Source organism: Pocillopora damicornis, chromosome 1 (genome assembly GCF_964200805.1).
Source record: "Pocillopora damicornis chromosome 1, jaPocDami1.2, whole genome shotgun sequence".
Taxonomy (NCBI): domain Eukaryota; kingdom Metazoa; phylum Cnidaria; class Anthozoa; order Scleractinia; family Pocilloporidae; genus Pocillopora; species Pocillopora damicornis.
In genome coordinates this window covers 22,962,946-23,107,124 of record NC_142670.1, presented here as the reverse complement: position 1 = coordinate 23,107,124, position 144,179 = coordinate 22,962,946, and the positions used below count along the sequence as shown (strand labels likewise).

At 36.7% G+C, this 144,179-nt stretch overlaps 5 protein-coding genes, 1 non-coding gene and 1 pseudogene across 8 annotated transcripts; 1 reads left to right on the top strand and 6 right to left on the bottom strand.

Annotated features, from left to right (window-relative positions):
* Window positions 1–17,318: 17,318 nt before the first annotated feature.
* On the bottom strand, window positions 17,319–20,749 carry LOC149052840 (pancreatic secretory granule membrane major glycoprotein GP2-like). The gene is made up of 2 exons (XM_089205954.1): window positions 20,650–20,749; window positions 17,319–17,701 (listed from the first exon to the last, which is right to left on the bottom strand). Exons 1-2 carry the CDS (start codon window positions 20,747–20,749, stop codon window positions 17,319–17,321), a joined length of 483 nt encoding a protein of 160 aa, XP_089062080.1.
* A 3,190-nt stretch (window positions 20,750–23,939) lies between these two features.
* LOC149052839 (uncharacterized) lies at window positions 23,940–29,412 on the bottom strand. Its single transcript, XM_089181820.1, has 6 exons — window positions 28,598–29,412; window positions 27,068–27,190; window positions 26,807–26,929; window positions 24,528–24,650; window positions 24,266–24,388; window positions 23,940–24,115 (listed from the first exon to the last, which is right to left on the bottom strand). The coding sequence occupies exons 1-6, from the start codon at window positions 28,839–28,841 to the stop codon at window positions 23,940–23,942; spliced, it is 912 nt and encodes a 303-aa protein (XP_089037946.1). The 5' UTR covers window positions 28,842–29,412.
* A 35,948-nt stretch (window positions 29,413–65,360) lies between these two features.
* Window positions 65,361–65,436, top strand: Trnaa-ggc (transfer RNA alanine (anticodon GGC)). Its single transcript has one exon. It is a non-coding gene; the product is annotated as a tRNA-Ala (tRNA).
* A 4,198-nt stretch (window positions 65,437–69,634) lies between these two features.
* LOC149052837 (uncharacterized) lies at window positions 69,635–89,153 on the bottom strand. Its single transcript, XM_089181798.1, has 4 exons — window positions 89,051–89,153; window positions 88,746–88,868; window positions 70,357–70,622; window positions 69,635–70,203 (listed from the first exon to the last, which is right to left on the bottom strand). The coding sequence occupies exons 1-4, from the start codon at window positions 89,151–89,153 to the stop codon at window positions 70,081–70,083; spliced, it is 615 nt and encodes a 204-aa protein (XP_089037924.1). The 3' UTR covers window positions 69,635–70,080.
* A 6,116-nt stretch (window positions 89,154–95,269) lies between these two features.
* Window positions 95,270–95,722, bottom strand: LOC149052836 (uncharacterized). Its single transcript, XM_089205890.1, has one exon. The coding sequence runs from the start codon at window positions 95,720–95,722 to the stop codon at window positions 95,270–95,272; it is 453 nt and encodes a 150-aa protein (XP_089062016.1).
* Window positions 95,723–100,551: 4,829 nt separating this feature from the next.
* LOC149052834 (uromodulin-like) lies at window positions 100,552–135,706 on the bottom strand. 3 transcript variants are annotated; one of them, XM_089205771.1, is made up of 9 exons: window positions 135,379–135,706; window positions 135,098–135,247; window positions 134,793–134,915; window positions 133,903–134,025; window positions 133,509–133,628; window positions 115,781–115,903; window positions 115,162–115,281; window positions 114,753–114,872; window positions 100,552–100,934 (listed from the first exon to the last, which is right to left on the bottom strand). In XM_089205771.1, exons 1-9 carry the CDS (start codon window positions 135,689–135,691, stop codon window positions 100,552–100,554), a joined length of 1,575 nt encoding a protein of 524 aa, XP_089061897.1. In that variant the 5' UTR covers window positions 135,692–135,706. The 3 variants fall into 3 exon arrangements, with proteins under 3 accessions (XP_089061897.1, XP_089061900.1, XP_089061899.1); XM_089205774.1 differs by lacking the exons at window positions 133,509–133,628; window positions 133,903–134,025; window positions 134,793–134,915; window positions 135,098–135,247; window positions 135,379–135,706 and adding exons at window positions 116,235–116,352; window positions 116,506–116,771; window positions 117,498–117,567; XM_089205773.1 differs by lacking the exons at window positions 114,753–114,872; window positions 115,162–115,281; window positions 133,903–134,025.
* LOC149052835 (52 kDa repressor of the inhibitor of the protein kinase-like) lies at window positions 107,420–108,804 on the bottom strand (annotated as a pseudogene).
* Window positions 135,707–144,179: the final 8,473 nt, after the last annotated feature.

Below are 144,179 nucleotides of genomic sequence, written 5' to 3'. Positions count from 1 at the left end.
CTATGGTTACGATAGAAACACCTAGTTTCAAGCCAAAACGATGATTAACTTTAGATAAGAACTTCCTTGTTCCTTCTACTTGTTCCACCAAAGTTTACACGGCTCCATTTTGCGCGAAAGTCACAAGGAGCATAATTCACAGACGTCAAACACACGCAATACAAACGATTTGCTCGAACCTCAAAGGCTTCAGAGCTACAATACAAATTCAAGTTGACAGTGAGGACAAACAGACCAAATAAAAAGCGGTGTGAATTTGCATTGTTCCGCCAAATACTTAAAATTGATCGCTAAATATTTTTTAGCTTGACAGTTTTTAATGAGTCGTCGACAATGTAGTTCAAATAAATTATTATCGCTGCAAAAATGTTAATTTACATAAATTTAAGAAAACGTTTCAGTAAAGAATAGTGAAATTGTTTCAAAGACAGCTTTCAAGACATGGGGTTTTGCCTAAGTTAAGAGGCTTGCATTTTTCAGGGAACTTATTCAGCGTCGCTCTTAAGGCCTTGTTACTATTCAAATTGTTATCTGATAGTTGTCTTTTAACTGTCGTTTGGTCTCATTCGTGTTTTCAACGATATCGAGAATATTTTATTTAGGCAGGCGATAAATTAAATCGTGCTATTTTTTGCAATTACGACTAGACCAAACTGTTCGACTGAAGTTCATGTAGACTTATTTTCCATCGATTACGATTTATCTTTCGTTAAATGTGATTCACTGGCGCCTTGAAACGAAGTAAGTAGGTGAATATGTAGAATATGGAACTAGCAATCAAGGAGATGCAGATGATAGCAATACAGAATATTGTGGTGAAACTTGCAAGATTTACTTTATGAAGCATTGTGTGTGTTATAGTCTTCATTCTGAACTTTTCATCTTACACTTAACGAAGGGTAAATTATGATTTTCCTGGTTTTTACTTAAGCATTCATGAAATAATCAGTTCGGGAAGTTAAACGCTGACTACCATGCAATACTGCTTCCATTGAAGGAAAACAACTCAAGGCACTCAGAAACTGGCATTACATCGTCGTTTTATAATCGATAACAGAATCCTTGGAATCTTTTAGCCATCACGGGAACATTACAGCAATTGGGTTTTTAAAATAATATAGGAACATTAAGCAGCAGGCTCGTATAACTTCAAGATGGTAAGACATCCAATAAATTTTATTCGTACCTTGAATTATGCGTTGCCTCTATTTCATTTTCTACGGTCTTCTTAAGGACAGGAGTCTATAAGGAAACGGTTGCTAAATCATTTTTTTCCTTACAACTCTACTTTTGGTGTGCTGTCTTGTAACAAAATAAATAAAAAAGAGAAATTGCAGGTTCCGCGTAACTTAACGAGCCCACCGAGGAGATTACGGAAAAACGGAGAAAAATTAACACTGCCTTCATTTGCAGATTTTTGCCTATCTGAGAACATAGGTATTTAGGATAGTTTTCTACGTCTCAATTCTGCGCTCAGAAATTTCCTCGTGATTTCAGCTGAGATAAAGGAGGTTAACACATAAAATGCTTGGGACAAGACAAATTTGAGTTTTTTAATTGTTTTTGTTGATGTCGTTGTTACCGCTGCTATTTTTTAAATTCCCAACTTTATGTATAATACAGGTCCTAGATAAATAGCTCTGGCCGTCTCCCTCCCAAAAATGGTAAAAAAGGGAGAAACAAGAACAAAAATTGGCAGCATCGAGTATCACTTGTCTTTTGTGAAGGCACAAGGTTTTTAAAGAGCATTTCGTGTGTTTTGTTTCTCCTGAGCGATATTATTTTAGGGGAGATAGAACAAAAGTCATACGCAAATTTTTGTCAAGTTCCTTTTCTATTTCATGATCGATAAGTCATAAAAAAAATTCATTTTTCTTGATAAACCTTTTTTATATAAATAAGGTTGTACTCATAAGTGAATCGAAGGATAAAAAATGATTCGCCATCTGCGACCCACCTTTTCCAAAAGTCAAGTTAGTCAATAATGCGTTCCAGGCTATGAACATGAAAAATAAAACAAACTCCATGCCTGTTTCAAAGTAACGGTTTTCCGTTTCTACCCCACGCGTATGGCGCAAGTATTAAGTTGATCACAAGCTCCTAGCAGTGGATTAAGCTTCCAAAATTGGCCTGTTTTTATGGAAGAAACCATACTATGAAAGTCAATCAAAACATAACAAACAATTCAAAATTCTTGGGGCTATCAAGTCTATGTGGAAAGTAATAGAAATATCGCAGATAGATGTTACCCGCTACCCTCGATGGAGAGAAATGGGTCTCACAGGAATATCTTTACAAGTTAACATACTTATTAGACATTGAAATTAGTCCTTAGAACAACACTGTAAAAATTTCGATCTATTTCTTTACAACGTCTAATTGACTGCAAAAAAACCCCCAGGAAAAGCAGATATTTAGACGTTAAGTTCTCTTGGACTTTTTAATTAAATTTGACAGATGAAGAATATTTTCGCCATAATTATCCAGCATATTTTTTATTCATTCCTATCGAAAGATAAACACCTTGGAAAACTTATCATGCTTTTAATATTTGTCGTATGGCAATTTTGCTAATGATAGACATTTAATCGAAAGAAAACGGTCATGTTCCCGTTTCAAGTCTGCTTTTATTTGTCAGTGTTTGGAGTTAAAGTACGCAGACGTGTTATTCTCATCAAACTTCGCTCCTAAAATTGTCTGAAAGAGTTGATAATCAACCCTAATACAAAGCTTTTTAGTGCACCGATATCTCCCTCCATAAGGTGTTCTTAAACTGCCCATAGAAAAACGAATGTTCATTCAGAAGTGTTGGTTTTAGATGTGAAGTGACGACGACTCGACCTCGACAAAAACTTCAGAAGAAATAATATATTCTTATTGAGCGAGAAAAATAATACGATCTTTGACAAGTTGGCTAATTAACATGTACAAGCTGCTGCTTATCCTCATCTTATATAAAACAAAAATCCCGATGATTATTGAAACCCTTTATTTATCTGCTAAGTCCAAAAACCAAAAGGGCGAGAAAGATTCAAACATAAAGTTTCCAAACTATATCAGATGAATAATCCTTTCTGATACATCAAACATTTTGGACGGAGTTGAAACTTCAGCGACCTTTTGGTAATTTTTGTGGTAAAAAGAGCAAAATATTGTTTGCCAGAGCTTTCGTGTTTCATAGAGATAAACATTTAAAGGTTCGGTTAGTAATCCCCGAGTATTGATAATCTTCTTTCGTTGAAAAAACCCTACTTTAGTTTGCTTTCAAAATCGTACCATATCCTTATTTGAGAGTGAAGCCAACCTTTTTCTTTTGGTATGTAGAATTAAAGGAGCCGCGGGTAAATATCCTTTTCGTAAAGAATATGGATTTTCCAGGGAAAGTATTATTTAAATAACCCATCAAGGTTTTCGATATGATCACCTCTTACCTCTCAAGATGCAAAGCTCTTTGGTCCCTTACTGCTTTCGAGGTAAAAGTGCTTTCTTTTATAACAATATGGTAGCTACGGTTACCATAGAAACACCTGGTTTCAAGCCAAAACGATGATTAACTTTAGAAAAGAACTTCCTTGTGCTCTCTTCAATGTCACTGAACCATGACAATAATTAAATAATAGTTATCACGATCACGATCTCAAATTTTGCAATAAGCGTAAGTTTCAGCTGGTAACGTTGACAAGTTATCATTATGAAACATCATATTCGGTCTAAAGTAGCTTTTAAACGTTGTTTAAGAAGATTTTACATTAAGTTCTCAAATAATCCAGTGTTTATCTAAGGAAACTCCATCGTGCGATAATAACGGATCGCTAATGAAAACTAATACGGAAAGGATGTCTTTGACAAAAAAATATTGCCAGCCTCGAGAAACGTTAAGCTTTTCGTTGCATAAGCTATTCACAAAAGCTCTAAACATACAATAACACTCCCATGTTTGCATCAATCAAAAGGGTCCCTCTTACAGAGTATGTAACTTCTTTAAAATAAGTGGGGGCCGAGTAGATTTTTACGGGCAGGGAAAACTGCATTATTTTTTCTTTTTGCCTTAAGAAATGTTGCACCTTTTTGTGGTTTTGAAAGTTAGTTCTCTAATTAAGAAATCAACCTTTCGCGTAGTTTTAGTTTGAAAAGTAACTTGCTCTGGCCTCGAGAAAGTCCTCCAGCAAATACTGACGATTCGTTTTGGGATTTATCTATCAAAGTTTGTACGGCTCCCTTTTGCGCGAAAGCCACAGTGAGCATAACTCACGGACGTCAAGCACATGCAATACAAATGGTTTGATCGAACCTCAAAGGCTTCAGAGCTACAATACAAATTCAAGTTGACAGTGAGGACAAAAAGATTAAACATGATGCGATATAAATTTTCATTGATATGCCAAATACTTAAAATTAATCGCTAAATATTTTTTAGCTCGACAGTTTTTAATAAGTCGTCGACAGTATAGTTCAAATAAATTATAGGCGCTGCAAAAATGACTATTTTTCTTCGTCATATACAGTTTCTCGAAATTGGCTTCCGTTCTTTTAATATTACTCGTGGTTTATTAAATTGTCCACTTTCTTGTCTCATGCCACGTTAAATAAACACGTAAAAACGACTCAAAATTATTTTAAAAGTTCCTATTCATGTAGGATGAAACATTTAGCCGGCTTCACGCTCTCTGTAGGAGTTTTAGAACATACTTTAGGCGCACTTTACCAGAATAAACAATACATTTTCCCCTTTATTTAACATAGCAAATGTTTCGTTCAAGATGATAGACAAGGCAGATACCAGAAGCTGTTTATGTCTTTCTATAAGGCACCAAATGACCTCATTAATAAATTATCTCTTATATTTTACCAGGTTGCCTAATTCTTCGGTGGAAGGTTCTCGAATTTTGAAATTACGCTAAAAATTGTTTAAGTTCTCAGTAGGTGTGATATGCCACTGAAAAATAGCTCAATAATTTCGAACTTCATCATAATTAAAGAAATGAAAAATTGGAAAAATCGTGCGATCCACATTTCTATTCCTCAAGCCTCTGTTGTTTAAATTGCAACTGTAGTAGTCTCAATGCACGGATGGTTTATTTTCTGAAATTGAAAACTCTCAAACAATCTTTAGAACTTAAAGCAGTCGTTACATTTTTGTTTTATATCTGAAGAACTGTGCATTAATTCAAGAAAATGTTTCAGCAAAAAATTGTGACAGCTTTCAGGACATGGGGTTTGCCTCAGCTAAGGCGTCCGCATCTTTCAGGGAACTCATTTAGCGTCGCTCTTAAGGCCCTGTTTACTATACGAGTTGTTATCAGATAGATGTTTTTTAACTGTCGACTGGTCTCGTTCGCGTTTTCAACAACACTGAAAAATACTTTATTTAGGCAGGCGATAAATTAAATCGTGCTATTTTTGCAGTTATGTATAACTGCTCGAATAAAGTTCATTTGAACTTATTTTACAACGATTACGATTCATCTCTCGTTTAATGTGTTTCCTTGGCGCCTTGAAACGAAGTAAGTAGGTAAATATGTAGAATATGGAATTAGCAATCAAGGAAATGCAGATGCTAGAAATACGGAATATTGTGGTGAAGCTTGTCAGATTTACTTTGCGAAGCATCGTGTGTGTTATAGTCTTCATCCTGAACCTTGCCTCTTACGTTTAACAAAGGATAAATTATGATTTGCCTGGTTTTTAATCAAGCATTCATGAAATAATCAGTTCGGGAAGTTAAACACTGACTGCCATAGCAATACTACTTCCGCTGAAGAAAAACCACTCATTGATAACTCCTCAAAGCCACGCAAAAAATAGCATTACATTCGTCGTTTTATAATCGAAAACAGAATCCATGGAACCTTTTAGCCATCACGGAAACATTGCAGCATTGAGGTTCTTAAAATCATGTAGCAACATTAAGTAGCAGGCTTGTAGAAAATCAAGGCGGCAAAAAATTGCCTCCATTTCATTTTCTACGGTCTTCTTAAGAACAGGAATTTTTGAAGAAACGGTTTCTATGGTTTTTTCTCCGTATAACTTTACTTTTACAGTGCTGTTTTGTAAACAAATAATAGAAAAAAAAGGAAAAAGAAGAAAAAGACAAATTGTAAGTTCTGCGTTACTTAACCAGCCTACTGAGGAGAATACGGGAACATGGAAAAAAATTAATACTACCTTCATTTGCGGATTTTTGTCAATCTGACTCACTCACTCACTCATGCCCATTATGCCGTGTGGCACTTAGGGCGGCTTTCTCTATCTAAGAACATAGGTATTTAGGACAATTTTCAAATGTTTCAATTCCGCGCTCAGAGATTTCCTCGTTATTTCAGCTGAGACATCTATTTCGATAAAGAAGGTTAACACATAAAATGCTTGGGGGAAAGACAAGTTTAACTAATGTTTTTAATTGTTTTTTTTTTTTTTTTTATGCCGCTGTTACCGCTGTTATATCCTAAATTTCTAATTTTTTGTATTATAGGGCCCTAGATAATTAAATCTAGCCCCGACTCCCTCCCAAAAACGTTAAAAACAACAATGAAACGAGAACAAAAATTTGTAGCATCGATGAACACTTGTCTTTTGTGAAGACACAAGGTTTCTAGAAAGCATTTTCGTGTGTTTTGTTCTCCTGAACTATATTATTTTAAGGAAGACAGAGCAAAAGCCGTCAATAAAAGCTATCCGCAGATTTTTTTTCATGATCGCTAAGTCATGAAAAAGATATTCATTTTCCTCTATAAACCTTTTTTCGCTTTCTTCATTATACAGGTCCTTGAAAATTCAAAGTTTCATATTCGAGTTTACATGATCGTCTTTGGTTATTTAGACCGATGATCATAGAAAGAGGAAATTTATGCTAATTTCCATTAAGACAAGCCATCCTTGTCGGTTTTTGACTTAGTCTTTGCTAGTTGCTGTTACCTTAACTCTTTTTGTATCAGCAAGGAGGAGAAATATAAACAAGATTGCTCTCATCCGTGAATCGAAGGATAAAACTTTCTTCGGCGTCTGCGACTCACCTTTTCTATAATTCAATAATGCATTCTAAGCTACGATCATAAAAAATTTAACAAATTCTGTGCCTGCTTCGAGGTAACGGTTTTCTGTTTCTACCCCGCATGCATGGCATAAGTTTAAGTTGATCACCAGCCGTCATCAGCGGATTAAACTTCCAAAATCGATCTGTTTTTTGTGAACGCAACCGTTTTATGAAAATAAATTAGAGAAAAAAGCTTGCAGCTGTCAGTTCTATGTGGAAATTAAAGCAAATGACGCAAATGGATGTTAGGCCGCTTCGCTCGATGAAGAGAATTGGGTCTCTTAAGAATAATTAATTATCTTTACATGTTAACATACGTATCAGACACCGAAATTAGTCCTTAGAACAATATTATAAAAATTTAGCGTGTGGATATCTCCCTCCATCAGGTTTTCTTAAATTACTAAAAACTCCATTTATTCTCATGGAATCTGACGACTGCCTTTTTACATATCGTGTCTTTAACAGACGCATTCTCTCTTGGTATAAACATATCTAAGAGGGCTATGACAACCTGTTTTCCTTGTTTTTCAAAATTGTCTGTAGTCAAAAATTGCGTCTGTGAATAGTGTTCTTTTTGGATTTTTTACCTTCCAATTCTTGAGAGGGATTATGAAATAAAGTAGGGCATTCCTAATCTCAGCCACGTTGCGTTAAAATAAAGATAAGGTTAACTAATATCAGAAGAAAACTTCGGGTCATTACATTCCGATATTATTTATCAACTCAATGATGCACAACGGTCGTGGTGGTGGTCGTTTATCAGAAATAAGTTAAATTCCTTTTCTCCGACAAGTTCAAGCTTGATCGATGATTGTGCGAGATTCTCCAAGTTTTCTTTACTTTGTTTCCTGATCCAGAGTTTAGTTATGAACATATTTACTTTTATATCTAAGTAAGAAGGTGGTTTGAGTTTCACGATCAAGCTTTAGGTAATTTCTTACGTTAGTGATGGTTGATTTACATGTCCTCACATGTTCTCGAGGTTCCAAGGTCTTTAACACACGGTAACACACTGACAGTGAGGCCTTCTTTGGTATATGCATTCTTCTAATTGCGGATAAGCTTCAAGGTAAACAAGGATGTTTATGGGGATAATGGGGAATTTAATAATTTATTAGGTCTAATTACCACTTTTCCTACTCTAACCATTATTGTCTTCCAGATGTACCTTAGCGTTTAATCATAAAGCACAATAGATGGGCGCACGCAGATAATTTCCCTTCTCGTTCACTGCACTCACTCGTGAGTGTTGAACACGAGACAGGAAATTCCATATCTACAGGGAACCATCTATTTTTTTGTTTATTATATAAACACCATATGCATTAACTGACAAAAATAAATTCAACAAACAACCTTGGATTGAGAAAAGAAAACACACTTTGCACCAAATCATCCATCTTAAAAAAGAAAACAAAAAAAAGGAGTTTATCAAGGATTATTTTCTAAATAATTTACTAAAACTGTTTTTTCATGAGGGCTTTTATGAACGAACAAAATACTTCGATCACTTCCCTCTGAGTAGCATCTACATCTGGATATGTAAATCATTATAACGTCCATTTGAAAATTTGCAGGTACTTGATGCTAATGGCAAAGGATTCGCGGAAGGAATGTCAATTTTTTTGCAAACAAATGTTAAGGGAGGCAAACTGATCATTAAAGTTCATAGAATGCGAACATTTACAGGACTAATGCGACTTTGAAATAACGTTCAATAGAAAATAGGAGTAGGAACTAAATTTCCAACACACCAGGTTCATCCCTATATGTTTCCTAAACCCGAAAGCTAATTACTGTATGAAAAGTTGTAAGAAATGTGATGGAAAATTGAAACAGATCGAGTTACCAAAATCTACTTACGAACAAAAACTTAAAGCAAGATTAAAAAGAAATTGAAAAGAAATGAAAGTAGACCAACATATACTCTGGCTTCTTTATTTCATCTCTTTATGATTGTGATGAATAGCATAAAATCGTGCAAGGCATTCTCATGAATTCTCCAGAGCGATATTATTTTAGCGGAGATGGGACAAAATCCGTAAAGAGAAGCGATCTGTCAATCTTTTTAAAGTGTCTTATCTAAGTCATGGTGGAGAAGTTATAAAAAAATATATATATATTTGCTACACTAAATGTTTGGTCCTGAGGGAAACAGTTGGTTTTGTTTTCCCTCAAGTCGAGGTAATTTATGCTAACACGCAATGATTGTTTCCTGACATCACGCAGCAGATTAAAAATGTTTTTACTGATAAATTCAGTACAAACGTAATAAATCGACCCTTCCGGGAAGATAAATAAATTTGAAAGTTGAACGTTATACATCTCAGATGGAGAGTAGTCAAGTTATCATTTCTTTTTTAATTGTTTACAAATGCCACCTGTTATGTACACCCAGCCTTTGTGAGTATAAATGAGGTTCTTTCCAGAAATAACACGGCAAAAACTATTTCTCCTTCTGTAAAAAGTTTTGATCTTGGCATTTAAAGTCGACGAAAAAGATTAAGAGGCATCTTTCCAAATCAAAGTTATTATTGATAAATGGCAAACGAGCGAACGTTGCAACGCCATAAATTTTCAAACTAGAGAAACTTTACAAGTTGTACGCAACATTTATGCAAATTTTTTCCAATAATCCAATCATACTGGGTCATTAAGTTTTTGGTGAAATTTTTGAAGAGATTATATTAAACTAGTCCTTAGAGACTTTTGCGTCAATAGCTTTCTTTAGAACTTATAAAATACTCTTTCGTGTTCCAGCAATGTTCTAAGGTAAAACAAAATTCTCTGAGATGGTTGAGAGCGGTAAAAATCTACCTCCTTTCGATGAAGAGACATCAAATTCCGTTTAGTAAACTACAATGGAAGTTAACTTAACAGTGTAATACGTGCATGTTATTGAGAGAACAGAGTTGGGAATGTAAGATTTTTGAATTGACTTAATTGGTAGTTGTCGAAGTTGTTTGTGTTTTGCATCTTATATCCAACTTTCTGAGTAGGATGCATTTAAAAATCTTCGTTAAATACTCTTTAATTTTACAAAAATGAGTTCCAGTCATGGGTGGATGTTGAACGTGGCTGTTTTCCTTATTTGGTTTATTTTGTAACGTTTATTCTTTCTGTATCAGCGAAGAGAATGAAAGTGATATATGAAATAAGATTGCACTCATAAATGAATCGACGATGGAAAATGATTGGCAGTTTTCCAGTTACCTTTACCAAACGTCAAGCAAGTCAATTCAAGATTACGGTCTTCTATTTCTACCCTGCACGTGTGCTAAAAGTTTTAAGTCGATCATCAGCTCCCAGCAGTGGACTAAGCAGCCCAAACTGACCTATTGTTATGAAGGAAAGCGTATCATGAAAATACATCAAACAAAGCTCTCAGCAGCTGTCAGTTCTATGTGGAAATTAGCGCAAATGACGCAAATAGTTGTTTTCCGCTGTCCTCAATAAAAAGGAATAAGGTCTCTTAGGGAATATCATTCCATATTTTTGGGATAACAGAAACTTAAACCTTTAAGTTCTATTGGACTTTTTGATCCAAATACTTTCAAAATATGAAAGATCAAAAAATGCATCCCGCGCAAAAAAGACAAACACATCGCAAGATTTATCGCGTCTGAATGTTCGACGTATAATTATTTTATTACTAACTTTGGTAATAATAAACATGAAATCCTGTTCAATTATTCGGAAATTTGTCAGTTTTTGGAGTTACATTAATAACTGCGATCGACATTTTTCGTGGAAAATGTGCTCGAAGCCCTTAAAAAAACATTGAAACCGAAAAAAGGCAGTTTTAAATCTATGTGGCGTTATGATCTATAATATTGTAGATGGGCTATCGAAACTGCTCTGCGATCCGCTACCGTATCTGAAAACAAAGAAAAACGATTTGATTACAACATATGCGAAGTGGGGAACGACAACAGTGCACTATCTGAAATTGATATGTGATAGACGTTGTGCCACAATGTCATTCGTTTAATTTTTTTAAATGTTTGAGTTATTAATCTGGATAGGAAAGGATATTGAATAACGGAAAGTGAATGAAAAATCGTGCACCGCCCGACCCATTATTTTCATTGAGGACAGCGTGGATTAAAGATCTTTCGTCCTTCAGTTCGCGAAAAGGTTTTTGTCGAATTGTTACTCTTTAAGTTCTAAAGAAAGAAATGTGTTGGTGTTAATTTTGTGTTGCTATTTATATTATTATTTACCATAATCCAGTCCATCCTCATCGTGGCCAGAGGCCCTCAATGCTGTTTGCCCTTTGCCTTCTTCTCAGCTCTTCCCAGCTTCCCAGCTTCTCAGCTCTTCCCAGCTGACTCCTTTTGAATTTCAAGGTCTAAGATTAATAGCAGATTTTATTACGACAATGTCCTTTACTCACGGCTTTTTTCTAACTGAACAACCCCTTTTTTCAATTCACACGTGACAACTTACCCGCGAAAATTTGTCGAGACAATTTACTCGTTACACATGACCCACGAATATTGGCCACTTCTTTTCCTGTAAAACTTGAATTTAAAAATAAAAACAAAAGAAATAATGGGACCATTACTTTCTCTTGATGAAAGCAATTACCCTGTTGTTACGCTATTTCTTGACCTTTGTTACCCTAATAGTAGCAGTATGCGGGACGGGTGTCATATGTGAACTTTAATATAGTATAGAAGTCTATAGTCATATAGAGTCTCTGTGGCTAAGTTGTAGAACATCGGAACATGGAATCCGAAGGTCTGAGGTTCGATTCCTCGTGAGGGCTCAGACTTTTTCTTCGTCCCACGCCCGAGACATCTTTCTTTTTCTATTAACAAAACATGACGTTAACGACATTGCTGATCCTGGCAGTTTGCAGGAAGCGTATCATGCATGAACTTCGGAGTGGGCCTTGCCCACCACAGACTCTCCGTGGCTCAGTTGTAGAGCATCGGATGGCGGAGTCCGAAGATTTGAGGTCCGATTCTCGTGGGGACTCAGAATTTTTTCTTTGTCTCACGCTCGTGACGAGACGAAAAAAAATTTCTCCAAATAAGTCAAAAGGTTTATGCATAAGGTGTTTTATGGAGAAGAAACCCAACTTCCTTTTATTAGAGGGGGACGTTTCTAAAGAAATTTTGGTGCTGCGTGGATGGGAGAGTATCACAGGGTAATTTAGTTATAGCAACTGAGTTAATAACGTAGATTGGAATCCGTAAAGAGTTTTAAAGCTGACGTTTAGAGCGTTCGCCCTCCGTCTGAGCGAATAACTACGGACTAACGCTCGATTCGTCAGCTTTAGACTCTTTCCGGTGGCTAATTTAGGTTATCAACTCAGTTGAAAATACTTAATTGTACCTTGTAGCCTCCCTTACTTTCTGCTGAGCATAATTTGGTTCTGGATATGAAAATCATTATGAAGTCCATGGAAAACCTACGAGTACGAGCAGCAAATTGAACTTTAAAATTCAAAAGGGCGAATGCTCGCAGGACTAATACCAGTTTGAGATATCTTACTTAAGAAAATAGAAGCAGAATTTGAATTTGAACTTGCCAGTTTCATTCTCAAATGTTCCATGAACCCGGAGGCCAACCATTGCAGGAAGGGGTGCAAAGCGAAAATGACTGGCATATGTGCAATTTTTCTTTAGTTCATCTCCATATTCTTAGGGTGCATATCGTAAAGTCGCACAGGTCACTCCTATGAATTCTCGATTCTAAGCAAGGCCTTTACCAGGACAAGCATTCTTTTCCTTCGTTCTTGAATCGAAGAGAGGAACGTCACTAAAGTTAGAGTATTTTTTCCTGATGTTATAAGTACATGTATAATAAATGATAATAGTAAATATATTTATACATCGCCAAACCACCAATTGTCCATGGTACTTTACGTTGAGATCATAAAAAAGCTAAAAAAAAGGGGGAAAGAGAAAAAAATATATACATTTGTATATAGGAATAAACAAATTGAAAAAATTCTGAATAGTTAAACATATTTATGATCTAATAAAACTAAAAGGAGTTAGAAGCTTGCTTAAAAAGATACGTTTTAAAATGTCTTTTAGAAATGTCAATTGAAGAACTAGATCTTAGTTCGAGTGGGATCGAGTTCCATAGTCCTGGTCCCGCCACAGCAAACGTTCTCTCTCCACAAGTCTTCAGTCTCGCTTTCGGGGTCGCCAGAAGGTGTTGAAAAGAGGACCTTAGTGTCCGTTCAGAGGTGCGATAATTAAGTAAGTCACTGATGCAGCCAGGCACTGCTCCATTGATAGCTTTGTAGACCAGTGGAAGAATTTTATGAACTATACAGTGACGGACAGGAAGCCAGTGAAGTTTTTTTTTTTCGGGATTGCGGTCATACGATCAATATCCTAGTACGTGTAACAATTCGAGCTGCTATATTTCAAACGGATTGCAATCTTGAAAGTAGATGCTTCGCTAGACCATAAAGTAGTGAGTTGCAGCTATCTAATATTGAAGTAATAAAGGCATGAACAACAATTTTATGAACTCTCTTCTTCAATTTACTTTGTAATTTGGGTGACTACTCAAACATACAAACCATACACTGCAACACACGTTTTTTCGAACCCATTAACGCCATTACCCCATTTGAACAAGTCCACGCTGTACCAGATTTGGAATTCTTGGCTAGTTTCCAGCGCCAGCGGGGTAGAGAAATTATCAAAGAGCAGTCGTGGTGATTCGGTTGTGGCCCAAGGCAGGCTGTAAAACTTGCAGTCCCAATATTCTGAGAGGAAATCACTCTTTGGGAGAAGAAGATTGCGGTTTTTGTCAGTTATCAACGTGGCCATTTGGTTGGGAATGAGACGGTTCTAAAGGCATCCCCATTTGGATTGATAGCTTGGGTTCAATGAATGACAGGTCACGTAACCGGATTTGTACGTTAATTTGAATGTAATGATGTTACCCGCCTTGGAAGTTCTAGAGAAACCATACAAATCATCTCATACCCCAAAGCAAACTGTAGATGGCATCATCTGTATCCATCTTACTGTTGGGAAAAGAACCAGCATATATATGATGACTTGATTTTGAACAAAAGAATGGAGTTGGGCTGAATAAGACTTACAGTTGGATTCATCGAAAGATAACTTAAAGGGTTAGGTAGAGTTTTTGATAAAAGTATTTCACCAAATGAAAAATGTATTTTTAACAACCGTTCTTTTCTCGCAATTGGTGCCCTTGTATTCAGGTGGACAAAGGCATCTGTAACCTTTCTCTGTAAATCCTGTCTGACAAGTGCCATTATGTTGGCATGGAGTCTGTCCACAAGTGTTGTGGTGTGAAAACGAGGTTTAAAAGCAGATATATGCCAATTGAAGTGGTAAGTGGTGGTGATACTTTGAAATGAAATTTGAAATGTCACATGAGATCAAATCAACCAAAGAACCAGCCACCTAACCCGTCAACCATACAAACCAATTGCAAAAAAACATTGCGCAAGCAGCCAAACAACATATCAGTGAAACAACTTACCGTCGAAACATTTATAAGCTAAACAACCCAAGGTTGAGCTAAACTTTACATACTAATCTACCAAATGACAAGTAATGTTATGCGCATGGCCATGATAGGACACTAACCAACCATCAATAGGATAAGAATGTACTCACCATTGTTCCTTAATATCTGTAGTTTGTCCAAGACTTGAGATCCTATGATGTTCATAGTGTGTGGAATTTTTCAGTTCACATTTTATGATTACAGGAGATCCGCTGGTCACTTATTAGTTATAGCTGATACAGTTGGGTTCCATGTAGCATAAAGCTGAGCATAGGTCTTGTACGGGGGATTCTACGGTTCGTATCAAGTGGTTTATGAGCCGTTTGCCAAGGAAAGCAAGAGAAGATGTAAATTCCATCTTGCGACAGAAATCTTTGGGAAATTGAATCAGATTTGACTAGCACCATTTATGGTTTACATCTAGACAGGTAAAGAACCAGTTGCGTTTTTGAGGGACTTTGCAAAGCTAATGCAGTGATGAAACTTACGAGTTGTATTAGTAACAAAATATAGCATTATCGCATCTCTCTCCTCCACGACCAGTCATAACCATTACAATGTCCTCAAATGTTTATGGTACTTCAGCTGCTTTATTTTAGCACTAATTAATCTGTAGAGTTGTAATCGGACAGTGCAATCGGACAGTCAACTGTAATTGGACACCTTTAATCGGACAGTTAAAGCAGCTAATCACATTAAGTCCACTCCTCTAAATCCCCCAAACACAGAGTTGATTATAATAACCGTAGCAACAACCATTTACTCTACTAAACAGCGTCTCTAACAAAGATATTTTCTCAAGTAAATGTACATGTATTTGTGTTTTTGCTAACTCTGTGGGATTTCGTGAAAAGATCAGCTTCCCATCAAATAATTGACTAAAGGGAAAATTGATCAACGAACCTGTTTCTGTCAGAAATTTGTCTCGATAAACTCAAGAGGAGAGCTCATTTAAAAAAATTGAGATTATTGCCCAATTAAACCTAGATGATAATAATACATTTAAAAGGTGTCGGAAGGCCGTTGATGTCTCACTAAAGGAGAGAGATATCTCAACAAATCAACTTCTCACTTCCTAAAGTTCGGAAACCCCTCTGGAGAGTATTGATTATTCACCCGATGGAATGATGAACTTTGCGCTTCAACAACATTAGCGAAAGTAGCTTTAACAACACGAAAAAGATACAGTGGAATCTGTTTTGTTTACTGACATCTGGTAAGTGATAATTCATTGTTTCATGTAACCTTACACTGATTACATTTAGATAATTTGAATAGCAGGCGATAAGAGGTTTTGGCCCTTGGGAAAGTCAATGCACATTTTCTAAAGTGCAACAAAGACACGTAAACCTCGGAGTACTTAGACGTGCTATTTGTCTTAGGCTCACTGTCAGTGTTAAATAAAGCAACCAGAGTAAAAGGTCACGCCATCTCTGTTACCGGTCACATACACACAAATAACCTGAAAAGGTTATTAAATTAGGTCTTGACTGGTCTTCATTTCGGAGCTCTTTTTGTTGGAATGGCTTTGAAAGAACTACTAGCGTAGACATCATTCAGATTTTACCCATTTCACTCAACACGCTTTCCTATAAGATTCACCTGCTAAGGTATGATTAAATCAAAATAAGGAATACTAAACTCCTACAACTTAAACTACTTTATTAAACAACGTATAATGATTCTTTCTCAGGAGCCACTCGTATAGGCAAAACAATAATTGTCCTTTAAAAACTTACTTAAGCCCACTACAGACGAAAACTTAGCTCTCTACTGAGAGAGAATCTTCACAAAATACACAATCTTTTAAGTATATCACAGTACTGAGCTGTCTTTTGTAGAGCTTCCTAGATATTCGATCTTTTCTGACTAAAGAAATTATTACTCCAAGCTGAACGAGTCCATATATACCGTCATAACGTACTTTAAAACATTCCAGAATTCGAAGCTTACAACACAACTGTTGTGGTAAAAGTAGATCGTAACCACATTACCCATTATAATGTTTTAGTTTTCCGTGATATGTCACCAGAAGGTTTGAGTATCGATGTTATAGTGACTAAAAATTCTAGAAATCATTTATTTCTCTATCCAAAACACACCGAACACGATTTAAAAATCCTTATAAATCATGATGCTAATGAAAGCACGACTGAACATAGTAAACAACTTGCTTATAATCACGGACCGCCGTGACCCATCATGGAAGGCTTTCAGACAGAATAACAACTTCATGTACAGAAGGCGTGGGTATCAAAAGCTGCTTTAGTTTCTAACGACCTGAGCAAACATCAAGAGTTCAAAACGTTTAGTAATAAGCAAAAATACAATGATCAAAGTTTTGCTTAAAACTTACTGAAGATGTTTGATTGGAATAGATAGAGATGATGATAAGATTATTTGGAAGCTCATTAATGCCCATAGTTGTTGACACTACTGAGCTGAGGGTGGGGGGAGTCTCTTCTAATACTCGGATACACAACAACTGTTCAGTCGACTCTGATGATGATTTCCGCTGAGGTTATAGAAACGTCAATCAGTAACACTGACAACCTTAAGTCACAACTTCTAGGGAGTACTCTTACTTGGAAGATCAAACTACGCGGTTTAAAGGTACTCTTCTGTTCAAACTATTTACTGTTTAACACTAATCATAAAAAGTGGATCATGTGAAATTCTTAAAGTCCCTGTTATACATTAATGTGCATGTGCCAATAATTAAATCGATTCGTGAACCCTTTCGTTGAGCAGAATGACTTGCCTATAGCATTCAGTCTGTGCCACAGTAGCGCAGATCACAAGCAGGGACATTTTGTAGTTTGTGTATAAAGTAGGATCCGCAGTCTTTCACTTTTATGTCCCTTGATTTCTTGCAACAATTTCCACCTCTGGTAAAGCAGACCTCGGAGAAAACCTCACCTTCTGCCAATGTGGGGTGACCACCTTTTAGCCAGCCTGAGAAGACCGTACCACATCTATAATCCGGTACGCACTGGGTTGGCATTTTTGTTCCTGCATCTCCCACGAAACGATACCATTCCCCGAATATTAAGGATGAGCAATCGTCGTCACATTTTTCTCCACCGTAGGGTGTGATGTATGTGCTCTTTCTGTCAGCATCGCTCAGGTTTCTGTAGTTATAGCACGGATCGGCTAAAAAGTTGAATTTCGGTTAATGCGATGTTTTACATATTTTGTTATAAGAAAGCTTAAGGAAAAAGCTATTATATAACGTGCGGTGGTTTAAAACGATTTCCCGCCCTGAGAAGAGCCGGGAAATCCATGTTAAACACGCGTATAATATTACGATAATTTTTTACATGTGTTTGATATCGCCAATCAGCTGTGTCAGGTTAATAAATGAACGGCAAAGCGTTGACCGTTCTCAATCCAGGGTCGCATGTCGAGATTTTCTCGAATTATGGCTGCTAAAAAAAAAAAACCAGAAAAATTCGTATTTCTAGGAGACAGTGTCACTCAAAATTTCCTAGAAAGGGAAGTGAAACAAAATACGAAAAGAAAAACCTGAAGTTAGTTCTTTGACCTGGGTAATGGTATTTCTCGTGGCTGAGAACGAAAACCGACAACTGGAAGATTTGCCACAGGCCGATTTCGGCCGTGTACATGAAAATATTTCTTTTGTCGGTAAGGAAAAAGCCAATAACTGAGAATTTATGTGAAAAGAAAGCTACGCCCATTGTCTGTTTCTGTAATGGTTCAACGCATTTTTTTCATCTTGAGTCTTATCGCCAATGCGCTTTACGACTTCTTTTTGGCGGATTGTGAAACCTATAATTTCATTTTTTAAAAAGTCGACTTTTCTTCCCCGTAAAGGCCTATTGTGATTACATGATAAACATAATAATAGATGGTCGCTTGCAGATATGGAACTTCTCTTCTCGTGTTTATCTCGATACCAAGAGATTATAACAGTTTATTACGGTGGCCCATAGAGGACATGCCACATCTTTTTAATCGCGCGATAAAATCAAAATATCGCGCGATAAATGAAAAATTATCGCGTGATAACTGAAAATTATCGCGCGATAAATGGGAAACATGCTAGGTCACGTAATCGGCTGTCAGGCACGTTGTTTCCGTGAACGACAATTGCTGCCACAATCGAGGAGGTATGTTTTGAGGTCAATAGAAACAAAATGGCGACAGCGAAGCGAAAAAAATTGTTGGCTGCTGAGTTTACTGTAATTAGCGAAACGAGACTGATTAGATAATCCACTCTCGTTCTCAGACACTGACAGCCATCTCTGAAAGTGTTTCGTAAGATTCCGCAAAATCAAGGTTTACTGTGTGTCGTAGAAGTATTGCAAAGTACTGCTAAATGATATCTTTTTATGTAAATAAAATGAACTATGACCTCAAAACATACCTCCTCAACTGTGGCAACCATTGTCGTTCACGGAAACAACGTGCCTGTCAGCCGATTACGTGACCTAACATGATTTCCATTTATTGCGCGATAAATGATAAATTATCGCGCGATAAATTTTCATTTTTCGCGCAACAATTTATCAGTTATCGCGCGATAAAATAAATGTGGCATGTCCTTTATGGGCCACCGTAGTTTATATTCTCTTGCTCGATACCCTACTCGTTCGCTGCCCTCGCTTATGAGATAACAAGTTGAACATTTGAAGAGATATTCCATATCAAAGCGCACCCAAGTATTGTTCTCTATTTATTGATTGGGGACAAAATAGCCGAGTTTGTCATACAGCCTCAATACAAAATCCCTTAAAAGTTACCATATTCAGAGAATTTCAATGCGTGTCTGTGGCGCGATCGCTCAGTGATCGCTTTTCATAAAGCCCTGCAATCATCGACTGCTGACCACGAAAAGGGTTGTTAATGAATGTAAAGCCATCAAACTTGTTAATAGGTGCTCCCGCAAAAATTTCCCAGAGCTAGAATTATTTAACTGTGAAAAAGTTTTCTGTGTTGTAGTGGAATTGAAATGAGGTAACTAGTTTTCTTCGAGGTAATTTAGTGTTAACAACTGAGTTGAAAACGTAAATTAGCTACCGTAAAGGGTAAAAAAGTATTGCACTGGGCATCCTGTACTGCGCATAAAAATCATGTAATTAGGCAAATAAGCGCATGCATTCCGAGAACACGGTATTGCTTTTCAATAAATGGACCATGCAAACAGGCACAATGCTCTTTAGCTCTTGAACAAGCGCGGTGACCTCTATTTTTCATTGCGTAATTTTTTGTACAAATCTTCCCCTTCAACTTGGAGAAATTAAGAAAATTGTCGAAGGCAAAAAAAAAAAAAAGAAGACATAGCTAAAAACGTGCACAAAGCCCGTTACTTGAAGATGAAAATCATTACCTTGAAAACAACGACGTAAGGAACGTTTTGAGTGATAATAATTACTAATATATATAAATAATTTCCACAAATTACATATCAAATTTTCCACACGCTCGAGACTTTGTACCTTTTAAGTTTTTTCTTTTAATTTTTACTTCGAAATCCCTTGATTCCAGCTACCGAAAAATGTACCTTGAAATGACGCGCGGGAAAAATTGATAGTAGAGGCATAAATGAGGTAAGTGTTGCCCGTCATTTCTCTCAAACAAGCAAGGTGACCTGCCTTTCTTATTGCATTTTTCGAAACAGCCATTGGTAGGAAACATTTAAAGGCAGACTAAAAAAATTGTTAGATGACTTTTTTTTTTTTTTTTTCTGGGGAATTACCTTATTAGGACAGAGTGAGAAAATCGTAACTGCGGTCAACATCGATTTTAACCAATCAGACTATTCTGTTTAATTGAGACATCATCAATATAATTACACTTGCAGAACAGTTATGCATCATCAAGAAAAAGTTATTTTCTCTCCTGGTGGACAACAACAATGCACATCAAGTCCAAAAATATGATTTAAAAAATCAAATCTATCTTTCTTTATCCCCAATGTTTTGTCGAAGGACGTTTCCAAGCAAACTAAAGGTACTAAAAACTAACGTGATTTGTTACATGGCCAAACAAGAATAGCCATTCACTCAACATTATTTGCAGCGGGTTCAGCCAGTACCATCTCTAAAAAATATATAAGGCATGGATTAAAAGAGACTAACCTTTACAAGTCAGACCATCCCCAATGTATTTAGGATTACAGGCGCAACTGTAGGAGCCCTGGGTATTACTGCAAGAGGCGTTCTTATCGCACATGTTCATTTGTGAGCACTCGTCAATGTCTGATGGGGATCAAGTGCACCACGTCACAACCCAGAGTTAGATGTTATGATGAAAAATGTTTTGGCGAATCAAGATACAATGAATACCTTTCCAAAATACTGCAAATCTAGTCTCAAAGGATGTGGGACAAAACAAAACAAAACAATCCACAATTTTTAATGAGGGATGAATTTTAGGATAAATGTTTGATTACTTCCAGTCTTATAATTTGAGCTAAAAAGACGTTTCAGATTACCTCCCACTTTGAGTAGCTGGGATTGTACGTATAGAAAGAGCAGCAATGGAGGTTGCCTCTCTTCCGTCATAAAGGGCTTTTCTGGACATTGAAGGGAAGTTATCAAAATCCCTTGAGCAAGTTTGTCCATCTCCAGTGTATCCAGTGTGGCATGTACATACATGTGATCCAATTGTGTTGGTACAGTTAGCATTCACATGACAAGAAAGATTTCTTGCCCATTCGTCAATATCTGAGAAATCAAAGGCTTTCAATCACGATTCTTGGAGCATGATACATGTATAAACCTTCTTATTTTGAACATTGAGAGCATTTCATCCTCTTGCTCTCAATTGGGATTAAGGATTTTCATTTTCTACCATGGGTCAAAAATATTAAGGCAAGGGTAACTACTTTCTCAAAATAAACAAAAAAACAAAGAAGGAACGTACAAATTAAACAAACAATTAAACATACAAACACAAACAAACAAGTAAGGTAATAACGAGGCAATTACAATCTAAAGGCCTTTACCTGTGCAGTTCCGTCCATCTCCGTTAAATCCAAATAAACAGGTGCACACAAAGGATCCATTTGTGTTTTGACAAGTAGCGTTCAGGTGACAATCGTGAGTATTTTTTTGGCATTCATCAATATCTAAAAAAATGGGGAAGAAAAGAAAAATTATACAACGTTAGTGGTTACACGAGTGAGATATACGACTACGACTTTTTTTCGCGAATTGTGAAACCTATTATATCATTATTTTCAAAAAGTCGCCTTATATTCTCAGTAAAGGCCTATTATGTTCGTATAGCTAATCACATCACCGCTTTTAGGCTTGGCTAAATCTATATATTATTCTCTTACTCGATACCTCACTAGTTTGCTGCTCTCACTCATGAGGTAGCCAGTTGAACACTCGAAGAGAAATTCCAAGTCAGCGGGAACCCGGGTATTATTCACTATATATTAAATGAGGACAAAATGACCGAGTTTCTTAGTAATAAATTGTCTAGTTATCTTGCAACGCGGCTGAATGGTGCAGCACTGTAGTCGAACGTGTCATGCAGGACCGTTCTACATATTGTAGCGAAGAGATTAAATTCACCTGTGCAGTTTTGTCCATTTCCAGTATATCCAGCGTGACATTGACATACATGTGATCCAAGGGTGTTCGTGCATGTAGCATTCACGTGACAAGAGTGACTTCCTTTACACTCGTCAATATCTGTAAAATCATAAGCATTAAAAAAAATCAATTGAGAAACATTTGCCGCGCATAAGCTTGGGAACCTTAGTCTTTCTGTCTTGTGGTTTAAGAGAGAAGCCCTTTATGTTACCACTCACCAGACTTTTTCTCGGTTCCCCCAATTTCAACTACGTTGTTCTGTCCTGTAAGCCCTTCCATCAAGTCTCCCTTTGCCAGTTGAGATTTTTGAATGTTTATTGAATACAAATGTGTCATTATCACCATTTTCTTTAGGCCTACATTCATCTCTTTTTTCTACAAGGATTTATTGTGTTGGTAAAATATGTACCTGTATGTAAATGTATCAAGTACCTGTGCAGTCCCGTCCAAATTATTCCATTTCTGAAGTTTAAGGCTGCGTTTCTCAAAATGCGGCATTTTTGCCTTTGAGAAGAGATAGCTCAAGAGGGATTTGAGCTATTGACCTGAAATTTTCAGGTTAGCTGGGTCTCACTGAGTTAGTTGTGATGAATGAAGGAATTTGTCATAAGTGTTTAGAAAAAAGGTTATTTTAAGAAATGCTTCCTAATTGTGATTGCGCAACTTTAGATGGGTGTTGAGGCTTCACATTTTGAAATTTTGCAAAGTCCTTCATTCATCCCAGTAAGCAATCTGTTTACTTGAGAAAAATAGTAAAAATACATGTTTCATGTGAAACTATATGTAAAAATCTTTTCTCAACTAGGTCCAGGTCAGCCACAGCATGTGCTATTTAAGGGGCTTGGTATCAGGTTGCAAAAAAAATACCGCATTCAAATACACATTTTCATAATCTTCAGGCCGATAGCTTTCTAATGATGTATAGTGTGCTATGATTTTGATGAAAACCATAGCTGTCACAAGTGATTCAAAAATGTCACTTTTTCAGGTGGAACCCCGCCTTAAGTTATCTCAGCAATAGGACAAAAATCAAAAGAATAGATAATACATAAAGGAACTCTGCATGCACATGAACATAGAAAAATCTAGAATGGAAAACAAAATTGTTTTGCTGTACTGATTGCGCTGTTGTTGAAGGTTGAAAAGTTAAAAAAAAAAGTGTGGCAGTAGAAAGAGATTTTCCTTGTATCTATACTATCTAAAAAGTGAGGGAGGAGAAGGGTGGGGGGGGGGGGGTGTTATCCGAGAGTGGCCGCATATTCGAGAAAAATATTCCAGGTAATAGTGAAATGATGAACCCTCATTCGATGTTTTATAATAAAATAGGAGAAGAGACATTCTTCACCGCTCTCATTTATCTTCGATCCTCCTGGGCTGGGAAAAATACTAGGCAACTCGTAAAATATTCGAGCGTATTATATTTTAAACCAACGAAAAATGTGTATGTATACATATGATATGATATCATATACATATGGTGAAACCTGTAACCTAATAGAAATACCAGGTCGGGGCGTGAAAATCTTTAAGCTGCCTCTTGATCATGAGCCCAGTTACGAAGACATTACTTATTATGGAAAGCTGCTTTGCTCGACATGAAGTATCGCAGTTCCAATCTACATTGGCAAGACTGTCTATCTCCAATGTATCCTTCCTTACAGATGCAATTATGAGAACCATTAGTGTTGATACAATATGCATTCGCATAAAAAAACTTAACTATCATCGTTGCATTCATCAATACCTATGATTACAATAGATTTGCAAAGGGCAACTGAATAGAGAAAGAAATATGCTGGCCAGTTTGTTGGATAACAAGGCAATTACTTTTGATGAATGGTTATTCTACTTTTTTCTAAGTCTAATTTAATTTTACCCTGGCATGACTCTCCTTTTCCAGTGTATCCTTCCTTACAGGTACAGCTATGGGAGCCATTAGTGTTGGTACAATTCGCATTCACGTCACAATCATGGCTTCCATTGCTGCATTCATCGATATCTAGAAGCATAAGTGATGTATAAGAGGTAACGCCATAGCAATATGACAGTGTTGCGTGAAAACAGGCCTCTAAAATGTGGCTAATTTCCATGGGCGATAGTTTATGTGCAAAGCTGCTTGTTTTAATTAGTGTAGGCAACTCTTATTCACCTTGACATGACTGTCCATCTCCAGTGTATCCTTCTTTGCAAGTACAAATGTGAGAACCATCTGTGTTGTTACAATTCGAATTGACATGGCAAACATAGTTGCCATCGCTACACTCATTGACATCTGAGAACAAAAAGGAATTGCCGAAACGTTACTTGACAGAGACAAACATCAAATTTCTGAGTTTTCAAAGAAAGAGTTTTGTTTTTATTTGTGGGAAACTTCATTCTGCTATTTGCAAAGTCTTACGTGATGATTATACCTTCGCATGAGTGTCCGTCCCCAGTGTATCCTTCCTTACAGGTGCAGATGTGGGAGCCGTCAGTGTTGGTACAATTCGCAGTCACGTCACAAGCATGGCTTCTTTCGAGGCACTCATCGATATCTGGTAGTAAATATGATATAGAAAGAATAATTCGTGCAAAGTCTGTCTTTATGGTATTTACGCACGAGATCGTAGTATCGAAAGTCGAGGGAGTGAACGCAGCAAACGAGTGGGATTTTTTATAGAAAGCAACGATCGTTTATATACCGTACGGACTGACTATATGTGATGTATTAGGTTTATTATATTGTATACATTACATAAGGAGAGTAAATTCGTCCTTTATAGCATTTAATTGTCAAACAGACAATGGTTTATAAATCGATCATGAAAGATAATAGCCACATAAATTTCCCTTCTCGATAGAAATAATGCAACATACTGAAAGCAACCAAAAAGTATCAAAATACCTTTCAGAACTTGAAACAAGGCGTATTAAGCCTGAAGGTTCATAATATTCTCTGTCGAAAAGAGCGAATAAACTCCGCAAGATTATACATGTCTAGTTCCTCAAGCGATATTGTGTATACTTTAATAATTGAAATATTAGACATTTTCAATGAGCGCTTAGGCACTTACTGAAAATTTCGGCTAAAACTGAGGGGGGGGGGGAGGGGGGCACTTATTTGTAGGGGGGTGCGTCATCGATTAGTCGAGAGAGGCGCTTCTTAATTTACCTCAGGAGTAGGACATAAAATCAAAATAATAGATAATACATAGAGGAACTCTGCAAGCACATGAACATAGAAAAATTTCGTATGGACAAAAAAAATTATTCTGCTGTACTGATTGCGCTGTTGTTGAAGGTTGAAAAGTTATATAAAAAATGTGGCAGTAGAAACAGATTTTCCTTGTATCTATACTATTTAAAAAACTGAGGGAGGAGAAGGGTTGGGGGGGGGGGGGTGGTTATCCGAGCGTCGACGCATATTCGAGAAAAATATTCCAAGTCAAGGTGGTATGATATATCTCATGCTCATGCCTTCTTTTATCCTCGTTCCTTCTGGGCTCGGAAACACTTTTAGCCACTCGTAAAATATCCGCACATATTATATTTTAAACCAGCAAAAATTGTGTATCTATGCATATTATGATATCCGTAACTTAAAACCATTGCGTTGCCTCTTGATCGTTAGCCCAGTTACGAAGACATGTCTGGTTATGGAAAGGTGCTTTGCTCGACATAAGGTGTCGCTGTTCTAATCTACATTGGCAAGACTGTACATCTCTAGTTTATCTTTCCTAACAGATGCAATTATGTGAACCATTAGTGTTGGTAAAAATTTAGAACCAACATCATGACCCGCTCCCAGTTGGCTTGTTAGCTCAGTTGGTAGAACGCTGCACCGGTATCGTAGAGGTCATGGGTTCAAATCCCGTACAGGCTTGAATTTTTTTCAGGCCTTATTTCCACTACTGCCTAAGTAGTGCACATTCCTGCGAGGATCAGTCACTTTCATCCACGTCTTTATCCGCAGTTCAAATATATGACTTTCATATATTCTTAACCGTTTATTCATCACTTCACGGGTTTATTTAGAACCAACATCATGACAGGCTCCTGGTTGGCATGATAGCTCAGTTGGTAGAGCGCTTCACCGGTATCGCAGAGGTCATGTGTTCAAATCCCATACAGGCTTTTTTTTTTCAGGCCTTATTTCCACTACTGCCTAAGTAGTGCACATTACTGCGAGGATCACTTTCATTTACGTCTTTATCTGCAGTTCAAATATTTGACTTTCATATATTCTAAACAGTGTTGGTGCAGTTAGTATTAGCATCACAAGCATCATCGTTGCATTCATTAACATCTGTGAACACAAAAGATTTCCAATGGGTAATTGAATAGAGAAAAAATCTTCAGCCAGTTTGTTTGGATGACAAGGCAATTATTTGTGATGAACAGTTATTCTGCTTTTTTTCAAAGTCTAATCTAATTTTACTTCGGCATGATTCTCCTTTTCCAGTGTATCCTTCCTTACAGGTGCAGCTATGGGAGCCATCGGTGTTGGTGCAGTGCGCATTTATGTCACAGTCATGGCTTCCTTTGCTGCATTCGTCGATATCTAGCAGCGTCAGTGATGTATATAGGTAATTTAATAGAAATACGATATTGGTGCGTCAAAGCAGGCCTCTAAAATGTGGGCTAATTTTCATGGGCAATAGCTTAGGAGCAAAGCTGTTTGTTTTTAGCAGTGTGGACTACTCGTATTCACCTTGACATGACTGTCCATCTCCAGCGTATCCTTCTTTGCAGGTACAAATATGAGAACCATTTGTGTTGTTACAATTCGAATTAACATCGCAAACATGGTTGCCATCACTACACTCGTTGACATCTGTGAACAAAAACGAATTGCGAAAACGTTACTAGACAGGGAGAAAAACATCAGATTTCTAAGTTTTAATGGAAAGAGTTTTTTGATTTGTGGGAAACTTTATTCCGCTGTTTGTTAGGTCAAATGCAATGATTATACCTTGGCATGAATGCCCGTCTCCGATGTATCCTTCCTTGCAGGCGCAGATATAAGAGTCGTCAGTGTTAGTACAGTTTACATTTATGTCACACACATAGATTCCAGTGCTGCACTCGTCGATGCCTGAGGACACAAGTAAATGTAGATAAAGGTAGCTTAATGGAGGAACAACACAAGAGATGAATTTTTTTATGAAAGCATTCATTTTAACTTTAACTCAGGGAGGAAATATGACATCGTTTTGGCCTGATTGTTGTCCGAATAATTTATAATTCAGTGCAATCTAGAGTTAAAGAAAACAAAGTATCAGAAAAGTAAATTAATCGACTTAACTTGCCATTTGTCATCGTGACACCTTACGCCATTAAAGTGAAATTAGAGCTGCTATTTCTGCCTTCTACATCAAAATAGCATGGACTCAAGAACCGAAATTCGTGTGCAAAACTTACAAGAACTCAGCTCGTAGATTTAGTTCTTAATCTTTGACCACCATACACAACGCGTACTCTTATATGTAACGTCTTCAAAATGTCACGCATGTAGAACACTTTTGTCATACTTTTGCTTCATTTCACTTCACTGAGCAAACTTATTTGCCTACTTGTATAAACTCCTGCTGTTGTCAAATAGGACGCGTAGGAGAATGAGGCAAGTTTTTAGCATCTCAGAAAAATAATTTAAGAAAAAGTTTTAAAAAAGTTTTTGTAAAAAGTTAATCCGGATCGCAAATGATCCCAAAATTGAACTGTACATGACTTCTTTAAAAATGCTTGGAATGACGTAGATTTTTTCCCAGGCTCCATAAAAGGACTAATTTATTACTAATCTAAAGCTAACTGATGAAACTAGGTATTAAGAAAACAACTGGAACAATGGTTATCTGCTACTTATTGGCCATTTTGTAACTTTTGGTTGTATTCGGGAGCCTACTTCACTTTTGTAGGAACGCACGCTTGGGTAACCACTGGGTAATTCAAACAGGCAGATAACACTGTAAAACTGAAATTTTACCGCTGGAATGCTCTTAAGTAGCCTCGCAGCTACTTATGTGCTCGTGCATGTTCTGTCAACGGATCGCTTGCCTCTTTGATTTCCAAAGCACATTTGAAACTTATCGCTCTTACCCTAACATTGATGAGAGGACAAAAACGCCAGCTTTATGACTTTTTTGTAGAATTGGTATTTTTAAATTTACGAAGCTTATGATATCGAATTTGAAAAATAAATCTGGCGGGGTTTGGACAACGCGAACGAAAGTGCTCCTACATGTTTCCTTCTTTAATGCTTATCATTTACATGATCAAACTGAATACTTTATCGTCTTGTCCATATATCTATTGATTAATTTTGTCCGCTAGCTTTTAGCTTTATGTGAAAATAAGATGATTACTTTCTATTACTGAGGACATCGACAATGACACATGGATGTGCTGAAATTTCGACCAACTTCTCTCTTTTGTTCAAATATGTTTGTTTTTTATTGTTGACTTCTGAATAAATAGCAAAACTTGAGTGACATCTGATACTTACTTTTCATGTTATCATCACTAAGGTATTCTGAAACGTAGTTTCCAATGAACACTGCCGCGATGATTGCAGAAATTGCCACTGCAATAGCAACAAGAATGACCATAACGCTTCGGCGGGATCTAGAAGAACGATTGGCAGCTGTCAGTAGATCTCTACTTCCCGTAATGGAGAGTTGTTCTCCAAGATTTGCAGGTTTTGGATGGATATGATTCAAAGAGATAGTCTCATTTTCTGACGACGCCATCTCAGATGAGATCTCTAGGCGTGAATGCAGGATTTACTTCACTCTCAAGCAGATGATTCCCTTCACTCGAAGTTTTAGCTTATAATCATGAAAGGTTAACACAGCATCTTTCTTAATTGTAAAAGTCTGTTCGTCGGCGTGGCTTTCAGTTTCGAGTTTCAGTTTCGTAATTGTTAATGATGCAGTCATGCGTGATATTTTATGCATAAACGTGACCTTGAGTCTTGATTGTTTGAGCCACATGTAGCTTTCAGGCACTTTCCAGTACGTTAGGAACTCGGTTTCTTTTCCTTGAACAAAGAAAATAACTGATGAGCAGGTTTTCTTGCCTTTACCATTTTTTTTCTCGCTTTCTTTCATTTTCGTCTACCCTCTTTTTTTCTTTCTTTTTTTTCCATTTTTCCTTTCTTTCTTTTAGTACCCACTTCTCAAATCTTCAAAACCTCGAAACGTTGACAGAACTCTGCACTCGTCTGATGTCGCTGTTACCGTGGATATATCTTAAATTCCTAATTTTTGGTATAATAGGGCCCTAGATAATTAACTCCAGCCCCGACTCCCTCCCCAAAACGTTAAAAACAACAATGAAACGAGAACAAAAATTGGTAGCATACTGCATGCACTTGTCTTTTGTGAAGACACAAGATTTCTAGAAAGCATTTTCGTGTGTTTTTGTTTCTCCTGAACTACATTATTTTAAGGAAGACAAAGCAAAAGCCGTTAATAAAAGCTATCCGCTGATTTTTTCAAGTTCCTCTTCTACTTCCTGATCGATAAGTCATGAAAAAAATATTTATTTTCCTCTATAAACCTTTTTTCGCTTTCTTCATTATACAGGTGCTTGAAAATTCAAAGTTTCATATTCGAGTTTACATGATTGTCTCTGGTTATTTAGACCGATGATCATAGAAAGAGGAAATTTATGCTAATTTCCATTAGGACACGCCATGGTTGTCGGTTTTTGACTTAGTCTTTGCTAGTTGCTGTTACCTTAACTCTTTTTGTATCAGCAGAAGAGAATAAAGGAGAAATAAGGCTGCTCTTATCCGTGAATCGAAGGATAAAACTTTCTTCGCCGTCTGCGACTCACCTTTTCTATAATTCAATAACGCATTCTAGGCTACTATCATGAAAAATGAGACAAATTCCGTGCCTGCTTCGAGGTAACGGTTTTCTGTTTCTACCCCGCATGCATGGCATAAGTTTAAGTTGATAACCAGCCCTCATCAGTGGATTCAACTTCCAAAATCGACCTGTTTTTTTGTGAACGCAACCGTTTTATGATAATAAATTAAAGAAAAAAGCTTACAGCTGTCAGTTCTATGTGGAAATTAAAGCAAATGACGCAAATGGATGTTATCCGCTTCGCTCGATGGAGAGAATTGGGTCTCTTAAGAATAATTATTTATCTTTACATGTTAACATACGTATCAGACACCGAAATCAGTCCTTAGAACAATGTTATAAAAATTTAGCGTGTGGATATCTCCCTCCACCAGGTGTTCTTAAACTACTTAAAACTCCCTTTATTCTCTTGGGATCTGACGACCGTCTTTTTGCATATCGTGTTTATAACAGACGTATCCTCTCTTGGTGTAAACATATCTGGGAGGGCTATGACAACCTGTTTTCCTTGTTTGTCGGTACTGTCTGTAGTCAAAAATTGCGTCTGTGAATGGTGTTCTTTTTGGATTCTTTACCTTCCAATTCTTGAGAGGGATTATGAAATAAAGTGGGGCATTCCTAATCTCAGCCACGTTTCGTTAAAATAATGATAAGGTTAACTAATATCAGAAGAAAACTTCGAATCATTATTTTCCGATATTATTTATCAATTCTATGATGCACAACGGTCGTGGTGGTGGTCGTTTATCAGAAATAACTTAAATTCCTTTTCCCCGACAAGTTCAAGCTTGATCGATGATTGTGTGAGATTCTCCAAGTTTTCTTTGCTTTGTTTCCCGACCCTGAGTTTAGTTATGAACATATTTACTTTTATATCTAAGTAAGAAAGTGGTTTGAGTTTCATGATCAAGCTTTAGGTAATTTCTTACGTTAGTGATGCTTGATTTACATCTCTTCACATGTTCTCGAAGTTCCAAGATCTTTAACACACTGACAGTTAGGCCTTCTTTGGTATGTACATTCTTCTAATTGCGGATAAGCTTCAAGGTTAACAAGGATGTTTATGGGGATAATGGGGAATTTAATAATTTATTAGGTCTAATTACCACTATTCCCTCTCTAACCATTATTGCCTTCCAGATGTACCCTGGCGTTTAATCACGAAGCACAATAGATGGGCGCGCGTAGATAATTTCTCTTCTCGTTCACTGCACTCACTCGTGAGTGTTGAACACGAAACAGGAAATTCCATATCTACGGGGAACCATCTATTTTTTTGTTTATTATATAAACACTATATGCATTTACTGACAAAAGTAAATTCAACAAACAACCTTGGATTGAGAAAAGTAAACGCACTTTACACCAAATCATCCATCTTAAAAAAGAAAATAAAAAAAAGGAGTTTATCGAGGATTATATTCTAAATAATTTGCTAAAACTGTTTTTGCATAAGGCCTTTTATGAACGAACAAACTACTTCGATCACTTCCCTCTGAGTAGCATCTACATCTGGATGTATAAATAATTATAACGTCCATTTAAAAACTGCAGGTACTTGACGCGAATGACGAAGGATTCGCGGAAGGAATGTAATTTTTTTTTCAAACAAATGTTAAGGGGAGCAAACTGATCATTAAAGTTCATAGTGGAGAAGTTATAAAAAAAATTGCAATTGCTACACTAAATGTATGTTCCCGAGGGAAGCAGTTAGTTTTTTTTTCCCTCGAGTCGAAGTAATTTATGCTAATACGCAATGAGGCGTACCATTGTTTACTGACATCACGCAGCAGATTAAAAATGTTTTTACTGATAAATTCAGTATAAACGTGATAAATCGACCCTTCCCGGAAGATAAGTAAATTTGAAAGTTGAACGTTATACATCTCAGATGAAGAGTAGTCAAGTTATCATTTCTTTTTTTAATTGTTTACAGATGCCACCTGTTATGTACACCCAGCCTTTGTGAGTATAAATGAGGTTCTTTCCAAAAATAACACAGCAAAAACTATTTCTTCCTCTGTAAAAAGTTTTGATCTTAGCATTTAAATTCGACGAAAAAGATTAAGAAGGATCTTTCTAAATCAAAGTTATTATTGATAAATGGCAAACGAGCGAACGATGCAACGCCATAAATTTTCAAACTAGAGAAACTTTACAAGTTGTACGCAACATTTATGCAAATTTTACCAATAATCCAACCATACTGGGTCATTAAGTTTTTGGTGAAATTTTGGAAGAGAGTATTTTAAACTAGTCCATAAAGACTTTTGCGTCAATAGCTTTCTTTAGAACTTATAAAATACTCTTTCATGTTCAGGCAATGTTCTAAGGTAAAACAAAATTATCTGAGATGGTTGAGAGCGGTAAAAATCTACCTCCTTTCGATGAAAAGACATCAAATTCCGTTTGCTAAACTACAATGGAAGTTAACTTAACAGTGTAATACGTACATGTTATTGAGAGAACAGAGTTGGGAATGTAGGATTTTTTAGTTGACTTAATTGGTGGTCGAAGTTGTTTGTGTTTTGCATCTTATATCCAACTTTCTGAGTAGGATGCGCTTAAAAATCTTCGATAGAGACCCTTTAATTTTACAAAAATGAGTGTCAGTCATGGGTGGAGGTTGAACGTGGCTGTTTACCTTACTTAATTTATTTGTAACTTTTATTCGTTCTGTATCAGCGAAGAGAATGAAAGTGATATATGAAATAAGATTGCACTCATAAATGAATAAATCAATTCAAGATTACGGTCTTCTATTTCTACCCCGCACGTGTGCTAAAAGTTTTAAGTCGGTCACCAGTTCCCAGCAGTGGAATAAGCAGCCCAAACCGACCTATTGTTATGAAGGAAAGCGTATTATGAAAATACATCAAACAAAGCTCTCAGCAGCTGTCAGTTCTATGTGGAAATTAGCGCAAATGACACAAATAGTTGTTTTCCGCTGTGCTCAATAAAAAGGAATAAGGTCTCTTAGGGAATATCATTCCATATCTTAGGATAACAGAAACTTAAGCCTTCAAGTTCTATTGGACGTTTTGATCCAAATACTTTCAAAATGTGAAAGATGAAAAAATGCATCCCGCGCAAAAAAGATAAACACATCGCAAGATTTATCGCGTCTGAATGTTCGACGTATAATTATTTTATTACTAACTTTGGTAATAATAAACATGAAATCCTGTTCCATTTTTCAGAAATTGGTCAGTTTCTGGAGTTACATTAACAACTGCGATCGACATTTTTCGTGGAAAATGTGCTCGAAGCCTTTAAAAAAACATTCAAACCGAAAAAAGGCAGTTTTAAATTTATGTGGCGTAATGATCTCCAATATTGTAGACGGGCTATCGAAACTGCTCTGTGATCCGCTACCATATCTGAAAACAAAGAAAACGATTTAATCACAACATATGCGAAGCGGGGAACGACAACCGTGCACTATCTGAAATTGATATGTGATAGACGTTGTACTAGAATGTCATTCGTTTATTTTTTAAAAGTTTGAGTTATTAATCTGGATAATAAACAATATTAAATGACGGAAAGTGAATGAAAAATTGTGCACCGCCCAATCCATTATTTTCGTTGAGGACAGTGTGGATTCAAGACCTTTCGTCCTTCAGTTCGCGAAAAAGTTTTTGTCGAATTATTACTCTTTAAGTTTTAAAGAAAGAAATGTGTTGGTGTTAATTTTGTGTTGCTATTTATATTACTATTTACTATAATTCAGTCCATCCTCATCGTGGCCAGAGGCCTTCAATGCTGTTTGCCCTTTGCCTTCTTCTCAGCTCTTCCCAGCTGACTTCTCTCTCCCCCATCTCTTTTTTGAATTTTAAGGTTTAAAATTAATAGCAGATTTTATTACGACAATGTCCTTTACTCACGGCTTTTTTCTAACTGAACGACCCTTTTTTCAATTCACACGTGACAACTTACCCGCGAAAATTTGTCGCGACAATTTACTCGTTACACATGACCCACGAATATTGGCCACTTCTTTTTCTGTAAAACTTGAATTTAAAAATAAAAGCAAAAGAAATAATGGGACCATTTCTTTCTCTTGATGAAAGCAATTACCCTGTTGTTACGCTATTTGTTGACCTTTGTTACCCTGATAGTAGCAGTATGCAGGACGGGTGTCATATATGAACTTTAATAGAGTATAGAAGTCTATAATCATACAGAGTCTCTGTGGCTAAGTAATAGAGCATCGGAACACGGATCCGGAGGTCTGAGGTTCGATTTCTCGTGAGGGCTCAGAGTTTTTCTTCGTCCCACGCCCGAGACAAGATGAAAAAACATGTTTCTTTATTCCTTTACCGAGCACAAAATCTTACCATCTTTCTTTTTCTATTAACAAAACATGACGTTAACGACAGCTGATCCTAGCAGTTTGCAGGACGCGTATCATGCATGAACTTCGGAGTGGGCCTGGCCCACCACAGACTCTCCGTGGCTCAGCTGTAGAGCATCGGAGGGCGGAGTCCGAAGATTTGAGGTCCGATTCTCATGAGGACACAGAATTTTTCCTTTGTTCCACGCTCGTGGCGAGACGAAAAAAAAATTATTTCTTTATTTCTTTAGTGGGCTCGAAATCTAACCATCTTTCCTATTCTATTTGTTACCCTGTGGGTATTTTCCAAATAAGTCAAAAGGTTTATGCATAAGGTGTTTTATTGAGAAGAAATCCAACTTCCTTTTATGAGAGGGAGGACGTTTCTATAGAAATTTTGGTGCTGCGTAGATGGGAGAGTATCACAGGGTAATTTAGTTTAGCAACTGACTTAATAACGTAGATTGGAATCCGTAGAGAGTTTTAAAGCTGACGTTTAGAGCGTTCGCCCTTTGTCAGAGCGAGTAACTACGGACTAACGCTCGATTCGTCAGCTTTAGACTCTTTCCGGTGGCTAATTTAGGTTATCAACTCAGTTGAAAATACTTAATTGTACCTTGTAGCCTACCTTACTTTCTGCTGAGCATAATTTGGTTCTGGATATGAAAATAATTATGAAGTCCATGGAAAACCTACGAGTACGACGGGAATGACAAAGTATTCTAGGAAATCAGAGTAGGTTTTGTTTTTCAGCGAGTGTTGAGGGCAGCAAATTGAACTTTAAAATTCAAAAGGGAGAATGCTCGCAGGACTAATACCAGTTTGAGATATCTTAAATAAGAAAATTGAGGCAGAATTTGAATTTTAACTTTCATTCTCAAATGTTCCATGAACCCGGAGGCCAACCATTGTAGGAAAGGATGCAAAATAGACTGGCATATGTTCAAGTTTCTTTATTTCATCTCTACATACTTAGGGTGCATATCGTAAAGTCGCACAGGTCATTCTTATGAATTCTCGATCCCAAGCAAGGCCTTTACCAGGACAAGAATTCTTTTACTTCGTTCTTGAATCGAAGAGAGGAACCTCACCAAAGTTAGAGATTTTTTTCCTGACGTCATAAGTACATGTATTATAAGTGATAATGGTAAATATATTTATACATCGCCAAACTACCAATTGTCCATGGTGCTTTACGTTTAGATCATAAAAAAGCTAAAAAAAAATGGTGAAAGAGAAAAAAAATATACATTTATATATGGGAATAAACGAATTGAAAAAAATCCGAGTAATTAAACGTATTTATCATCTAATAAAACTAAAAGGAGTTAGAAGCTTGTTTAAAAAGACACGTTTTAAGATGTCTTTTAAAAATGTCAATTGAAGAACTAGATCTTAGTTCGAGTGGGATCGAGTTCCATAGTCCTTGTCCCGCCACAGGAAACGTTCTCTCTCCACAAGTCTTTAGTCTCGCTTTCGGGGTCGCCAAAAGGTGTTGAAAAGAGGACCTTAGTGTCCGTTCAGAGGTGCGATAATTAAGTAAGTCACTGATGCAGCAAGGCACTACTCCATTGATAGCTTTGTAGACCAGTGAAAGAATTTTGTAAACTATATAGTGACGGACAGGAAGCCAATGGAGCTTTTTTTCTTAGGATTGGGGTCATACGATCAATATCCTAGTACGTGTAACAATTTGAGCTGCTGTATTTTAAACGGATTGTAATCTTGAAAGTAGATGCTTCGGTAGACCATATAGTAGTGAGTTGCAGCTATCTAATATTGAAGTAATAAACGTATGAACACCAATTTTGGCACTCTCTTCTTCAATTTACTTTGCAATTTGGGTGACTACTCAAACATACAAACTATACACTGCAACGCACGTTTTTTCGAATCCATTAACGCCATAACCCCATTTGAAGAAGTCCACGCTGTACCAGATTTGGAATTCTTGGCTCGCTTCCGGCGCCAGCGGGGTAGAGAAATTATCAAAGAGCAGTTGTGGTGATTCGGTTGTGGCCCAAGACAGGCTGTAAAACTTGCAGACCCAATAAACTGAGAGGAAATCACTCTTTGGGAGAAGAAGATTGCGGTTCTTGTCAGTTGTCAACGTGGCCATTTGTTTGGGAATGAGACGGTTCTAAAGGCATCCCCATTTGGATTGATAGCTTGGGTTCGATGAATGACAGGTCACGTAACCGGATTTGTACGTTAATTTGAAGGTAATGATGTTACCCGCCTTGGCAGTTCTAAAGAAACCATACGAATCATCTCTTGCGCCAAAGCAAACTGTAGATGGCATCATCTGTATCCATCTTACTGTTGGGAAAAGAACCAGCACCTATGTGATGAACTGATTTGGAACAGAAGAAAGTGATGACATGAATGAAAGTGATCCTCGCAGTGATATGCACTACTTAGGGAGTAGTGAAAATCTTCTTCGTATAGAAGAAAGTGAGCTGGGTAAAAAGAATACACGGCAAGACAGCCTTAGTCAGACAGACGGATAGGAAAGCAGCAGGGACAAAAGGGGATTCAGACATCTGGAGGAGCAGACGGGCGAATGGCTGGGTGATCGGACTGACGGTTAGATTCATCGATAGATAGATAGATAAGGGTGATATAGAGTTTTTCATAAAAGTATTTCACCAAATAAAAATGGTTTTTTTACCAACCGTTTCTTTCCTCGCAATTACTACAATTAAAATTTGGATTGCTTAAACAACACTAAACAGAAAAAAATGTTATTTTTATTTACGAAAAATCAACACATTGACATCACAATTTTTCCAAGAATTATCTTAGATTTTTGATAAGTAAGTTTAGGCTGGATTTTCTTAAGTCTATTTAACTAAGTAAGCTTTATATCTATGAAAAAAAAACTGAAAATAACGATATGAAATCGAATCTGCGTCTAACTTAGTTGATTTTATGTCAGCTCGGGGGAAATGAAACTATAACTCACCATCTTCACCTGTTACTTCAGTTATCAAAAAAGACAACAGGGCGACCAAGAAGTAAAATTTTGAGTAAGGTGCCATGATAAAGAATAAATCGAGCCGCTACATAGGATCATCGCTGGTGACTTCTGAAAATATTTTTATGCTTGTTTATTTCTTTTGTATGCAGAGAGTTCTAATCATACAATAAGGAGATGTGGATTTTCTTTGCGACTTTGTGCTTTGTAGCAGGGCTGCGATTGGCACAGAATTTAGCTTAGGCGGCATTCAGTCCGATTAAGGTGAATAAAAATCATTCAAAATGATTTAAGTAAGCTCCATCGATTGAACAGCATGCGAAATATTCAGCTAATAAGATAATTGTGAAGAGTGTTATAATTATGCTTCTAGGTTTTTAAAATTATTTGACCACAAAATGATCGCCTAAAGGAACAGGTGTAATTGCAACTCCCAGAAGATCAAAATATATATTTTTTTAACCTTCCTTTACCGTCACTGAAGCCGGTGGCATAAACGATGCGGCTTGAAGTAATTAATGAGGTGTCTGAAAGAGGAACAGGTTTTAAAGCTTGTTCTTGTCAAGTTTAAATCGAGAAAAAAATTCCGCACTTTTTTTTGATGCTCTGTTACTAAGATGAGAAAGTCATTTTATTTTGTGGACACAGAATTCACATTTACATAATTTTTTTCCAAGTTCCGATAACTTTATCAACCTTCATTTTTTCGAGATTGTCGATCCCCTTTGCTTCCTTCTCAATCCAAATTAAGCCGGTGAATTACCAAGCCTCCTTGACTCTGTTCAAAGCTTTATACGTGTGAATGAAACGTTTGGCTCACTTTTGATAGCTTGGAATGCGGTTCCTGCAGCACAGCAGCTTAACTTTGTTGTAACCGCTGGCTAAAGAAGGGAGGATCAATGGCTCCCTTAAAATTTCAAGTGTAAACGAGCCCAGGTAATGACTTGGTAATTGACTTATGTGAACTTTTAAACTCAGCAATTATTGTGTTAATCATCCTGTGTGGTTGACGCTAAGATATAATATGAACTTTTTGATTTGCTTAAACCTTTCACTCTTATTGCGCACCTCTCAAAATACTATAAGTCGGAAACTCGTTAATATCATAAATTATTTGGGCATAAATGTACGTAGATCTTCCTAAGCTGACAGATTATGGAGGATGAGGTCAGTGGAAGCGACAGTGATGTTAGTCTATCAGTCACATATTTGCGAGCGGTTCTTCTCGCAGAGATGTCTGAACGGCTACATAGACTTGTTTATAGACGTACCTTAAAAAATATAACAAAACAAAGCGAAACAAACAAAAGCACAAGACGTCGCTGTAAAAAATTCATAAAAGTCAGGGCTGAATATTTATATTTGAAAGCAATATTGTACAATTTTAGAAGCTACGAGAATCTGAATCTGTGTCATTTTTCTTTTTATATTGTAAGAGGGTCGTATGTATCAAAGCGCTAATTACATTATGCAACGTGTCATGTTCAATGGGCTGATATATTCTGGGTTTAATTCGTCCCTAACTTGTGCCGTGCGCTCGATCAGCGGAGATGCTGGTTCCGTATAAGGAGAGGACAAAAGGGGAGGATACCGTCTGTTACCTATATAATTTTGTTCTAATCCGTTTTCTTTTCGTTTTTATTTTTATTTTTATAAAACGAGAATTAGACTTAATATCCATCTCAGATCCTGCTGGTAGATTTCCGTTATGCAAGTAAAAGTTGTAACCTTGTATAATGATGGACTGCGTGAAATCCCGGATGTACATCTGGCAGGTCCCAAAGTGCATGAATTATACATGAATCCTCTCATTACGTGCAGTTATTTGCTTCACATTTAGACTGGACCACTCAAGCACATTTCATGGCTTGTTCAAAACAATTTTCTTGGAGTAAAAGATGCAACAGTTTTTCTCAGAAATGTTTTGGTAATACTGGCCAAATGTGTTAATCGTGCTGAAGCAAAACATCCCTGGGACTTCACCATTTCACATTGTACAATGGACATTGTCAGTTATTTTCCTCAACATCAGTTTGTATCACAGTGGCGCAGATCACAAGTTGGTGGCTGGAAAAGTTTGTAAATATGGTAGGATCCATAGTTTTTCACCTTAATCTGAACTGATCGGTAGCAATAGCCTATACTTTTGTGTTTGAAGCAGACCTTCCTGTTAACTTCTGCATCTTCCATTGTGGGATTAGTACCACTTAACTCTTTAACCCCCAAGATCTGAGTACTAATTCTCCCTTCTAGGTGCTTCACATTTCCTTATATATTAGCTTAGAGAGTTTGATGCTAGATCAAAAAAAACAAATTCTTGGTTCTTAGGTTTTTATTTTTTTATTTTTTTATTTATTTTTTTAAGGATTTAGATATTTAATTTTAGGTAATTACAAAACATAACTCAGGGATGGTTAGCGAGTGACTCATTGAGACAAAGGTAGAGTACACAGGGGGGAAGGGGGGTAAGTCATGTTACACTTAGAGCACTTTTTCTCCAATTAAAGAGGCAAACGAGGAGGGGAGGGGGGTGTTTTGTACAATACTCAAACACTGCAAACCATTCGTGCCACAGCCTTCAAGTCCTGGAATTAAAGTATATTCCTAATATTACAACTGTTATGTAAGATACGAAATTTTTTTGTTTTTGTTTTTTTTTTGTTTGTTTTTGTTTTTTTGTTTTTTTTTTGTTTTTTTGTCTGTTTTTTTTTTGTGTCAACAGGAAATACTTTAATGTATGCAATGTAGGGAGATGTTAGTCTACTTACAATAAAGTTCAATAATACAATATTATATTGTATTATTATATTGTATTATTGGTTCTTAGGTTGGTTCTACCACATTTATTATTACTACATTTATACTTCTATTGTCATCACTTAGGTTTATATTATCAAAACACGGATCGGCTACAAATTTTAGTATCGATTTTAAAATAACTGTAATCATTACAATGAAGAATAAATGTTTTTTGCGATTTTTTAAAGTCTAATAGTTTACCAGTTACATTGCCCGGGATGTGTTTATAACAAGTTGATTGTATCGTTTAGTTTTATTTCAGAGATACGAATTCTGTGGGATTTCTGTGAAAATATCTTTCCGACTCAAGAGGAGAGCTCATTTAAAAAAGTTGGGATTATTGCTCAATCAAACCTAGATAATAATAATAATAATAATAATAATAATAATAATAATAATACAGTTAAAAGGTGCCGGAAGGCTGTTGGTGTCTTACTAAAGGAGAGAGATATCTCAACAAATCAACCTCTCACTTCCTAAATTTCGGAAACCCCTACGAAGATTATTGATTATTCACCCGAAGGAATGATGAACTTTGCGCTTAAACAACACTAGCGACAGTAGCTTTAACAACACCAAAAAGATACAGTGGAATCTGTCTTGTTTACTGACATCTGGAGAGTGGTAATTCATTGTTTCATGTAACCTTACACTGATTACTCATAGATTATTTGACTAGCAGGCGATTAAAGGGTTTGGCCCTTGGGAAAGTCAATGTAGATCTTCTAAAGTGCGACAAAGACACGTAAACTTCTGATTATTTAGACGTGATATTTGTCTTAAGCTCATTGTCAGTGTTAAATAAAGCAACCATAGTAAAAGATCACACCTTCTCTGTTACTGGTCACAAACTCACAAATAAGCTTGAAAAGGTTATTAAATTGGGTTTTAACCAGTCTTCATTTCCGACCTCTTTCTGCTCTTGTTTTGTTCTTTGTTGAAATGCCTTTGAAAGAGCTATTAGCGTAGACATTATTGAAATTTTACCTATTTCGCCCAACACACTTTCCTACAAGCTTATAACACAACTATTGTGGTAGAAATAGATCGTAATCACATAACCCAATAGAATAGAGAAGGCGTTGGTATGAAAATCTGCTTTAGTTTCTAACGACCTGAGTAAACATCGAGAGTTCAAAACGTTTAGTAATAAGCAAAATGCAATGCTAAAAAATGTGCTTAAAACTTACTTAGTAAAGCACTTCTATTGGAATAGATAGAGATGATATTAAGATTATTTGGAAGCTCACTAATGCCCATAGTTGTTGACATTAGCTAGGAGAGGGGTAGGGGGAGTCTGTTCCAATAGTCAGATAAACAATTATTCAGTCGACTCTGATGATGATATATCCGCTTAGATTATAGAAACGTCAGTCACTATCACTGACTATCTTCAGTCACAACTTCTCAAGAGTACTCTTATATGGAAGAACAAACTACGCAGTCCAATGGTACTCTTGTGTTTTAAACTACTCACTGTTTAACTCTTACCATAAAACTGGGTGATGTGAAATTCTTAAAGTCCCTGTTATCATTGATGCACATGTGCCAATAAATCGATTTGTGAATCCTTTCGCTGTGCAGAATGACTTGCTTATAGCATTTACTCCGTGCCACAGTAGCGCAGAGGACAAGCAGGTACCTTTTGTAGTTCGTAAATAAAGTAGGATCCGCAGTCTTTCACTTTAATGTTTTTTGATTTCTTGCAACAATCTCTACCTCTGGTAAAGCAGACCTCTGAAGTAACCTCACCATCTGCCAGTGTGGGGTGACCACCTTTTAGCCAGCCTGAGAGGTCCGCACCACATCTAAAACCCGATACGCACTGGGTTGGCATTTTTGTTCCTGCATCTCCCACAAAACGATACCATTCCCCGAATATTATGGATGAGGATTCGTCGTCACATTTTCCTTGACCGTTGGGTGTGTTGTAAGTGCTCTTTCTGTCAGCCTCGCTCAGGTTTCTGTAATTATAGCACGGATCGGCTAAAAAGTTGAATTTCGGTTAATGCGATGTTTTAAATATTTCTTTATAAGAAAGCTCAAGGAAAAAAGCTATTATATAAACTGCGGTGGTTTAAAACGATTTCCTGCCCTGAGAAGAGCCGGGAAATCCTTGTTAAACACGCGTATAATATTACGATAGTTTTTTACATGTGTTTGATATCACCAATCAGCTGTGTCAGGTTAATAAATGAATGGCAAAGCGATGACCGTTCTCAATCCAGGGTCGCATGTCGAGATTTTCTCGAATTATGGCTGCTTAAAAAAAAGAGAAAAATTCATAGTTCTAACGAACGATGTCACTCAAAATTTCCTAGAAAGGGGAAGTAAAACAAAATACGAAAAGAAATACTGAAAGTTAGGTCTTTGACTTGGGTAATGGTATTTCTCGTGGCTGAGAACGAAAATCGAGAACTGGAAGATTTGCCACAGGCCGATTTCGGCCGTGTACGTGAAAATATTCCTTTTTTCGGTAAGGAAAAATTCAATAACTGGGAATTTTGTGAAAAGAAAGCTACGCCCATCGTCTGTTTCTGTAATGGTTCAACGGATTTATTCATCTTGAGCCTTATCGCCGATGCGCTTTACGACTTTTTTTTCGCGGATTGTGAAACCTATAATTTCATTTTTTAAAAAGTCGACTTTTCTTCCTTGTAAAAGCTTGTTGTGTTAATATAATAAACAAAGTAATAGATAGTCGCTTGCAGATATGGAACTTCTCTTCTTTTGTTCAACTCGATACCAAGAGATTCTAACAGTTTATATTCTCTTGCTCGATACTTTACTCGTTCGCTGCTCTCGCTCACGAGATGACAAGTTGAATATTCCAAGAGAAATTCTATATCAAAGCACACCCAAGTATCATTCTCTATTTATTGAATGAGTACAAAATAGCCGAGTTTGTCATACAGCCTCACTACAAAATCCCTTAAAAGTTACCATATTCAACGAATTTCAATGCGTGACTGTGGCGCGATCGCCTAGTGATCGCTTTTCATACAGCCCTACAATAATCGACTACTGACCACAAATAAGGTTGTTGATGAATGTAAAGCCATCAAACTTGTTAATAAGTGCCCCCGTAAAAATTTCCTAGGGCTAGAATTATTTGACTGTGAAAAAGTTTTCTGTGTCGTAATGAATTGTAGTGAAGTAAATAGTTTTTCTTCGAACTGAGCAGATATGCCTGGACAACTTCGTTGAGAGCCGATTACTGCTGAAGCAATAGAGAACCTTTTTTCCATGTTTACCTACTCTCATCTAAACAGGTAGTTATGCGAACCCGATACACAGTCAAGGGTTTGCATAACTTTCAAAAAATTTCCTAGCTTCGAATGTTTAAATAAGAAAATGTAAACATGCGAAAAAGTACCCTATATAATATAAGCAAAATTCTCCGATAACGTTACAGAGGAAGGTAAATATTGTTTGTTTATAACATGGCTGATAAATATTTTCTCAATACATGCTCTGCACGACAGTGTTTCCTAATAGCCAATCAAATCGCGCATCTGACAACAAATAAACCAATCAAAAGTTCGCGTTGTAAGAAAATACAACGTGAGTGTGTATTTTACGTGAGTGAGAAAATCGGAACTGCGGTCAACATCGATTTTAACCAATCAGACTATTCTATTTAATTGAGACATCATCAATATTATTCAATTTGCAGAACAGTTATGCATCATCAAAAAAATTATTTTCTCTCCTGGTGGACAAAAACAATGCACATCAGGTCCACAAATATGATGTAAAAAATCAAATCTATCTTTCTTTATCCCCAATGTTTTTTCGAAGTACGTTTCTGAGCAAACTAAAGGCAATAAAAACTAACGCGATTTGTAACATGGCCGAACAAGAATAGCCATTCATTCAACATTATTTACAGCGAGTTCAGTCGGTACCATCTCTAAAAAATATATAAGGCACGGATTAGGAGAGAGTAACCTTTACAAGACTGACCATCCCCATGGGTATTATTGCAGGAGGCGTGTTCATCTGTGAACACTCGTCAATGTCTGATAGGGATCAAGTGCACCACGTCACAACCCAGAGTTGGATGTTATGATGAAAAATGTTTTGGTGAATCAAGATATAATGAATACCTATCCAAAATACTGCAAATCTAATCTCAAAGGATGTGGGACAAAACAAAACAATCCACAATTTTTAATGAGGGATGAATTTTAGGATAAATAACTGACTACTTCCGGCCTTCTAATTTGAGCTAAAAAGACGTTTCAGATTACCACCCGCTTTGATTAGCTGGGATTGTATGTATAGAAAGAGCAGCAATGGAGGTTGCCTCTCTTCGGTCATAAAGGACTTTTCTGGAAATTGAAGGAAAGTTATCAAAATCACCTGAGCAAGTTTGTCCGTCTCCAGTGTATCCAGTATGGCATGTACATACATGTGATCCAATTGTGTTGGTACAGTTAGCATTCACATGACAAGAAAGATTTCTTGCACATTCGTCAATATCTGAGAAATAAGAGGCTTTTAAGCACGATTCTTTGAGTATGATACATGTATAAACCTCTTTATTTTGAACGTTGAGCGCATTTCGTCCTCTTGCTCTCAATTGGGATCATTTTCAAAAATATTAAGGCAAGGATAACTACTTTATCAAAACAAACAAACAGAGAAGGTACGTACAAATTAAACAAACAGTTAAAAATAAAAACACAAGCAAACAAATAAAGTCATAACGAGGCAATTTCAATCTAAAGGCCTTTACCTGTGCAGTTCCGTCCATCTCCGTTAAATCCAAATAAACAGGTGCACACAAAGGATCCATTTGTGTTTTGACAAGTAGCGTTCAGGTGACAATTGTGAGTATTTTTTTGGCATTCATCAATATCTAAAAAAATTGGAAAGAAAAGAAAAATTCTACAACGTTAGTGGCTACACGAGTGAGAGATACATTCGTTTTTTAAACTTTTACGAGGTGACAGATCATTAAGTTATTTATCATTGTGACAAATTAATTATTAATTTAGACTAAACAAAAACTTCCACTGCAGTGGAATCTCTCTTTAGACACCGTTCCAAAGTGTAGTCGGATATCAATCGTCAAAGATTAGCCTTGCTAGCCTCCTTGGTAGACTTTTTTTTCGCGGAATGTGAAACTCATTCTTTAAAAAATTCTATTTTTTTCTTACTAAAGGCCTATTTTTGTCTTTTACATGAAAATATTTTTCTTTCGGTAAGGAAAAAATCAACTGAGAATTTTGTGAAAAGAAAGTTACGCCCTTTGTCTGTTTCTGTAATGGTTCAACGCTTTTGTTTTCATCTTGACCCTTATCGCCGACGCGCTTTACGATTTTTTTTCGCGGATTGTGAAACCAATCATATCATTCTTTAAAAAAGTCACCTTGTGTTTACATGATAATCAAAATAGTACATGGTTGCTTGCGGTCATTTAACTTATCTTCTCTCGTTCAACTCGATGCCAAGAGATTACAACTGTTTATATTCTCATAAGATAGCGACTTGAACTCTCGAGGAGGTGAACACGTGAGGACAAAATGACCGAGTTTCTTAGTAATAAATTGTCTAATTGTCTTGCAACGCAACTGGATGGTGCGGCACTGTAGTCGAACGTGTCATGCAGGACTATTCTACTATATTGTAGAGAAGAGATTAAATTTACCTGTGCAGTTTTCTCCATTTCCAGTATATCCAGCATGACATTGACATACATGTGATCCAAGGGTGTTCATGCATGCAGCATTCACGTGACAAGAGTGATTTCCTTTACACTCGTCAATATCTGAAAAATCATAAACAAAAAAAAAAAAAAATGTAATTGGAGAAAAGTTGCGGGGCATAAGCTGAGAAGTCTATGTCTTGTGGTTCTAGACGTGAGCACTTACCAGATTTTTTCCCGGTTTCCCCAAGTTCAAATCCGTTGTTCTGTCCTGTAAGCCTATCCATCAAGTCTCCTTTGCCAGTTGAGATTTTTTTACCACCGAATGTTTATTGAATACAGTGGTGTCATAATCGCCATTGTCTTCAGGCCCACACTCATCTCTTTTTATACAAGGTATGCTGGTAAAACAACTCTTACAAAGATGATAGTGCTTTTCTTTCTTATGGGAATGGTTACAAAGGAAACGCATTAAGTACCTGTGCAGTCGCTTCCATTTTCATTTTATCCGGGGTGACAAGTACAAACGTGCGATCCTTTGGTGTTCGTGCCTGTAGCATTCACGTGACAAGAGTGATTTCCTTTACACTCGTAAATATCTGAGAAACTGTTCATAAATTTTTCACTTTATCATTTTTATGACCCATAGTCATGTAATTCCTCTTATCATTACAAAATGTGTGACAAAATATGTAGATCGTGGTAACTCTGTGCATAAACATGCATGGATAACGCTGCATAAAATTATGAGACGATTAACAAAAATTAGTTATGTATGGAAATATTAAAACTACCTGAACACGAGCGTCCATCGCCGTTGTATCCCACTTTACATGTGCATTCGTAAGAACCATATGTGTTAGTACAGTTTGCATTCACGTCACAGTCACTGATGTTAAATTTACATTCATCCATATCTAAAATGTTGAAAGAGAAGTAGTGACTAAGTTAGAGCAACTTGAGAGAGGCATCCACGCTAGAACTGATCCAAACCAAATATTACGATAACGATATCAATAATAGTATAATTTATAATAATTTCATGATACTGATAACTCGTCACAAAATAAAATAACTCAAGGAAAGTTATAGGACCTACCTTTGTTAACCATATCACAGTAAATCAGTTTCGCCTTTCCTTTCCTAGTTGGATCCAGCCAGTACTTGCCGCTTATGGTGTGTTTACCTTCACTCGCCTTTATTTCGTGACAAGACAGCGCCGGTAATTCAGAGATAGAACCTAAGGGAGCTGCAGTAAAGATATGCTTGACATTCACTTCCTATTCTTAGCTCTTCCAGGTGAGAAGGAACCAGGCTGAGGATGGAGAAGATTTAAGAGAAATAGAAGTCACACAGATAGAGAGACATTCTTACCTCTGCCGTTCAATCGCCGGATGTAAAACCAAGCGGGTGCTAACAGGAAATTCTCTGGTCTCGCCTCCTTGGTGCGGTTATTTAGTTCACATATTTGGTATTTTCGATTGTAGTTATAGCTTTGACACGTGATCTCTTGTCCACATTTGACATCGCAAAGGTGAGGAGCCGCTAGTGACCACCTTTTGAAGACATGACCCTCGAGAGCCATTCCTTGTATGTTTATTTCTGTCCTACATTGATCGGTAGCTGCGACAAACTCCATGGTAGAAGCGAAAAGGACGAATCTTAAATGGCGGAACAGCCACCACATACTTCTTTACTTGTGCTGAATCTGAAAATATTGAGAATAGGATCAATCTTTAGCAAGTTGGCTAATTAACATTTATAAGCTGCTGATTATCCTCATTCAGTTATGAAATAAAAATCCCGAATATTGTTTAAACCCTTTATTCATCTACAAAGTTTAGTAACCAAAAGGGTAAGAAAGATTCAAATACAAGGCTTTCAAACTATATGCGATGAATAATTCTTTCTAAGTTGTTCTTAATACATTCAACATTTTGGACGGGATTCAAACTTTAGCGAACTTTTGGTAATTTTTTTAGATAGACAGAGCAACAAGTGCTTTCTTTTAAAACAATATGGTAGCTATGGTTACGATAGAAACACCTGGTTTCAAGCCAAAACGATGATTGACTTTAGATAAGAACTTCCTTGTTCCTTCTACTTGTTCCACCAAAGTTTACACGGCTCCATTTTGCGCGAAAGTCACAATGAGCATAATTCACAGACGTCAAGCACATGCAATTCAAATGAATTGCTCGAACCTCAAAAGCTTCAGAGCTCCAATACAAATTCAGGTTGACAGTGAGGACAAACAGACCAAATAAAATGCGGTGTGAATTTGAATTGTTCCGCCAAATACTTAAAATTGATCGCTAAATATTTTTTAGCTTGACAGTTTTTAATGAGTCGGCGACAATGTAGTTCAAATAAATTATTATCGCTGCAAAAATGTTAATTTTTTTTCGTCATACACAGTTTCTTGAATTTTGCCTACTTTTTTTTTAATATTACTCATGGTTTATTGAATTGTCTTCTGTCTTATCTCAAGCAACGTTAAACCAACACGTAATAATGACTCGAAATTATTTCAAAAGTTCCTATTCTTGTAAAATCGTTCGCTCTTCTTCCCACAGCTTCGTCACCACAAGTTAGACAAAGAGCACAACTTTTTCGGTCCGTTTGATAAAATCATCCCGACAATTTGTGCACCACATAGTTCAGGCGCACTTTTACCAGAATAAACAATACATTTTCCCCTTTTAGTTAACATGTTAAATGTTTTGTTCAAGATGACAGACAAGGCACATATCAGATGCTGTTTACTTCTTTCTATGAGACACCAAATGACGTCTTTAATAAATTATCTCTTATCATTCCAGCTTGCCTAATTCTTCGGTGGAAGTTGCTCGAATTTTCAAGGTGCACTTAAAATTGATTAAGTTCTCAATAGGTATGATATGCCACTGAAAAATAGCTCAATAATCTCGAACTTCAATTTAATTAAATAAATAAAACGTTGGAAAAACGGTGTGATCCACATTTCTAATCCTCAAGTCTCTATTGTTTAAATTTCAATTGTATTAGTCTCGATGCACGAATGGTTTAATTTCTGAAATTGAAAACTGACAAACAATCTTTAGAACTTATGTACGGACGACCCTTTTTCAACATTCGTCACATTTTTGTTTTGTATCTGAAGCAAAGAACTTTACATGAATTCAAGAAAATGTTCCAGTAGAGAATTGTGAAATTGTTTCGAAGACAGCTTTCAGGACATGAGGTTTGCCTCAACTAAGAGGCGTGCATTTTTCAAGGAACTCATTTAGCGTCGCTCTAAAGGCCCTGTTAACTATTCGAGTTGTTTTCGGATAGTTGTCTGTTAACTGTCGACTGGTCTTATTCGCGTTTTCAACGACATAGAGAATACTTTATTTAGGCAGGGGATAAATAACATCGTGCTATTTTTGCAATTGCGTATAAACCAAACTGTTCGAATAAAGTTCAAGTGGACTTATTTTCCAACGATTACGATTCATCTTTCGTTAAATGTGTTTCATTAACGCCTTGAAACGAAGTAAGTACGTGCATATGTAGAATGTGGAATTAACAATCAAGGAAATGCAGATGTTAGAAATACAGAATATTGTGGTGAAACTTGCAAGATTTCCTTTGCGAAGCATCGTGTGTGTTATAGTCTTCATCTTGAACCTTGCATTCTTTACGTTTAACAAAGGATAAATTATGATTTGCCTGGTTTTTAATCAAGCATTCAGGAAATAATCAGTTCGGGAAGTTAAACACTGACTGCCATAGCAATACTACTTCCGCTAAGGAAAACCACCCATTGATAACTCCTCAAAGCCACGCAAAAATAGCATTACATTCGTCGTTTTATAATTGATAACAGAATCCTTGGAATCTTTATAGCCATCACGGAAACATTGCAGCATTGAGGTTCTTAAGAAAGTCGAGCAGCAGGCTTGTAGAACATCAAGGCGGCAAAACATTCACTAAATTTTATTCGTACCTTGAATTATGCATTGCCTCCATTTCATTTTCTACGGTCTTCTTAAGAACAGGAATTTATGAAGAAACGGTTTCAATGGTTTTTTTCTCCTAATAACTTTACTTTTACTGTGCTGTCTTGTAACTTAACTAGCCCACTGAGGAGAATACGGGAACATGGAGAAAAATTGATACTACCTTTATTTGCGGATTTTTGCCTATCTGACTCACTCACTCATGCCCATTATGCCGTGTGGCACTTAGGGCGGCTTTGCCTATCTGAGAACATAGGTATTTAGGACAATTTTCCATGTCTCAATTCCGTGCTCAGAGATTTCCTCATTATTTCAGCTGAGACATCTATTTCGATAAAGAAGGTTAACACATAAAATGCTTAAGGAAGAGACAAGTTTAACTAATGCTTTTAATTGTTTTTTTTTGTTTTGTTTTTATGCCGCTGTTACCGCTGTTATATCTTAAATTTCTCATTTTTTGTATTATAGGGCCTTAGATAATTAACTCTAGCCCCGACTCCCTCCCAAAAACGTTAAAAACAACAACGAAACGAGAAAATTTGGTAGCATCGATGAACACTTGTCTTTTGTGAAGACACAAGGTTTCTAGAAAGCATTTTCGTGTGTTTTGTTCTCCTGAACCATATTATTTTAAGGAAGACAGAGCAAAAGCCGTCAATAAAAGCTATCCGCAGATTTTTTTTTCATGATCGCTAAGTCATGAAAAAGATATTCATTTTCCTCTGTAAACCTTTTTTCGCTTTCTTCATTATACTTATATATTCTTGAAAATTCAAAGTTTCATATTCGAGTTTACATGATCGTCTTTGGTTATTTAGACCTATGATGATAGAAAGAGGAAATTTATGCTAATTTTCATTAAGACAAGCCATCGTTGTCGGTTTTTGACTTAGTCTTTGCTAGTTGCTGTTACCTTAACTCTTTTTGTATCAGCAAGGAGGAGAAATATAAATAAGGTTGCTCTCATCCGTGAATCGAAGGATAAAACTTTCTTCGCTGTCTGCGACTCACCTTTTCTATAATTCAATAAGGCATTCTAGGCTACGATCATGAAAAATGAAACAAATTCCGTGCCTGCTTCGAGGTAACGGTTTTCTGTTTCTACCCCGCATGCATGGCATAAGTTTAAGTTGATCACCTGCCCTCATCAGTGGATTAAACTTCCAAAATCGACCTGTTTTTTGTGAACGCAACCGTTTTATGAAAATAAATTAAAGAAAAAAGCTTGCAGCTGTCAGTTCTCTGTGGAAATTAAAGCAAATGACGCAAATGGATGTTATCCGCTTCGCTCGATGAAGAGAATTGGGTCTCTTAAGAATAATTATTTATCTTTACATGTTAACATACGTATCAGACACCGAAATCAGTCCTTAGAACAATATTATAAAAATTTAGCGTGTGGATATCTCCCTCCATCAGGTGCTCTTAAACTACTCAAAACTCCATTTATTCTCATGGAATCTGACGACCGTCTTTTTGCACATCGTGTCTATAACAGACGCATTCTCTCTTGGTATAAACATATCTAAGAGGACTATGACAATCTGTTTTCCTTGTTTTTCAAAATTGTCTGTAGTCAAAAATTGCGTCTGTGAATAGTGTTCTTTTTGGATTTTTTACCTTCCAATTCTTGAGAGGGATTATGAAATAAAGTGGGGCATTCCTAATCTCAGCCACGTTGCGTTAAAATAATGATAAGGTTAACTAATATCAGAAGAAAACTTCGAGTCACTACATTCCGATATTATTTGTCAATTCAATGATGCACAACGGTCGTGGTGGTGGTGGTCGTTTATCAGAAATAAGTTAAATTCCTTTTCCCCGACAAGTTCAAGCTTGATCGATGATTGTGTGAGATTCTCCAAGTTTTCTTTACTTTGTTTCCTGACCCTGAGTTTAGTTATGAACATATCTACTTTTATATCTAAGTAAGAAAGTGGTTTGAGTTTCACGATCAAGCTTTAGGTAATTTCTTACGTTAGTGATGCTTGATTTACATGTCCTCACATGTTCTCGAGGTTCCAAGGTCTTTAACACACGGTAACACACTGACAGTGAGGCCTTCTTTGGTATACGCACTCTTCTAATTGCGAGTAAGCTTCAAGGTAAACAAGGATGTTTATGGGGATAATGGGGAATTTAATAATTTATTAGGTCTAATTACCACTATTCCTACTCTAACCATTATTGTCTTCCAGATGTACCCTGGCGTTTAATCATAAAGCACAATAGATGGGCGCGCGTAGATAATTTCTCTTCTCGTTCACTGCACTCATTCGTGAGTGTTGAACACGAGACAGGAAATTCCACATCTACAGGGAACCATCTATTTTTTTGTTTATTATATAAACACCATATGCATTTACTGACAAAAATAAATTCAACAAACAACCTTGGATTGAGAAAAGAAAACACACTTTGCACCAAATCATCCATCTTAAAAAAGAAAACAAAAAAAAGGAGTTTATCAAGGATTATTTTCTAAATAATTTGCTAAAACTGTTTTTTCATGAGGGCTTTTTATGAACGAACAAAATACTTCGAACCCTTCCCTCTGAGTAGCATCTACATCTGGATATGTAAATCCTTATAACGTCCATTTGAAAATTGCAGGTACTTGACGCTAATGACAAAGGATTCGCGGAAGGAATGTCAATTTTTTTTCAAACAAATGTTAAGGGAAGCAAACTGATCATTAAAGTTCATAGAATGCGAACATTTACAGGACTACTATGACTTTGAGATAACGTACAGTGGAAAATAGGAGTAGGAACTAAATTTCCAACACACCAGGTTCATCCCTAAATGTTTCCTAAACCCGAAAGCTAATTACTGTATGAAAAGTTGTAAGAAATGTGATGGAAAATTGAAACAGATCGAGTTACCAAAATCTACTTACGAACAAAAACTTAAAGCAAGATTAAAAATAAATTGAAAAAAAATGAAAGTAGACCAGCATATACTCTGGCTTCTTTATTTCATCTCTTTATGATTGTGATGAATAGCATAAAATCGTGCAAGGCATTCTCATGAATTCTCCAGAGCGATATTATTTTAGCGGAGATGGGACAAAATCCGTAAAGAGAAGCGATCTGTCAATCTTTTTAAAGTGTCTTATCTAAGTCATGGTGGAGAAGTTATAAAAAAATATATATATATTTGCTACACTAAATGTTTGGTCCTGAGGGAAACAGTTAGTTTTGTTTTCCCTCGAGTCGAGGTAATTTATGCTAACACGCAATGATTGTTTCCTGACATCACGCAGCAGATTAAAAATGTTTTTACTGATAAATTCAGTACAAACGTGATAAATCGACCCTTCCGGGAAGATAAATAAATTTGAAAGTTGAACGTTATACATCTCAGATGGAGAGTAGTCAAGTTATCATTTCTTTTTTAATTGTTTACAGATGCCACCTGTTATGTACACCCAGCCTTTGTGAGTATAAATGAGGTTCTTTCCAGAAATAACACGGCAAAAACTATTTCTTCCTCTGTAAAAAGTTTTGATCTTGGCATTTAAAGTCGACGAAAAAGATTAAGAGGCATCTTTCCAAATCAAAGTTATTATAACTGATAAATGGCAAACGAGCGAACGTTGCAACGCCATAAATTTTCAAACTAGAGAAACTTTACAAGTTGTACGCAACATTTATGCAAATTTTTCCAATAATCCAACCATACTGGCTCATTAAGTTTTTGGTGAAATTTTTGAAGAGAGTATATTAAACTAGTCCTTAGAGACTTTTGCGTCAATAGCTTTCTTTAGAACTTATAAAATACTCTTTCATGTTCCAGCAATGTTCTAAGGTAAAACAAAATTCTCTGAGATGGTTGAGAGCGGTAAAAATCTACCTCCTTTCGATGAAAAGATATCAAATTCCGTTTAGTAAACTACAATGGAAGTTAACTTAACAGTGTAATACGTGCATGTTATTGAGAGAACAGAGTTGGGAATGTAAGATTTTTGAATTGACTTAATTGGTAGTTGTCGAAGTTGTTTGTGTTTTGCATCTTATATCCAACTTTCTGAGTAGGATGCATTTAAAAATCTTCGTTAAATACTCTTTAATTTTACAAAAATGAGTTCCAGTCATGGGTGGATGTTGAACGTGGCTGTTTTCCTTATTTGGTTTATTTTGTAACGTTTATTCTTTCTGTATCAGCGAAGAGAATGAAAGTGATATATGAAATAAGATTGCACTCATAAATGAATCGACGATGGAAAATGATTGGCAGTTTTCCAGTCACCTTTACCGAACGTCAAGCAAGTCAATTCAAGATTATGGTCTTCTATTTCTACCCTGCACGTGTGCTAAAAGTTTTAAGTCGATCACCAGCTCCCAGTAGTGGACTAAGCAGCCCAAACCGACCTATTGTTACGAAGGAAAGTGTATCATGAAAATACATCAAACAAAGCTCTCAGCAGCTGTCAGTTCTATGTGGAAATTGGTGCAAATGACGCAAATAGTTGTTTTCCCCTGTGCTCAATAAAAAGGAATAAGGTCTCTTAGGGAATATCATTCCATATTCTTAGGATAACAGAAACTTAAACCTTTAAGTTCTATTGAACTTTTTGATCCTATCCTAGCTATCGAAACTGCTCTGTGATCCGCTACCATATCTGAAAACAAAGAAAAACGATTTGATTACAACATATGCGAAGCGGGGAACGACAACCGTGCACTATCTGAAATTGATATGTGATAGACGTTGTGCCACAATGTCATTCGTTCATTTTTTTAAATGTTTGAGTTATTAATCTGGATAGGAAAGGATATTGAATGACGGAAAGTGAACGAAAAATCGTGCACCGCCCTACCCATTATTTTCGTTGCGGACAGCGTGGTTTCAAGACCTTTCGTCCTTCAGTTCGCGAAAAAGTTTTTTGTCGAATTATTACTCTTTAAGTTTTAAAGAAAGAAATATGTTGGTGTTAATTTTGTGTTGCTATTTATATTGCTATTTACCATAATTCAGTCCATCTTTGCGTGGCCAGAGGCCCCCAATGCCGTTTGCCTTTGCCTTCTTCTCAGCTCTTCCCAGCTGACTCCTCTCTCCCCCATCTCTTTTTTGAATTTCAAGGTGTGAGATTAATAGCAGATTTTATTACGACAATGTCCTATACTCATGGCTTTTTCTAACTGAACGACCTTTTTTTTCAATTCACCCGTGATACTTACCCGCGAAAATTTGTCACGACAATTTACTCGTTACACATGACCCACGAATATTAGCCACTTCTTTTCCTGTAAAACTTGAATTTAAAAATTAAAACAAAAGAAATAATGGGACCATTACTTTCTCTTGATGAAAGTAATTACCCTGTTGTTACGCTATTTGTTGACCTTTCTTACCCTGATAGTAGCAGTATGCAGGACGGGTGTCCGATATATGAACTTTAATAGAGTATAGAAGTCTATAGTCATACAGAGTCTCTGTGGCTAAGTAGTAGAGCATCGGAACACGGAATCCGGAGGTCTGAGGTTCGATTCCTCGTGAGGGCTCAGAATTTTTCTTCGTCCCACGCCCGAGACAAGATGAAAAAACGTCTTTCTTTATTCCTTTACCGAGCCCAAAATCTTACCATCTTTCTTTTTCTATTAACAAAAGATGACGCTTACGACATTGCTGATCCTAGCAGTTTGCAGGACGCTTGTCATGCATGAACTTCGGAGTGAGCCTTGCCCACCACAGAGTCTCCTTGGCTCAGTTGTAGAGCGTCGGAGGGCGAAGTCCGAAGATTTAAGGTCCGATTCTCATGGGGACTCAATATGTTTTTCTTGTCCCACGCGCGTGACGAGACGGAAAACAATTTCTTTATTTATTTCTTTAGCGGGCTCGAAATCTAACCATCTTTCGTAATCTATTTGTTACCCTGTGGGTATTTTCCAAATAAGTCAAAAGGTTTATGCATAAGGTGTTTTATGGAGAAGAAACCCAACTTCCTTTTATTAGAGGGGGGACGTTTCTAAGGAAATTTTGGTGCTGCGTGGATGGGAGAGTATTACAGGGTAATTTAGTTTTAGCAACTGAGTTAATAACGCAGATTGGAATCCGTAAAGAGTTTTAAAGCTGACGTTTAGAGCGTTCGCCCATGGTCAGAGCGAGTAACTACGGGCTAACGCTGGATTCGTAAGCTTTAGCCTCTGTACGGTGGCTAATTTAGGTTAGCTACTCAGTTGATAATACTTAATTACCTTGTTGCCTCCCTTACTTTCTGCTGAGCATCATTTGGTTCTGGATATGAAAATCATTATGAAGTCCATGGAAAACCTACGAGTACGACGGGAATGACAAAGCATTCTCGGAAATCAATGTAAGCTTTGTTTTCCAACAAGTGTTAAGGGCAGCAAATTAAACTTTATAATTCAAAAAGGAGGAATGCTCGCAGGACTAATACCAGTTTAAGATATCTTACATAAGAAAATAGAAGCAGAATTTGAATTATAACTCGCCAGTTTCATTCTCCAATGTTCCATGAACCCGGAGGCCAACCATTGTAGGAACGGATGCAAAGCGAAAATGAAAAATAGACTAGCATATATTCAAGTTTTTTATTTCATCTCTATAAACTTAAGGTGCATATCTTAAAATCTCGCAAGTCATTCTTATGAATTCTCGATTCCAAGCAAGGTCTTTACTAGGACAAGCATTCTTTTCCTTCGTTCTTGAATCGAAGAGAGGAACCTCACTAAAGTTAGAGTATTTTTTCCCGATGTCATAAGTACATGTATTATAAATGATGATAGAAAATGTATTTATACATCGCCAAATCCACTAATTGTCCATGACGCTTTACGTTAAGATCATAAAAAAGCTAAAAGAAAGGGAAAAAAGAGAAAAAAATTTCTATATCTATATACAGGAATAAACAAATTGAAAAAAAATTCTGAGGTAATTAAACATATTTATCATCTAATAAAACTAAATGGAGTTATGAGCTTTTTCAAAAAGATACGTTTTAAAATGTCTTTTAGTCTCGCTTTCGGGGTCGCCAGAAAGTGTTGGAAAGAGGACCTTAGTGTCCGTTTAGAGGTGCGATAATTAAGTGAGTCACTGATTCAGCAAGGCACTGCTCCATTGATAGCTTTGTAGACCAATGAAAGAATTTTATAAACTATACAGTGACGGACAGGAAGCCCGTGAAGCTTTTTTTAGGATTGGGGTCACAAGATCAATATCCTTGTACGTGTAACAGAGTTCGAGCTGCTGTATTTTAAACGGATTGTAATCTTGAACGTAGTCGCTTATGTAGACCATATAGTAGTGAGTTGGAGTCATCTAATATTGAAGTAATAAAGGCGTGAACAACTATTTTGGCACTCTCTTAATTTACTTTGTAATTTGGGCGACTACTCAAACATATAAACCATACACTGCAACACACGTTTTCTCGTACCCATTATCGCCATAACCCCATTTGAACAAGCCCTCGCTGTACCAGATTTGGAATTCTTGGTTCGTCTCCACCATCAGGGGGGTAGAGAAATTATCAAAGAGCAGTTGTGGTGATTCGGTTGTAGCCCAAGGCAGGCTGTAAAACTTGCAGCCCCAATAATCTGATAGGAAATCAATCTTTGGGAGAAGAAGATCACGGTTTTTGTCAGTTGTCAACGTGGCCATTTGATTGGGAATGAGACGGTTCCAAAGGCATCTCCATTTGGATTGATAGCTTGGGTTCGATGAATGACAGGTCACGTAACCGGGTTTGTACATTAATTTGAATGTAATGATGTTACCCGCCTTGGCAGTTCTAAAGAAACCATACGAATCATCTTTTGCCCCAAAGCAAACTGTAGATGGTGTCATCTGTATCCATCTTACTGTTGGGGAAAAGAAACAGCATATATATGATAAATCGAATTTGAACTAAAGAATGTGAGTTGGGTAAAAAGAATACACGTCTAGACAGCCAGCCGCTTAGTCAGACAGATGGATAGGAAAGCAGGAGGGACAAAAGGGGATTCAGACATCTAGAGGAGCAGACGGACGAATGGCTGGCTGAATAAGACTTTACAGTTGGATTCATCGAAAGATAACTTAAAGGGTTAGGTAGAGTTTTTCATAAAAGTATTTCACCAAATAAAAAATGTTTTTTTACCTACCGTTTCTCCCCTCGCAATTGGTGCCCTTGTATTCAGGTGGACAAAGGCATCTGTAACCTTTGTCTGTAAATCTTGTCTGACAGGTGCCATCATGTTGGCAAGGAGTCTGTCCACAAGTATTCTGGTGTGAAAACGAGGTTTAAAAGCAGATATATGCCAATTAAAGTGGTAATTGGTAATGATACTTTGAAATGAAAATTGAAATGTCACATGAGATCAAATCAACCAAACAACCAGCCACGCAACTCGTCAACCATACAAACCAATTGCAAACAAACATTGCGCAACCAGCCAAACAACATAAAAGCGAAAAAACTTACCATCGAAACATTTACAAGCCAAACAACCCGAGGTTGAGCCATCTTGACATACTAATCTACCACATGCCAAGTAATGTTATTCGCTTGGCCATGATAGGATACCAACCAGCCATCAAAAATCACCAAAACCAAGGATAAACGAAAAGCAAAAACAGGATAAGAATGTACTCAGCATTGTTCCTTTATATCTGTAGTTTGTCTAAGACTTGAGGATGTTCATTGTGTGTGGAATTATTCAGTTCGCATTTTGTGATTACTGGATATCCGCTAATTCGTTATAGCTGACGCATTTGGGTTCCATGTAGCATAGAGCTGAGTAGAAGTCTTGCACAGGGGATTCCACGGTTCGTATCAAGTGGTTTATGAGCCTTTTGTCAGGGAAAGAAAGAGAAGATGTAAATTCCATCTTGCGACAGAAATCTGTGAGAAATTGAATCGGATTTGATTAGAACCATTTATGGTTTACATCTAGAAAGGTAAAGAACCAGTTGCGTTTTTTAGGGACTAAGCAAAGGCAGTGGAGTGATGAAACTTATGAGTTGTATAAATAACAAAACATAACAGTTTCGCATCTCTCTCCTCCAAGACCAGCTATAGCCATTATAATGTCCTCAAATGATTTTGGTCCTTTAACTGCTTTAATTTAGCATTAATTAGTCTTTAGAGTTGTAATCGGACAGGGCAATCGGACAATCGACTGTATCGGACAGCCAATTTGACACCTGTAATCGGACAGTTAAAGCAGCTAATCACCTTAAGTCCACTCCTGCAAATCCCCCAATCCCAGAGTTGATTGCAATAATCGTAGCAACAATCACTTACCCCACAAAACAGTGTCTCTACCGAAGATATTTCCTTAAGTAAATGTAAATGTATTTGTTTTCTTCTTAAATTGTAATGGTTATAACCAATCGGTAACGGGACTTTGCGTAATTCAATTTTATCTTCAATTATACTCATGAGTGAGCGAAATTAGACTTCACTCGGTTCTATTATATTACAATTATAAATTAAATTTACTTACAACACTATAGCAGTATGGATATAGTTTACGATTAAGAAAATTGGAGCACCGCACACTGAATCGCGTATTTCACTAGATATGAGAATTATTTGAAGTTAAAACCATTTCTAACGCGTCTAGGGAATTTTCGACCCATATTTTACTTGATATTGAATACAATATTTTGAATTCGTTTTTGCTAATGTGCATCAATGAAGACACACATCTCTGTTTCTTTGAAAAATCGATTGGGAATTTTTAGCATACCGGTAATTTGATATAATCGGGTGATGGCCTGATTTGAAAGAAGCAACATTCCAGTGTTGATCTTTAGTATAAGAAGCCAGTCTGAGTTAAACCCTCTGAAATTTTTTGTTTTGATTGAGAGGGCTTTTCCTTGATTTGGCGATCCCACTGGTTAGTTCAATTCATGTGGATGAGACATTAAGTCCATGCCTGCTGTGAAGTTTAAACTTTTGCTTAATTACTTGTAGAGAGAGAAACTCGCTCAGGGTGATTAGCGTAAAGAGGAGAACAAGAAGAGAAGACCTAAAAAGAGTCCTGTTGCCTCTCGATAGCGGGGAGTTTTGTCGCCCACTAGTTTCTCTTGTCCATGTCCAAAACTAACCAGGAGTCCGTTTTAATTTTAATCATACAGTTGGAAGACCTGCATTTTTTATGCGTCGGCTGCTATTGGCGGCTTAGAATTTGTGTTGTTTTAACAACACTAAACAGAAAAAAAAATGTGTTGTTATTATTTACCAAAGATCAACCCGTAGGCCTTTGGCTTATCGCTCATGTGACAACAAAATTTTTCAACAATTATCTAAGAGTTTTAATGAGTAAGTTAGGCTGGATGGTCTCAATTCTGGTGAACTATGTTACCTATATATCTATGGAAAAAAAAATGAAAATAACGAATATGAAATCGAATGTTCGTCTAACTTAGTTGAACTGTAATGATTTTATATCAGCTCGGATGAAATGAAAGTATAACTCACCTTCTTCACCGGCAACTTCAGTTATCAATAAAGACAACAGGACGACCAAGAAGTAAAATTTTGAGGAAGAAGCCATGGCAAAGACTAATTTGAGTCGCTATGTAGGATCATCGCTGGTGACTTCTGAGAAGATTTTGATGTTTGTTTACTTCTTTTATATGCAGAGAGTTCTAATCATACCATAAGGAGATGTGGATTTTCCTTGCGACTTTGTGCCTTGCAGAAGCTTCGATTGGCTCAGAATTTAGCTTAGGCGGCATTCGATCTGATTAAAGTAAATAAAATTCATTGAAAATGTGTTAATAAGTTCGATCGATTGAACCGCATGCGAAATATCCTGCTAATGAGATAATTGCAACAGTGTTATGATTGCGCTTCTAGGTTTTTAGAATTTTTTGACCTCATGGTGATCGACTAAAGGAATAGGTGTAATTGTTATTCCCAGAAGATTAAAATATGAACTTTTTTAACCCTTACTTTGCCGTCACTGAAGCCAGTGGACATGGAATGAAGAATGTACTAGACTGGTCTAACGCTACAGATTCTGGAAGTCTATACAATGGCGTGCATGTGGTCTTCGTAGACTTCCGAAAAGCCTTCGATCTGGTGGATCATGGCGTTCTGTTGACTAAACTCGCGGGCATGGGCATCACCATGAGCTTTTGGAAATGGACACAGAGCTACCTATCAGGCAGAACGCAGCAGGTTAAGCTCCCGGGAGTCCTCTCCAGACATGGTGAGGTGATTGCTGGTGTACCCCAGGGCGGTGTCACTTCTCCTACACTTTTTAATGTGCATGTCAACGATATTGAGGACCGCATCCCCAGGGGAATACCTGTATCTACTTGCAAGTACGCTGATGACTGCACCCAATACGAACTTGTTTTTAAGGACTCTGTCAGCCAAATGCAGGATGCTTGTGACTCACTTGGAAAGATGGGCTGTGCAGAATAAAATGGAGCTGAATGTTAAAAAGACCAAAGGTATGTGGATCACCTTCAAAAAGTCCTGTCCAATACCTACTCCTATTAATATAGGGCCTACTGAACTGGAGAGGGTTTCAGAGTTTAAACTACTGGGTGTATATGTACAGAACGATCTCAAGTGGAATACACATGTCTCAAGTATTGTCAGCAAAGCGTGTAAACGGATCCACTATCTTAGGGTCTGTAGAACAGCCCATCTCCCTAGGGACATTGGTCTTACAACTTACATCACTAAGATTAGACCTGTTTTAGAATATGCCTCGCCTGTCTGGGGAGGGCTGCCCATTTGCCTCGAAGAAGATCTACAGAGAGTGCAGAATAGATGTCTAAATGTCCTTGGTCTCCCTAGGGATACTGTTGAGTCACTTGTAACTAGGCGTCAGAATTTGACGAGGAAAGAATTTAAACGTATCCTAGAATCTGAAGCACATCCTTGTAAACGTTTTTTAGAAAAGCCAGTGGATCATGGCCATAATCTAAGATCTTGTAAGACTAACCCAGCGCACCTCAGAATACCTGTATCACGCACTGTTAGGCACAAACAATCATTTGTTCCTAGAGGTGCTAAACTTAACTTGATTTGATATGTATATATATTATGTAGTGTTTTGAATTTTTATTGTAATATTACCGTAATTCTTATCGCCAAAGGTAATAAACAAAGGTTATTATTATTATTATTATTATTATTATTATTATGTAGCTTGAAGTAATTAATGAGGTGTCTGAAAAAGGAACAGGTTCAAAGCTTGTTCTCCGCACGGCAAGTTTAAATAGAGAAAAAGTTCCGTGCTTTTGTTGATGCTCTGTTACTAGGAAGAGAAAGTCATTTTATTTGTGGAAACAGAATTCCTATTCATATACTTTATTTTCAAATTCTGATAACTTTATCAACCTTCATTAGTTCGAGATTATTAACCCCTTTGCTTCCCTCTCAATCCAAATTAAGCCGGTGAAATACCTTGCAGGCGTCAGCTACTTCACCTTTTTTTTATTTCTTTAAGCTTAGGAGAAAGTTATCTTTCACAAAAAAAGACCTGGTCTTTCATACGAACTATTATTTCGGCACCTGCTTTAGTAAGAGAATCAATAGCAGTCTTTATTCATACAAGTGTGTTACTTGAAGTAAGTAAATGTGTTCTCTTTGTTAGCTGTTAAGCCTCCTTGACTTTGTTCAAAGCTTTCTACGTTTGAATGAAACGTTTGGCTCACTTTTGATAGCTTGGAATGCAGTCCCTGCAGCACAGCAGCTTAACTTTGTTGTAACCGCTGGCTAAAGAACAGAAGATCAATGGTTCCCTTAAAATTTCAATTGTAAACGAGCCCTAGGTAACTTGAATTACGTAAACATTTAAACTCAGCCATAACTGTGTTAATCAAATACGAAATATTTGATTTGTTCAAGCCTTTCACTCTCGCTGTCAAATTCATAACGGTCAGTGGTGGAAATTTACATTTTCAAACAAAGAAATATTCTACGGTTTTAGAAGCTATGAGAACCTGCAAGCAGATAACCAAGAGCGCAAGAAACCTAGGTGAAATGATTTTGGCTCTTCCCGAGATACGAGATGATAATAGATAAGGCAACATAAAAGTAACGCCGGTAAATTATTTAAAGATTTGTGTTACTTTTCTTTTTATATTGTAAGAGGGTCGTATGAATCAAAGCGCTATTTAAATTAGGTAACGTGCCATGTTCAATGGGCTGCTATGTTCTAAGTCTAATTCGTCCCTGTGCGCTCGAACTGCTAATTTGACCCTAGAAAAAGATTTGACTTTCAAAGAAGATGTTAATGAGGAGAGGACTGAGGGGAGGATGCACATCTACCTGCACGCATTTATATATGAATCCTCTCATTACGTGCAGTTATTTGCTTCAAATTTAATCTGGACCACCCAAGCACAGTTCACAGCTTGTTCAAAACAATTTTGTATATATAGCTGATATCATAATTTTTTTCAGAAATCTTATAGTAACACTGGTAAAGTACTTTAGTCGTGCCAAAGCGGACCAACCCTTAGGACTTATAGGATGGTTACCATTCAGCCAGACTGGTTATCTCGCCTGGGTCAGCAATTTACAATTACAATAAGAGTTAAAACAATGGAAGTAATTATTATGATGAGAAATAAAATTTGTTAAATTTGTGATAGGTGTCTACGTAGATAGCGGTTCATTAATGCGCTTTTTACGTGGGGTTATTTTCCCCAACGTCAGTCTGTATCACAGTGGCGCAGGTCACAAATTGGTGGGGGGAAAAGTTAGTATAAATGGTAGGATCCAGAGTTTTCTACTTAAATCTGAACTGATCGGTAGCAACAGCCTATACGTTTATGTTTAAAGTAGATCTTCCTGTTAAATTCCCCATCTTCCATTGCGGGAGTAGCACAAGTTAACCCTTTAACCTCCAAGATCTGGTTGTTGGTTCTCCCTTTAAGGTGCTCAGAGAGTTTGATGTTAGATCAGGTAAACAACCTCTTCCTGATAAGTTTGGGTATTCTCATTACCTGGATAATGAATGGATTTTGTTGGGAGGAGTAACAGGTTAATCGCCTCTGGGAGTCAAAAGGTTAACCATCCTGGGTTGGCTTTATCACATTTATAACTACCATCGCAGGTTGTTGGAGTTCTAGTTCCTACAGCTGTCACGAAACGGTACCATCCCTTAGAGAGTTGTGTGACACAGAACACTGAACCATTTGTGGTGTGTCGTCAATGGTATTTCTTTTGTCGTCCCTCTGCTTCATAACAAGGATCGGATACAAATTTAAGTATTAATTTTTAAAATAATTGTAATTATTGCTTTTAAGAATAAATGTTTCTAGCGTTTTTTAAGTCTGATAGTTTATTACTGCCCGGGATAGTTGATGACGGGTCGATTGTATCAGAGATACCAGTTCTGTAGGATTTCTTGAAAAGATCTTTTCTATCAAATAATTGACTAAAGGGAGAATTGATGAACGAACCTGTTTCTCTCAGAAATTCTTCATCATAAATTTTAGAGGAAAGTTCATTTAAAGAGTCGAGAGTCCAATTAAACCAAGAAAATATTAATATATTTAAAAGGTACCAGATTTATGTCTCACTAAAGGAAAGAGATATCTCAACAAATCAACCTCTCTCTTCCTAAAGTTCGGAAACCCTTCCGAAGATTATCGATTATTCACTTGAAGGAATACGATGAACTTTGCACTTCAACAACACTAGCGATCGTACCTTTAACGACAACAAAAAGATAAAGTGGAATCGGTTTTGTTTACTGACATCTGGAAAGTGATAATTCATTTTCTTCTCATGTAACCTTAAACTTTTTACATGTAGAGAATTTGAATAGCAGGCGATAAGAAGGTTTAGGCTTTGGGAAAGTCAATTTAGATTTTCCAAATTACAGCAAAGAGAAGTAAACCTCTGATTACTTAGACGTGCTATTTGTCTTAGGCTCATTGTCAGTTATAACTAAAACAACCAGAGTAACAGATTACACCTTCTCTGTTACCGGTTGCATACACGCAAATAAGCCTGAAAAGGTTATTAAATTAGGTTTTAACTGGTCGTCATTCCGGGCCTCTTTCTGGTGTTGTTTAGTTTTTCGCTGGAATGGCTTGTAGAAGAGTTACTACCATATACAGCATTTTCTACTAGCAACACGTTTTTCTACAAGATTCACCTGTAAAGGTATGATTTAATCAAAATAAGGAATACTATACTCCTACAATTTTAAACTATTTTATCAAACAACTTGTAATAGCAATCGCTCCGACGAAGGGCTAACACTCGAAACGTCAGCTTTTTTACCCTTTACGCTGGCTAATTTACGTTTTCAACCCAGTTGTTAACACTAAATTACCTGCTATACTCTCCCACTGACGCAGCACCACAGTTTCTTTAGAAACTTACCCCTTTATTCATGAGTCCTTATATACATTCACAACGCATTTCAAAACGAATATAAGCGACCCTCTCAGCTATGAACACTACTGAACTAGTAGTTGACATAAACCTGAAAAAAAATCAGGCCCTTACGGGATTTGAACCTGTGATCTTTACGATACCGGTGCAGAACTCTAACAACTGAGCTATCAAGCCAACTAGATACTGATTATTATGTTGGATCCGAATAAACCTTCCAAGTGGTGAATAATGACTGCAAATATATGAAAATCATATATGTGCACTATGGTGAAGAAACGAATATAAGAGATCCAACATAATGACCAGCTTCCAGTTGGCCTGTTGGCTCAGTTGGTGGTAGAGCGCTGCGCCGGCATCGCAGAGGTCATGGGTTCAAATCCCGCACGGACCTGAATTTTTTTCAGGTCTTATTTCAAGTACTAGTTTAGTAGTGTTCATAACTGCGAGGATCTCTTATATTTGTTTCTTCACCACAGTGCGCATACATGATTTTCATATATTTACAGTCAGTACTTCAAAACATTCCGGAATTCGAAGCTTACAACACAACTATTGTGGTAGAAATACATCATAATTACATAGCCTAATAGAATGTTCTAGTTTTCCATACTACGTCATCAGAAAGTTTGAGTATCAATGTAACAGTGACTAACAATTATGCAATTCTAGAAATTATTTACAGTCTCTATTCACAACACGCCTAAGCTGCTTTAGTTTCTAACGACCTGATTAAACATCAAGAGTTCTTAAAACTTACATAGTGAAGCACCTCGATCGGAACAGATAGAGATATTATGATTATTTGGAAGCTTACTAATGCCTATAGCTGTTGACATTAGCTGGGGGACGGGGGGGGGGGGGGGGTGTCTGTTCTATTACTCGGATAAACAACTATTGTTCAGTCGACTCTGATGATGATTTCCGCTAAGGTTATAGAAACGTCAGTCACTATTACTGATTACTTGCAGTCACAACTTCTCAGGAGCACTCTTACCTGGAAGATCAAACTAAGCAGTCCAAAGGTACTCTTGTGTTGAAACTACTCACTGTTTAACACTAATCATAAAAAGTGGATCATATGAAATATTTTAAGTCCTTGTTATCATTGATGTACATGTGCGTGCCACTAAATCGATTTGTGAATCCTTTCACTGTGCAGAATGACTTGCTCATAGCATTCAGTCTGTGCTGCAGTAGCGCGAGGGACATGTAGCTGGCTTTCGTAGTTTGTATATAAAGTAGGATCCGCAGTCTTTCACTTTAATAGTTTTTGATTTCTCGCAACAATCTCCTCGTTTGTTAAAGCAGACCTCGGAGAAAACCTCACCATCTGCCAATGTGGGGTGACCACCTTTTAGCCAGCCTGAGAAGACCGCACCACATCTATAATCCGGTACGCACTGGGTTGGCATTTTTGTTCCTGCATCTCCCACAAAACGATACCATTCCCCAAATATTAAGGATGAGGAATCGTCGTCACATTTATCTCCACCGTTGTAAGTGTTCTTTCTGTCAGCATCGCTCAGGTTTCTATAATTATGGCACGGATCGGCTAAAAAGTTGAATTTCGGTTAACGCGATGTTTTATATATTTTTCTTTATAAGAAAGCTTAAGGAAAAAAAATCATCATACAAACTGCGGTGTTTTAGAAGGATTTCCCGCCCTGAGAAAATTCGTAACAACACGCGCTTAATAGGACGATAATTTTTTACATGTGTTTGATATCGCCAATCAGCTGTGTCAGGTTAATAAATGAATGGAAAAGCGTTGACCGTTCTCGATCCAGGGTCGCTTGTCGAGATTTTATCGGATTAATGGCTGCTTAAAGCACAGAAAAAATCGTATTCGTAACAGACAATGTCGTTCAAAATTCCTAGAGGCGGAAGTAAAACAAAATACGAAAACAAAAACCGAAAACAAAAACCGAACCTAAGTAATGGTATTTCTTGCGGCTGAAAACGAAAATCGACAACTGAGAGATTTGCCACAGGCCGATTTTGGCCGTGTACATGAAAATATTTCTTTTGACGATAAGGAAAAAGTCAACAACTGAGAATTTTGTGAAGAGAAAGTTACGCCCATCATCTGTTTCTGTAATGGGTCGACGCATTTTTTCATCTTGAGCTTTATCACGGACGCGCTTTACGATTTTTTTTTCGGGGATGGTGAAACCTCAATTTTCATTTTATGGAAAAGTAGGCTTTTCTTCTCAGTGAAGGCCTATTGTGTCTATATGATAAACAAAATAATACATGGTTGCTTGCAGTCATGGAGCTTCTCTTCTCGTGTTCAACTCGATACCAAGAGATTATAACAGTTTATATTCTCATGAGATAGCGAGTTGAACACTCGAGGAGAAATTCCAAATCAACGGGCACCCATGTGTTATTCTCCGTATATTAAATGAGGACAAAATGGCTTAGGTTAGAATTATTTGGCTGTGAAAAAGTTTGCTGTGTCGAAGTGGAACTGTACTGTAGTATATAATTTTCTTCGAAGTGAGCAGATATGCCTGGACAACTTCGTTGGGAGCCGATTACTGCTTAACCAATAGCGAACGTTTTTCCCGTGTTTACATACGCTCATCCAAACATGACAGGAGGTTGAGAGAATTTGAGAAAGTTATGCAAACCCGACATGCAGCGTAAATTTCGAGAAATTTCCCAGCTTGCCGAGTCTTTAAATGAGAGAATGTAAACGCGGGAAAAAGTACCCTATATTATTTAAACATATCTCTCCAAGAACATTACAGAAGAAGTTAAATGTTGTTTATTAATAACTTGTATATTTCTCAATACACGCTTTGGAGGAGAGTATTTCTAATAGCCAATCAAATCGTGTGCCTGATAACACATAAACCAACCAAAATTCGCGTTAAAAAAGTTCAAGTTGAAACTTGTGGCAATTTCAGCTTTGAAATATCGTAAATTTTACAGAAAATACTGAAAGCATTTGAAATATACGACACCTAAGGAAAGAACTTCAAGAGGAGGAGTTTAGTAAAATTGAAAACGAATTTCACTGTAATTTATCGGTTTTTTTAAATTGACGAAACCTTGCCCGATTTAACAGCCCTTAAACATGATTGAGAACTGGGGAAGTTGAATCGCTCATCTTCCCTTGTCAATTTTTGCTGGTTAGTACAGTTTTGCTCGAGCCTTTTCCAGCAACTGACAAAACCTTTTTTCATTCTGTTAAGTCACTCTTAGTCTTGCATTAAGTGTTGTTGGATTTCTACATAAAAAAGTCTCCAATTCAGACTTTATACTTGGCTCGTAGCTTCGTCGGCTAGATTAAAATTTGCCTACGTTTCCCTTATTCTCTTTGCCTGCTTCCTAATTTTGGGAAAATATTCTTCCATTAATTACTATTGAAATGAACAAAACAACTGAATCTTGTGATTCCTCAGTATTGCACTGGGCATCCTGTACTGAGCATAAAAATCACGTAATCGGGCGAATAAGCGCGCTTGTATTCCGAGAACACGGTGTTGCTTTTCAATAAATGGACCAAGCAAAGAGTTACGATGCTCTTCAGCTCTTGAGCACGGTGACCTCTATTTTTCATTGCATAATATTGGTGTACAAATTTTATCCCCTTTATATTGGATGAATGAAAAAAAATCATCGAAGGCAAAAAAAAGATATGGCTAAAAGCGTGCACAAAGCCCGTTATTTGATGATGAAAATTATGACCTGGAAAACAACGAGTCGAGGAACGTTTCGAGTCGACGTCTCAAAATTACGTGATTTTTTTCACAAATTATATATTAAATTCTTCCCTACGCTCGAGACTTCGTACCTGTCAATTTTTTTAAATTTTTACTTTAAAAACTATAATTGCTTCCAGCTATCGAAAAATGTGCCGTGAAATGAGGCGCGTGAACATGCAGAGGTCGTAGAGGCAGAAGTGGGGTAAGTTTGGCCCGCCATTTCTCTCAAACAAGGAAGGTGACCTATGTTTTTGGTTATATTTTTCGAAACAGACATTGGCAAGGAACATTTAAGGAAAGATTGAAAAAATTGTCGGATAACTTTTTTTTTCCGAAGGAATCACCTTAATAGGTCCGAATGGGAAAATCTTAACCGCGGTCAACATCGATTTTAACCAATCAAATTATTCTGTTGGATTGCTTTCAATCCTTTCGAGACACAGCCTCATAATGATTCTATTTATAAGATCAATTATACATCAACTAGAGAAAATAAGGGGATGATTGTTTTCTCTCCTGGAGAACAAAAACGATGCACATCAAGTCTACAAATGTGATACAAAAAAAATCAAAAAATGAAATCTATATTTTGAACATTGAGTGCGATAGTTGTCGTTAGAGAGTTGTTGGTCGCTATTTACTATAGATCTGAAGCTGATCAACGAAAATGTTCAGCATTTTGTCCTGTTGCTTTCAAGTGCGATCAAGGATTTTCATTTTGTACCATTGGTCAAAAATATTAAGGCAAGGGTAACCACTTTATCAAAACAAACAAATCAGTCGACTAAAAAGGAACGTTCGAATTAAACAAACAAACAAACAGACGAAAGCAAACTAACATTTCTCAAAGTCATAGCGAGGCAATTACCTGTGCAGCTCCGTCCATCTCCGTTAAATCCAAATAAACAGGTGCACACAAAGGATCCATTTGTGTTTTGACAAGTAGCGTTCAGGTGACAATCGTGAGTATTTTTTTGGCATTCATCAATATCTAAAAAAATGGGAAAGAAAAGAAAAATTCTACAACGGAAGTGGTTCCACGGGTCGGATAACACATTCATTTTTAACTTTTATAAGATGAAAAAGCATTACGTTAGCTATCATTGTGATAAATTAATTGTTAATTTAAACTAAACCAAAACTTCCACTGCAGCGGAATCTCTCTCTGGCCACCATTCCAAACTGTAGTTGGATATCAGCCGTTAGAGATCGGCCTTAGTAGCATTCCGTTGTAATACGCACTCCAAGGCCAAACGTGATATATAAATATGGCGGTTTAAATACTCCAGGATATATTGTGTTCTTATTGGTCTATTCTGTAATTAACCTTTTTCGCAATGTTCTCCTTCGAATCCAGGAGAGCACGAGCATCGATATCCCTTGATTGTGAAACCGGATTGACAAGTTGCATTATTTTGACAAAGTGGGCTTTTACCGCACGCGTTCTGAAAAGAAAAAAGAAAAAAATAATAAAGAAGGAAGATCGATGTATTGAATAATTGATACATGAATGAACGAACTTAAGTTTTGTTAAACGTCGGTTGTTTTCCACGATTCATCACCGAGCTGCTGAATTTGAATTATACCTTATATTTTACCTTTGAGCCTCGATAATAAAAATCAGCATCAATTATCAGGTCAGTATCATTTTCAAGATGAGTGGCGTTATTCAGTTCACAGATATAAGCGATTCCTCCAGTCTCTGGCTCTTTTTTGAAGTTAGCACTGACGCAGTTGTCGTTCATGTAGCAGAAAAGTTCACAGTGGTCCAAGTCTTTGACGTGTTTAGTTTCGACTACATGGTTTACAAAACGTCTTTCAGCAAAGAAGAAGTAATCTGGAAACACCATTGTGCGACCTCGCTCTGAAATAAAGCAATCAAAATATAGTTAGAAAACAATTTTTTTCCTTTCATACAGAAATAAACTCACGATTCGAGTTATTAAGCGTGCAAAATAACACGCTTGGTGAACAAAGAACTGTGATCTCAGTTAAACCATCACTACGAAAAAAAGGAAAAAAATTGATGCTACCTTCATTTGTTGACTTTTGTCTTTCTTTGAACATAAGTATCTAGGACAATTTTCCAAGTTTCAATTCCGCGATCAGAGATTTCCTCATGATTTGAGCGGAGACTTCTATTTCGATAAAGTAGGTTAACACATAAAATGCTTGCGTAAAAGACAAATTTGAATAAGGTTTATAATTGTTTTTTGATCACGCTGTGCCCACTCTTATATCACAATTTCGGAATATTTTGTATAATAAGGCACTAGAAAATTACACCCCGCCCCCTTCTCCACTGAGAAAAACTTTCAAAACAAAAGAGAAACGAAAACCAAAAATTGGTTGCAGCGACCATCACTTTTCTTTTGTGAAGACACAAGGCTTTTAGAGAGAGGGTTCGGTCTCTCTATTTTCCGCAGCAATATTATTTTAGGGGAGATAGGACAAAATCCGTAAAGAATACGATCCGTCAATCTTTTACTGTTGCTGTAATTTATCATAATTTTGAATATTTTGTGTAATAGGGCACAAGGTAATTAACCCCAGCCCTCCCTCCCTCCCAAAGTTTAAAACAAAAGTAAAACAAAAACAAAAATTAGCAGCAGCGACCATCACTTGTGAAGAAAAGATGTTTATAGAGCATTTCGTGTCTTCTTGTTTCCCCTGAACGATATTATTTTAGCGGAGATAGAACAAAAGCCGTTTAACAAAGCTATCCGCAAAATTTTCTCAAGTTCCTTCTCTAATTAATGATCGATAAGTCATGAAAAAAAATCATTTTTCTTTATAAACCTTTTCACTTTCTTCATCACACAGGTCCTTGAAATTCAGAGTTTCTTACTCGAGTTTAAACGATCGCCTTTGGTTATTTAGACTGATTATCATAGAAGAGGAAATTTATGCTAATTTTCATTAACACGGGCTATCGTTGTCAGGCATCACGCAGGAGATTCATATACGGGTTCAAGATGTTTCTATCGATAAATTCAGTATACATTGGGAAATTTGACTTTTTCCTGTAAAATAGTAAATTTAAATGAAGAAAGTCAAACACTATATTTCTCAAACAAAAAATATCGAAAGTACCAACAATTTAACGGTAGTCATGCCACCTGTTTTTGAGGTGAGTGCCTTTAAACTAATCCTTAAATATATTTTTGCTGACCTGAACTTTCTCTGAGACTTGCACAATACTTAATTTTAGCTTTTGATAGATAAGCTATGTTTATGGACGAATATACAACAAAACATTGTAGGCATTCTTTAACGTATGTCAACACTGTTCTCTTGTAAACGAAGTAATTTGTATTTGCCAAAGTTTTTTGTCGTTTTGCATCTCATATCCAATTTTCTGAATAAAGAAACGATTAAACATTTTTGTTAAATACCTTTTAATTTTTCAAAAACGAGTTCCAATCTTGGGTGGATGTTCCATGTCGGTTTTTGACTTAATCTTTGCCAATTGTTGTAACTTTAAGTCTTTTTGTATCAGTAAAAGAGAATAAAGGAGATATATAAATAAGGTTGTACTCATAAGTGAATCGAAGGATAAAAAATGATTCGCCGCCTGCGACTCACCTTTTCCAAAAGTGAAGTTAGTCAATAATGCATTCCAGGCTATGAACATGAAAAATGAAATAAATTCCATGCCTTCTTCAAGGTAACGGTTTTCTGTTTCTATCACGCGCGTATGGCACAAGTTTTAAGTTGATCGCCAGCTCCCAGCAGTGGATTAAGCTTCCCAAATCGACCTGTCGTTATGAACGAAACCGTATTATGAAAATAAATTTAAAAAAAAGGCCTGTAGCTGTCGGTTCATGTGGACATTAATGCAAATGACGCAATTGGGTGTTATCCGCTTCGCTCGATGGAGAGAATTAAATCTCCTAGGAATATCTTTAAATGTTAACATACTTATTAGACAGTGAAATTAGTCCCCAGAAGGTATTGATAGCGAAAAAACCCCAGGAAAAGCAGATACTGAGACGTTAATTTCTTTTAGACTTTTTGATAAAAAGAACTTTCAAAATTTAAAAGATCAAGCATATTTTTCAGCATATTTATTTAGCACATTTTTCATTCATTCTCACTAAAAGATAAATACCCTGCAAAATTTAATTGTATTTTTAATATTTGACGTATAGCAACTTTGGTAACAATAGACATTTAATTAACAGAAAAGCCATGTTCCCGTTTCAAGCCCGCCTTAATTTGTCAGTTTTTGGAGTTAAAATACGCAGACACATTATTCTCAACAAACTTCGCTCCCTAAATCAACTGAAACAGGTGATAATCAACCCTAATACGAAGCTTTTTAGCGTGCGGATATCTCCCTCCATTAGATGTTCTTAAACTGCCCATAGAAGAACAAATGTACAAGGATTAAAAATCTCCATTCAGAAATTTCGGTTCTAGATGTGAAGTGATGACGACTCGACCTCGACAAGAACTTCAGAAGAGATGATATATTCTTACTAAGCGAGAAAAAAAGTTTTGCACATGTTTGTGGTTTTGAAAGTTAGTTCTCTAATTAAGAAAGGACTTTCATCAAACTGTCGCGCGATTTTACTTTGAAAACTTGCTCTGGCCTTGAGGAAGTCTTTGAGAAAATACTGACGATTCGTGTTGGAATTTACGGTGAATATTTACACACATTTATTTGATATGCCAAATACTTAAAAGCTGTTGCTAAATATTTTTTGGCATGACGGTTTTTAATGAGTCATCGACAGTGTAGTTCAAATAAAATAATGGCGCTGCAAATATAACTTTCTTTCTTTCGTTATACACACTGTCTTGAAATTTGCTTACGTCCTTTTCGCATTACTAATAGTTCATTGAATTGTCCTCTGTCTTGTCTCAAGAAACCTTAAATCAACTCGTAATAATGATTCGAAATTATTTCAAAAGTTCCTATTCTTGTAAAATCGTTCGATCTTCTTCCCAGGGCTTCGTCACTACAAGTTAGACAGGAAGCACAACGTTCTCCGTCCCGGTATGATAAAATCATCCCGACAATTTGTGCACGATGAAACATTTAGCCAGCTTCACGCATTCTGTGGGAGTTTTAAAACATTTTTTTTAGGCGCACTTTTACCAGAATTAACAATTAATTTCTCCCCTATTACTTTACATAGTAAATGTTTTGTTCAAGATGACAGACAAGGCAGATAACAGAAGCTTTTTATGTCTTTTTATGAGCCACAAAATGACGTCTTTAATAAATTATCTGATATATTTTTCCAGCTTGCCTAATTCTTCGGTGGAATTTGCTCGAATTTTCAAGTTACGCTCATAATTGTTTAAGTTCTTATTAGATGTGATATGCCACGGAAAAATAGCTCAATAATTTCGAACTTCAATTTAATTAAAGAAATAAAACGTTGGAAAAATTGTGTGATCCACATTTCTAGTCCTCGAGTCTCTATTGTTTAAATTTGCAAATGTATTAGTCTCGATGCACGAATGGTTCAATTTCTGAAATTGAAAACTGTCAAACAATCTTTAGAACTTATGCACGGAGGAACATTTTTCATTTGTCGCTACATATTTGTTTTGCATCTGAAGCGAAGAACTGTACATAAATTCAAGAAAAAGTTCCAGTAAAGAATAGTGAAATTGTTTCAAAGACAGTTTTCAAGACATGGGATTTTGCCAAGTTAAGAGGCTTGCATTTTTCAGGGAACTTATTCAGCGTCGCTCTTAAGGCCCTGTTTACTATTCGAGTTGTTATCAGATAGTTGTCTTTTGACTGTCGACTGGTCTCATTCGCGTTTCAACGATATAGAGAATACTTTATTTAGGCAGGCGATAAATTAAATCGTGCTATTTTTTGCAATAACGAATAGATCAAACTGTTCGACTAAAGCTCATGTGGACTTATTTCCATCGATTATGATTCATCTTTCATTAAACGTGTTTCATTGGCGCCTTGAAACGAATTAAGTACGTGCATATGTAGAATATGGAATTTACAATCAAGGAAATGCAGATGCTAGAAATACAGAATATTGTGGTGAGGCTTGTAAGATTTACTTTGCGAAGCATCGTGTATGTTATAATCTTCATCCTGAACTTTTCATCTTACACTTAACGAATGGTAAATTATGATTAACCTGGTTTTTACTCAAGCATTCATGAAATAATCGGTTCGGGAAGTTAAACGCTGACTACCATAGCAATACTGCTTTCGTTAGAGGAAAACAACTCAAGGCCACTCAGAAACTGGCATTATATCGTCGTTTTACAATCGATAACAGAATCCTTGGAACCTATTAGCCATCACGGCAAAATTAAAGCATTTAGGTTTTAAAATCATGTAGAAACATTAAGCAGCAGGCTCGTATAACATCAAGGTGGTAAGAAATCCAATAAGTTTTATTCGTACATTGAATCATGCATTGATTCTATTTCATTTTCTACGGTCTTCTTGAGGACAGGAGTCTATAAGAAAACGGTTGCTAGATCCTTTTTTTCCTCATAACTCTACTTTTGGTGTGCTGTCTTGTAAAAAAATAAGAAAAAAAAAGGAAAATTATATGTTCCGCGTAACTTAATCAGCCCACCGAGGAGAATACGGGAAAATGGAGAAAAATTAATACTGCCTTCATTTGCGGATTTTTTCCTATCTGAGAACATAGGTATTTAGGATAAAATTCTTTGTCTCAATTCCGCGCTCAGAAATTTCCTCATGATTTCAGCTGAGATAAAGGAGGTTAACACATAAAATGCTTGGGACAAGACAAATTTGAGTAAAGTTTTTAATTGTTTTTGTTGATGTCGCTGTTACCGCTGTTATATTTTAAACGGTAAAAAAAAAAAAAAAGAAAGTGAGACAGGAACAAAAATTGGCATCATCGAGCATCACTTGTCTTTGGTGAAGACACAAAGTTTGTAGAGAGCATTTTGGTGTTTTTGTTTCTCCTGAGCGATATTGTTTTAGGGGAGATAAAACAAAAGCCATTAATAAAAGCTATACGCAAATTTTTCTCAAGTTCCTTTTCTATTTCATGATCGATAAGTCATGAAAAAAGAATCAATTTTTCTTAAAAAACCTTTTTTTATCTTTCCTCATTATACAAGTCCTTGAAAATTCAGATTTCTCCGACTTGAGTTTACATGATCGCCTTCGGTTATTTAGAACGATTATCATAGAAAGAGGAAATTTATGCTAATTTCCATTGAGACAAGACATCGTTGTCTTGCATCACGCAGCAGATTCATACATGGGTTTAAGATGTTTCATCAGTAAATTCAGTATACATTGGAAAATTCGACTTTTTCCAGGAAATAGTAAACTTTAATTAAAAATGTCGAACACTATATTTCCCAAACCAGAAATATCGAAATAGTCGGATTTTGACTTAGCCTTTGCTAGTTGTTGTAACTTTAACTCTTTTTGTATCAGCAAAAGAGAATAGAAGAGATCTATAAATAAGGTTGTACTCATATGTGAAACGAAGGATAAAAAATGATTCGCCGTCTGCGACTCACCTTTTCCAAAAGTTAAGTTGGTCAATAATGCAGTCCAGGTTTAGAACATGAAAAATGAACAAATTCCATGCCTTCTACCCTGCAGGTATGACACGAGTTTTAAGTTGATTGTCAGCTCCCAGCAATGGATTAAGCTTCCCAAATCGACCTGTCGTTATGAACGAAACCGTATCATGAGAATAAATTTAAAAATATGCTTGCAGCTGTCAGTTCTATGTGGAAATTAATGCAAATGACGCAAATGGATGTTATCCACTTCGCTCGATGGAGAGGAATTGGGTCTCATAGGACTATCCTTACATGTTAACATACATATTACACACCGAAATTAGTCCTTAGACCAACAGTGTAAAAATTTGGATTAATTTCTTTAGAAGGTCTAATTGACGGCGATAAAACGCCCGATGATTGTTTCAACTCTTTATTTATCTACAAAGTCCAGAAACCAAAAGGGCAAGAAAGACTCAAACATAAAGCTTCCAAACTATATCCGATGAATATATCGTTTCTAAGTTGTTATTAACACATTCAGCAATTTGGACGGGGTTAAAACTTTAGAGACTTTTTGGGCATTTTTGAGGTAAGCAGAGCAACATATTGTTTACCAGAGCTTTCGTGTTACATGGAAATAATCATGTAAAGGTTCAGATAGTAAATTATCATTATGAAACATCATATTCGGTCTAAAGTAGCTTTTAAAGGTTGTTTTAAGAAGATTTCCTTCAAGTTCTCAAATAATCCAGTGTTTATCTAAGTAAACTCCACCGTGTGCTAATAAAGGATCGCTAATAAAAATGTTACAAGAAAAGAATGTCTTTGACAAGGAAATATTGCCAGCCTCAAGAAACGTCAAGCCTTCCATTGCATAAGCTACACATAAAGCTCTAAACATACAATGACACTCTTATGTTTGTATCAATCAAAAGGGTCCCTCTTACGGTGTATGCAACTTCCTGAAGATAAGTAGGGGCTGAAGAAATTTGTACGGGCAGGGAAAACTGCATTTTTTTTCCTTTTTGCCTTAAGAAATGTTGCTCTTGTTTGTGGTTTTGAAAGTTAGTTCTTTAATTAAGAAAGGACTTTCATCAACCTGTCGCGTAATTTTAATTTAAAAACTTGCTCTGGCCTCGAGGACGTCTTCCAGCAAATACTGACGATTCGTGTTTGAATTAATCTATCAAAGTTTATGCGGCTCCATCTTGCGCGAAAGCCATAATGACCATAATTCACGGACTTCAAGCACATGCAATAAAAACGATTTGCTCGAACCTCTGGGGCTTCAGAACTACAGAACAAATTCAAGTTGACAATGAGGACAAACAGATTAAACAAAATGCGATGTAAATTTACGCTGACATGACAGTTTTTAATGAGTCGTCGACACTGTAGTTCAAATAAATTAATGGCGCTGCAAATATGATTTTTTTTTCCTCATACACGGTTTCTTGAAACTTATTACTCATAGTTAATTGCATTGTCTATTGACTTTTCCCAAGAAACGTAAAAGAAACAAGTAACAATGGCTCCAAATTATTTCAAAAGTTCCTATTCTTATAAAATCGTTCGTTCCTCTTCTCACGGCTTCGTTACTAGAAGTTAGGAAAAAAGCACAACGTTTACCGTCCGTATGATAAAATCATCCCGATAATTTGTGCGCGATGAAACTTTTAGCGGGAAGTTTTGAAAAGCGATGAAACTTTTAGCGGGCTTCACGCACTCTGTAGGAGTTTTAAAACATAGTTTAGGCGCACTTTTACCAGAATAAACAATACATTTATCTCCTATTATTTAACATAGTAAATGTTTTGTTCCAGAAAATAAAATTTAAGGATAATGATCTTGTTCCTTTCAAGTAGCTGAAGATGTTTTCTCGACAGGTGTTTGTGATCCCCACATTTGGAAGCTCGGTAAATTTCATTTTCGTTTTATTTCAACTTCACAGAAATAGAAGTTAAGGTTGGATATCAAATCTTACCATGGGGTGAAAGTGAAACTCAAGTTTTTCATGCAGTAAGTACAGTCATCTCCTACCTTCCAAGATCCAACGTTCTTTGGTGCCCGACACTAGACTAATTTAGCCAAACGTGTTTTCTTTTATTACTGTCTGGTAGCTATGGTTACGATAGAAATTGTTGGTTTCAAGCCAAGATGAACATTAATATTAGAAATGAACTTCCCTCTTCCTGTTTGGGCTCTTTGCACAAAAAGCTAAATTGGTAAAATAATACGTGGCGAAGAATTCAACTTAGTGCAACGGATTGACTGTGGCAAACAATAGCGCCGTATCCATTCGGCTGTTGGTTGCAAACAATCAAAATGGATTTTTATTTCTCTTGGTATCACGTCCGGTTTTAACAAATTGCAAGATTCCAGGCTTTATTTTCTTGTTATCTATTAGGTAATATAGGAATTTGCATCAATTTTAAATTCTGTGAAAAATGTAGCAACACAGATCTTAGGGCGAGCACCTTACTGTACCACCCACTTCACTACATCGAGCGAAATGTTTTCCCGTTTGGCCCTCCTACTCACTCTAAACAATACATGTGCGCAATAATTTAAGGATGGCTCTCCTATTTGAAAACCCTGTGTAATTAGTCATTTTGTCTTCCCCCGCATTCATTAACGTCCAAATTAATTAATGATGAGTTCTAATAACCTCTTTCGTTTAAACAAACAGAAATCTCCTGTAAACGGAGAATCTTCCATAAATTTGCCGAGCAACTTACGACCTACGTCTCGATATATCAGGAATGCATGAAGAGTGTCGAGGCAGAACCCCTTAGATACCTTAAAATGATTGAGCACGATCCAGTGGTAGACAGCTGCTATACTTAATTCAGGCCCTTAGCGACACGACGCTTAGGCGTAACCTTGATCTTAAGGATGATAGCAAATTGGCATTTGGAAAATGAGTGCTGTAATTTATGATTAGATTCAGCTAAACCACTCAGTATCGGATCTGGCTTCCAAGGCCTTCATTAAAATACCTTTCAAATTATAAAAAAAAGTTTCAGGTTTTCCTCCGTTAGATAAACTTGGTGCAGACTTAAGGTTAACGAGACCTGTGAGTCAACGTTGAGCTTCCGACTCATTTTTCTGAGTGGGAGCCTTGCAAATCAACCACCATATTCTTCAAGGTCCTTCTATTTCGAAATCATCACTTTTGCCATAATTTGAACGGAATTCAAACAAGCTGCATTTAATTCTAAGTTGAGGTATAGGACAAAACGATTTGTGAAAGGAAATCTTTGTCAGTACAGAAAAAAACAGCCGTAGTTTTTGGCAAGTTGGATGATTCAAATGCAAATTTTTTTCATTAACTTAATTTTTCTTTACTGTAAACTGAACCCAAACAGCGGGCCTCGTTATTTTATTAAATCCTCTCTCATCGCCTTATGGGATTTCCCGTCGCTTCCAGTTTCAAAATTTGTGACTTGCTTGGAACCGCCAGCTCTTACATTTATAATTTGGTATTTTTCTCTATTTACGATAGCGATAGAACTATAATTTCTACAATGGGTGTCATTATAACATAAACAAATATCGCTGAGAAAAGGTTCAAGAAGTAAACCCGTTGTAGGAAAATAAAAATTGTGGAGAATCATCATGTTTATTTCAGTAGCTGAAGATGTTTCCTCGCCAAATGTTTGTGATACCCACATTTGGAAGCTCAGTAAATTTAATTTTCGTTTTATTTCAACTACACAGAAATAGAAGAGTTAAGGTGGATATAATTTCTTATCATGGGTGAAGGTCAAACTCAAGTTTTCCAGGCATTAAGTACAGTCATCTCTTACCTTCTACCTTGAGCCAAATGTGTTTTCTTTTATTACTGTCTGGTAACTATGGTTACGATAGAAACTGTTGGTCTCAAGCTACGATGATCATTAATATTACAAATAACCTTCCTTCTTCTTCTTTGGGCTCTTTGCCCAAAAACTTAAATTGGTAAAATAATACGCGGTGAAGAATTTAACCAAATGCAACGGATTGACTGGAGTAATGCGTCATGGACTGTAAAATGTTATTATTAATTTCTTGAAAGTGTCGCCCGTCACGTCAGGTGCAAGAGGCATTATAATTATAGATCGTTTTTTAAGTAATTCATACCAAACAAACGCAATGCAGGTGAATTTGAGAGAACAAAAACACGGACTCCAATAAGAATTCAAGGCAAGTCCTGTAAAAATGGTTTTGAGAATCACACAAACACAGAAAAAGAGGAGAATTCACCACTAAGTACTTCTTAGCTTGATGAATTTTATTTAATCGATTACAGTCTATCAATATAGTTAATCTATGATAATGAGACTGGAAAGACAGAATTTTTTTTTGGAATCCATAATTTTCTAAAACGTGTTTAGTTAAACAAGCCCACTAGAGACTGGGGCTGCACACTGCGGCAGACCCGACGACCCAACATACACCAGGGTAGTTGGGATCCAAATATAGAAACTTCTTTACTTAGTGTAGAGCCAGTAAAATCATTGTGTTTTCGCTAAAAATTTGGGTTGAAATGGCCGTGACCAAAAGTTGTACTTGCAAGGCTTGAAATTTTGAGGACTTTGTTACTCCGACCGATTTATTAATAAAGTTTTCATAATGAGACATACACGCCGGGGGTGTACTGTGGGATTATAAAGGACTCCTCTGCGTCTCTGCAATGATTTGTGATTCCTGCAGTCTTGACCGCTCAACACGGAAAGTATGTTCAATCGAGAGTTAAGAAATTTATTTCGCTATCATTTACTCTCCAAAATACATTTTGAATTTCTTTAACTATCAAATAAACTATCAAAAGATGTAAAGCAGTGTGCTGATTAAAATTTCCTCGATTGACCGACCAGAAACCTTAAATAGGTTGACAAATTAATGATGAATTTCTCTCCTGAGAAATGCAAAAAATTAGAAAAAAAGTTTCAAACTTTGCCATAAGCATGTTTTTCAATAGTAGCAAAGTATATTGGGTTATTTTGAATGCTCCATACAAAGGTCCTTTCTTCTTTTCTGCAAAATTTTAGTACATGTAGGTTTCGCTATGGTAAACAATAGCGCCGTATCAATTCGGCTGTCGATTGCAACTTATCAATTTTTTTTTTCTTAGTATCATTTCCGGTTCTAGCAAATTGCTGAATTCCAGGCTTTTTTTCCTTTTATCTATGTGGTAATATCGTAATTTGCATCAACTCTAAATTCTGTGAAAAATGTAGCAACACAGATCTTAGGGTGAGTGTCAAACTGCCGCCCGAACCTAACCTCTGTGGACTCATAGCCTTTTCTGAGTGCGAAAGAGCGTGCCCATATTTGTATATTCACCGAGGCGCATCCAAGACAAGACAAGACAAGACAACTTTATTTTACCAGGGTAGCCCAGTCAGCTGCAAGGCTGGTATCCTTAGGGGCCCTGGGTTCAATAAAAATTACATATAAACATTTACAATAAGATTACAAGGTTAGGTAAAATTTGCTAAAATTTACAAAAGGGGAGAAAAAAAATCAGATAAAATGTCCTTTAAGAAGGCGTTTAAAAATTGCTAGAGAACTTGCCTCTTTGATTCTGCTTGGCAGTGAGTTAAAAGCTAAACGCCCTGAATTTTTAAAAGTTCGCCCCCCAAGAACAAGATTTGTTTTATTTGGGTGAATATTTCTCCTCTGCCTAGTGTTGTAATTGTGTACATCATTGTTTACCTTAAAATAGTTTTTTAAGTATATAGGAACGAAATTCCGTAAACATTTATATACTAAAATACATTTGTGTATTTTTCGCAGTGTTTCTAAATCTGGCCAATTTACAATATTTCGGGCTGTCCTTGTACTTTTCTGACAGGTGACGATTTTCGCGGCTCGATTTTGTAATCGTTGCAGACTAGTGATACTGCTCTCGGGTAGTTCACCCCAGGCTGTGTCTGCGTAACTAAAAATTGGTTCAATAATGCATTTGTATACCGTATACAAATTGGTTCAATAATGTATATTTGTATCCAGCGAGCCTGGGCTGCCTGTGACTTTATCGTTCATTTCTTCTTTGGTTGATAAATCTCCGAATATGACTTTAAGGTCTACTTCAAAATATCTTTCTAAATCTTCTCGGCGTATTTAGCTTTGAATTCGTTTCAGGTCATAAACGCAAATAAATTTCTCTCACATTTTCGCAGCCGAGATTCCTGACCGCAAAAAAGAAAGAAAAGAAAGTTAATGACTGTGAATGTATGAAAATCATATATGGGAACCGCGGATTAAGAAATGAATACGAAAGAGATCTAGCAGTGAATACTACTTAAGCAGTATTGAAAATAAAGCCTGAAAATTTCAGGCCATACGGGATTTGAATCTATGAACTTTGGCTCTACCACATTTATATTTGTATTGTCATCACTCAGGTTTCTACGATCAAAACACAAATCGGCTACACATTTAAGTATGAATTTTAAAATAATTGTAATCATTACAATTAAGAATAATTTTTTTTTTACCTTTTTTAAGTCTGAGAGTTTATCAGTTAAATTGCCTAGGATATGTTGATAACAAGTCGATTGTATCGTTTAATTTTGTCCTAGAGATACCAATTCTGCCGCATTTCTTAAAAAGATCTTTGCTATCAAATAATTGACCAAAGCGACAATTGATCAACGAACCTGTTTCTCTCAGAAATTCGTCTTGATAATTCAAAAGGGAAACCTCATTTGAAAAGTTGAGAAGAAGCTAGAGTTGTTCGAGGCGTAGCCGAGAGCAACTCTTACGCATCTTTCGTGCTCTCCAACTTCCCGCGTGCTTCATATCTCGATGAACGCACGCTGATGTATGAATCAATTGTTAATTTTAAAACGTTCCGGAATTCGAAGCTTACAACACAGCTATTGTGGAAGAAATAGATCATAATTATATAATCTAATAGAATGTTGTAGTTTCCCATCCTATGTCATTAGAAAGTTTGAGTACCAATGTCACAGTGACTAAAAATTCTAGAAACTATGTACAGTCTCTATCCACAACACACCTAACACGATTTGAAAATCCTTGTACATAATGATGCTAATGAAAGCATAAGCGAACATAGTAAACAACTTGTGTACAGTCACGGACCGCCGTGACCCATCGTGGAAGGCTTTTAGACAGAATAACAACTACATGCAGAGAAGGCATAGGTATTAACAGTTGCTTTAGTTTCTGCTATGGCAGATAAGCTAACACTCCCCTTTGGACTAACGACCTGAGTAAACATTAAGGGTTCAAAATGTTTTTTAATAAGCGAAATGCAAAGCTCAAAGTTCTGCTTAAAACTTACTTAGTGAAGCTCTTCGATAGGAACAGATAGAGATGATAATTGCTAATATTATTTGGAAACTCACTTATGCCCGTAGTTGTAGACCTTTGCCGGGAGGGGGGAGAGAGAAGAGAGGGTCTATTCTAATACGCGGGTCAACAACAATTGTTCAGTCGACTCTAATGATGATTTCGCTGAGGATATATAAGCGTCAAATGAATAAAGGGGTAAACGTCACCTTTTTTACCCTTTACGGTGGCTAATTTACCTTTTCAACCCAGTTGTTAACACGAAACTACCTGTTATAGATGCGTCAGTCTTTATTACTGACTCATATCTTCAGTAAAAGCTTCTCAGGAGTACTCATACTTGGAAGATCAAAATACACCGTCCAAAGGTACTCTTGTGTTCCAAATACTGACGGTTTAACACTAATCATAAAAACTGGATCATGTGAGATTTTTAAAGTCCCTGTCATACATTATAGTACATGTGCCAATGACTCGATTTGTGGACCCTTTCACTGTGCAAAATAACTTGCTTATAGCATTCTTTCTGTGCCACAATAGCGCAGAAAACAACCAGGTACCTTTATCTAGTTTTTATATAAAGTAGGATCCGCATCTTTCACACGTATGTTAATTGATTTCTTGCAACAATTTTGACCTCCGGTAAAGCAGATATTGAAGGAAACCTCACCAATGTGTGGTGACCACCGTATAGCCAGCCTGAGAAGATCGCACAACATCTATTATCTGGTACGCACTGGGTTGGCATTTTTGTTCCTGCATCTCCCACGAAACGATACCATTTCCCGAATATTATGTATGAGGAATCGTCGTCACATTTTTCTCCACCGTATGGTGTGTTGTAAGTGCTCTCTCTGTCGGCATCGCTCAGGTTTTTGTAATTATAGCACGGATGGGCTAAAAAGTTGAATTTCGGTTAATGCGATGTTTTATATATTTCTTTATAAGGAGGCTTAAGGAAAAAAAATATTGTATAAACTGCGGTGTTTGAGACTCGCCCTGATAAAAACCGTAACAGTACGAGTACAATGTTACAATAACTTTTTTTTAAAAATAAGTTTGATATCATCAATCAGCTGTTTCAGGTTTGAAAATGAATGGCAAAGCGTTGGCCGTTCTCAATCCTGGGTCGCTTGTCGCTTGGCTGCTAATAAACAATTCGTATTTCAAACAGACAATGTCGCTCAAAATTTCCTAGAAGCAAAAGTAAAACAAAATGCAAAAATAAAACCAAAAATAACGTATTTGACCTGGGTAATGGTATTTCTCGCGGCTGAGAACGAAAATCGACAACTGGAAGATTTGCCACAGGCCGATTTTGGCCGTGTGCATAAAAATGTATCTTTTGTCGATAAGGAAAAAGTCAATAATTGGTTTTGTGAAAAGAAAGTTACGCCCATTGTCTTTTTCTGTAATGGTTCAACGCATTTTTCCATCATGGGCCCAATCTCAGACGCGCTTTAAGACCTTTTATTTGTGGATTATGTAACTTATAATTTCATTCTTCAAAAAAAGTCCACTTTTCTTATAAGTAAAGTCCTATTCAATTATATGATAAACAAATATAATACATGGTTGCTTGCTGGTCTAGAACTTCTCTTTTCTTGTTCAAATCATACCAGGTGAAATACAATATATAACAGTTTATATATATTTATAATGGCCGAGTTTGTCCTAAAGCCTCAACGCAAAATCCCTAAAAAGTTACCATATTCAACGAATTTCAATGCGTCTCCGTGGCTCGATCGCTCAAGGACCGGTTTTCATACAGCCTGCTGACCACAGGAAAGGTTGTTGATCAATGTAAAGCCATCGAGCTAAGCATATCTCTCCAATAACATTACGGAAGAAGGTAAATGTTATTTATTTATAACTTGATTGATATCTGTTTTCTCAATACATGCTCTGGACGATAGTGTTTCCTAATAGCCAATCAAATCGCGCATCTCACAACAAATAAACCAATCAGAATTTGCGTTAAAAAAGTAAAATTGAAACTTGTGGCAAGTGCCAGCACCGTGTGAATGGAACTACTGAAAGTGTTTCAAATATACGGGGGCCACCTAGTCAAATTCAGGACAAATGTGGTAAGCATCTTTAAAGAAACAAAACTCTTTCACAATATTATAGAAAACTATGAAGTTTTGATCAGATCATCTCTTTAGAAAGACCTATTCAGGATATTGAAATCGAGGTGAAATGGTTAAACTGAAGTTAATTATTAACTTCTGAATTTCATATTATTAAATGGAGGTTGCTGCCTGCCCCCCATACTTTTTTCCTGGAAAAAGGTTTCAACTTCATAGCCATATCTACCATACTTGTTCCTTACATTCGAGACTTTGTAACTTTCAAGTTATTTTTTTAATTTTTACTTTCAAAACCTTTGCTTCCAGCTACCAAACAATGTATCATGAAATGAGGCGCGTGGAAATTTGCTAATAGAGCATAAATGGGGTGAGTCTGGTCCGTCATTTCTCTCAAACAAGTATGATGACCTGTCTTTCTTATTGTATTTTTCGAAATAGCCATATGTAGGGAACATTTAAAGAAAGGTTTTAAAAAAATTGAGATAACTTTTTTTTCACCTTAATAGGTTAAAATGAAAAATCTTAACCGCGGTCAACATTGATTTAACCAATCAGGTTATTCTGTTTGATTGTTTTCAATCCTTTCGAGACACAGCCTCATAGTAATTTAATTTACAGAACAGTTATGCATCATCAATAAAAAATAATGGGGATCATTAGTTTGTCTCTTGGTGGACAAAAACAATGCACAATAAGTCTACAAATATGATATGAAAAATCAAATCTATGTTTCTTTTTCCCTAAAGGTGCGTTGAAGGACGTTTCCAAGCAATATTAAGGCACTAAAAACTAACGTGATTTTTTACATGGCCAAACAAGAATAGCTATTCAGTCAACATTATTTACAGCGAGTTCAGCCAGCACCATCTCTAAAAATGTGTAAGGCAAGACTAACCTCTACAATTCAAACCATCCTCAATGTATCTAGAATTACAGGCGCAACTGTAGGGGCCCTGGGTATTACTGCAGGAGGCGTGCTCATCGCAGATATTCAGTTTTGAACACTCGTCGCTTTCAGATGGGGATCAAGCGCACAACGTCACAACCCACAATTGAATGTTCTGTAGAACTACATTTAAGGATAAATATTTTATTACTTCCGGCGCCATAATTTGAGTTAAAAGGACGTTTCAGATTACTTCCCGCTTCGAATAGCTGGGATTGTATGTATAGAAAGAGCAGCAATGAAAATTGCTCCTCTCTGGTCATAAAGAACTTTTCTGGACATTGAAGGAAACTTATTAGAATCACCTAAGCAAGTTTGTCCATCTCCAATGTATCCAGTGTGGCATGTACATACATGTGATCCAATGGTGTTGGTACAGTTAGCATTCGCATGGTAAGAAAGATTTCTAGCACATTGATCAATATCTGAGACATCAAAGGCTTCTGGGAGTATGATGCATATATAAATCTCCTTATGTTGAACGTTGAGTGCATTTTGTCATCTTGCTTTTAAGTGAGATGAAGGATTTTTATTTTCTTCCATTGGTGAAAAATATTAAGGCAAGAGTAACTACTTTATCAAAACAAACAAACAAATAAAGAAGGAACGTGCATATTAAACAAACAATTCAAAAAACAAACACAAGCAAACTAACATTTGTTAAAGTCATAATGGAGCAATTACAATCTAAAGGCCTTTACCTGTGCAGTTCCGTCCATCTCCGTTAAATTCAAATAAACAGGTGCACAAAAAGGATCCATTTGTGTTTTGACAAGTAGCGTTCAGGTGACAATCGTGAGTATCTTCTTGGCATTCATCAATATCTAAAAAAAAAGGAGAGAAAAGAATAATTATGCAGCGGTTGTAGTTACACGAGCGAGATATACATTAGGTTTTAAACTCTTGCGAGGCGAAAAAGCATTAAGTTAGTTGTCATTGTGACAAATTAATTGTTACTTTAGACTAAACCAAAACTTCTACTGCAGCGGAATCTCTCTCTAGACATCATTCCAAACTGTAGTCGGATATTAGTCGTCAAAGATCAGCCTTGGTAGCCTTCCTTGGTAGATTTTTTTCTGGCGGATTGTAAAATTGCATTGCATTCACATGACAAGAGTGATTTCCTTTACACTCGTCAATATCTGTAAAATCATAAACACAAAAAAAATAATTATAATAGGAAAAAAGTTGCCGAGCATCATGCTTAGAAACCTTAGTCTTTTTGTCTTGTGGTTCTAGACGGAAGCACTTCACATTACCACACACCAAATTTTTTCTCGGTTCCCTCAAGTTTAACTCTGTTGTTCTGTCCTGTAAGCCTTTAATTAATAAAATAACTAATAAGGCTTTAATTAAGCCTTTAATTTAATCTCCCTTTGCCATTTGAGATTTCTTACCACTAAATGTTTAATGAACCTTTTAATTCCCATGAGTGACCAAGACAGAATTTCTCTTTACCAAATCAATACAACATCAAACAGACAAGTGATGAGAATAAAGAAGAATATCAGCTTGTGGATTATTAGTTGATTCAATACCAAATTCTCAGAACAAACATCAAAAGAATTGTACAGCAGACAGTCAAGAGAACTGCTAATGAGATAATAAAAGGGTTGATACGATTGTGTCATTATCACCATTGTCGTCAGGTCTATACTCATCACTTTTTTATACAAGGTAGGCTAGTAAAATAAGTCTTGCTAATTGGAATGGTTACAAAAGAAACGCATCAAGTACGTGTGCATTCCCGTCCATTTCCAGTATATCCGGGGTGACAAGTACAAACATACGATCCTTTGGTGTTCGTGCAGGTAGCATTCACGTGACAAGAGTGAGTCCTTTACACTCGTCAATATCTGAGAAACCATGGATACATTTTGCACTTTATCATTTTTATGACTCATAGTCGTTTAATTTCTTTAATAATTAAAAAATATTAAAAAAAAATGTTTCCTTTTTTGTTAATGCATGAATTAGATATTGCGAAATTATATTTCAGCACAATTATTTTAATTTATCAACCTGACGGCTCTGAAACAAGCCAGATGCAGATCATGGTAACTCTGTGCATAAACATGCACGGGTAACGCTGCTTAAAATTATGAGACAATTAACAAAACTTAGTTTTATTGGGAAATATCATCTTCAAAATTACCTGAACATGAGCGTCCATCGCCGATGTATCCCACTTTACACGTGCATTTGTAAGAACCAAACGTGTTAGTACAGTTTGCATTCACGTCGCAATCACTGATATTAAATTTACATTCATCCATATCTAAAATGTTGAAAGAGAAGTAGTGACTAAGTTAGAGCAACTTGAGAGAGGCATCCACACTATAACTGATCTAAACCAAATATTACGATAATGATATCAATAATAGTATAATTTACTATAATTTCATGATACTGATAACTCGTTACAAAATAAAATAAATCAAGAAAAGTTATAGGACTTACCTTCGTTAACCATATCAGAGTAAATCAGTTTTTCTGTTCCTTTCCTAGTTAGATTCAGCCGGTACTTGCCGCCTATGGTGTGCTTACCTTGTCTCGCCTTCATTTCGTGACAAGACAGCGCCGTTAATTCAGGGATAGAACTTAAGAGAGCTGAGGTGAAGATGTGTTTCACATTCACTTCCTATTCTTAGCTCTTCCATAACGGGCACTATCTTAGCCATTACGTAATAGAAAGGCGAGAGGAAAGGTAATGCGCAGGCGCGATTGCGCACGTAACTTGGATACTATTGTGTATTAGGGTTCGTTATATACTACTATAGAGTAAAGCGTGCACAGACCAAGTGCTCTACACAACTGTTTTATAAGAATACCATCAAGTTAATTACACACAATGATATATGAGCATAATCACGTGACTGCCGTCAAAGGTGTGCTAACCAATAGAATAAAGATTATGTTATAGCTAAGGTATATTTAAGTTCACACGGCAAACAGGTGGACAATCAGACATAGTTTGATGCTACTCTGGTTTGCAGATTTAATGAATGTAACCGAAGAAGTTACAATTCATAGGCCCAACGTTTCGACACTCCTGTCTAGTGCCTTTATCAGGGGTGATCTAAACGCTGCAACAAAAGGTCCTTTTATATGATCACTAATTAGCGGCCTTTTTTTCTGGTTATCTTGCAAGAATTTTGTCGCCTGTTGTTGGTAATACTGATTACACTGTCAAAAATTCCTGCACATTTGCGGATTTCATAAGAGATAAAACTCTTAACGCTTGTGAAGAATTAGTATCTTTCGATGTTGTTTCGCTCTTCACTAAAATCGCAGTTGATCTTGCCGTTAAGGTTGCCGAGGAGAGACTCAGAGAAGATGCTTCCCAGGGACAAAGAACTTTGCCTGTGGAGGATATTATTCATCTACCGTCTTTTTGCCTCAAAACCACGCAATTTACATATAACGGCACCTACTATCAACAAGTTTTTGGTACAGCGATGGGTTCGCCCGTCTCTGCTGTCATTGCTAACATGGCAATGGAAGACGTGGAACAAAGGGCCTTAGCTACTTCACCGGGTGCCCAGTGTGTAATTCACATAGCACACGTTCGCGAGGCTGGCTGAGAATTATTACTCGAATTTCCTACAGTAAACAACCATCTTCGACTGTAATTTCGTGACGTTTGCTAAAAAAGAAAAGCGATCCGCCAATCTTTTATCTGGGTTTTTTACCTTCGTTATAGTGGAGAAGTTATAAAAAAATTGTATTTAATAATCACCTATGGCTATTAAGACCGGTTATCTTGGAAAGAAGAAATTTATGCTAATGATTATTGAGACGTACCATTGTTTCCTGACATCACGCAGCAGATTACTATTCGGGTTAAATGTTTCTACTGATAAATTCAGAATAAATGTGATAAATCGACTTTTTCTCGGAAGATAAGTAAATTTGAAACGAAAAAAGTCAAACATTATACATCTCAGATGGAGAGTAGTCAAGTTATTATTTCTTTTTCAATTGTTTCCAGATGCCACCTGTTATGTATACCAAGTCTTTGTGAGTATAAATGGGGTTCGTCTGAGAATGAGACGGAAAAAAACTCTTTTTTCCTCTGTAAAAAGTTTTGGCCTCGGCATTTTAGGTTGACGAAAAAGATTAAGAAGGCTTTTTCTGAAATGAAAGGTATTTTTGATAAGTGGCAAACGAGCGAACGCTGTAGTACCTTAAATTTTGAATCTAGTAAAACTTCACAAGTCTAACGCGACATTTATGCAAATTTTTTCCTATAATCCAACTATATTGGGTCATTAAGTTTTAGTGAATTTTAAACTAGTCATTAAAGATTTCTGCGTCAATAACTTTCGTTCAAGGACTCGTAAAATACTCTTTCATACTTTAGCAATGTTCTAGGATAAAATCAATTTCTCTGAGATGGTTAAGAGCGGTAAAAATCTACCTACGTTCGATGAAAAAACATCAAACTACAATGGAACTTAACGTAAGAGTGTAATACGTACATGTTATGGAGAGAAGAGAGTTGGAATGTAGGATTTTTTTAACTGACGTGATTCGTAGTTGTCGAGGTTGTTTGCGTTTTCCATCTTGTATCCAACTTTCTGAGTAGGGTACGCTTAAAAATCTACGTTAAAACACCATTCTATTTCACCAAAATGAGTTCCAGTTATGGGTGTATGGTGAGCGTGGCTGTTTACCTTACTTGGTTTATTTATTACTTCTCTCTGTATCAGCGAAGACAATGAAATTTGTGTATGAAATAAGATTGCACTCATAAATGAATCGAACTATGGAAAATGATTGGCAGGCAGTTTCAAAATTTATGTGGCGTTTTGGTCTATAATATTGAAGACGGGCCATCAAAACTTTCTCTGTCATCTATTAGCATACCTGAAGACAAAGAAAAACGATTTGATTACAACATATGCGAAGCGTTGAACGACATTCGTGCACTATCTGAAATTACTATATGATAGACGTTATGCTACAATGTCATTCATTTATTGTTCAAATGTTTGAGTTATTAATCTGGGTAGGAAAGGATATTGAATAACAGAAAGTGAACAAAAAATCGAGCACTGCCCGACCCATTATGTTTGTTGAGGACAATGTGGATTCAAGACCTTTCGTCCGTCAGTTCGTGAACATGTTTTTGTCGAATACTCTTATTTTTTGCGTTAATTTTGTGTTGCTATTTGTATTACTATTTACCATAATTCAGTCCATCCTCGCCGTGGCCAGAGGCCCCTAATGGTGTTTTCCTTATGCCTTATCAGCTCTTCCCAGCTGAATTCTCTCTCCCCCATCTCTTTTTCAATTTCCAAGTATAAGATTAATAGCAGATTTTATCTCGACGAAGTCCTTTACGCACAGCTTTTTTCAATTTATCAGTGACAAATTTCCCGCGAAATTTTCTAACGACAATTTACTCATGACACGTGACCCACGAAAATTGGTCACTCCTTTTCCTGTAAAACTTGAACTAAAAATTGAAAACATGGGGAAATAATGAGACCATTATTTTCTCTTGATGAAAGCAATTTATTTAAGGGACTATTTGTTGCACTGTTATTACCCTATTGTAACCCTATTTGTTAACCTTTGCTACTCTACTAGTAGCAGTATGCAAGACGCTTGCCATATATAAACTTCGTAATGGGCCTAGCCCAACAAAGAGTCTCTCTGGCTCAATGGAAGAGCATAGGAGCGCGAAATCCGAAAGTTTGAGGTTCGATTTCTCATGGGAACTCGGAATTTTTTCTTTGTCCCACGCTCGTGACAAAACGAAAAAAAAAAAACATCTTTCTCTATTTCTTTAGCGAGCTCAAAACCTTACCATCTTTCCTATTCTACTCGTTACCCTGTGGGTGTGTTCTAAATAACTTAGCTCAAAAGGTTTAGGCATAAGGTGTTTTATGGAGGAGAAACTCAACTTCCTCTTTTATTAAAGGGGGAAAGTTTCTCAAGAAACTGTGGTGCTGTGTAGGTGGTAGATTATAACAGGGTAATTTAGCTTTATCAACTGAGTAGATATCTTAAATTGGCTACCGTAAAGAGTTTTGCAACTGACCGTAGTTTAGAGCGTTAGCCCTTCGTCAGAGCAAATAACGAAGTACTTACGCTCGAAACGTCAGCCTTAAACTCTCTATGGTGGCCAATTTACCTTATCAACTCAGTTGATAATGCTAAATTACCTAATTACCTCCCTTACTTTCCGCTAAACATCATTTAATTAGTACCGGATATGAAAATCATTATGCAGTCCATGGAAAACAATATAAAGATATAAAAGGAATTTCTATCGAGAATGAGGAAACAAAGCTCTTGCAATACGCAGATGACACTACTGCAGTGCTCTCGGATATGGAATCGGCCAAAACTTTATTAGAATTGTTGGATGTTTTTAAGGACGTTTCTGGTCTTAAAATTAACTGCACAAAAACTGAGGGTATGTGGATCGGAGCATCCAAAGAAAACAAAACAAAACCGTTTGGAATTAAATGGCCAACCGAACCAATAAAAGCTCTTGGACTTTATTTTACCTATGACCTAAAACTGCTCAAAGAAAAGAATTTCATCGAAAGACTGGATAGTATTAAAAAACTGATCAACATTTGGTCTTCAAGAGGTCTTTCAATCTCTGGTAAAGTGACAATAATAAAATCATTTCCAATTCCAAAATTTGTTTATGTATGCTCACTTCTGTCTACACCCAACGAGATGGTGAAACAATTGAATCAATTGCTTTCAAATTCTTGTGGAAAGGAACAGATAAAGTAACGCGTCTGTCAACAATAAATGATTACGGGGAAGGTGGATTAAAAATGATTGATTTAGAGAGCATGGTTAAAGCTCTGAGATTGGCATGGCTTAAACGAATATTTAACGCAAATGATGGAACATGGAAGCGGTACTTACAACACTAATTGAAAACATTTGGAGGACTGTTCTTTTTTAATTGTAACTATGATGTTAACGATTATACAATCACTTCCCAGTTTTATCGAGAGCTTCTTCTATGGTGGTCACAATTTCGTGAAACTTTCGCTACAGACTTGAATTGAACAAATATTATTTGGAATAATAAGGAAATTAGAATAGATAAAAAGCCTATCTATTGCAATAAATATTTTGACTCCGGAATCACTCACATCCACGATCTCCGGCTCGATTTGAATATTAATGATTCCTTCAGTTACGTTTCAAATAAAATTAGAAAAATTAGCTTTCTACAATGGGCAGGTCTTCGACACTCAATACCTGATTTTTTGAAAGATGATCGTGAGTATATCTATACACTAACGCCTTCTTCGCTTCAAATAAATAACAACATTTTTGATGTGAAGAAAAAGAAATCGAAAGATTATTATTCCTTTCTTGTTATGAAGAAATCACAGCCTCCTAATATTGTTCATAAATGGAGAAGCGACTTTAATATCTCAGATGATCTATTGAGGGAATATTTCATTTTACCTCACTCTGTTGCACTTGAATCCTATGTTAAGACTTTTCAGTATAAAATCCTTAACAATATACTCTACACAAACACGAAATTGTGTAAAATTGGCTTTAGAGCTGATGACTTATGCACTTTCTGCGAAGCTGAGCGAGAAACGCTATATCACCTGCTTTATCATTGCACTTATGCGAGACAGTTCTGGAATGATTTTGAATTGTACTGGTTCCGCTTGTCAAATCAGGTAGTTCACCTGACTTTGGAAAATGTTTTATTTGGAATGCTTTCAACACAATGCCCTTCACATACACTACTCAATTACTTTATTATTATCGGAAAACTGTTTTTGTGGGACTGCAGAAGAAAACAAATACACCCTAAAATACAAGGTTATCAGAACAAGATAGCTATCAAATATGAAATTGAAAGAAAAATAAATAAGAAAAACTTCTTTGAAAAGAAATGGATATTCAAATGAAAAGGAATGGTTAATAATTTTAAAAATCTTGAGCCGATTTGCCCTCTATCCTGTTTTCTCTCTCTCTTTTTTTTTTTTTTACGTTATGTTGCTTGGTTTAATTAGTTTAATTAGTTTAATTTGTTTAATTTCTTAAGCTGAAAATAGGGTAACTGCGTAAGATTGTTAGACATATCGAATTGTTATCATTTTTAACCTATTTTATGAATGTAAAATAGTAACTGTGTAAATGAAAGGTCAGAATAAAATTGTTTAAAAAAAATTTAAAAAAAAACAAAAGGAAATTAAAAAAAAAAAACTGTCAATTGAAGAACTAGATCTTATTCCAAGTGTGATCGAGTTTCATAGTCCTGTTGCCGCCACAGGAAACGTTCTCTCTCCGCAAGTCTTTACTCTCGCTTTCGGGTTCGCCAGAGGGTATTGAGAAGAGGACCTTAGTGTCCCTTTAGAGGTGCAATAATTAAGTAAGTCGCATATGTAGCCGGGCACTGCTCCATTGATAGCTTTGTAGATCAGTGAAAGAATTTTATAAACTATACAGTGACGAACAGGAAGCCAGTGGATCTCCTTTAGGATAGGGGTCATGTGATCAAATTTCCTAGTACGTGCAACAATTCGAGCTGCACTATTTTAAACGGATTGCAATCTTGAAAGCAGACGCTGAGGTAGACCATATAGCAGTGAGTTGCAGCTATCTAATATTGAAGTAATAAATGCGCGAACAACAATTTTCTTCTTCAATGTACGTTCTAATTTTAACGACTACTCAAACATACCAACCATACACTGCAACGCACGTTTTTTCGTACCCATTATCGCCATAACCCCATTTGAACAAGTCCTCACTGTACCAGATTTGGAATTCTTGGTTCGTCTCCACCGTCAGGGGGGTAGACAAATTATCAAAACGTAGTTGTGGCGATTCGGTTGTGGCCCAAGGCAGGCTGTAAAACTTGCAGTCCCGATAATCTGATAGGAAATTACTCTTTGGGAGAAGAAGATTACGGTTTTTGTCAGTTATCAACGTGGCCATTTGGTTGGGAATGAGACGGTTCCAAAAGCATCCCCATTTGGAGTGAAAACTTGACTTTTGTGCATCACAGGTGACGTAACCAGATCTGTACGTTAATTTGAATGTAATGACGTTATCGGCTTTGGAAGTTCTAAAGAAACCATACGAATCATCTCTTGCTCCAAAGCAAACTGTAGATGGCGTCATCTGTATCCATCTTACTGTTGGGAAAAGAACTAGCACATATATGATGAATTGATTTTGAACAAAAGAATGTGAGTTGGGTAAAAAGAATACACGGCTAGACAGCCAGCCGCTTAGTCAGACAGATGGATAGGAAAACAGGAGGGACAAAAGAGGATTCAGACATCTGGAGGAGCAGACGGAAGAGTGGTTGGCTCAATAGGACTGACAGTTGGATTCATCGATAGATAACTTAGAGGGTCAGGTAGAGTTTTTCATAAAAGTATTTCACCAAATGAAAAATGCTTTTTTACCCACCGTTTCTTTCCTCGCAATTGGTGCCCTTGTATCCAGGCGGGCAAAGGCATCTGTAACATTTGTCTGTAAATCCTGTTTGACAAGTGCCATTATGTTGGCATGGAGTCTGTCCACAAGTGTTCTAATGTGAAAACGAGGTTTAAAAGCAGATATATGCCAATCGAAGTGGTAAGTTGTAATGGTACTATAAAATGAAAACTGAAACGTCACATGAGATCAGATCAACTGACCAACCAGCCAGGCAACAAATCAACCATACAAACCAATTGGAAACAAACATTGCGCAGCCAGCCAAACAACATGTCAGCGAATGAACTTAACATCGAACATTTACGAGCTAAATAACCCAAGGTTGAGCCAACTTTATATACTTATCTACCAAATGACAAGTAATGTTATTCAAAAATCACCAAACCCAGGATAAACGAAAAGCACAGATAAGAATGATGAATATTTACAGATAAGAATGTACTCACCATTGTTCCTTTATATATGTAGTTTGTCCAAGACTTGAGATCCTGAGGATGTACGTTGTGTGTGGAATTATTTAGTTCGCATTTTGTGATCACTGAAGATCCGCTGGTCACTAATTCGTTATAACTGACGCAGTTGGGTTCCATGTAGCATAGAGCTGAGCAGAAGTCTTGCACAGGGGATTCTACGGTTCGTATCAAGTGGTTTATGAACCGTTTGCCAGGGAAAGCAAGAGAAGATGTAAATTCCATCTTGCGACAGAAATCTTTTGGAAATTGAATCGGATTTGATTAGTACCATTTACGGTTTAGTCTAGACAGGTAAAGAACCAGTTTCGTTTTTGAGGGACTGAGCAAAGCCAATGGAGTAATAAAACTTACGAGTTGTATAACAACATTCCAACATTGATTTTTATTATAAGAAGCCAGTCTGAGTTAAAATATCTGAAATTTTTTTGTTTTGGCTGCGAGGGCTTTTTGATATCCTTGAGTTATTAATCTCACTAGTTAGTTCAATTCATGTGGATGAGACATAAATTCCACACTCTCCCTAAACTTTAAACTTTTTCTTAACTACTCGTAGAGAGAGAGACTCCCTCAGGGTGATTAGCGTAAAAAGAATAGGAAGAGGAGAAGACCGATGAAGAGTCTTGTTGCCTTTCGATAGCGGGCAGTTTTGTCACCCACTAGTTTCTCCGGTCCTTGCATTGTAACAGAAATAACCGAGTCCGTTTTAATTTTAATCATACAGTAGGAAGACCTGCATTTTTTTTATGCGTGGGCTGCGATTGGCAACTTAGAATTTGGGTTGTTTTAACAACACTAAACAGAAAAAAATGTGTTGTCATTATTAAACAAAAATCAACACGTCGGCCTTAGGCTGATCGTTCATGTGACATAAAAATTTTTCCAACAATTATCTCAGAATTTTGATAAATAAGTTTAGGCTGGATGGTTTCAAGTCTAGTTAGCTATATAACCTTTATATCTATGGGAAAAACTGAAAATAACGAATATGAAATTGAATGTGCGTCTGACTTAGTTGAACTGTAATTATTTTATGTCAGCTCGGAGGAAATGAGAGTATAACTCACCTTCTTCACCCACAACTTTGATTATCAATAAAGACAACAGGGCGACCAAGAAGTAAAATTTTCTGGAAGAAGCCATGGTAAAGACTAAATTGAGCGGCTGCGTAGGATAATCGCTGATGACTTCTGAAAATATTTTTATCCCTATTTACTTCTTTTGTATGCAAAGAGTTCTAATCACACATTAAGGAGATGTGGATTTTCTTTGCGACTTTGTGCTTTGCAGGGCTGCGATAGGCTCAGAATTTAGCTTAGGCGGCACTCGATCTGATTAGAGTAAATAAAACTCATTGAAAATGTGTCAATTAATATAAGCTCGATCGATTGAACAGCATGCGAAATATTCCGCTACTGAGATAATTGTGAACGGAGTTATTATTGCGCCTCTAGGTTTCAAACATTTTTGACCACATGATGATCGACTAAAGGAACAGGTGTAAAGGTTATTCCCAGAGGATCAAAATGTTATTTTTTTTACCCTTCCTTTGCCGTTACTGAAGCCGGTGGACATGGAATAAAGGATGTGGCTTGAAGTAATTAATGAGGTGTCTGAAAAAGGAGCAGGTTTAAAGCTTATTCTCCGCACGTCAAGTTTAAATCGAGAAAAAAGTTCCATGCTTTTGTTGATGCCCTGTTACTAAGATGAGAACGTCATTTTATTCGTGGACACAGAATTCCTATTCATATACTTTATTTCCAAATTCTGATTACTTTATCAACCTCAGTAGTTCGAGATTATCAATTGCCTTTGCAGATGAAAAGAAAATTAGAAGCAACGTCAATTACTTCACCGTTAGTTCATTTCTCTAAACTTATGAAAAAAATTTATCTTTCACAAACAAAGATCTGGTCTTTCATTTGAACTATTATTTCGGCGTCTATTTTAGAGAATCAATAGCAGTCTTTATTCATAAAGAGTGTTACTTGAAGTAAATAAATGTTTTCTTTTTGTTGGCTGTTAAGCCTCCTTGACTCTGTTCAAAGCTTTTTACGCGTGAATGAAACGTTTTGGCTCACTTTTGATGGCTTGGAATGTAGGTCCTGCAGCACAGCAGCTTAACTTTGTTGTAACCGCTGGCTAAAGAAGAGAAGATCAATAGTTCCCTTAAAATGTCAAGTGTAAACGAGCGCCAGGTAACTTGAATCGTGAAGACATCTAAACTCAGCCATAATTGTGTTAATCAAATACGAACTTTTTGATTTGTTCAAACCTTTCACTCTGATTGCGCGCCTCTTAAAATGCTATGAGTCGGAAACCCATTATTATCATTAATTATTTTGGGTTATAGATGCACGTAGATCTTCCTCAGCTCAAAGATTATGGAAGATTAAGTCAGTGGAGGCGAGAGTGATATGCTTATCAGTCACATATTTACGCGTGGTTCTTCTCGCAAAGATGTCTGAACGGCTACATAGACTCGTTCATAGACGTACCTTAAAAAAATAAAACAAAACTAAGGGAAACAAACAAAAGCCGAAGACGTCGCTGCCAAATTTGTAAAGGTCAGCGCTGGAAATTTACATTTAAAAGAAATATTCTACGGTTCTAGATGCCATGCCATGATATTTTTCGTAAATCGTCTAGTAACACTTGTCAAATGTTTTAATCGTGCCAAAGCGGATCAACCTTGGGACTTCACCATTTCACATTATTGGATGGTCACCAAACTTAAAATAATGGAGGTAATGATTATGATGAGAAATAAAATTTGTAAATTTCGTGATACGCGTCTATCTAGATAGCGATTCATGAGTCCTCTTTTCACGTGGAGTTATATTCCTCAAAGTCAGTCTGTACCACAGTGGCGCAGATCACAAGTACATAGTGGCTGAACAAGTTTTGTAGATATGGTAGGATTGATAGTTTATACTTTAATCTGATCGGTAGCAACAGCCTATACTTTTGTGTGTAAAGCAGACCTTCCTGTCAACTTCCCCATCTTCCATTGCGGGATTAGCACCACTTAACCCTTTAACCCCAAAGATCTGATCGTTAATTCTCCCTTCAAGGTGCTTCACATTTCCTTATGAATTAGCTTAGAGGGTTTAATGTTAAATCAGGGAAACAACTTTTTCCTGATAATTTTGGGTATTCTTATTACCTATTTCCTAGATAATGAATGGATTTTGTTGGGAGAAGTAACAGGTTAATCGCCTCTAGGAGTCAAAGGGTTAACCATCCTGGGTTGACTTTATCACATTTATAACTATCCCCGCAGGTTGTTGGAGTTCTAGTTCCTACAGCTGTCACGAAACGGTACCATCCCTCGGAGAGTTGTGTGTCACGGAACACTGGACCATTTAGCGGTGTATCGTCCGTGGTATTTCTTTTGTCATCACTCTGTTTCATAACACGGATCGGCTATTTTTACAACACAACCATCGTGGTAGAAATACTTCATAATTACATAACCAAATAGAATGTTCTTGTTTTCCATGCTATGTCATCAGAAGGTTTTAGTATCAATGTCACTGCCTGCAGTGATTAAGAATTCTAGAAATTATTTACATTCTCTATGAACATTACACCTAAAACGATTTAAAAATCCTTGTAAATGAGGATGCTAATTAAAGCATGACTGAACATCATAAACAATTTGCATATAATCACGGACTGCCGTGATCCATCGTGGAGGTCTTTTAGACAGAATAACAACTACATGTAGAGAGGGCGTGGGTATTAAAAGCTGCTTTAGTTTCCGCTAACGACCTGAGTAAACATCAAGAGTTCTAAACGTTTAGCAATAAGCAAAGTACAATGCTCAAAGTTGTGCTTAAAACTTACTAAGTGAGGCTCTTCCATTGGAATAGAGATGATATTAAGATCATTTGGAAGCTCACTAATGCCCAGAGTTGTTGACATTTCATGGAAATGTGAAACTATTTAAGTCGCTGTTATACATCAATGTACATGTGCCAATAAATTTATTTGTGAATCCTTTCACTTTGCAGAATGACTTGCTTATGGCATTCAGTCTGTACCACAGTAGCGCATATCACAAGCAGGTACCTTTTGTAGTTTGTAAATAAAGTTTGTAGTTTGTAAATAAAGTTTTATGTCCCTTGATTTCTTGCAACAATCTCCAGGTCTGGTAAAGCAGACCTTGGAGGAAACCTCACCATCTGCCAATGTGGGGTGACCACCTTTCAGCCAGCCTGAGGAAGCCGCACCACATCTAAAATCCGGTACGCACTGGGTTGGCATTTTTGTTCCTGCATCTCCCACGAAACGATACCATTCCCCGAATATTATGGTTGAGGATTCGTCGTCACATTTATCTTCGTTTTCGGGTGTGATGTAAGTGCTCTTTCTGTCCGCATCGCTCAGGTTTCTGTAATTATAGCACGGATCGGCTAAAAAGTTGAATTTCGGTTAATGCGATGTTTTATATATTTCGTTATAAGAGAGCTTAAGGAAAGAAGCTATCATATAAACTGCAGTGGTTTAAAACGATTTCCCGCCGGGAAATTCTTGCTAAACACGCGTATAGTATTATGATAATTTTTTACATGTGTTTAATATCAAAATCAGCTGTGTCAGGTAAATCCAGGGTCGTATGTCGAGATTTTGTCGAATTATGGCTGCCAAAAAAAAAACAGAAGAAAAATTCGTATTTCTAACAGACAATGTCACTCAGGGAAGTAAAACAAAATACGAAAAGAAAAACCTCGTGGCTGAGAACGAAAATCAACAACTGGAAGATTCGCCACAGGCCGATTTCGGCCGTGAACATGAAAATATTTCTTTGGTTGGTAAGGAAAAAGTCAATGACTAAGAATTTTGTGAAAAGAAAGCTACGCCCATTGTCTGTTTCTGTAATGGTTGAACGCTTTTTTTCATCTTGAGCTTTATCGCCGACGCGCTATACGACTTTTTTTTTGCGGATTGTGAAACCTATAATTTCATTTTTTAAAAAGTCGACTTTTCTTCCCAGTAAAGGCCTATTGTGTTTACGTGATAAACAAAAAAATAGGTGATCGTTTGCAGATATGGAACTTCTCTTCTCGTGTTTATCTCGGTACGAAGAGATTATAACAGTTTATATTCTCTTGCTCGATACCTTACTCGTTCGCTGCTCTCGCTCACGAGATAACAAGTTGAACATTCGAAGAGAAATTCTATATCAAAGCACACCCAAGTATATATTCTCTATTTACTGAATGAGTACAAAATAGCCGAGTTTGTCATACAACCTCAATACAAAATCCCTTAAAAGTTACCATATTCGACGAATTTCAATGCGTGACTGTGGCGCGATCACTCAGTGATCACTTTTCATACAGCCCTGCAATCATCGACTGCTGACCACAAAAAAGGTTGTTGATGAATGTAAAGCCACCAAACTTGTTAATAAGTTCTCCCGTAAAAATTTCCCAGGGCTAGAATTATTTGACTGTGAAAAAGATTTCTGTGTCGTAGTGGAATTGTAGTGATGTAAATAGTTTTTCTTCGAACTGAGCAGATATGCCTGGAAAACTGTGTCGGAGCCGATTACTGCTGAAGCAATAGAGAACCTTTTTTTCCATGTTTACCTGCTCCCGTCTAAACACGAAAGGAGGTTGGTTAAAGTTATGCGAACCCGATACGCAGTCAAGGGTTTGCATAACTTTCAAGAAATTTCCTGGCCTCGAGTGTTAAGGCAAAGATCAAGTATTTGTTTAGGAAAAACAACGCAAATGTCATCACGATCACTGAGCGTAATTTTCAACAGGTTTCTTTGACAAATTATTATTATGAAACATCAAATTCGGTTTAAAGTAGCTTTTAAACGTTGTTTAAGAAGATTTCCTGTAAGTTCTCAAATAATCCAGTGTGTATCTAGGGAAACTCTACTGTGTGCTAGTAAAGGATCGCTAATGAAAAACTAATAAGAAAAGAATGTCTTTGACAAGGAAATATTGCCAGCCTCAAGAAGCCTTCCATTACATAATCTATACGCAAAGCTCTAAACATATAACATACACTGTTATGTTTGTATCAATCAAAAGTGTCCCACTTACGGTGTATGCAACTTCCTGAAGATAAGTAGAGGCTGAGTAAATTTGTACGGGCAGGGAAAACTGAATTTTTTTCCCTTTTTGCCTTAAGAACTATTGCACTTGTTCGAGGCTTTGACTGTTAGTTATTTAATTAAGAAAAGACTTTCATCAACCTGTCGCGTAATTTTAGCTTGAAACTTGCTCTGGCCTCGAGGATGTCTTCCAGCAAATACTGACGATTCGTGTTGGAATTTATCTATATAGGTTTCTACGGCTCAATTTCGCGCGAAAGCCACAATAAGCATAATTTACAGACGTCAAGCACACGCAATACAAATGAATTGCTCGAACCTCAAAGGCATCAGAGCTACAATACAAATTCAAGTTGACAGTGAGGACAAACAGATCAAACAAAATGCGATGTAAATTTGCATCGTTCCGCCAAATACTTAAAATTTATCGCTAAATATCTTTTAGCTAGACAGTTCTTAATGAGTCGTCGCCAATGTAGTTCAAATTAACTATTATCGCTACAAAAATGTCAATTTTTTTTTTCGTCATACACAGTTTCTTGAATTTTGCCTACGTTTTTTAATATTACTCATAGTTTATTGAATTGTCTTCTGTCTTGTCTCAAGCAACGTTAAATCAACACGTAATAATGACTCGAAATTATTTCAAAAGTTCCTATTCCTGTAAAATCGTTCGCTCTTCTTCCCACGGCTTCGTCACCACAAGTTAGACAAAGAGCACAACTCTTTCCGTCCGTATGAGAAAATCATCCCGACAATTTGTGCACAATGAAACATTTAGCCGGCATCACGCACTCTGTAGGAGTTTTAAATCATAGTTTAGGCGCACCTTTACGAGAATAAACAATACATTTTTCCCCTTTATTTAACATATCAAATGTTTGTTCAAGATGACAGACAAAGTGCATATCAGATGCTGTTTACGTCTTTCAATGAGACACCAAATGACTGAATTGCCTAATTCTTCGGTGGAAGTTGCTCGAATTTTCAAGGTACACTTAAAAATTGTTTAAGTTCTCAATAGGTGTGATATGCCAATGAAAAATAACTCAATAATTTCGAACTTCAATTTAATTAAAGAAATAAAACGTTGGAAAAACTGTATGATCCACACTTCTAATCCTCAAGTCTCTATTGTTTAAATTTCAATTGTATTAGTCTCGATGCACGAATGGTTTAATTTCTGAAATTGAAAACTGTCAAACAATCTTTAGAACTTATGCACGGACGACCTTTTTTCAACATTCGTTACATTTTTGTTTTGTATCTGAAGCGAAGAACTGTACATAAATTCAAGAAAAAGTTCCAGTAAAGAATAGTGAAATTGTTTCAAAGACAGCTTTCAAGACATGGGATTTTGCCAAGTTAAGAGGCTTGCATTTTTCAGGGAACTCATTTAGCGTCGCTCTTAAGGCCCTGTTTACTATTCGAGTTGTTATCAGATAGTTGTCTTTTGACTGTCGACTGGTCTCATTCGCGTTTTCAACGACATAAAGAATACTTTATTTAGGCAGGCGATAAATTAAATCGTGCTATTTTTGCAATTGTGTATGGACCAAACTGTTCAAATAAAGTTCATGTGGGCTTATTTTCCAACGATTACGATTCATCTCTCGTTAAATGTGTTTCATTGGCGCCTTGAAACGAAGTAAGTACGTGCATATGTAGAATGGAATTTACAATCAAGGAAATGCTAGACCAGAAATACAGAATATTGTGGTGAAACTTTCCTTTCCTTTCCTTAGTCTTTATCCTGAACCTTGCATCTTACACTTATCAAAGGATAAATTATGATTTGCCTGGTTTTTATTCAAGTATTTATGAAATAATCAGTTCGGGAAGTTGAACGCTGACTGCCATAGCAATAATGCTTCCGTTGAAGGAAAACCACTCATTGATAACAACTCAAGGTCACTCGAAAATGGCATTACATTCGACGTTTTATAATCGATAACAGAATCCTTGGAATCGTTTAACCATCACGGAAACATTACAGCATTGAGGTTCTTAAAATCATGTAAGAACATTAAGCAGCAGGCTTGTAGAACATCAAGGCGGCAAAACATTCACTAAATTTTATTCGTGCCTTGAATTATGCATTGCCTCCATTTCATTTTTACGGTCTTCTTAAGAACAGGAATTTATGAAGAAACGGTTTCTATGGTTTTTTCTCCTTATAACTTTACTTTTACAGTGCTGTTTTGTAAACAAATAATAGAAAAAAAAGGAAAAAGAAGAAAAAAGAAAAATTATATGTTCCGCGTAACTTAACCAGCCCACTGAGGAGAATACGGGAACATGGAGAAAAATTAATACTACCTTCATTTGCGGATTTTTGCCTATCTGACTCACTCACTCAATCACTCATGCCCATTATGCCGTGTGGCACATAGGGCAGCTTTGCCTATCTGAGAACATAGGTATTTAGGACAATTTTCCATGTCTCAATTCCGTGCTCAGAGATTTCCTTATTATTTCAGCTGAGACATCTATTCAAGTTCGATAAAGAAGGTTAACACATAAAATACTTAGGGAAAAGACAAATTTAACTAATGTTTTTAATTGCTTTGTTTTGTTTCTTTTATGTCGCTGTTACCGCTGTTATATCTTAAAATCCTAATTTTTGGTATAATAAGGCCCTAGATAATTAACTCTAGCCCCGAATCCCTCCCAAAAACGTTAAAAACAACAATGAAACGAGAACAAAAATTGGTAGCATCGATGAACACTTGTCTTTTGTGAAGACACAAGATTTCTAGAGAGCATTTTCGTGTGTTTTGTTCTCCTGAACTATATTATTTTAAGGAAGACAGAGCAAAAGCTGTTAATAAAAGCTTTTTCCGCAGATTTTTTTTCATGATCGCTAAGTCATGAAAAAGATATTCATTTTCCTCTATAAACCTTTTTTCGCTTTCTTCATTATACAGGTCCTTGAAAATTCAAAGTTTCATATTCGAGTTTACATGATCGTCTTTGGTTATTTAGACTGCTAATCATAGAAAGAGGAAATTTATGCTAATTTCCATTAAGACAAGCCATGGTTGTCGGTTTTTGACTTAGTCTTTGTTAGTTGCTGTTACCTTAACTCTTTTTGTATCAACAAGCTGGAGAAATATAAATAAGGTTGCTCTCATCCGTGAATCGAAGGATAAAACTTTCTTCGCCGTCTGCGACTCACCTTTTATATAATTTAATAACGCATTCTAGGCTACGATTATGAAAACTGAAACAAATTCCGTGCCTTCTTCGAGGTAACGGTTTTCTGTTTCTGCCCGCATGCATGGCATAAGTTTAAGTTGATCACCAGCCCTCATCAGTGGATTCAACTTCCAAAATCGACCTGTTTTTTGTGAACGCAACCGTTTTATGAAAAAATAAATTAAAGAAAAAAGCTTGCAGCCGTCGGTTCTATGTGGAAATTAAAGCAAATGACGGAAATGGATGTTATCCGCTTCGCTCGATGAAGAGAATTGGATCTCTTAAGAATAATTATTTATCTTTACATGTTAACATACGTATCAGACACCGAAATCAGTCCTTAGAACAATATTATAAAAATTTGGCGTGTGGATATCTCCCTCCACCAGGTGTTCTTAAACTACTTAAAACTCCCTTTATTCTCTTGGAATCTGACGACCGCCTTTTTGTATATCGTGTCTATAACAGACGTATCCTCTCTTGGTATAAACATATCTAAGAGGGCTATGACAACCTGTTTTCCTTGTTTTTCGATATTGTCTGTGGTCAAAAATTGCGTCTGTGAATAGTATTCTTTTTGGATTCTTTACCTTCCAATTCTGGAGAGGGGTTATGAAATAAATTGGGGCATTCTTAATCTCAACCACGTTGCGTTAAAATAATGATAAGGTTAACTAATATCAGAAGAAAACTTCGAGTCATTACTTTCCGATATTATTTATCAATTCTATGATGCACAACGGTAGTGGTGGTGGTCGTTTATGTAAATTTGTAAGCGCTTCCTATAGCATTTTATTGTCAAGGGAAATAAATGTCAAGGCTCAAAGCCAATATAACGTTCGAGCACACGAAAGACTCCCTGAAAAAAGCTAACTTTTTGGAAATTGATTGTGATTCCGCTTGCTGTACTGCATGGATACTGAGTAGTTAAAAATCTCCACTTTGTGATGATTTTGGCGCGAGTCTTATAAATTGCTGTTGTGGCGACTGGGTTTTACATCTAGTACTGCCGTTGACAAGTTGCGTTTTCTGCTCTCAGATTCTAAGTGTTTACGAGCGTTCAATCGAGTTTTTCCCCTTTTTTTTTGGGTTGTTTTTACTTCAGAAAGCGGAAATCTGCTGACATATATGAAAAATATCCATTTCTAGTCTTCTTTGGAGTGACCCATGGAAACTTCATGATCAGATCAGGGTATAAGTGATGTGGTCCATTGAGCTCAGACTGAGAGAATATGTAAAAACCATTTAAGCTTATTGAACACCAAGTGTCAGTGAAAACATAACTGTAAAAACTCTCTAAAAATGAATTTTTGTCCAGATATTAGTATTAAGACAGTTGTACAGACACCAGTTATGTATCTCTACTGTTCTCTAGCAGTTTAAGGACGACATTAATCCTGATGGAACATAACTCACAAGTACTCTAGAATCACTAGTGACTGTCTGGTACAAAATTATTAAGTTAAAATATTTTCCATTCTCATTCTCCTTGGATGTAAATTAGCAAAATAAATCTAAAATTTGTTCAAGGTCTAATTTCATCTCTCTATGGCCATGCATCAGTGCTAATCCATTCAGTCTATCCTGGACCATTGTATTTCTCAAATAAGTCTTCAGATTTCGGAGGGTTTAGATGGACCTTTCACAAGATGCCGATGAAATAGGAATGCTAATCAGGATTCGGAGAATAGTACATATATTCACATAAGTCCCCTTGTCAATTTGTTCCAGGGTGGCATCTATACTGTCAGGGATGTCTTCTCTTCTATCATTTTTCCCCTTCCACATTCTTTCCCACCACGAAATCTCTCCTGGTAAACCTGCATAATTAGGGATATCCTGTCTGCAATAGTTACAAAATTCCTTAACATTATCATTCCAAATGGGGTCAGTAGGCAACAAAATAGAAGGAATCACTGAAAATCCTTTGTAGTACACAAAAACAGCATCTTCAAATCTGCTTTCCAGTTGCATGAGAGCATGGTTAAGTAAGTCTGTTGTCAGACTGATCCTATAATAGTCTTCAGGGGTTGGGGTTGGTGCATTGTTTCTGTGAACTTGCCCCTGAATTATCCTGGCCATGCTTGGCTATACTGAAACACGTCTTGCTAGGGCAACACCTTCGTAGAGAGTACGGTGTCTATTATCAATGTCAGTTTGCATATCTCTTAAGGCAGATTTTAACAGAACAATTTCCTCGTTTGCTTTGAGAAGATCCATTGCTTTCTTTTGTAGCCTAACTGTGAGTAGTCTGGTTAAGTCTAAAATGTGTCTCACAAGAACAAGAGTAAAAAGAAAGGAAAATGTGATTGCATCAATTAAGGCTTGTGCATCATTTCTACTGTTTTGATTTCAGTTCTCATGGCTAGGAGTATTTCTGTTCATTGAAATGTCTTCAAGTGTAGCCACAACTGGGTGAAGAAGCTCCACAATTCGGTGCATACCATCAATGCTCTCAATCCACCTTGTTCGACACACATTTACTGGAACATAGTGGTGGCATCAGTACTCTAATCTTGCTGATCAAATTGCTGCTGTCGCTTCGGGAAATTGTCAAAAAATTCTGAGAGCTTTCTTACAACATCCATCATGTTTCTAACAAGTGGTAATTGGCATGTGTCAGCAACACACAAGTTAAGCATATGGTTCATACAATGAACGTAAATAGCCTTGTCATGTTCAGCCCTTATAAGTGATGAAGCTCCATTCAAGCGCCCAGCGCCTGCACCATCATAACACTGGCCACGACAGTCATCCATAGATAGTCCTCAATCACCTACAGCACCAATTATTAAATCTTTGATAGCTGCTCCTGATGCTCCATCCTCACAAAGTCAGAATTCCATAAATTCTTCTCTGACTGTTTTGTTCGAACGAAGAAATCTGATCACCACTGAAATATTTTCTATATTTGATATGTCAGCTACTTCATCAGACATAATAGAAAAAAATTTGCTATCCCTGATTTCCTGTGACAAATTATTCAGTATGATAGTACCCAGGGTTGTAATCATCTCATTTTGAATAACGTAAAGTGAATAAAATATCGTGCACTGCCCGACCCATTATGTTCGTTGAGTGCAGTGTGGATTCAAGACCTTTCATCCATCAGTTCGCGAAAAATTTTTTGTCAAATTATTACTCTTTTAGTTTAAAAGTAAGAAATATATTGGCATTAATTTTATGTTGCTATTTATATTAGTGTTTACCATAGTTCAGTCCATCCTCGCCGTGGCCAGAGGCTCCCAATGCTGTTTGCCCTTTGCCTACTTCTCAGCTCTTCCAAACTGAATTCTCTTTCCCCCAACTCTTTTTCAATTTCCAGCTATGAGATTAGTAGCAGGTTTTATTGCGACAATGTTCTTTACTCACGGCTTTTTTCTAACTGAGCGACCTTTTTTCAATTTACCCGTAAAAAAAACATATATTTATGTTTCTTTAGCGAGCTCAAAACCTTACCATCTTTCTTATTTTATTGTTACTCTTTGGGTATGTTCCAAATAACTTAAAATTAGCCCAAAAGGTTTAGGCATAAGGTGTTTTATGGTGGAGGAACTCAACTTCCCCTTTTATTGGAGGGTGTACGTTTCTATAGAAACTTTGGTGCTGCGTAGAGTGGTAGAGTATAACAGGGTAATTTAGCATTATCAACTGAGTTGATATCTTACCGTAAAGAGTTTTACAACTGACGTTTAGAGCGTCAGCCCTTCGTCAGAGTGAATAACGAAGCACTTACGCTCGAAACATCATCTTTAACTCTGTACGTTGGCCAATTTACGTTATGAACTCGGTTGATAATACTAAATTACCTAATTACCTCCCTTATTTTCCGCTGAGCATCATTTAGTTCTAGATATGAAATCATTATGCAGTCCATGGAAAACCTACGAGTACAACGGTAGTGACAAAGTATTCTCGGAAATCAATGAAAGCTATGTTTGCAAGTGTCAAGGGCAACAAATTGATCGTTAAAATTCAAAAAGGGCGAATGCTGGCTGAACTTTGACATATTCTTCAGAGGAATATAGAGATAGAAGTTGAATTTATAACTCGCTGGTTTCAGTCTCAAATATTCCATAAAATCGGAAGGCAACTAATGTATGAAATGGTTCAAGGGGAAAATGAAAATAGACGAGCATATATTCCAGATTCTTTATTTCATCTCTATATACCTGGGGTGCATATCGTAAAATCACACAAGTCATTTTTATGAATTCTCGCTTCCAAGCCAGGTCTTCACCAGGACAAGCATTATTTTGGTTCATTCTTAAATCGAAGAGAGGAACCTCACTAATGGAGAGTATTTTTTCCAGGTGTCATAATTACATGTATCCACATCGCTGAATCAAGTCGAAGATTTTTATAAATGAATATAATCAACAGATTTATACAGCGCCAAATCCACTAATCGTTCATGGTGTTCTACATTAAGATTATTGAAAAGCTGAAAGAAAGGGGGGAAAGGTAGAAATATATATATCTATGTATACGAATAAACTAATTTAAAAATTATGAGATAATTAAACATATTTATCATCCAAAAAAGTAAATAAATAAACAGGGTTATAATCTTGTTAAAAAAGATATGTTTTTAAACGTCTTTTAAAACTGTCAATTGAAGAACTAGATCTTCTTCCAAGTGGGATCGAGTTTCATAGTCCTGGTGCCGCCAAAGGAAACGTTCTCTCTCCACAAGTCTTTAGTCTCGCTTTCGGGGCCGCCAGAGGGTATTGAGAAGAGGACCTTAGTGTCCCTTTAGAGGTGCAATAATTAAGTAAGTCAGCTCAGTCAGCTTTGTAGATCAGTGAAAGAATTTTATAAACTACACAGTGACGGACAGGAAGCCAGTGAAAGTGATAATTCATTGTGTCGTGCAATTTTAAACTTATTACATGTAAAGAATTTGAATAGCAGGCGATAAGAAGGTTTGGCCTCTAGGAAAGTCAATTTATATTTTCTAAAGTGCGGCAAAGACACGCAAACCTCTGATTACTTAGACGTGCTATTTGTCTCAGGCTCATTGTCAGTTATAACTGAAGCAACCAGAGTAACAGATTACACCTTCTCTGTTACTGGTCACATACACACAAACAAGCCCGAAAAGTTTATTAAATTAGGTTTTAACTGGTCTTCATTTCGGGCCTCCTTCTGGTGTTGTTTAGTTTTTCGTTAGAATAGCTTGTATAAGAGCTTCTAGCATAGACAGCATTTAGATTTCAGCCATTTCACCCAACACGTTTTCCTACAAGATTCACCTGTTAAGGTATGATTTAATCAAAATAAGGAATACTATACTCCTACAATTTTAAACTATTTTATTAAACAACTTGTAATAATTCTTTCTCATGACCTACTCCTATAGGCAATACAATAATTGTCATTTAAAAACTTACCTAAGGCCACTATAAACTATAAATTTGCTCACTACTGACACCAAAGACTCATTATTGCCTCCAAATCTCCTCAAAATACACAATCTTTGAAGTATATCACAGTACGGAGCTATCTTTTGGTAGAGCTTCTTAGATAGCTGATCTTTTCCGACAAAAAAACACTACTCCTAACTGACTGAGCCCTTATATACATTCACAACGCATTTCAAAACGAGTATAAGCGATCCTCGCAGCTATGAACACTACTGAACTTGTTATTGAAATAAGACCTGAAAAAAACCTATTAGTTCATTAGTGTTCATAACTGCGAGGATCACTTATATTCGTTTCCTCACCGCAGTGCACATAGATGATTTTCATATGTTTACAGTCAGTATTTTAAAACATTCCGGAATTCGAAGCTTGCAACTCAACTGTTGTGGTAGAGCTACATCATAATTACCTAGCCTAATAGAATGTTCTAGTTTTCCATACTATGTCATCAGAAAGTTAGAGTATCAATGTAACAGTGACTAACAATTTTGCAATTCTAGAAATTATTTACAGTCTCTATTCACAACACACCTAAGCTGCTTTAGTTTCTAACGACCTGAGTAAACATCAAGAGTTCAAAAGGTTTAGTAATAAGCAAAAATACAATGCTCAAAGTTCTGCTAGAAACTTTCTCTGTGAAGCTCTTCGATTGGAATAGATATTAGAATTACTTTAATGGAAGCTCACTAATGCCCATAGTTGTTGACATTTGCTAAGGGGGGAGGGGCGGGGGGATTCTGTTCTAATGCTCGGATAAACAACAATTGTTCAGTCGACTCTGATGATAATTTCCACTGAGGTTACAGAAACGTCAGTCACTATTACTGACTACCGACTGTCACAACTTCTCAGGAGTACTCTTATTTGGAAGATCAAACTACGCGGTCCAAAGGTACTCGTGTTCAAACTACTCACTGTTTAACACAAACCATAAAAAGTGGATCATGTGAAATTCTTAAGGTCCTTGTTATCATTGATGTACATGTGCTTGCCAATAAATCGATTTGGGAATCCTATCACTGTGCAGAATGACTTGCTCATAGCATTCAGTATGTGCTGCAGTAGCGCGAGGCACATCTAGGTGGCTATTGTAGTTGGTATATAAAGTAGGATCCGCAGTCTTTCACTTTAATATTTTTTGATTTCTTGCAACAATCTCCACCTCTGGTAAAGCAGACCTTGGAGGAAACCTCACCATCTGCCAATGTGGGGTGACCACCTTCTAGCCAGCCTGAGAAGTCCGCACCACATCTCCGCTCCGGTACGCACTGGGTTGGCATTTTTGTTCCTGCATCTCCCACGAAACGATACCATTTCCCGAATGTTATGGATGATTCGTTGTCACATTTTTCTCCACCGTTGGAGTATACAGTCGCTTTGGTGATGGTATTTCTCGCGGCTGAGAGCGAAAATCGACAAACTGGAAGATTTAACACGGGCCGATTTGGGACGTGTATAACCATATCTTCTTTCGCTAAGAAAAAAAGTCAATAGCTGAGAATTTTCTTAAAAGAAAGTTACGCCCATTGTCTGTTTCTGTAATGGTTCAACGCATTTTTTTATCTTGAGCCTTATGGCCCACGCGCTTTACGACTTTTTTTTCGTGGATTGTGAAACCTATAGTTTCATTCTATAAAAAAAGTCGACTTTTCTTCTCATTAAAGGTCTATTGTGTCTATATGATAAACAAAATAATACATGGTTGCTTGCAGATATGGAACTTCTCTTCTCGTGTTCAACTCGATACCAAGAAATATAATAAACAACAGTTTATATTCTCTTGCTTTATATCTTACTCGTTCGCTGATCTCACTCTTGAGATAGCGAGTTGAAGACTCGAAGAGAAATTCCATATCAACGCGAACCAATGCATCATTCTCTACTTATTGAATGAGGACGAAATGGCTGAGTTTGTCATACAGCCTCAATGCAAAATCCGTGAATTTCAACGAATTTCAATGCGTGTCTGTGGCTGGATCGCTCAGTGATTGGTTTTCAAGCAGCCCTGCAATCATCGACTGCTGACCACAGAAAAGGTTGTTTATGAATGTAGAGTCATTAAACTTAATTATAAATTTTCCCGCAAAAATTACTTAGGGCTAGAATTATTTGACTGTCCAAAAGTTTGCTGTGTCGTTTTGGAATTGTAGTGTAGTAAGTAGTTTTTCTTCGAACTGAGTATGAACTTCGTTGGGAGCCGATTACTGCTTAAACGATAGAGAACCTTTTTCCGTGTTTACTTACTCTCGTCTAAACACGAGATGAGGTTGGAAGAATTTGAGAAAGTTATGCAAACCCGACACGCAGTCGAGGGTTTGCATAACTTTCAAGAAATTTTCCAACCTCCCGCGAGTGTTTAAATGAGACAATGTAAACACCGGAAAAAGTACCCTATGTACTATAAGCATTTATCACATAAACTGTGGTGTTATACAAAGATTTCCGGCCCTGAGAAAAGCTGTAACAACACACGTGAAAAAATGTCGTATTTTCTAACGTGGGTTGATATAGCCAATCAGCTGCTGATACGTCATTCGCCTTTGGCGCCACTCGGTCAGGTTGATGAACGGCAAAGCCCCCACGATTCTCAATACAAGTTGTTTGTTGGAGCTTTCGCGAATTATGGCGGCTAAAACACTAAAAAATCGTTATCGCTGATAGAGAATGAGGTTCAAACTTTCCTAGAAGGGGAAAAAAACCAATACGCTAAAAGAAAAACCGAAAGTTGCGTATTCAGTGGCTTTGGTGTTAGCATTTCTCTCGGTTTAGAATGAAAATCGACAACTGGAAGATTTGCCACTGGCCGACTTTGAAAGACTTCTTCTGTCGGTAAGGACAAAGTCAATAAATGAGAATTTTGTAAATTGAAAATTACGACCATTGTTGTTTTTGTAATCATGATTCAACGCTTTTTTCCATCTTAAGAGTTAGCGTCAACGCACTCTACAATTGTTATTAGAGGATTGTAGATTCTAGTAGAGGCATAAATGGGGTGAGTTTGGTCCGTCATTTCTCTCAAACAAGCGCGGTGACCTGCCCTTCTTTTTACATTTTTCGGAACGGCCATTGGTAGGGAACATTTAAAGAAAAAAAAATTTGAAAATTGTCAAAAATTTCTGAGGAATCACCGTGATATGTCAAATCTTAACCGCGGTCGACGTTGATTCTAGCCAATCAGATGATCCTGTTTGATTGCTTTCAATCCTTTCGAGACACAGCCTTATATAATTATTAAATTTATAAGAACAATCATGCATCATCAAGAAAAAATAATGAATATCGTCATTTTTTTCTCTTGGTGGACAAAAGCAATGCACATCAAGTCCACAAATATGATATAAAAAAAATCCAATCTATCTTTCTTTTTCCTCAATGGTTCGGCGAAGGACGTTTCTAAGCGATTTAAAGGCACTAAAAGCTAACGTGATTTGTTTCATGGCCAAACAAGAATAGCCATTCACTCAAAAATATCTACAGCGAGTTCAGCTAGTACCAGCGTTACAAATTTTTTAAGGCACGCATTAAAAGAGACTAACCTTTACAAGTCAAACCATCCCCAATGTATTCAGGATTACAGGCACAGCTGTAGGAGCCCTGGGTATTACTGCAGGAGGCGTGCTCATCACAGATGTTCACTTTCGAACACTCGTCGATGTCTGATGAGGATCAAGCGCACCACGTCACAACCCATAATTGTATGTTACGATGAAAAATGTTTTGGTGTATCAAGACATAAAGAAAGACATAAAGATACTGCAAGCTATTCTCAAATGATGTAGGACAAAATCAAATAATACACCATTTCTGATGAGGAGTGAATCATGTAGGACTTCATTTTAGGATAAATGTTATACTACTTCTGGCACCATAATTTGAGTTAAAAGGACGTTCTAGATTACTCTCCGCTTCGAATAGCTGGGATTGAAGGAAACCTATTAAAATCACCTGAGCAAGTTTGTCCATTTCCAGAGTATCCAATGTGGCATGTACATAAATGTGATCCAATGGTGTTGGTACAGTTAGTATTCACATGACAAGAAAGATTTCTTGCACATTCGTCAATATCTGAGAAATGACAGGCTTTCAATCACGATTCTTGGAGTATGATACATGTATAAACTTCCTTATTTTGAACATTGAGTGCGATAGTTGTTGTTAAAGAGTTGTTGGTCGCTATGTTTTATTAAAGAGAAAGCTGGTCAACGAAGATGCTCAGCATTGTGTTCCCTTGCGTTTAAATGGGATTAGGGATTTTCATTTTCTGCCATTGGTCACGATTCTTGGAGTATGATACATGTATAAACTTCCTTATTTTGAACATTGAGTGCGATAGTTGTTGTTAAAGAGTTGTTGGTCGCTATGTTTTATTAAAGAGAAAGCTGGTCAACGAAGATGCTCAGCATTGTGTTCCCTTGCGTTTAAGTGGGATTAGGGATTTTCATTTTCTGCCATTGGTCAATAATGTCAGGCAAGGTTAACTGCTTTATCAAAACAAACAAACACACCCAAACTAAAATTTCACGTCATAGTCATAACGAGTCAATTACAATCTAAAGGCCTTTACCTGTGCAGTTCCGTCCATCTCCGTTAAATCCAAATAAACAGGTGCACACAAAGGATCCATTTGTGTTTTGACAAGTAGCGTTCAGGTGACAATCGTGGGTATTTTTGTGGCATTCATCAATATCTAAAAAAATGGGAAAGAAAACAAAAATTCTACAACGGTAGTGGTTACACGAGTGAGATATACATTCGCTTTTTAAAGTCTTATGAGGTGAAAAAGCATTAGTTAGTTATTATTGTGACAAATCAATTGTTAATTTAGATTAAACCAAAACTTCCACTACAGTGGAATTTCTCTCTAGGCACCATTTCACACTGAAGCCAGATATCAGTCGTCAAAGATCAGCCTTGGTAACCTTCTTTAAGATACGCATTCGACGGCCAAACGTGATATATAAATAGGGGTGGTTTGTCTAGGAAATACTTTGTTCTTATCAGCACATTCTGCAATTAACCTTTTTCGCAATGTTCTCCTTCGAATCCAGGAGGGCATAAGCATCGATATCCCTTGATTGTGAAACCAGACTGACAAGTTGCATTATTTCGACACAGTGGGTTTTTACCGCAGGCGTTCTGAAAGGAAAACAAAATAAAAGAAGAAATATGGATGTAATGAATGATTGATAGATAAATGACCGAACTGAAGTTTTGATAATTAATGGTTGTTTTTCACGATTCATCGAAAAGCGTAGAGTTGCTGAATTTAATCTATACTTTATATTTTACCTTTGAGCCACGATAATAAAAATCAGCATCAGTCATCAGGTCAGTATCATTTTCAAGATGAGTGGCGTTATTCAGTTCACAGACATAATCGATTACTCCATTCTCGGGATCTTTTTTGAAGTTAACACTGACGCAGTTGTCGTTCATGTAGCAGAAACGCTCACAGTGATACAAGTCTTTGACGTATTTGGTTTCAATTTCATGGTTTACCAAACGTTTTTTAGCAAAGAAGAAGTAATCTGGAAACAGCATTGTGCGATCTCGCTCTGAAATGAAGCAATCAAAATATAATTAGAGAACAATTTTTCTTATCAGACATAAATTAACTCACGATTCGAGGTTTCAAGCTTAAAAAATTACACGTGAACAAAGAACTGTGATCTCAATCAAACCACGACTACGGGAAAATGGAGAAAAATTAATACTACCTACCAATCAAACCACAGCACGCGATTTTAACTTTTGATAGATAAGCTAAGTTCACGGACGAATATACAACAAGAAAAATGTAACTATTCTTTATCGTATGTCAACACTGTTCTCTTGTGAAAATAATTTCTCTGAGATGGTTAAGAGCGGTAAAAATGTGCTTCCGTACGATGCATAAAGTTCAAATTCCTGCCTAATAAATCACATAGAAATTTAATATAACATAGTGCCTGCTTTAATGTTATTGGGAGAGGAGAAATGGGGATGTAACAATTTTAAAGGAAGTAATTAGTATTTGCCGAAGTTTTTGGTCGTTTTGCATCTAACATCCAATTTTCTGAATAAGAAACAATAAAACATTGGTGTTAAATACCCTTTAATTTTTCAAAAATGAGTTCAAATCATGGGTGGATGTTAAATGTAGGTTTTCGACTTAGTCTTTGCAAATTGTAGTAACCTTAACTCATTTTTTATCAGCAAAAGAGAATAAAGGAGATATATAAATAAGGTTGTGCTCATAAGTGAATCGAAGGATAAAAAATGATTTGCCGTCTGCGACTCACCTTTTCCAAAAGTGAAGTTAATAAACAATGCATTCCAGGCTATGAACATGAAAAATGGAACAAATTGCATACCTTCTTCAAGGTAACAGTTTTCTGTTTCTACCACGCACGTATGGCTCAAGTTTTAAGTTGATCACCAGTTCCCATCAGTACTTTAAGCGTCCAAAATCGACCTGTTTTTATAAACGAAACCGTCTTACGAAAATAATTTTAAAAAAAGCTTGTAGCTGTCAGTTCTCCGTGGACATAAATGCAAATGACGCAAATGGATGTTATCCGCTTTGCTCGATGTTAACATACGTATTAGACAGTGAAATTAGTCCCGAGAACAACGTTGTAAAAATTTCGATTAATTTCTTGAGGAGGTCTTATTGACGGCGAAAAAACTCCAGGAAAAGCAGATACTTAGACGTTAAGTTCTTTTAAACTTTTTGATCAAAAAACTTTCAAAATTTAAAAGATCAAGCATATTTTCAGCATATTTACCAAGCATATTTTTCATTCATTCCCACCAAAAGATAAATACCCTGCCAAATTTATTGTATTATTAATTCTTGACGTATAGCAAATTTGGTAATAATAGACATTTAATTAACAGAAGAGTCGTGTTAGCGTTTCAAGCCCGCTTTAATTTGTTAGTTTTTGGAGTAAAAATACGCAGACGTGTTATTTTCATCAAACTTCGGCGCTCCTCAAATCTTCTGAAAGAATTGGTAATCAACCCTAATACAAAGCTCTTTAGCGTGCGGATATCTCCCTCCATTAGATGTTCTTAAACTGCCCATAGAAGAACAAATGTACAAGGATTAAAAATCTCCATTCAGAAATTTCGGTTCTAGACGTGAAGTGATAACGACTCGACCTCAACAAAAACTTCAGAAGAAATGATATATTCTTATTGAACGAGAAAGAAATACGATCTTAAATAAGTTGGCTGATTAACATTTACAAGCTGCTGATTATCGTCATTTTTTATGAAACAAAAATCCCGAAGATCGTTTAAACCCGTTATTTATCTATAAAGTTCAATAACCAAAGGTTCAAGGAGGATTCAAACATAAAGCTTCCAAACTATATCCGATCAATAATTCTTGCTAACATACCATAGAAACACCTGGTTTCAAGCCAAAACGATTATTAACTTTAGATATGAACTTCCTTGTTCCCTCTACAACATCACTGAACCATGGCAACAATTACGCAATTGTCATTACGATCACGATCATCATGGCGCTGCAAATATGACAATTTTGTTTTCGTCTTACGCAGTTTCTTGAAATTTGCATACGTTCTTTTAATATTGCTCATAGTTTATTGAATTATCTACTGTATTGTCTCAAGCAACGTTAAATCAACATGTAATAATGGCTCGATATTATTTTAAAAGTTCCTATTCTAATAAAATTGTTCCTTCTCTTCCCAGGGTTTCGTCGCCACAAGTTTTTCCGTTCGCATAGTAAAATCATCCCGACAATTTGTGCACGATGAAACATTTAGTCGGCTTCACGCACTCTGTGCGATTTTAAAACATAGTTTAGGCGCACTTTTACCAGAATAAACAATTTATTTTTTTCCCGTTATTCAACATAGTAAATGTTTTGTTCAAGATGACAGACAAGGCAGATACCAGAAGCTGTTTATGTCTTTTCATGAAACACAAAATGACTTCATTAATAAATTATCTTTTATATTTTACCAGCTTGCCTAATTCTTCGGTGGAAGTTGCTCGAATTTTCAAATTACACCAAAAATTGTTTAAGTCAGTGGGGGTTCAGGGTAATTTAGAGAAAAGTGTCTACCGTAAACCCACCCACACCGACAAATACCTCGCTTTCGATTCTCACCACCCTATTTGCCATAAAAAGTCTGTAGTCAAAACCTCACTCAGGAGGGCTGACTGTCTACCATCTTCTCTCGATTCGAAGGCTGAGGAGAGGAAATATGTTTCCAATGTCCTTAAGGCAAATGGCTATACAAAAACTTTTCTCCGTAGCTGCCAAAAACCAGTTACAAATAGTAACGCACTTGATGAAAGGGAACCAGCGACTGGTTTTGCTGTTATTCCTTACATACAGGGTGTGACTGAACCCATTAAGAGAATTTTGAATAGCCACAACGTTAAAGTTGCTCAAAAACCTTGTCAGACTTTGGGGCATATTTTCGCCAAACCTAAGGATCCTGTCACGAAAGAAAAACGAACTGACGCCATTTATTCTATTCCTTGCAATGACTGTGACAACGAATACATCGGACAGACCAAACGTCAGTTTGGTACACGGTTAAAAGAGCACCAAAAAGCGGTTTTTCTTTGCAAAAAGGAAAATTCAGCTTTATCGGAGCATACACGTCTAACCAACCATACAATTGGGTGGGATAACTCTAAAATTATCACCACTAATCGGCGTTACCACCAGCGCCTTTGTTTGGAGGCTTGGCATATTAACTCCGCCCACGCTCCTTTAAATCGTGACGATGGCGGTTTGCTTCCTAACGCCTATTTACACCTCGTCAGAAAAAAGGCCGCTAATAAGTGATCATATAAAAGGACCTTTTGTTGCAGCGTTTAGATCACCCCTGATGAAGGCACTAGACAGGAGTGTCGAAACGTTGGGTCTCTGAATTGTAACTTCTTCGGTTACATTCATTAAATCTGCAAACCAGTGTAGCATCAAACTATGTCTGATTGTAAGGTTTACTTTACGAAGCATCGTGTATGTTTAAGTCTTCATCCTGAACCTTGTATCTTACACTTAACGAAGGATAAATTATGATTTGCCTGGTTTTTAATCAAGCATTCATGAAATAATCAGTTCGGGAAGTCAAACGCTGACTACCATAGTAATACTACTTCCGCTGAAGGAAAACCATTCATTGATACCTCCTCAAGGCCACTCAAAAAATGGCATTACATTCGTCGTTCTATAATCGAAAACAGAATCCTCGGAGCTTTTTGGCCATCACGGGAACATTACAGCATTGAGGTTCTTAAAATCACGTAGGGACATTAAGCAGCAGGCTTGTAGAAAATGAAGGCAGAAAAACATTCAATAAATTTTATTCGCGCCTTGTATTATGCATTGCCTCTATTCCATTTTCTACGGGCTTCTTTAGTCAGGAATTTATGAAGAATCAATTTCTATAGTTTTTCCTCCCTATAACTTTACTTTTACTGTGCTGTCTTGTAAACAAATGATAAAGAAAAAGGAAAAAGAAGAAAAAGACAAATTATAGGTTCTGCGTAACTTAACCAGCCAAATTTCTGCATAAGAAACGATAATTTTTTTTTAAAATACCCAGTAATTTTTGACAATTAACTTCCAATCATGGTGGATGTTGAATATAGGTTTTTTACTTAGTCTTCGCTAATTTTTGTAGCCCTAACCCTTTTTGTATCAGCAAAAGAGAGTAAAGGAGAAATATAAATAAGGTTGCTCTCCGTGAATCGAAGGATAAAACTTTCTTTGCCGCTGCGACTCACCTTTTCCATAAGTCAATAATGCACTCCAAACTACGATCATGAAAAATGAAACAAACTCCATACCTGCTTCGAGGTAACGGTTTTCTGTTTCTACCCCGCACGCATGACATAAGTTTTGAGTTGATCGCCAGCTCCCAGCAGTGGATTAAACTTCCAAAATCGACCTGTTTTCTATGAAGGAAACCGTTTTATGAAAAAAAATTTAAAAAAAAGCTGCAGCTGTCAGTCCTATGTGGAAATTAATGCAAATGGCGCAAATGGATTTTATCCGCTTCGCTCGATGGAGAGAATTGGGTCTCTTAAGAATAATTATTTATCTTTACATGTTAACATACGCATCAGACACCAAAATCAGTCCTTAGAACAATATTATAAAAATTTAGCGTGTGGATATCTCCCTCCACCAGGTGTTCTTAAACTACTCAAAACTCCCTTTATTCTCTTGAAATCTGACGACCGCCTTTTTGCATAACGTGTCTATAACAGACGCATCCTCTCTTGGTATAAACATATCTAAGAGGGCTATGACAACCTGTTTTCCGATATTGTCTGTAATCAAAAATTGCGTCTGTGAACGGTGTTCCCTTTGGATTCTTTGCCTTCCAATTCTTGAAAGGGATTATGAAATAAAGTGGGGCATTCCTAAACTTGGCCAAGTAGAGTTAAAATAATAATAATAAGGTTAACTAATATCAGAAGAAAATTTTGAGGCATTATTTCCCGATATCATTTATCAATTCAATGATGCACAGTGGTCGTGGTGGTCGCCGTTTATCAGAAATAAGTTAAACTCCTTTTCCCCGACAAGTTCAAGCTTGATCGATGATTGTGCAAGATTCTCCAAGTTTTCTTTGCTTTGTTTCCTGACCCTGAATTTAGTTATGAACATACTTACTTTCAAATCTAAGGGAGAAAGTTGTTTGAGTTGTATGATCAAGCTTTAGGTAATTCCTTACGTTGGTGATGCTTGATTCACATGTCCTCAAATGTTCTCGAAGTTCCAAGGTCTTTAACACACTGACATTGAGGCCTTATTTGGTATATGCATTCTTCTTAAATGCGGATAAGCTTCAAGGTTAACAAGGATGTTTATGGGGATAATGGGAAATTCAATAATTTATTAGGTCTAATTACCACTATTCCCACTCTGACCATTATTAATTTTTCTTCTAGATGTGCCCTGGCGATTAATCATAAAGCACAATAGATGGGTGCGCGTAGATAATTTCTCTTCTCGTTCATTGCACTCACTCGTGAGTGTTGAACACGAGTCAGGAAATTCCATATCTACTGGGAACCATATATTTTTTGTTTATTATACAAACACAATATGCATTTACTGACAAAAATAAATTCAACAAACAACCTTGGATTGAGAAAAGTAAGCGCACTTTGCACCAAAATATTTTTTTATCATCCATCTTCAAAAAAGCAACAAAAAAAGGAGTTTATCAAGGATTATTTTCTAATTAACTTGGCTAAAAAAGGGTTTTTATGAACGAAAAAACTACTTCGATCACTTCCCCCTGAGTTGCATTTACATCTGGTTATATAAATCATTGTAGCGTCCATTTAAAGACTGCAGGTACTTGACGCTAATGACAAAGGATTCTCGGAAGGAAAGCAAACTGATCATTAAAGTTCAAAATATGCGAAAATTTACAGGACTACTACGACTTTGAGATAACGTTCAGTAGAAAATAGAAGTATAAATTAAATTTCTTACAAACCAGGTTCATCTCCAAATGTTTCCTAAACCCGAAAGCTAACTACTGTATGAAAAGTTGTACGAAATGTGAAGGAAAATTGAAAAAGATCGAGTCACCAAAATCTACTTACGAACAAAAACTTAAAATAGAAATTGAGAAGAAATGAAAATAGGCTGGCACATATTCTGGCTTCATTATTTCATCTCTTTATACTTATGGTGCATATCGTAAAATCGTGCAAGGCATTCTTATGAATTCTCCGGGAAGATATTATTTTGGGGGAGATAGGACAAAACACATAAAGAAAAGTGGTCCGTTAATCTTTTTCAAGTTTCTTATCTAAGTAACAGTGCAGAAGTTATAAAAAATTGCATTTGATAATCACCTATGGCTATGAAGACCTGTTATCATGAAAAGAGGAAATTTATGCCGATGCGCATTGAGACGTGCCATTGTTTCCTGAAATCACGCAGCAGCGGCAGATTAAGAACAAGTCTCTGTAAGAATCAAACATGAAATGAAAATTTACAACCGCCCTTCAAATTTTTCATGCAGTTAGGCACTCAGGGGGATGCACAAAAATCTTGTTGCCATGGTAACAACGGCTGCTTGTTCGAGGCCCGGGGCCTCCTTTTCATATAAAAACGTCGCAAAAAAAGAGTGAAATGTTAATTTCTCTATCTCAAGCTAAATACAACATTACAAATTGGCACTTCTACCATACATAGTAAAATTATTCATCTTCACTTTGATTCATTTAATTTTCCCTGGGAGTGAATGTGAACACACCAATAGATTATTTATCTCGGTACAGTTTCGGTCATTTTTGTTGTCGGGGTAAAACAGGGAAAACGTATCTGAATTTCTCCAAAAGTAAAACGATTCTGGAACTTAAACTACCCAATTAGCTGGTTATAATATTCTAGTTTTTAAATATGTAAAAATCTATGCGAGCCTGCCTCTACTTTTTATAGGGGCAGTTCGCGAAAAAAGCTAAAAATCAGACATTGCATAATTTGGCGATGTTTACATCTAATGTTCTCAACAACAAATGTTTCAGACAAATGAAACGTGCGATGCTTTGAAAGACTGTTATCTTATGAGCAATATCCCGAAGAGAAATCTCGCCTCTGGTTGTCACCTTTTAAAAAAAATCGATCAACCTTCATGGAGGACAACTCGACGTAACTACAAACATATACCTCAAATCGTGTGCATATCATCCAGATTCTGAGTGCTGCACCTTCTTTCGTGGGAATTTGAGCGATCCGAAATCCTGTGAAGATACACTGGTATGTCATTTGAAACATGTTGAAGTCGGCTGATCTTCACGAAACTATCCTCACACCAGTCATTTGTCATAAACATGTACGTTGTCACGATGGCGTGACGCTGTATTTCCCCGCGAAGTTTCCATCGGTCGCTCCAAGGAAGACGATAAATGGATAATTTTAATATATGTCAGCACATTTCCGCTTTCTGAAGTAAAAACAATCAAAAAAAAAAAAAAAGGAAAACATCGATCGAACGCTTGTAAACACCGAGAATCTGAGAGCAGAGATCGCAACTTGTCAGCGGCAGTAATACATGTAAAACCCAGTCGCCTCAGTAGACTGGGTTTTACATGGTTTTACATTTGTACGCCTTGCGCGAAAATCATCACAAAGTGAAGATTTTGAACTACTCAGTATCTCTGCAGTAGAGCAAACGGAACAGGAATTTCATCACAATCAATTTCCAAATTTCTTCATGGAGAAATACAACGTCACGCCATCGTGACAACGTACATGTTTATGACAAATGACCGGTGTGAGGATAGTTTCGTGTAGATCAGCCGACTTCAACATGTTTTAAATGACATACAAGTATAACAGTGTATCTTCAAAGGATTTCGGATAGCTCAAATTCCCATAAAAGAAGGTGCTGCACTCGGAATCTGGATGATATGCACACGATTTGAGGTATATGTTTGTAGTTACGTCTAGTAGTCCTCCATGAAGGTTGATCAATTGTTTTTTGAAAGGTGACAAACAGAGGCGGGATTTCTCTTCGGGATATTGCTCATAAGATAACATTCTTTTAAAGCCTTGCATGTTTCATTTGTCTGAAACATTTGTTGTTGAGAACATTAGATGCAAACATCGCCAAATTATGCAACATCTGATTTTTGAGCTCCGTTCGCGAATTTCCCCTATAAAAAGTAGAGGCAGGCCCTAAGATTTTTACATATTTAAAAACAAGAATATTATAACCAGCTAAGTGGGTAGTTTCAGCTCCGGAATCAGTGTATTTTTGGAAAAATTCAGATTAACGTTTTTCCTGTTAGACCCGACAACAAAAATGACCGAAACTGTACTGAGATGAATAATCTATTGGTGTGTTCACTTTCACTCCCAGGGAAAATTAAATGAATCAGTAAGAAGATGAATGATGTTACTATGTATGGTAGAAGTGCCAATTTGTAATATTGTATTTAGCTTGAGATAGAGAAATAAACATTTCACTCTTTTTTTGCGACGCTTTTGTATGAAAAGGAGGCCCCAGGCCTCGAACAAGCAGCCGTTGTTACCATGGCAATAAGTGTGCTCTCACTTTTAAGAAGGGCATTTTTGTGCATCCCCCTGAGTGCCTAACTGCATGCAAAATTTGAAGGGCAGTTGAAAATTTTCATTTCCCAAGATGTTTGATTCTTACAGAGACTTGTTCTTATTCGGAGTGAAATGGTTTTTACTGATAAATTCAGTATAAATGTGATAAATCGACCTTTTCCCGAAAGATAAGTAAATTTGAAAAGAAAAAAAGTCAAACATTGCACATCTTAGATGGAGAGTAGTCAAGTTATCTTTTCTTTTTTAATTGTTTCCAGATGCCATGATGTATTATGTATACCCAGTCTTTGTGGGTATTAATGAGGTTCGTCTGAGAAATAAGACGGAAAAAACTACTTTTTTCTCTGTAAAAACTTTTAATCTTGGCATTTGAAGTTGCCAAAAAATATTAGGAAGGATCTCTCTAAAATCAAAGTTACTTTTGATAAGTGGCAAACGAGCGAACGTTGCAGCACCATAAATTTTCAAACTAGAGAAACTTTAAAAGTTGTACATTTATTCAAATTCTTCCAATAATTCAATCATACTTTAGTGAAATTTTTGAAGAGAGTATTTTAAACTAGTCCTTAAAAACTTTTGCATCAATAGCTATCTTTAGAACTTGTAAAATACTCTTTCATACTCCAGCAATATTCTAAAGTAAAACAAATTTCTCTGAGTTGGTTGAGAGCGGCAAGAATCTACCTCCGTTCCATGAAAAGACATCAAATTCTGTTTACTAAACTAATTAAGAAGCTCTTTAACGGCCGACAATCTCCAGCCAGAAAGGGCTTGTTTACATGGAGATAGGGGACCTTTGGTAGGTGAGGCCACGCGCCTAGCCGTGGTAAAAAAATAAATAGCGTTTACATGTAATCTTACAACCCCGGGGTGCTGGGGTGAGGTTTCTTGAGGTTGTTGTTTCGCCTGCAATTAAGGAGTTTGAGCAGAGGCGTTCCAAGCCCGCATCTCGAGAAAGACGAAATATTCATTCTCGGACACATTTGTATTTATTCATGAAAGCGTCACGCGTTGTGGTACGCGGTGTCAGGTTACGCGCGGAACCGTTGACTTAATACGTTATACGGAATAGGTTGGAAAACGAAATATGGTCGATTTACTACGCTAAATATTCCAAAATGTGAACATTTTACACTCCTTATGTGTCCGTCGCGGTTTCTGGTGAATCCTGCCAAATGACGGCTAGGATATGTACAAAGTTTTAAAACATACATGTTTTTGCCATGAACGCGACCCCGGCCAGGCGGGTTACCCCACCTTGAGACGTTTATATGGCAAATTGTCACCTCGGCTGACAGGGTTACCCTACCTAGGCGGGTCACTCCACCTATCATGTAAACGTGATCAAGATCAAACAAGAAATTAAATAGACAGGCGGGTTACCTCACCTACCTAGGGTCCTCCACATCCATGTAAACAGGCCCTAAGTGTCCTTAAACTAATGAAAAATCTTTTTATTCCTTGGAAACTGATGGCCGACTTTTGCACGATGAGTCAATAACAGTCGCATCCTCCCTTGGTGTAAACATATTTAAGAGGGCCGCATAACCTGTTCTCCTTTGCTTTTATCATCCATCTTTAGAAAAAAAATGACTTTATCAAGGATTTTCTCATTTGCAGTTTAATTTTTCTAAGCATTTAAAATGCCTCACCGGTCGTAGACTAAAAGGAAAAAGAAAGTACCGGTGTACTTTTAGCCCCGAAGATTCGACGACGACGTAACCGAAAGGTACAAGAATTAGGAAATCAGGAAATCTGGTCTGGTTTCCTTTCTCAGAGCGCGGGGCAATGGAAGATAACGCCTATATCTGTTGTGCTTAAATTTTCATCTGTGATTCAAGTTTTTTTTTATCGTAGGCCCTGTATACACTTGGCCGAATGAGCTGTACCTTTAGGGCCTGTTTACATTGGAGGTGTGGGACCCCAGGTAAGTGAGGTAACCCGCCTAGGTGGGGTAACCCGCCTGTCCATATAATTTCTTATTGTATTTTGATCACGTTTATATGATAGTTGGGTTGACCCGCAAGTTGGGTTGGCCTGCAGTTGGACAGTACACTATGCTATGATGAACATGTCACCCAAACAGTGTCCTCGTGCATAGGTAGCTTATGTCAGATTAATAGGGTGAAGCATCTGTTTGATGCTAGGACATTAGAACGGGTTATAAATGCTTTAGTATTTAGTAAGTTATACTACTGTTCTCCGGTGTGGTCTAACACTTCAAAGAAAAATATCTCGAAGCTGCAGAAAGTTCAGAATTTTGCTTGTAGAATCATTACTGGAAAGCGGAAATTTGACCATATAAAACCGGTATTAAGAGAGCTAAGGTGGCTCCCCGTAACCAGTTTTCTTAAATACACACTTAGAGTTTTAGCATTAAAATGTGTTAAGCGGTTAGCCCTAGCTACCTTTGTCATAGATTTAAGACACGTGCTTGCGTTCATGACCGTAATACTAGATATAAGAATAACTTGAATACCCCAGCTTATAAGCCAGCTTCTGGGCAACGCACTTTTTTACATGTAAACGTGTCAAGGTGGGGTAACCCTCCTAGCCGGGAGGTAAAGACCCAGTTGCGTTTTTGAGGGACTAAGCAAAGCTAATGGAGTGATGAAACTTACGAGTTGTATAAGTGACAAAACATAACATTATCGCATCTCTCTCCTCCACGACCAGTCATAACCATTACAATGTCCTCAAATGTTTATGGTACTTTAGCTGCTTTATTTTAGTACTAATTAATCTCTAGAGTTGTAATCGGACAGTCAAACGTAATTGGACACCTGTAATCGGACAGTTAAAGCAGCTAATCACCTTAAGTCCACTCCTCCAAATCCCCCAAACACAGAGTTGATTATAATAACCGTAGCAACAACCATTTACTCTACTAAACAGTGTCTCTAGCAAAGATATTTTCTGAAGTAAATGTACGTGTATTTGTGTTTTTGCTTATTCTGTGGGATTTCTTTAAAAGATCAGTTCCCCATCAAATAATTGACTAAAGGGAAAATTGATCAACGAACCTGATTCTGTCAGAAATTTGTCTCGATAAACTCAAGAGGAGAGCTCATTTAAAAAAATTGAGATTATTGCCCAATTAAACCTAGATAATAATAATACATTTAAACGGTGTCGAAAGGCCGTTGATGTCTCACTAAAGGAGAGAGATATCTCAACAAATCAACCTCTCACTTCCTAAAGTTCGGAAACCCCTCCGGAGATTATTGATTATTCACCCGATGGAATGATGAACTTTGCGCTTCAACAACACTAGCGAAAGTAGCTTTAACAACACGAAAAAGATACAGTGCAATCTGTTTTGTTTACTGACATCTGGTAAGTGATAATTCATTGTTTCATGTAACCTTACAATGATTACATGTAGATAATTTGAATAGCAAGCGATAAGAGGATTTGGCCCTTGGGAAAGTCAATGCACATTTTCTAAAGTGCAACAAAGACACGTAAACCTCGGAGTACTTAGACGTGCTATTTGACTTAGGCTCACCGTCAGTGTTAAATAAAGCAACCAGAGTAACAGATCACACCATCTCTGTTACCGGTCACATACACACAAATAACCTGAAAAGGTTATTTAATTAGGTTCTAACTGGTCTTCATTTCGGAGCTCTTTTTGTTGGAGTGGCTTTGAAAGAAGCGTAGACATCATTCAGATTTTACCCATTTCACCCAACATGTTTTCCTATAAGATTGACCTGCTAAGGTATGATTAAATCAAAATAAGGAATACTAAACTCCTACAACTTAAACTACTTTATTAAACAACGTATAACGATTCTTTCTCAGGAGCTACTCGTATAGGCAATACAATAATTGTCCTTTAAAAACTTACTTAAGCCCACTACAGACTAAAACTTAGCTCTCTACTGAGAGAGAATCTTCACAAAATACAAAATCTTTTAAGTATATCACAGTACTGAGTACTGAGCTATCTTTTGTAGAGCTTCCTAGATATTCGGTCTTTTCTGAGTAAAGAAATTATTACTCCTAGCTGACCGAGTCCTTAGATACCGTCATAACGTACTTCAAAACATTCCAGGATTCGAAGCTTACAACACAACTGTTGTGGTAGAAATAGATCGTAACCACATAACCCATTAGAATGTTCTAGTTTTCCGTGATATATCACCAGAAAGTTTAAGTATTGATGTCATAGTGACTATCCACAACACACCGAACACGATTTAAAAATCCTTGTAAATCATGATGCTAATGAAAGCACGACTGAACATAGTAAACAACTTGCTTATAATCACGGACCGCCGTGACCCATCATGGAAGGCTTTCAGACAGAATAACAACTTCATGTACAGAAGGCGTGGGTATCAAAAGCTGCTTTAGTTTCTAACGACCTGAGCAAACATCAAGAGTTCAAAACGTTTAGTAGTAAGCAAAATACAATGCTCAAAGTTTTGCTTAAAACTTACTGAAGATATTTGATTGGAATAGATAGAGATGATGATAAGATTATTTGGAAGCTTATTAATGCCCATAGTTGTTAACACTAGCTGAGGGTGGGGGGAGTCTCCTCTAACACTCGGATAAACAAGAATTGTCCAGTCGACTCTGATGATGATTTCCGCCGAGATTATAGAAACGTCAATGAGTAACACTGACAACCTTCAGTCACAACTTCTCAGGAGTACTCTTACTTGGAAGATCAAACTACGCGGCCCAAAGGTACTCTTCTGTTCAAACTATTCAATGTTTAACACTAATCATAAAAAGTGGATCATGTGAAATTCTTAAAGTCCCTGTTATACATTAATGTGCATGTGCCAATAATCAAATCGATTTGTGAATCCTTTCGTTGAGCAGAATGACTTGCTTATAGCATTCAGTCTGTGCCACAGTAGCGCAGATCACAACCAGGGGGACTTTGTAGTTCGTATATAAAGTAGGATCCGCAGTCTTTCACTTTTATGTCCCTTGATTTCTTGCAACAATCTCCACCTCTGCTAAAGCAGACCTTGGAGAAAACCTCACCATCTGCCAATGTGGGGTGACCACCTTCTAGCCAGCCTGAGAAGACTGCACCACATCTTAGCTGCGGTACGCACTGGGTTGGCATTTTTGTTCCTGCATCTCCCGCGAAACGATACCATTCCCCGAATATTAAGGAATCGTAGTCACATTTTTCTCCACCAATAGGTGTGCTGTAAGTGCTCTTTCTGTCAGCATCGCTCAGGTTTCTGTAATTATAGCACGGATCGGCTAAAAAGTTGAATTTCGGTTAATGCGGTGTTTTATATATTTCGTTATAAGAAAGCTTAAGGAGAAAAGCTATTATATAAACTGCGGTGGTTTAAAACGATTTCCTGCCCTGAGAATAGCCGGGAAATCCTTGTTAAACACGCGTATAATATTACGATAATTTTTTACATGTGTTTGATATCACCAATCAGCTGTGTCAGGTTAATAAATGAATGGCAAAGCGATGACCGTTCTCAATCCAGGGTCGCATGTCGAGATTTTCTCGAATTATGGCTGCTAAAAAAAAATAGCCGAGTTTGTCATACAGCCTCAATACAAAATCCCTTAAAAGATACCATGTTCCAAGAATTTCAATACGTGACTGTGGCGCGATCGCTCAGTGATCGCTTTTCATAAAGCCCTGCAATCATCGACTGCTGACCACAAAAAAAGGTTGTTGATGAATGTAAAGCCATCAAACTTGTTAATAAGTGCTTCCGCAAAAATTGCCCAGGGCTAGAATTATTTAACTGTGAAAAAGTTTTCTATGTCTTTGTGGAATTGAAGTGAAGTAACTAGTTTTCCTTTGATCTGAGCAGATATGCCTGGAAAACTTTGTTGGAACCAAGTACTGCTTAAGGAATAGAGAAGCTTTTTTCCATGTTTACATACTCTCACCTAAATACGAGAGGAGGTTGGGAGAATTTGAGAAAGTTATGCGAACCCGATACGCAGTCAAGGGTTTGCATAACTTTCAAGAAATCTGCAAGCCTCGAGTGTTTAAATAAGAAAATGTAAACACTGGAAAAAGTGCCCTATATATTATAAGCAAAATTCTCCAATAACGTTACAGAGGAAGGTAAATGTTGAGAAAGATGTTTTTTCGTCTTGTCACGAGCGTGGGATAAAGAAAAATTCTGGGTCCCCATGAGGAATCGAACCTCAGACCTTCGGATTTATGCTCTATCACTGAGCCACAAAGACTCTTCGGTGAGCGAGGTCTATTACGAAGTTCTTATAACATGCATCCTGCATACTGCTAGGATCAACAATGTCGATAGCGTAATGTTTTTGATAGAAATAGTAGAGATGTTAAGTTTTGAGCTCGGTGAAGAAGATTCCTCATGGGGACTCAGAATTTTTCTTTATCCCACGCTCGTGACGAGACGAAAAAACATCTTTCTTAATTCTTCATCGAGCTCGAAACTTACCATCTCTACTATTTCTATCAAAGGTAAATGTTGTATGTTTATAACATGACTGATAAATATTTTCTCAACACATGCTCTGGACGACAGTCTTTCCTAACAGCCAATCAAATCGTGCATCCGACAAAAATTCGCATTTTAAAAAGTCAAGTTGCTATGCTCGTAGTTTCGTCGGCTATACTCAAATTTGTCTACGTTTTCCTTATTTAGACAAATATTCTTCCATTAATTACTATTTAGATAAAGAAAAAACAAAATGAATCTTGCTATCAGTCTAAAGGCGATTCCTCAGTATTGCACTGGGCATCCTGTACTGCGCATAAAAATCACGTAATCAGGCAAGTAAGCGCACACATTCCGAGAACACGGTATTGCTTTTCAATAAATGGACCATGCAAACAGGTACAATGCTCTTTAGCTCTTGAACGAGCGGGGTGACCTCTATTTTTCATTGCATAATTTTTGTGTACAAATCTTCCCCTTTAACTTGGAGAAATTAAGAAAGTTGTCGAAGGCAAAAAAAAAAAAAAAAAAAAAAAAAAACATTGCTAAAAACGTGCACAAAGACCGTTACTTGATGATGAAAATCATAACCTTGAAAACAACGACGTGAGGAACGTGATAATAATTACTAATATATATAAATAACTTCCACAAATTACATATCAAATTTTCCACACGCTCGAGACTTTGTACCTTTTAACTTTTTTCTTTTAATTTTTACTTCGAAAACCCTTGCTCCCAGATACCGAAAATTGTACCTTGAAATGACACGCGGGAATAATTGTTAGTAGAGGCATAAATGAGGTAAGTGTTGCCCGTCATTTCTCTCAAACAAGCAAGGTGACCTGCCTTTCTTATTGCATTTTTCGAAACAGCCATTGGTAGGAAACATTTAAAGGCAGACTAAAAAAGTTGTTAGATGACTTTTTTTTTTCTGAGGAATTACCTTATTAGGTCAGAGTGAGAAAATCGTAACTGCGGTCAACATCGATTTTAACCAATCAGACTATTCTGTTTAATTGAGACATCATCAATATAATTACATTTGCAGAACATTTATGCATCATCAAGAATAAATTATTTTCTCTCCTGGTTGACAAAAACAATGCCTTCAAGTCCAAAAATATGATGTAAAAAATCAAATTTATATTTCTTTATCCACGATGTTTTCTCGATGGACGTTTCCAAGCAAATTAAAGGTACTAAAAACTAACGTGATTTGTTACATGACCAAACAAGAATAGCCATTCACTCAACATTATTTACAGCGAGTTCAGCCAGTACCATCTCTAAAAAACATATAAGGCATGGATCAAAAGAGACTAACCTTTACAAGTCAGACCATCCCCAATGTATTTAGGATTACAGGCGCAACTGTAGGAGCCCTGGGTATTACTGCAAGATGCGTTCTTATCGCAGATGTTCATCTGTGAACACTCGTCAATGTCTGATGGGGATCAAGTGCACCACGTCACAACCCAGAGTTGATGTTATGATGAAAAATGTTTTGGTGAATCAAGATATAACGAATAGCTATCCAAAATACTGCAAATCTAGTCTCAAAGGATGTGGGACAAAACAAAACAATCCACAATTTTTAATGAGGGATGAATTTTAGGATAAATGTTTGACTACTTCCGGCCTTATAATTTTAAGCTAAAAAGACGTTTCAGATTACCTCCCGCATCGAGTGGCTGGGATTGCATGTATAGAAAGAGCAGCAATGGAGGTTGCCTCTCTTCGGACATAAAGGACTTTTCTGGACATTGAAGAAAAGTTATCAAAATCACCTGAGCAAGTTTGTCCATCTCCAGTGTATCCAGTGTGGCATGTACATACATGTGATCCAATTGTGTTGGTACAGTTAGCATTCACATGACAAGAAAGATTTCTTGCACATTCGTCAATATCTGAGAAATGACAGGCTTTCAATCACGATTCTTGGAGTATGATACAGTATAAACCTCCTTATTTTGAGCATTGAGTGCATTTCGTCCTCTTGCTTTCAATTGGGATCATTTTCTACCATTGGTAAAAAATATTAAGGCAAGGGTAACTACTTTATCAAAACAAACAAACAAACAAACAAAGAAGGAACTTACAAATTAAACAAACAATTGAAAATACAAACACAAACAAACAAGTACGGTCATAACGAGGCGATTACAATCTAAAGGCCTTTACCTGTGCAATTCCGTCCATCTCCGTTAAATCCAAATAAACAGTTGCACACAAAGGATCCATTAGTGTTTTGACAAGTAGCATTCGGGTGACAATTGTGAGTATTTTTTTGGCACTCATCAATATCTAAAAAAATGGGAAAGAAAAGAAGAATTATAAAACGTTAGTTGTTACACGAGTGAGATATACATTCGTTTTTTAAACTTTTAGGTGAAAGAGCATTATTATCATTGTGACAAATTAATTATTAATTTAGACTAAACAAAAACTTCCACTGCAGCGGAATCTCTCTCTAGACACCGTTTCAAATTGTAGTCGGATATCAGTCGTCAAAGATTAGCCTTGCTAGTCTTCCTTGGTAGACTTTTTTTTCGCGGAATGTGAAACTTCTAATTTCATTCTTTAAAAAATTCTAATTTTTTTCTTAGTAAAGGCCTATTTTTGTCTTTCACGCGAAAATATTTTTCTTTCGGTAAGGAAAAAGTCAACTGAGAATTTTGTGAAAAGAAAGTTACGCCCTTTGTCTGTTTCTGTAATGGTTCAACGCATTTTCTCATCTTGACGACTTTACGACATTTTTGGCGGACTGTGAAACCTATTATATCATTCTTTAAAAAAGTCACCTTTCATTCTCAGTAAAGACCCATTGTGTTTCTTTGATAATCAAAATAAAACATGGTTGTTTGCGGTCATGTAACTTCTCTTCTCTTGCTCAACTCGATAAATTGTCTAATTGTCTTCCAACGCAGCTGGATGGTGCGGCATATATAAAATATATGGATCATGATAACTCTGTGCATAAACATGCATGGATAACGCTGCTTAAAATTATGAGATGATTAACAAAAATTAGTTACATAAGGAAATATCAATAAGATCATCTTCAAAACTACCTGAGCATGAGCGTCCATCACCGATGTATCCCACTTTGCATGTGCATTTGTAAGAACCATATGTGTTAGTGCAGTTTGCATTCACGTCGCAGTCACTGATGTTAAATTTACATTCATCCATATCTAGAATGTTGAAAGAGAAACAGGGACTAAGTTAGAGCAACTTGACAGAGGCATCCTCACTAGAACTGATCCAAACCAAATATTACGATAATGATATCAATAATAGTATAATTTATATTAATTTCTTAATACTGATAACTCATTACAAAATAAAATAACTCGAGCAAAGTTATAGGACCTACCTTCGTTAACCATATCGCAGTAAATCAGTTTTGCTTTTCCTTTCGTAGTTGGATCCAGCCAGTACTTGCCGCTTATGGTGTGTTTACCTTCACTCGCCTTTATTTCGTGACAAGACAGCGCCGGTAATTCAGGGATAGAACCTAAGGGAGCTGCAGTAAAGATATGTTTGACATTCACTTCCTATTCTTAGCTCTTCCAGGTGAGAAAGTGACAGGTTGAGGATGGAGAAGATTTAAGAGAAAGAGAAATCACATTGATGGAAAGAATTTTGATTTCTTACCTCTGCCGTTCGATCGCCGCATGTAAAACCACGCGGGTGCTGAGAGGAAATTCTCTGGTCTCGCCTCCTTAGTGCGGTTATTTAGTTCACATATTTGGTATTTTCGATTGTAGTTATAGCTTTGGCACGTAATCTCTTGTCTACATTTGACATCGCAAAGCTGAGGAGCTGCCAGTGAACATCTTTTGAAGTCAGAACTCCCAAGAGCCATTCCTTCTATGTTTACTTCGGTCCTACATTGATCATTAGCTGTGACAAAATCCATGGTAGAAACGAAAAGGATGAATCTTAAATGGCGGAACAGCCACCACATACTTCTTTGCTTGAGCTGAATCTGAAAATATTGAGAATAGGATCATAGAAAGAAAAAAGACGAGTTTCCCCTCAACAAAACTTGTTTGGTACCAGGTGAAGCCATATAGCAATAATACTACACGTACATTAAAACCTTGCCTGTAAATTCGTTCAGGCACTTTCTAGTTCATGATGTGAATAAAAAATTTGCACAAGGCTCGATAGGATGCCAATCGTCAAGGAAGATCAGCACAACTCTTAATATTAAACTTTAATTTTGAAGGCCCCTTTAGTTTCTGTGGAATGATAACTTTGATCTGCTTAAGGTATTTTGAAATGTCCTCCTGATAGGCCTGATCACTTTACGCCCCCATAGAAGAACGAATGTTCAAGCATTAAAAATCTTCATTTCGAAATATTGGTTCCAAATGTAAAGTGACAACGACTCAAACTCGACAAAAACTTCAGATGAAATAACATAGTCTCATTATGAGCGAGAAAAAAAATACTTAACAATCTTTAACAAGTTGGCTAATTAACATTTATAAGCTGCTTTTTGTATCCTCATTCAGTTATGAAATAAAAATCCCGAAGATTGTTGAAACACTTTATTTATCTACAAAGTCCAGTAACCCAAAGGGTAAGAAAGATTCAAATATAAAGCTTCCAAACTATATCTGATAAATAATCCTTTCTACGTTGTTCGTAACACATTCAACATTTTGGACGGGGTTCAAACTTTAGCGACCTTTTGATAATTTTTTTAGATAAACAGAGCAATATATTATTTACCAGAACTTTTGTGGTGCATAGAAGCAATCATGTAAAGGTTCAGTTAGTAAACCTCGAGTATTGATAATCTGCTTTCGTTGAAAAAGACCTCAAGATAACTTTCTTTTAAAATCGCACCATACCCTTCTTTGGGAGTGAAGCCAACCTTTTCCTTTGATATGCAAATCCTTTTCGTAAAGAATATAAATTTTCCAGGGATAGTATTACTCAAATCATCCATCGGTGTTTTCGATATAATGAAGTCTTACCTCTCAAGAAGCAAAGCTCTTTGGTCTTCACTACTTTTGAGGTAAAAGTGCTTTCTTTTATAACATTATGGTAGCTATGATTACCATAGAAACACCTGGTTTCAAGCCAAAACGATGATTAACTTTAGATAAGAACTTCCTTGTTCCTTCTACAATGTCACTGAACCATATATGCATGGCAAAGATCAAATATTTGTTTAGGAAAAACTACGCAAATGTCATCACGATCTCAAATTTTGCAATGAGCGTAATTTTCAGTAGGTTTCTTTGACAAATTATTATTAAGAACTATTGCACTTGTTTGAGGTTTTTAAAGTTAGGTCTTTAACTAAGAAAGGACTTTCATCAACCTAACGCCTAATTGCTCTGGCCTCGAGGAAGTCTTCCAGCAAATACTGGCGATTCGTGTAAGAATATATCTATCAAAGTTTACACAGCTCCATTTTGCGGGAAAGCCACAATGCCATAATTCACAGACGTCAAATACACGCAATACAAACGATTTGCTCGAACCTCAAAGGCTTCAGAGCTACAATACAAATTCAAGTTGACAGTGAGGACAAACAGATCAAACGAAATGCGGTGTAAATTTGCATTGTTCCGCCATATATTTAAAATCGATCGCTAAATACTGTTTAGCTTGACAGTTTTTAATGAGTCGTCGACAATGTAGTTTAAATAAATTATTATCGCTGCAGAAATGTCAATTTTTTTCCTTTTAATATTACTCATAGTTTATTAAATTGTCTTCTGTCTTGTCTCAAGCAACGCTAAATCAACACGTAATAATGACTCGAAATTATTTGAAAAGTTCCTATTCTTGTAAAATCGTTCGCTCTTCTTCCTAGGGCTTCGTCACCACAAGTTAGACAACGAGCACAACGTTTTCTGTCCGCATGGTAAAATCATCCCGACAATTTGTGCACGATGAAACATTTAGACGGCTTCACGCACTCTGTAGGAGTTTTAAAACATAGTTTAGGCGCACTTTTACCAGAATAAACAATACATTTTTCTCCTTTATTCAACATATTAAATGTTTTTTTCAAGATGACAGACAAGGCACATATCAGATGGTGTTTACGTCTTTCTATGAGACACCAAATGACGTCTTTAATAAATTGTCTCTTATCATTCCAGCTTGCCTGATTCTTCGATGGAAGTTGCTCGAATTTTCAAGTTACACTTAAAATTGTTTAAGTTCTTTTAGGTGTGATTTGCCACTGAAAAATAGCTCAATAATTTCGAACTTCAATTTAATTAAAGAAATAAAACTTTGGAAAAACTGTGTGATCCACATTTCTAATCCTCAAGTCTCTATTGTTTAAATTTCAATTGTATTAGTCTCGATGCACGAATGGTTTAATTTCTGAAATTGAAAACTGTCAAACAATCTTTAGAACTTATGTACGGACGACCTTTTTTCAACATTCGTTACATTTTTGTTTTGTATCTGAAGCAAATAACTTTACATGAATTCAAGAAAATGTTCCAGTAGAGATTTGTGAAATTGTTTCGAAGACAGCTTTCAGGACATGGGGTTTGCCTCACCTAAGAGGCGTGCATTTTTCAAGAAACTCATATAGCATCGCTCCAAAGGCCCTGTTTACTATTCGAGTTGTTATCAGATAGTTGCCTTTTAACTGTCGACTGGTCTCATTCGCGTTTTCAACGACATAGAGAATACTTTATTTAGGCAGGCGATAAATTAAATCGTGCTATTTCTGGAATTATGTATCGACCAGACTGTTGGAATAAAGCTCATGTAGACTTATTTTCCACCGATTACGATTCCTCTTTCGTTAAATGTGTTTCATTGACGCCTTGAAACGAAGTAAGTAGGTGCAGATGTAGAATATGGAATTAACAATCAAGGAAATGCAGATGCTAGAAATACAGAATATTGTGGTGAAGCTTGCAAGATTTATTTTGCGAAGCATCGTGTATGTTTTAGCCTTCATCCTGAACCTTGCATTTTACTTTTAACAAAAGGTAAATTGGGTGTTGTTGTTAAGTTGTTATTAACACATTCAGCATTTTGGACGGGTTTGAAACTTTGGCCACCTTGGGGAAATTTTTGAAGTAAGCAGAGCAACATATTGTGTGCCATTGCTTTCGTGTTACATAGAAATAATCATGTTAAGGTTTAGTTAGTAAACCTTGTGTATTGATAGTCTGCTTAATCTGCTTTCGTTTAGAAAGACCTAGTTACTCTGCTTTCAAATATGCACTATACCCTCATTTGAGAGTGAAGCCAATCTTTTCATTGTGGTATGCAGAATTAGAAGAGCCACAGGTAGACATCCTTTTAGTAAAGAATATGAATTTTCCAGGGATAGTATCACTCAAATCATCCATCTGTGTTTTCGATTTGATCAACTCTTACCTCTCAAGTTGCAAAGCTCTTTGGTCCCTCACTGCTTTTGAGATACAAGTGCTTTCTTTAGCTATGGTTGCAATAGAAACACACACTGTTTGAAGCCAAAACGATTATTTATTTTTGATAAGAACTTCCATGTTCCCTTTACAATGTCACTGAACCATGGCAAAGTTCAGATATTTTTTTTAGGAAAAACGATGCAAATGTCATTACGATCTCAAATTCTGCAATAAGCGTAATTTTCAGCTGATAACATTGACAAATTATCATTATGAAACATCATATTCGTTCTAAAGTAGCTTTTGACATTGTTTAAGAAGATTTCCCCCAAGTTCTCAAATAATCCAGTGTTTGTCTAAGGAAATATTGCCTGCCTCAAGAAACGTCAAGCCTCCCATTGCATAAGCTGCACAGAAAGCTCTAAACATACTTATATTTGAATCAATCAAAAGGGTTCCACTTACGGTGTATGTGACTTCCTGAAGATTAATAGGGGCTGAGTAGATTTTTACAGGCAGGGAAAACTGCATTTTTTTTCTTTTTGCCGTAAGAAATGTGGCACTTGTTTGTGGTTTTAAAAGTTAGTTCTCTAATTAAGAAAGGACTTTCATCAACCTGTCGCGTAATTTTTAATTTGAAAACTTGCTCTGGCCTCGAAGAAGTCTTCCGGCAAAAACTGACGATTCGTGTTGGAATTGATCTATCAGAGTTTATACAGCTCCATCTTGCGCGAAAGCCACAATGACCATAATTCACGGACGTCAAGCACACACAATACAAACGATTTGCTCGAACCTCAAGGGCTTCAGAGCTACAATACAAATTCAAGTTGACAATGAGGACAAAAAAATTAAACAAAATGCGATGTAAATTTACGCTGATATGACAAATACTTAAAAAATTTTTGCTAAATATTTTTTAGCTTGACAGTTTTTAATGAGTCGTCGACAGTGTAGTTCAAAAAAATTAATGGCGCTGTAAATATGACTTTTGTCTTTCGTCATACACACTGTCTTGAAATTTACTTACGTCCTTTTCATATTACTGATAGTTTACTGAATTGTCCACTGCCTTGTCTCAAGGAACGTTAAATCAACTCGTAATAATGATTGGAAATTATTTCAAAAGTTCCTATTCTTGTAAAATCGTTCGACTTTCTTCCCAGGGCTTCGTCACTACAAGTTAGACAAGAAGCACAACGTTTTCCGTCCGTATGATAAAATCATCTCGACAATTTGTGCACAATGAAACATTGAGCCAGCTTTACGCACTCTGTAGGAGTTTTAAAACATATTTTAGGCGCACTTTTACCAGAATAAACAATTCATTTCTCCTCCATTATTTGACATAGTAAATGTTTCGTTCAAGATGACAGACAAGACAGATACCAGAAACTGCAGGTGTCTTTCTATGAGACACCAAATGACTTTCATAATAATTTTTTTTTTTTTTCAGCTTGCCTAATTCTTCGGTGGAAGTTGCTCGAATTTGCAAGGTACACTTAAAATTGTTTAAGGTTTCATTAGGTGTGATATGCCACTGAAAAATAGCTCAAAAATCTCGAACTTCATTATTATTAAAGAAATAAAAAGTCGGAAAAATTGTGTGATTCACATTTCTAGTCATCAAGTCTCTTTTGTTTAACTTTGCAATTGTGTTAGTCTCGATGCACGGTGGTTCAATTTCTGAAATTGAAAACTGTCAAACAATCTTTAGAACTTATGCACGGACGAGCTTTTTCAACAGTCGTTACATATTTGTTTTGTCTCTGAGGCGAAGAACTGTACATAAAAATTCAAGAAAATGTTCCAGTAATGAATAGTAAAATTGTTTCAAAGACAGCTTTCAAGACATGGGATTTGCTTTAGCTAAGAGGCTTGCATTTTTCGGAGAACTCATTCAACGTCGCCATTAAGGCCTTGTTTACTATTCGAGTTGTTATCAAGCAGTTGTCTTTTAACTGTCGACTGGTCTCATTCACATTTTCAACGACATAGAGAATACTTTATTTAGGCAGGGGATAAATTAAATCGTGTTATTTTTGGAATTATGTATCGACCAAACTGTTCGAATAAATCTCATGTAGACTTATTTTCCACCGATTACGATTCATCTTTCGTTAAATGTGTTTCATTGGCGCCTTGAAACGAAGTTAGTAGGTGAATATGTAGAATATGGAATTAACAATCAAGGAAATGCAGATGCTGGAAATACAGAATATTGTGGTGAAGCTTGCAAGATTTACTTTGCGAAGCATCGTGTATGTTAAAGTCTTCATCCTGAACTTCTCATCTTACACTTAACGAAGGGTAAATTATGATTTGCCTGGTTTTTACTTAAGCATTCATGAAGTAATCAGTTCGGGAACTTAAACGCTGACAACCATAGCAATACTGCTTCCGTTGAAGGAAAACAACTCAAGGCCACTCAGAAACTGGAATTACATCGTCGTTTTATAATCGATAACAGAATCCTTGGAACCTTTTAGCCATCACGGAAACATTACAGCATTTAGGTTTTTAAAATCATGCAGGAACATTAAGCTCGTAGTACATCAAGGTGGTAAGACATCCAATTAATTTTATTCGTACCTTGAATTATGCATTGCCTCTATTTCATTTTCTACGGTCTTCTTAAGGACAGGAGTTTGTGAGGAAACGGTTGCTAGGTCCTTTTTTCCTTATAACTCTACTTTTGGTGTGCTGTCTAGTAAAAAAAAGGAAAAGAAAAAAAAAGAAAAGAAAAAGAGGAATCATAGGTTCCGCGTAACTTAACCAGCCCACCGAGGAGAATACTGGAAAATGGAGAAAAAAAATACTGCCTTCATTTGTGTATTTTTGCCTATCTGATAACATAGGAATTAAGGATAATTGTCTATGTCTCAATTCCGTGCTCAGAGATTTCCTCACGATTTCAGCAGAGATAAAGGAGGTTAACACATAAAATGCTTAGGACAAGAAAAACTTCAGTAGAGTTTTTAATTGTTTTTATTGATGTCGCTGCTACCGCTGTTATATTTTAAATTCCTAACTGTTTGTATAGAAAGGCCCTCGATAAAAAGCTCCAGCCCTCTCCCTCGGTAAAACGGTAAGAATTCTTTAATTCTAATCTTTTCCACACTGTGCATAATTCATGACCTGATATTTCAACGTAAATTATCGAGAAGGCGCCTTCCGATCACCTTTGTCTACTTTGTAAGTCACGCAAGCGCGCAAGCGTTACGACCGATAACTTTTACGCAACGTTTGAGGACAACTCGGCGTCTAATATCCATTCAGTTGCTGTGAAAACCTAAAATCCTCAACGTAGAAGATAAACGAACGAAGTCTGAACTGTCAAAAGGAGATCTTGGTCAATTCCAAGAATCATGCAAATGATCTTTGACACGAGTGCAATTGAGCAAACACATGGATTTGCGTTGTTTTTAAGAAGTTGGTGGATGGAAGCTAGAGATATACCCGCGGTTTTGAGGCAATCCGTGACCTCATTGGTGTATAAACTATGCACTGATATGCTTTTTCGGCCCGATTAACGCCTGTATTTTGAGAATTCTTTCGTACAAAGTAGTGAATTTTTGATATGCAAATTAAGGTCGAAGAGCAGGGTCTCCTCTGATCACGCTGGTATGAAAAATATTTCAGTTGAAGTTTCCATATTTTGTCTGTGAACTAACTGAATACATCTTGTAACTTGTAGCAAGATAGAATTCCGTGAGCTACATTGTTGCAGTCGCTGCGCGCTGGACAAAATCTTTGAAATTGACACTTTCGATCGCTGTTCACAGGGGTGGTCTGGCCAAAAATGATTTTTGGCTTGTGGCGAGGCAAAAAAAGAGAATTGGAGAACAACTAAACTATTTTTGAAACATGTGTCCTAAACCCTTTTCATGGGCAAAAAATAAAAGAAAACTTTTTTCCGACGGGAAGTCGAGAGGACCGCTCTAAGCGAGAGTGGCACTTAAACCCTTTCTTTATCTACAAAGTTCAGCAACCAAAAGGGCAAGGAAGACTAAAATATTAAGCTTCCAAAGGAGAAAAAAAGGAGAAAATGTCTTTGACAAGGAAATATTGCCAGCCTCAAGAAACGTCGAGCCTTCCATTGCATAAGCTACACAAAAAGCTCTAAACATAAAATAACACTCTTATTTTTGTATCAATTAAAAGGGTTAAACTTAAGACGTATGTAACTTCCTGAAGCTAAGTAGTGGCTGAGTAAAAATTTGTACGGGCAGGGAAAACTGCATTTTTTTTCTTTTCGCCTTAAGAAGTGTTGCACTTGTTTGTAGTTTTTAAAGTTAGTTCTCTGATTAAGAAAGGACTTTCATCAACCTGTCGCGTAATTTTTAAAATATTAACTGGCACGAAGCAGCAGCTCGCCAAAGTTGATATTTGGACACATTAAAGTTGGCAAAGTAAATATAGCTCCGCGCTCTCCTGTTAAAAACCTTGGAGTCTGGTTTGACTCAAACCTATCTATGGTTGATCATATCACCAAGACTTATTCTGCAGCGTTTTACTATCTTTATAACATTAGAAGAATTAGAAAATATTTAACAAAAGAATACAAGGGGACACTTATTCATGTCTTTATATTTAGCCGCTTGGACTATTGTAACAGCCTCCTATTTGGAGTTCCTGACTGCCATCTTCACAAATTACAGAGAGTCCAGAATGCAGTTGCACACCTCATATTTCAGGAGAGCAGATTTTGTCATATTATATCTCTGCTCAAGTCACTACACTGGCTGCCTGTAAAATATCGCATAGTTTTTAAAATTATCTTAACTACTTTTAAAGCAATACATGGTCTTGCCCTGGCCTACGTATGTGAGCTGATTTCATTTAGAGACACCGGAAGATATGATTTCCGTTCCAATGACGGCTTACTCCTTGCTCCTTGCAGGGGTAAAATACTCACCACGCTCGGCGATTATTATTTTTTTGTTCTTTTAGTTTTTATCTTTTTTAGTTTTTAGTATCTATGTAAGGTAACATTTAACTGTAATGAGCAATTGAAAATTCTTATATTGATAATTGCGCAATATAAGTCAATAAATTATTATTATTAATTTTAGTTTGAAAACTTGC

Bases quoted from the DNA above. Each gene is read 5' to 3' on its own strand.
- LOC149052840 (XM_089205954.1), bottom strand. From the start codon at position 20,749: ATGAACATGTGCGATAAGAACGCCTCTTGCAGTAATACCCAGGGCTCC. The intron at 17,702-20,649 runs GTTAGTCTCTTT...TCAACTTTTTAG, and splicing joins GGATGGTCTGACTTGTAAAG to CCGATCCGTGCTATAACTAC.
- LOC149052839 (XM_089181820.1), bottom strand. From the start codon at position 28,841: ATGGCGTCGTCAGAAAATGAGACTATCTCTTTGAATCATATCCATCCA. The intron at 26,930-27,067 runs GTATAATCATTG...TTTTGTTCACAG, and splicing joins AGACGGGCATTCATGCCAAG to ATGTCAACGAGTGTAGTGAT. The intron at 24,651-26,806 runs GTGAATACGAGT...ATTTACTACCAG, and splicing joins AGATGGACAGTCATGTCAAG to ATATCGATGAGTGCCTCGAA.
- LOC149052837 (XM_089181798.1), bottom strand. From the start codon at position 89,153: ATGAAGGCGAGACAAGGTAAGCACACCATAGGCGGCAAGTACCGGCTG. The intron at 70,623-88,745 runs GTAATTTTGAAG...GCTTTATTTCAG, and splicing joins CGATGGACGCTCATGTTCAG to AGCGAGGTCGCACAATGGTG. The intron at 70,204-70,356 runs GTAAAATATAAG...TTTTCTTTTCAG, and splicing joins TTTATTATCGAGGCTCAAAG to AACGCGTGCGGTAAAAGCCC.
- LOC149052836 (XM_089205890.1), bottom strand. From the start codon at position 95,722: ATGACGCCATCTACAGTTTGCTTTGGAGCAAGAGATGATTCGTATGGT.
- LOC149052834 (XM_089205771.1), bottom strand. From the start codon at position 135,691: ATGTGGTGGCTGTTCCGCCATTTAAGATTCATCCTTTTCGTTTCTACC. The intron at 134,916-135,097 runs GTAGGTCCTATA...TCAACATTCTAG, and splicing joins CTGCGATATGGTTAACGAAG to ATATGGATGAATGTAAATTT. The intron at 114,873-115,161 runs GTGATTTTAATA...GATCCTCATCAG, and splicing joins AAATGGACAAACTTGCTCAG to ACATCGACGAGTGTTCGAAA.